Source organism: Arvicola amphibius, chromosome 12 (genome assembly GCF_903992535.2).
Source record: "Arvicola amphibius chromosome 12, mArvAmp1.2, whole genome shotgun sequence".
NCBI lineage: Eukaryota > Metazoa > Chordata > Mammalia > Rodentia > Cricetidae > Arvicola > Arvicola amphibius.
In genome coordinates, this window is record NC_052058.2 from 80,460,222 (window position 1) to 80,594,187 (window position 133,966).

General features: G+C 37.8%; 3 protein-coding genes across 7 annotated transcripts; all 3 read right to left on the reverse strand.

The window, feature by feature from the left end:
- Nucleotides 1–19,834: 19,834 nt before the first annotated feature.
- On the reverse strand, nt 19,835–43,585 carry F13b (coagulation factor XIII B chain). Of its 3 annotated transcripts, none has more exons than XM_038349151.1 (12): nt 43,436–43,585; nt 38,483–38,675; nt 36,143–36,328; nt 35,299–35,475; nt 34,785–34,961; nt 32,520–32,699; nt 32,120–32,305; nt 30,961–31,143; nt 27,689–27,889; nt 27,037–27,219; nt 21,000–21,213; nt 19,835–20,215 (listed from the first exon to the last, which is right to left on the reverse strand). In XM_038349151.1, exons 2-12 carry the CDS (start codon nt 38,550–38,552, stop codon nt 20,182–20,184), a joined length of 1,791 nt encoding a protein of 596 aa, XP_038205079.1. In that variant the 5' UTR covers nt 38,553–38,675; nt 43,436–43,585; the 3' UTR covers nt 19,835–20,181. The 3 variants fall into 3 exon arrangements, with proteins under 3 accessions (XP_038205079.1, XP_038205077.1, XP_038205078.1); XM_038349149.1 differs by having other exon boundaries at nt 38,475–38,675; XM_038349150.1 differs by having other exon boundaries at nt 38,475–38,696; nt 43,436–43,562.
- A 4,595-nt stretch (nt 43,586–48,180) lies between these two features.
- Aspm (assembly factor for spindle microtubules) lies at nt 48,181–90,180 on the reverse strand. Its single transcript, XM_038349173.1, has 27 exons — nt 89,908–90,180; nt 88,256–88,399; nt 86,678–88,112; nt 82,709–82,813; nt 82,315–82,461; nt 80,732–80,977; nt 79,963–80,030; nt 78,041–78,182; nt 77,404–77,534; nt 76,697–76,872; nt 75,632–75,777; nt 75,458–75,543; nt 74,375–74,596; nt 72,251–72,458; nt 72,021–72,163; nt 71,437–71,565; nt 69,935–70,129; nt 60,613–64,503; nt 59,154–59,320; nt 57,741–57,834; nt 54,595–54,744; nt 53,656–53,847; nt 53,343–53,535; nt 53,057–53,211; nt 51,810–51,986; nt 50,090–50,259; nt 48,181–48,416 (listed from the first exon to the last, which is right to left on the reverse strand). Exons 1-27 carry the CDS (start codon nt 90,178–90,180, stop codon nt 48,314–48,316), a joined length of 9,288 nt encoding a protein of 3,095 aa, XP_038205101.1. The 3' UTR covers nt 48,181–48,313.
- A 1,910-nt stretch (nt 90,181–92,090) lies between these two features.
- Nucleotides 92,091–124,339, reverse strand: Zbtb41 (zinc finger and BTB domain containing 41). Of its 3 annotated transcripts, none has more exons than XM_038349542.1 (11): nt 124,223–124,339; nt 122,284–123,517; nt 115,815–116,022; nt 114,850–114,919; nt 112,392–112,539; nt 108,299–108,428; nt 105,245–105,340; nt 103,888–103,994; nt 102,449–102,554; nt 101,431–101,519; nt 92,091–98,115 (listed from the first exon to the last, which is right to left on the reverse strand). In XM_038349542.1, the coding sequence occupies exons 2-11, from the start codon at nt 123,398–123,400 to the stop codon at nt 97,457–97,459; spliced, it is 2,730 nt and encodes a 909-aa protein (XP_038205470.1). In that variant the 5' UTR covers nt 123,401–123,517; nt 124,223–124,339; the 3' UTR covers nt 92,091–97,456. The 3 variants fall into 3 exon arrangements, with proteins under 3 accessions (XP_038205470.1, XP_038205471.1, XP_038205472.1); XM_038349543.1 differs by having other exon boundaries at nt 124,232–124,324; XM_038349544.1 differs by lacking the exon at nt 124,223–124,339 and adding an exon at nt 124,117–124,153.
- Nucleotides 124,340–133,966: the final 9,627 nt, after the last annotated feature.

The window sequence follows — 133,966 nt, forward strand, 5'->3', positions numbered from 1 at the left end:
CTGATCCAGACTGCATGCCCAACAAAACTATCAATCAAAATCATTTAAAAAAGAAAAACATGCACAATAAAACCAAATTTAAAGACTTTAATCCTTACAAAATCCTAACAAATCTTTACAGAAGACACTAGAAGGAAAAAAATCAGTCTTAGAAAGGAGATTAACTACACCAAGAATACACAAAGGATAAATAATCACAAAACAGTAAATCAAAAGTAGAGGCATACTTACTACCCTACAACAAAATATCAGGAATCAGTAAATACTACTTAATAATTACTTACAATATCAATGGTCTCAGTTGCTCAATCAATAGATACAGACAAATTGATAGAATTAGAAAACAGGTATGTCAATTGATCGTGACACATCCCAGCACTTGAGAGGTAAAGGTAGGCGTGTCTCTGAATTTGAGGCCAGCCTAGTCTACAGAGTGAGTTCCAAGATAGCCAGGACTACAAAGAGGCACCCTGTCTCAAAATAAAAAAATAAATAAATAAAGTAAGAAAGAAAAGAAGAATTGGGAGTCTCATTCCCAGCTCTTCACTTGCAATGAGCTGTCTTCCTTTTTTGACTACACTAACTGGGGACTCTACCAACCCTCCTGGAAAAAACCTGCATTCCTCCTTTTATTGAGTGTTTCAGCCACCATTCCTTAGTGTCGACCACCAATACCCAGAACTGCATTCTCCCCGGTATTCCCATTGGAGATACCTGTAAGGCCCTATCAGGTAATAAAAGTCTATATGTGTTCCTAGGATCTAGATACAGCAACATAAAGCAAGGAATTGGACATCCACCCAAAAGCACAAGACGTATCAACACTTAGAAATCCCAAGCATCCCAATACAAAAACACAATAACACTCAAGACAATGTAATACCAAAAGCCAGCAACCCTTCTACAAGTGGCTCTGAGAAATGCAATATAGCTGAAGCACAAGAAAAAGACTTAAAAATAACTACTATGAATATTGTCAGGGACCTTAAGGGGGATATGAATAAATCCCATAGTAAGATCTGAGAAAACACAAGCAAACGGTAGAATGAAATGATTAAAACAATTCAAGACATAAAAGAAAGGTAACTGCTAAAGAACACTCAAACTGAGATAAAACTAAAGATGAAAAAAAAATAAGAAGTCAAACAAAGACCTCAGAGGTGAGCCTTTTCAACTGAGTGCAAGAGATGGAAGAGAGAATTTCAGGCATTCAAGAACAGAGAGCAGAAAGAGATATTTCAGTCAATGAAAATGTAAAATCTTTAAAAATCCAGACATAAAATGTTAATAAAATCTGAGACATTATGGGAAGAACAAATCTACAATTAAAGAGAAAAAAAAACAAGTCAAAGGAACAGAAAATATTTTCAACAAAATTGTAGAACAAAATTTCCCTTACCTAAGGGAAGAGTTAAATATCAAGGTAAAATAAGCATACAGAATGCCAAATAGACTGGAGCAGAAAAGAAACCCCCACAGCACAAAATGATCAGAACACAAAATGCACAGACAAAGTTTATTTAAAGATGCAAAGGGGAAAGACCAAGTAAAATATAAAAGCAGACCCATTAAAATAACCCCTAATTTCTCAATGGAGTCTCTAAAAGCCCGAGGGGCCTGGATAGATATTCTAGAAACTCTAAGAGACCACAACCCATATTTGTTGTGGGAGTTTGATCCATTTAGCCAATGACATTTGGGGTGACTAGACCTAGAGTGTGTTTTTCCGAATAAAACTGAGAAGGGAATTGTATTGGCTATCTTTTAAGTAGTCAGAGCCAAAGCAAGCACTGAAGAAGCTGCTTGCAATTGGTCCTCTTCATCCTTGGACTGAACAACTGGATGAAGGCAACTGGATCAGCAGAGGCATCTACTTTGTACTATATTCGTGAGTTTTGTTTTTCCATTACACCCTGAATAAATTATTAAATAGACTGTTGTGGGTTTTCACTTCACATATTACTATACCCAACAAAACTTTCAATCACAACGAATTTGAAAAAAAAAATGTATTTTTTGATTTAAAAACAAAAACAAATTTAGGTAGTACCTAGTTACAATTCCAGGTCTACCAAAGGCTCTAGAAAAAAATTACCTGAATAAGTTAATTTTACCCTTTAAAAAACACAAGGAATGAACAATCCCAAATTAGCAATCAAAGGAGGGAACAAACACAATAACAATAAGAAATAAAATAACAGGAATCTATAAACACTGCTGTTTGACAACTCTTAACATCAGTGTTCTCAATTACCCAATAAAAATATACAGACTAGCAGAATGGATGAAAAAAACAGGTTCCATTCTTCTGCTACATCCAAAAATCACACCTTAACATCAAGAATAGATACCACCTCAAGGTAAAATGATTTTTAAAAAGTTATTCTGAGGAAAAAGCTGGTGTAACTATTTTAATATCTGGCAAAATAGACTTCAAACAAAGACTAAACAAAGGCATAGGAAAAGATACAGTAGTCTTAAAAAGAAAATCCAACAAGAGGATATTACAGTTCTAAATACAAGGTCACTCACTCTGAAACTTAGAACTACATAGGCACTAGAAGCCATCAATGAAAAGACAAAAACTTCTTTATTGGTTTTTTTTTTCAAAGTGGTACAAAATGCACATGGTACCTTCTAATACAAGACCCTGTTATTATTAAGACCCAACAATGTCCTCTTACACCTTCTTGCCTTTCATTGACGATGTATTTATCTAAAGAAGGACTTTTGCTCCCCGAGACACTGGTTTTGATAAATATCCTGTTTTCTATGTATGTTTTGAAAGTCCAAGAGAGATTTAAAGGAGACACAAAATACCTTTGGGTAAAGAGACCAAGAATAATGCCAGAGAAAGCAGGAGTCAACACATCAATACCATTTCCGGGCAGAGCAAATTCTCTACATAGGAGAGAGTGTGGTTGGGACAACTTCAGCAGGCTTCACTGAGGAAGATGCCAGTAATCTTATTACAGATGCTGATAACAAAACAGTGAAAGAGGCTATTACTGTTATTACTATGACGTTGCAATACCTTAAGATCTGGAATAACCTTGAAAGGAGAATTCTCAACTTTGTATGGAAAAACAAAAATCTCAGGATATCCAAAATAATCCTAAAAAATAAAATAACTGCTGGAAGTATCATCATCCCTGATGTCAAGTTGTATTATAGAGCTGTACTAATAAAAATTTCATGGCCTTTGCAAATAAACCAAAAAAACCCAAGCAAACAAAAATCCATACATAGTGTTCAATGAACTTGAATTGATGACACAGACATAAATCTACACACATATGGACACCCAATATTTGATAATAAAGCCAGAATTACACATTGTAACAAAAAAGCAACATCTTTAACAAGTGCTTCTGGTCTAACATGATGTTGCTATGTAGACAATGCTAATAGATCCATATTTTTCACCCTGCACAAAACTCAAGTCCAAGTGGATCAAAGACCTTAAAATAAAACCAGATACACTGAACCTGGTAAAAGAAAAAGTGGGGGAAAACACAGGAGATGACTTTCTGAATAGAACAATAGCACATGCAAAGATCAACAATTAATAAATTGGACTTCATGAAATTGAAAATCTTCTATATGGCAAAGGATAAAGATACTACCATGAGAACAAAATGGCAGATACAGAACGAGAAAAGATTTTCAGCAACCCCACATTTGACAGAAGGCTAATAAACAAAATGTATAAAGAACTAAAGAAACTATAGTCATCAACAAACCAAAAAACCCAATTAAAAATGGAATACATATCTAAACAGAGAATTCTCAACAAAGGAATTTCAAAAGGCCAATAATCACTTAATGAAATGTTCAACATTATGACTCATCACAGAAATGCAAATCAAAACTAATTTGAGACTCCATCTTGTGACTGTGAGAATGGCAAAGATCAGCAAGTGATAGCTCTTGTTTGAGAGGATGTGGAGGAAGAACACTCCTCCTTTGCTCCAATGCACGGAGATCTTAAGTAAAACCAAACACTACTAGTCTTTAAAAATAAAAAGTATCTAACCTACATGGGAAGTAGAAAAAGACAAGATCTCCTGAGTAAATTGGGAGCATGGGGACCTTGGGGGAGGGTTGGAGGGGAAGGGGGATGCAAGGAGGGGAGCTGAGAAAAACATAGAGCGCAATAAAAATCAATTTAAAAAGTATCAATAAAATGACTCCTAATGATATTCTGTAATGCTCAGAGATCAGTGCCTTATTCAGTCATCATCAGAAAGGCTCCTCCTGCAACAGAAGGGACGAGATGCAGAGACCCCCCAACCAGACAGTATGTGGAATTGAGTCTTTGGAATACAGTTCTAAATGAGATGCCTCCATCGAATCCCTCGTCTCATAACTCAGAAAACCTGTGGAAGAGGAGGCAGAAGGAATATAAGAGTCAGAAGGAATGGAGAACACCTAGAGAACAAGGCCCTCTGAATCAACTCAACAAGACACATATGAAATCACAGAGAGTGAAGCAGCAACCATAGTGCCTGCACAATCCCACACCAGGCCTTCTATGTGTATACGACAGCATTGATTTTAATACTTTCCTGGTAAACCCAAGTGTAAGAATGAGTGGTTCTCTTACTCTTGTACCTGCTCTTGGGACTTTTCATGCTGTTGGGTTGTCATGTTTGTTTATTATCTCTTAGAAGCCTGTTCTTTTGTAATGGGAGAAAGAAAGAGAGTATATCAGTAGGGGAAGGGATGTGGGGAGGAACTGGAAGGAATAGATGGAGGGGAAACTAGAATTTGCATCTTTGTATGAGGAAGAATCTATTTTCAATAAAAGTGCAAAAAGACTCAAAAATAAAACAAAGAATCAACAAAATGAAAACAAATGACCCGTTCAAGAAATGGGCCCTAGCTCTGCATAGAGAGTTCTAAACAGGAAAATAAAATGGCTAAGAAATATCTCAAAAAAGTTTCATGAGGCCGGGCGGTGGTGGCACAGGCCTTTAATCCCAGCACTCGGGAGGCAGAGGCAGGCGGATCTCTGAGTTCGAGGCCAGTCTGGTCTACAAGAGCTAGTTCCAGAACAGGCTCTAGAAACTACAGGGAAACCCTGTCTCGAAAAACCAAAAAAAAAAAAAAAAAAGTTTCATGAACCCTTGCAAATAAGGAAATATAAAGGAAAATAACTTAGATTTCATTTTATTCCATCAAAAGGCAAAGATAAATAGCAATGAAAAATACTGCAACACCTGATGGAGGGTTATAAACAGAAAGAGGGAATCCTCACTCAGTGTTATCATTATTGTAAACTGGTACAGACACATGGATATCAATATGGAGAATTCTCAATACATCTAAAATATATCTATCTCATAGCATAGCAATACCACACCTTGGCATATTCTAAAATGACTTAACATCTTAACCCACACATAATTACTCAGCCATGTTCATTGCTTTTCCCTGTTCTCAGTAGCTAGTGAATGAAAACAAGCAAAATATCCTTCAGCTGATGAATGGATCATGAAAATGCCTGGCATACACTGTGAAATACCATTCAGCTGTAAAAAAATGAAATCATAAACTTTTCAGGTAATTGAGAGTATTAGAAAAGATAATATTGAGTTAGGTAATCTAGACACAGAAAAACAAATGTCACATGTTCTCTCACATTGGAGATTCCTACCTCCAAATCTTCACAAGAAAGTCTATATCCTGGAGTAACTGCAAACGCCAGGAGAGTAGAGTCGGGCAATAGTGGCGCACGCCTTTAATCCCAGCACTCGGGAGGCAGAGGCAGGCGGATCTCTGTGAGTTCGAGACCAGCCTGGTCTACAAGAGCTAGTTCCAGGACAGGCTCTAAAGCTGCAGAGAAACCCTGTCTCGAAAAACCGAAAAAAGAAAAAAAAAAAAGAAAAACCAGGAGAGTAAACACAGACCATTCCCAGAGTAGTAGGAAATGTGAATACCAAGGTAAAAATGACCTGGTAGGGAAAAGGAGAAAAAAGGAGAAGACTATAATTAGGGAGATAGGAGATAAATGCAGAAAGAAGAGGAAGAACGGTAAAATAATAGTAGGGTTGTAAGGGAGAGTCTTAAGAAAACATACCAATAATTATCTACCCCTATATAACTATAATTCATGTAAGTCCATGTATGAATAAACATATATAGTTAAAATACAATTTTCTATCATAGGCTAATAGTGCTTTCTCCACAAACCAAAGACCATCTAACAAAGACAGCAATACTAGGCAAGAGGAGAACCCTTCAGAGTTATTGGTCATGATTGTCTTATCAAACCAAGGCATAACAGACTACTATTATTGCAGTTCATTGCCTCCAAAAGGTGGAAAGTACAGCATTATTGCTGAAGACACCATGTACTTCCACACAGGGTGCAAACATCTGTGAGCTGGAACTGTCCCCAAAACCTCTTCTCTGAGGACTCACACTCATGGTACCAGTAGTTGCCATACAAGCCTCCAAAGAAGAGAAGCAGTCAATGCTCATATCTGACTATGATGCCTATAAGAAGGCAAAAAGAAATTTAATTTCTCATCTTTCCTTCCAAATACTTTAATTCTATTGACTAGGAAATTGGCACAAAGAAAACAAATGTTATATTGCTTAATAAATGTAAAACGATAGGCTCGGAGTAGTAACATGAAACACTGATTGGACGTTGTTGGTTTATTTTGATACTCCCTCCGTGAACTTTGATGTTTACCAAATTAGCTTCCAGTAATGCATTGAAATTCGAAGTCATGCACTGCACTGTCAATGATGGGATTCCCAGAAGCACCGTCACTGCTGGAGAGCTTTAGGTTTATAAGATCAAGGTTGTGTGGCATGTTGCTCTTAGCCAATGTTTTCCTAACCTCATGGCTTTCTACTGCCAAAAATCAAAGTAAGTAGAAACATTTTGAAACATGCACTTTCTAGTCAAATGTATTCATCTTCTGTGTGTGTTTTAAATTTTATCTAAACGCATTGGAAATCAACAATAAAATATAAGAATGTTTTTAGTGAAAGAGTAGAAAACATTTTCAGTGTTAAAAACCAATCTATTTATGGAAGTTGTTTTTAATAAACTACTAAAAGGAAAATATGAATATAATGGGTTTTCTATGTTTTCTAAACATCAAAACTTAATAGCCTATAAACCAAATTTGGAAAGAGAAAAAGAGAAATTTTTCTTTAAAATGCATAAGGAATAAATGTAACAAGATAAAATTTCAATGAAATTCAACTTAAATTAAGTTCAACGCAAAGCCATTGACCAGGATAAAACTCCCAACAGACCTAAACATTTCTGAACCTGTGTGGAGTTGATTTCTTTTTCACAGACTGGAGGGTTTTAACTTTATAGTCATTAAAATGAGTAATTTATCCCACTTCAATAAAATTATCATTAAGTAAACAGAAATGCCTTTTATAAGACAACGAAGAATATTGTGATTTTGTATTTAAGTCACCAAAATGCCAAAAATTTATTCTTTTCTGATCTCTGCAATGAATGTAGAAGAAGATTATCTTACCTCTGTGTTAGCATTGTGTCTAAGGAGGATATAATAGCTCTGCATCAGAGTTTTATAACTCCCTTACTTCCAAGTCACCAGCAATACCTTAAATAAGGAGTGGAATTCTAGAATTAAGTCACTGTGCTTGATTCTAGTTTCATGAAGTCTTTATTTTTCTCCTTGTTATTTGCTAATGTTTACATATACTTAAGGGTTATTTAGATAGTCCTTCAGTCCTCACATAGGTGAAAAAGATAGAAGCAAAACAATTATTTTTGTTTTAGCCTTCACCCTTTCACATTTTGTAGCAAATATTGTAGCAATATTTCAGAGATTTAAACTCATTATTATTCTATAACATTTCACTTTGAGTGGGAATCATGGGAAAACAGACACATAATAAAAGAAAAATCCGTTCTGCCAAATGACAGAAAAAATGTTTGCTTTCAATTATTTTTTAAAATATTTAAAAATTTTTGAGATAATAATTATAACATTTCTCTGTTTCTGATTCTCCCTCCAAAATGTCCCATATGCCCTTTCTTGTTCTGTAACTCCTGGTGTCTCTTTTTACTAACTGTTTTTGATATTAAATAGCTATATCTATGTGCATATACATACATATCCCTAAATAGATCCTGCTCAGTCCATGCAATATTACTTGTAAACACTGCATATCTAGTATTCTATGCAATCCAGTGAATTACCTAAAATGAGTGAGTCAAAGAAAGAATATGTAGCAAGCAAGAGGAAGATAAACAAAATGACAGGCAGGCAAACAGAAAACAAAACATTATTTTAGGCAATCAAGATGTCCAACATTGATGCTCTAGGGCAGCTAATTTAAGGCAGCCATCTAGACTCCCTCTGAGAGAACCCTTGGAATCCTTATTAATTTTGATGGTATCCATAATTTTTCTTCTTCTGTAGAAACAAGAGCAAAACCCCCTCCCCAAACCAGCACATCTCCTGTCTTTATCATACCTTTCATTGAATATATATGTCTGTATATGTTTATATAAATAACGCTTAAGTTTTCCACAATGAACAATGAATTTTCCCACAGTAATCTTTAAAGTTTCCAGGAAGAAGATGGGGCTACACAACAACAACTCCACCTGGTTGATATTATGTCATGATGCTGATACATGACATGATGCTACTACAGACCTGTTTTGGGTACCAGCTGCACTTGGTTAGCTGAGTGGTGCACATTTTTACAACGTTCTGGACAGACTGCCACCAAATACCCAGAGACTATTTGAAATCCTCCCAGACATTAATCTTGGAACTTAATCATTATTTTACTTTCACAGGATCCCATAGAAAGAATGTCTCCCCGTGACAGCTGGAAGTAATTCTAGAAGACGACATCCCCTCTCCCAACAAAGTTTGTCCTCAGGGTTAGGGACATCATTTAGGAGTTGATTATAATTGGTATAGGAAGTTGGGGAAAAAATTTTATAGGCTCAGGAATCTCTTTGAAAAAAGGGGGGGATGAAATTGGATGGGATAATAGATTGGTATGAGCTTACTCACACTAATTATAATTGTAGAAGGATGGCGGGCTGTGTCCCACCACCCGGCTAGCTTTACTCCCAAAATAATTACACGGAAACTGAATTCATTTAAACACTGCCTGGGGGCTGGAGAGGTGGCTCAGAGGTTAAGACCACTGACTGTTATTCCAGAGGTCCTGAGTTCAATTCCCAGCAACCACATGGTAGCTCACAATCATCTGTAATGAGATCTGGTACACAGGAGGAACTCTGTGTACATAATAAATATTTAAAAAAAGAACACTTCCTGGCCCATGTACTAAAGCCATTTCAACCCAGATATAATGAATTTGGAATTACAAGTTTTGAACAGAATACTCAGATTTATAGATATGGGAATGATGATCCATCTGTATACAGAAATGTGGAGGAAGTATATTTGGAAAGGTTTCAGAGATTGGGTGCCCTCTTCTGATCCCTAAGGTCACTGTATTCACTTATGTACAGGGACACAGATCTCTCTCTCTCTCTCTCTCTCTCTCTCTCTCTCTCTCTCTCTCTCTCTCTCTCTCTCCTCCTCTCTCCCCCTACTCTCCTTCCCTCCCTCCCTCTCCATCTCCCCCTACTCTCTATATACCATCTCTCCCTCCCTCCCTGTCCCTGTCCACCTCCCTCTCTCTCTCTCCCTCTCTCCCTCCCTCCCTCCCTCTCCCTCTCCACCTCCCTCCCTCTCTCTCTCTCTCTCTCTCACACACACACACACACACACACACACACACATACACACAAAGGAGGAAGGAAATAGGAAAGGGTTAAGAAAGAAGGAATTGAGAAAATAATAGTATACAAATGAGCACGCAAGCTTTAGATAATAACTGTCTGGCCAATTGTGGAAAAAATTTTCAACAATAACTTAATGTTTCTTCTTTCAAAGCATTTACATTTACAACTACCACACTATAAAAACAAGGACTAAATCTTTAAGGATGGAATTTTAAAACACACTGTAAGTAGTTTTAAACAAGAAAAATGCCACCCTCCTGAGTATTTGCTTTCCAAATCTCTGCTGAGAACAGTTCTCTACCAAGATTAAAAAGTACTCCACAGTAAGTGATTAAAGACATAGTTCTGTAAGATCAAAACATGGCACAGGCTTTTAAACTAATATGTCTGACTAGGATTTCAAAGGATTATTCTGTTTCTCACCGCCAATTCTGTCCTGCTTAAGTTGTCAGCCCATCAGAATCCAGGACCCTTCCAGGTCTGCAGTCAGCAAATTTTCCAAGCCAGTATTCAGTTCTTTGCCACGAGCTTTTTTTAATATTAAGAAATACAACTGGAGGAGTCATTTTAGACTCTGCTTAGATGCTTTTCAGAGAGAGTAAGCTGCTTGGAATAAATTCTGTAGGACTGGGAGGTCATTAGAAAGCACTGTTTCCGAAGTGAAGGAAATTGAGCTAACTTTTCATTTGGTAGTTTACACTAGGTTAACTATTGAAGCCTTCTCAGTAACTTTCCTACTTCAATCAACAAGAACTCTGTGGAGTTCTTGAAGAGTGGCTAGTCAGCTTGAGCATGGCAAACATAGCTCTGCAGGCCTTACCCTTCCCCCATCCCCTCTTCCTACTCCAGTCAGACACCAAAGTCTATTACTTTATATGGCTGCTTCCTCCTTCTGAGGCTGACCACCAAGGTCCAGCTATCAAAGTATTGAAGTCCATCAAACAAAAGCCCCCTTTGGCTCACCTAATTAACATGCCCAATTAAAACTACACACCTTATCCTAACACAGGGTGGCCTTTTTTACCATCTATCGATGGGCCATGTGTCTCTCTCTATCCAGGGGCAGTCCTTTGTCCCTTCTCCCTCTCCCTTTTTACTTCCCCTTCTCCCTAGTCCTCTATCTCCTGTCTTTGTCTCTTAGTCCCTGTCCTTTGTCCCTCTAAGGTAAATCTCCTTTGTCTTGAGAACTTGGTCTCAGGAGTTCTTGAGCTGACTTTGAGGTCCCCTCAAGTTTTCATATACAAAATTATAGAACATTTATAGAGGCAAGTTTCCTTGATGGTTATACTGGCCATCCAGTAAGCAGCACCCCTTTTTGGCCTTGGTATCAGCTCCTGGCTCCAGGTTCATGCTCTGTCTGAGTTCCTGTTCTGAATACCTTTGATGATGAACTATGATTTGGAAGCATAAGGTGAATAAACCCTTTCCTTCCCAAATTGCTGTGGTTGTGGGGTTTCATCACAGCTGTAGTAGCCGTAACTAAGACAACGACGTGAGTGAAATGTCAAAAAAAAAAAAAAAAAAGGAAGACTTGTGTAACGGAGGTGGAGGAGGTAGAAAGGCATTTGTTTATTGAATCCTGTAGTCTGCGGATGTGGGTATTTTTACTCAGGGTGTTCTTAGAGGAATGGAGAGCTCATTCCTTTCTGACTGTAATTGGGTTTGTTGAGACTTGAACATGAGTGGTAAAGTAAAGGATTGTGAACATCCCAGTGAAAAGTTAGGCAGGCAGGCAGGCATATAAAGTTCTGCTTTCCTTTCCTTTCCTTTTTCTTTTTTTTTTTTCTTTTTAGGAAAAAGAGAGCTGATTTCTATGTTATCAACAGCCATTCTTAAACGTGAACATGCATATGTAATATTCTATGAACATATCACAGTTTTTTAACGTTAGTTAATAAAGGTTAAACACACAACATACATCCTTACCAAAAGAATTCAAACTGTCAATTTAAACCTTTAAAATAAAACTTAGTAAGTAAAAAAAAAATGTTTGTGTTGAGCACCATTTGTACAACACAATTAATTAAAACAATTCACTTGGCTGGACATGAAAAAGCTGTAGTAGAAAATAAATTCATGAGGCTTTTAAACAGCACAATAAGCAGTTTTGCCATGCAGAAGGAGCAATATTAAAAACTACTTTTAAAATACACATTTAAAACTATTTAGTTCAAGTCACAGACCTTTTCTCAGTAGAGACTTCAATGCAATGCATAATTAGCTGCCTTAGATGGTCTGTTTGGAAAGCACAAAACCCCTTTCAAATTACGACTTTACTGATTTCGGCACAGAAAAGAAGTCTTAAGAACAAGAACATGATTTGAAAAGTAGGAGGAGAAACGGAGGAAAGAAAGAAACCCAGGCATGAGGAGATTTAAAGGCAATCACTAAAGACTGCATTCTCAGCCACCGAGGAACACAGCTCCATCTGCACAGGGCTTGCTGCACAGCTTTTACTGCAGCGGGGACCTCATTTCCGTGGAGGGAGTTCTCGTCACTGAAATGTTTTGTTGTATACTTGAGTGCGCTGAGAAGACCTTCTACACGATCAGCAGACTGGTCCTTAGGAACTTTGAAACAACCTTTCACATCAACTTTGGAAGTTTTGTCAAATGCTCCCCCTGGATGGATATAGTCATAAAGTACTATGACACCCACCATTACCCTCAAGCAGAATGATACTGTCACTTCATTGATAAATTTGGTTTTGTATTCTGGTGTCTCCAGCATGACTCTGCACACACTTGACATGGGGCCTACACGATCCCTGGTGTTTTCTATTGATAAATTTTTATCCTCCGATACAAATTTTGTTGTTGCATCGCTCGAGGGTTTCAGCGTCGGGGTGGCCTCGGCATAAAACAAAGACATTCGATTTGCCAATTCATCGTTTACTTCAGTTTCTCCTTCTGTCGGGACATTACTACTCATTTTCTTGTTTGCTCTTCACCTTCCACTCTACCTTTGGTCTTCCTATTCCCCAAACTCTCCAATATCTCGGCTACACTTTCTCTCTATGGCGTCACTTTCATAGGGCCTTCAGCCTGCTATGGTGTTCGCAAAAAGAAAATGCGTGAGAAATGTAGAGCAAAGAACATTCAGGTGGCAGTGAGATCACAGGTAGTTTCACTTAACAGGTAAACGCATTTATTGGTAATTTAAATTCTCAAAGAGAAACCATTATTCTTACAAGTACTAAACCAAACAGAAAAATGCAAAAGAAATTATTAATCTATAAAAACAATCTAAGAGGAAACGCGGGATCAAAAACCTAACCTGTTCCTGGGTACAGAGGGATGCTGGCCCCAACAAGGGTGAAGTCTTGGCCAACCCTGCCTTCTAAAACCAGCTCCAGAGGCAAGTGCTAGCATTTTTAACGGTCTCTTGCCGCCCCCTGCTGGGCAGCCGCAAGGATTTAGGTCTTGCCGCCTGTGGACGCAGATCCGATGACGACTTCAGCCCGCACCCGGCTGGATGCCGGAACTTAGTCTTTATTTCCACTCTCCCATCCCTCCTGGTCTCTTAGAAGCATAAGTAGAAAGCATCAACGCCGAGTTTTGGTACCGAGCATGAGTCCTACGTATGGCTCCGAGTGAGCCTGGGGGCTGCTGTGGTGATTTTAAGTGGGCCGCCTATCTGGCTCTACAGTGCGATTTCTAAAGGCAATTGCAGAATTACGCTGGAGATAAGGAAATTCTGTGATGAGGAATTAGGGTGGTTTTGAGTGTAGACTCATCAAGCTCTCTACACTTAGATGGTAAAGGAGTTCGAATTGTGTCAGAATTTGTAACTTTAGTGACTGTCTCCACCCTTTACGTTGCTGTTTTTGTGGGGGATTTAGAAGAAAATGTATATGAAAAGTTGAATTCGGGTTACCCATTATGATTTCACTACCTTTTCTCCAACTTGCACGGAAGTAGGCATTTTGTTGCCGTTTTCTTTTCAACATGAGTGAGAAATATTTAGTTTGCAGGAAGTAGTGGGACTCACACAATCAATCTCTTTATTCTCTACCTCACTGGTGATATCTTGCCTTTTCTTTTCCAAATGGAGGTGCAATGGTAGAAACATCCGCTCCTTAGCTTTCTTGGAGATATTCAAAATATCCCATTGTAAGCAAATAAGAAGTGAAGAAGTAGTTCTGTAAAAAATTTCTATACGTATGTGCTATGTCAAAGGATTAGCAGGATTGTAGTACCCCAGTGCCAGTAATTACCTATTTTCTTTAAAAGCCCATTAGCTGTCCATCTGTGGAACAGAACATAAATCCTCCTCCTCAGACCTCACTAATTACAGTCACCAATATTTTCATGATTTTCACTAGCAGATAGCAGATAGAACACCACCCCTGGAAGAGAGAGGGAGAGGGAGAGGGAGGAGAGGGAGAGGGAGAGGGATTATTTGCCACCCAAATAATCTCTAAAGATGAGACGATATCATTATGGAAAAATTAAAAACTTGGAATCATATGTACATGATGAGAACCAGATATGTATTGATTTGATGAATTAAATAGAAATATTCACAGGTCAAGAGATTAAGACTTTACAAAAGACAGTGATAAAAAGATTTGAGTCAATTGAGGAACTTGTCAGAACTGATAAGCATGAAGAGGAGGTACAAGCAAAAGACAATAGTAAAGATTTAGCATCATCAGTACCTCTCAGAGTCAGAGATGACGTCCCAAGAGTTTTAGCTATTTATCCTCTTACTACTTCTGAAAAACCAGCAAATATTACATACCCAAAGGATATACATAGTGTAATTGGGAGTCTATACATATGAAAGATCTAAAAGATATTAAGCAAGCAGTATTTCTTACGGCATGTGTTCACCATATATGAGGCAGTTGGTAAAGACATGAGCTTCAAGAAATAAGGTTACTCCACATGATTGGCTTCAGTTAAGTTTAGCTGTATTAGATGATGGTCCACAGCTTCAGTGAAAGAGTTACTAGAGAGAGGAAGCTAAGGCCCTTGAACATCAAGGTAGAGTCAGAGATTTTAAGACCTCTCAAGATAAAATTCTTGGTGAGGGCCCTTATCCTGATCCAAATACTCAAGCTACATACCATGAACATATATTGTCCCTACAGAAGCCTTGAATGTTTGGGAAAAGATTGAAGAAAAAGGAAAAAGAAATCAATCATATATTAATGTTTTATAAGGCCCAAGAGAAGTCTTTAATTACTTTTTGCAAAGATTAACTAAAGCTGTACAAATAGGGGTAGCAGATCCATAAGCAAGATGAGTATTCATTGAATCTCTGGCTTTTGAAAATGCTAATTTAGAATGTAAAAAGATACTTGTGCCCTTAAAGGTCAGATCAGCACCAATGGACAAATGGATTCTACATACAGCCAATGTTGAGTCCTTTGACTATAACGCTGATGCTTGGGAAGAAGAAGTGATTCACAAAGGTGTACAGAGACATTAAAATACCAAATGCTTTAATTGTGGTAGAATAGGACATCTGAGAAGGGACTGTAGACAGGGCATTCCAAAATATAGTATTTCTTCTGGGAATCACCTAAATAGAAGGCCCTAACCATCTGTGTTATGCAGAAATGTGGCAAAGGCTGACACTGAACAAATGAGAGTAGAGCAAAAGGTGACAAACAAGACAACCTGTTATCATTGGGAAATTCCTTGAGCGGCCTCTCACGGGCCCCCAAGTCAAAAGTGGTCCAGTCATTTCCAGTCACTATGGAGAACACACTTCCCCAGGAAAATTAGAAAATCCAGTGCCTGTTATAAGAAAACCATACTGCTCTGAATGATAGAATAACCACAGAGGATGAATCAAAAATTCAAACAGAAAATAGAAAATGTATATTTTGGCAGACTTCTATAAATGATAAAATACAAAAGCTGGTAGTATTAATAAATAACATTATAATAGAAAGCTGATCAGCCATAGATGCAGATGTGACTATTATTACCCCAGAATCTTTGCATCTGAATTGGTCATTCAGGAGGAAGATGTTCAGTTCTTAAGAATTGGAACCCTATCTCAGGTAGAAATAAAGTACGAGATAAATTGAATACATATAACCAGAAGGACAGAGAGGAAGGCTAAGGCCGTATATAAGCAATGAGTCTATGTGGTTGTGATTTGTTACCACAATGGAATACCCAGAAAAACATTCCTGCAGTCTCAGAAACAGATCATAGACCAATTCATGTTTCTAGGAAGAATATTATAAGATACTATGAAAATAGACATTGACCATTCAGGCTGTACAAAATGAACAGCTGGTGAACTCTCAGACATACCAAAGGCTCTAACTTTAATGGTTAACTAAGAAACATATATCAGTTAAACAGACTACTCTAGCCAGGATTTGAGACAAGCTCTGTACTTTCCCATTATACATAGACTGTACAAAAACTAATACAGCTACTTCTCCCAGAACTTGACAATTAACCCAGTTTTTTGAGAATTCCATAAATATACCATCACTCCCATTTAGCAGGAAGTAAATTTAAGAATACAATGTTCACATTCTCATGAAGTGAAGTAGATGGTTTTTGGTCATTCAATGGATTATAGATATTGTATATATATATATATATATATATATATATATGATATTGTGTATATATATACATATATATGTATATATATATACATATATATATTGTATATATATATATGATAAAAAGGTAGATTATTGAATCTACTTTTAAAAAGCAACTATTAGTTTTAAATGTTTTATGTTGGATTGTACTTTCATATATTGTATACAAATTTTGTATATTGATATAAATTTGAGATTAATTTTATTAAAATGTACTGCACATACATTTCTAAACTTGTTCAAGGTATTTTACCTATTCAGCTCATTTAACAATGTAATGCAAATCTCTAGTTCTTGAAAATTATTATTACCAACTGTTTAGGATAAGAAAATATAGGTTAGTAGTTAATCACATAGTACAATCAAACTTGTAGTCACATTAGGAATGTTTTCAAGGTCAAGATATATTTTAAGTAGTCAGGTCATTTTCAGACTCTTAAGAGATCTACAGAATATGGCTTTTAAGATGTTTTTAATAACCTAGGTTCCTCTTTTCTTTATGACAATGAGACATGTCTTCTACTGGCAGCACCAATCTACTTCAGAGAAGATAATGGGCACTGAAGAAACTCTAAATGGAGTTTACTTTCTTTGTGGCAAATGTAAGCCACTTGGCAAGAAAATGCCCCTGGCTTGACTACTGACAGTATGCTGTCATAATTAGACAAGCAGGACACAAAAGAAAATTATGACCAAACATTGTCAAGACAAGGGGGGGACAGCCTTTCAGAATATCTTGCTTCATAGAAAAGTCTGTCAGATATGCTAGGCCTGTAGGCCAAGGATGGATGCCCAAGTTGAAGGAGAACTTTGGGTAATTGTCCCAGCAGTCAACTGTTTCTGTCATTACACACAGCTTTTGGAAGTCACTTGCTTGCACTTCCTGCTTACTCAGTTAATATTATTTCCTTCTTAGGTCCCTGATGGAGTTGAAGACTATATAGTTATAGTTACAGTTTTCCTTGTTTCTTAACACAGAAAGCAAGTTATGATAGAAAGTAAATTAGGTTCAAGACTTTGGACTCACCAAGTTATTATAGTTATAGAGTGTTTTCTCTGAACTTGTAAAATGCAAATGGACTAGACATTGTTGATGTGTTTATTGCCTGTACATACTGTATATGCTTATTTCACTTATTATATATAGTTTTTCCTATATTAGTTACAGCCTTCTTTTTTATTTTAGACAAAAAGGGGAAATGTAGCATCATTTCATTTTTATTTTAATAAATAAAATTTATTATCAGAAAAGAAAAAGTAAACAGTCACACTGTCCAGCCTTACAGATCAGGCAGCAATGACAACCACCTTTAATCCCAGTAGCCACACCAGCTTGCCATAGAAACCAGGTGCAGGCCCTTAATCCCAGAATTAAATAGGATTATAAAATTGGAGGAGACAGCTCTCAGTCTCAGTTTCATTTTGAGATTCTTAGAGGCAGGATTGCCATTTTGAACTGAGGTAGAGGTAACAGTGGCTGGCTGCTTTGCTTTTCTGGTCTTCAGGCTGCACCCCAATATTTGTTTCTGGGTTTGTATTAATAGTGCTTCAAAGTAGTTGTGATTCTGTTGTTCAGTTGTTTTAGGAACTAGGAAATTTACAAGAGGACTGAGTTTTTCTTATTCTGTCTTGGATACAAAATGACACACAAATAATTACACGAAAATAGTCATCATTAATACAGGAAGCGCAAATCAGAGAGTATGCATGAGAGACAATGGAGAAAGGTTCTATTTGTATACATCTGTGGAAGCAAAAGGCATGACTGTTGGGAATCTATAGGGAGATTACTTTTGAATTTTCTGCCAATCTTTTTAAAAAAACATTAATTAATTTATTTTACCTGAGTGTGTCTATACATAAGTGTATTATGTGAACCACATGCTTGGAGAACCTGCAGAGACCAGAGGATAGCATCCTATCCTCTGGAATTGTAGTTACAGACAACTCTGAGTAGTCGTAGATGCTGGGAACTTTAGTCTGACTCTCTGGTGGATTAACCAGCACTCTTATCCATTGAGCCAACTCTTCAGCCACTTGGTTAGATTTATTAGAGCCACATGTTATCCACTTTTCCTCAAAGAACTCAAGCTGAACTTCCTGAATTTGTTTTAATATGTAATGTTTTCTAGTATTTGATCTTTCTTTTTTATGAAGAAAAAAGTAGATATCTATGAATTCTTAATTTACTCTTGAAAAATTTAAGTTTCTATGTGAATAACTGAGCAATACCCTTTTACACTTTGTAACACTCCTGGGTAGTCATCATGCCAGTGCTTCCTTGATCTTTAATCCTTGTACTACAAAGATAGTAAATTGCTAAGCAAAGTTAGCTTTTTTCATATTCTTCTTGATGGAACTTAAAACAAAAGGCAAATGATGACTATTATAACTTAATTTCAACAATTAGCCATCTTGATAATTTACTCAAACTATTTCTTTTTATTCCCAAATGTATCTTCTATTGATTTTTAAAATTTTTTTATTTGAAAGTTTTTTCATTCTATATACCAACTACAGTTCCTCTCCCTCCCCTCCTAATTCCTACCCCTACCTTCTCCCAACCCAAACCCTCAGTAAGGATAAGTCCTCCCATGGGGAGTCTACAAAGTCTGGCAAATCAAGTTGAGGCAGGACCCGAGTCCCTCCCCCCATCTACAGTCTAAAGTTCCTACAATCCTGTTTCCTGTGAGGGAATCCAGACCTTAAACAGTATTTTTAGTTTCGTCTCTACTGATCTTCACGGAGCCAATCCAGCCATTCTCTTCACATCCCCATTTTCATTCTCCACTCTGTCCCCAAGCACTAAGCAGTGCATTCCTACCTTTGTGCCGTCACTTCATGTGAATCCATTCTCAGTTATTTTATTCTCTCATTAATTCAGAAACTGGAATTAAATCAATAGGATTTGCAATAACAATTCAAAAGATATGTAATTATAACTTGGGGGTTAAGTAATGTCTTGTAAATAAGAAACTAACATCTGGAAGTAAAAGAATAGGATAACTCTTCTTGGACTAACAGCCAGTCCTGGTGGGGATACCATGATCCTGATGGTAATGCTACATGCCTGCGAATGAACAGAATCACAACTGGAAATACAGCCCTTGTTTGAGAAAGGAGGTAGCAGTGTTGCTTTTGAAGGTGACCCACTGAACTAGGTAACTGATATGATTGCTTTCCCGGCAGAACCTCTGCTTTTACAATATGTAATCTGCATGACTCCACCAACTCTCTGACCTTAAGCTGTTGTGCAGAAAGTATAAACTATTAAAACAACAAAAGTCATTATTTGAACAAGTAGGTATGCTACACTATAATTTGATTATTATCCTTGTAGCATATATTAGGCTTAACATTAATTACATTTTGAAAAGTAGTCTCTTCCTCATTTTATAAAGTAACTCTTCTACTTTATCATGGCAGCTGCTTGTCTTTCCAGTGTGTTTTTCTCTGATATTAATATAAATATTGAATTAAAAGTAACAGAAAACCTTAATTTTAATGAAAATAATAAAGACAAATGTATTTTCCATAGAAACTTAAGAAAACAATATAGTCTGGCAATGATCTGGAAAATGGAAGGATTTGCTGAGTAAATCAAATTTAACAGGCGAAAAGAACAATGAAGTTCAGGTTAAATGCGAAATCAAACTAATATGAAATGTATTGCTGCTTTGATTCATCAATAAGGAAAATGTTGAGCACATTTTTATGCAGAGATAAAATGCAAAGACACCGGACTCAGCACAGTCTTCCTAAAGCTATTTTATGCAGGATTCTTGATATGTTGAAATACACTTTATCTTCCTTCCATTTGCTTTTATGTCTGTGCAGCTTCTTGAAAAGACAGACTCCTTGATGAGAAAGGGAGAGAAAGAGAAGAAAATGTAAAAGAATGTTAGTCATTATTCACTGCCTATTACAATTCATATGTGCAATGCCTTAAGTAGAACCCACTCAGAGCAGGTAACCATGCTCAGTTAAGCATCCTTCTGATTCTGTTTGAAAAACTTTATGCTGTTTGTTAATGTTGTTGACTATATTAACACCAGGTTTATAATTTCTTCAAATTATTTGCTTTTTTCCATCTTCAAAAGGGTGATCCCAGTTACCAAAACTTTTAATATTAAACAAAAATCTTCTACTCCGATTTTATCATAATTAAACATAAGGGGTATTTCTAGGCAAGCACACTAAGCATTTGTATAGGGCACATAGATACACTTTAAAGATCATCCTTCTGCAGTTCCCAGGATTGTCTCATTATCTGCAACATACACATATTTCCAAAATTTTGTTGTATGTGAACTTATGACCAGTAAGAAGTTTGATAAATGTGTTATTTTTCTTATTTCAAAATATAAGACTCAAATTTTGCACATTTAAATTTTGTATATAAATATGTGTTTCTTTTCCAACTGTCAAAATATCACAGATATCAAATGGTAAACAGCAATTTGACTCCAGAAAACTCAAAAGTTTCCAGCATTTATGGGTTTAAGATTTGAAAAAAATATGATTTTCCTTTCTGATAGACATAAATACAGAGTACTATAGAGCATGATATTTATAGAATTTATAAAATAGTAAACCTCTTGAATAAAATTAGACAAAAATATCCTAAGGACATTTTCTTACCTTTCTCTTGGAGTACACTTTGGATATTTCAGCCTTCCTCTGTCACACTGCACTCGAAGTTCAGACCCACTAACAGATGTCTCAGTTATGTATGTATCTCTCTTACACATAAATTCAATATACTCGCCATGGAGAATGAGTGGTCTATTGTCAAAATTCCATTTCAGCTGTAAATAATTCTTATCCATTTCAACAAACGACAATGGGCAAGGCTCTGAACAAACACAAGAAATTAAGATGAAAACCGTATTGATAACATCTTGTACAAACACTACATTCAGTGTTGCCTATATGGGATAACCTTACACTCCATAGAAAGACAAGCAAGTTGGTCAGAATTATTGTTGGAGTCTGAAAATATGTTCACTCCTGGTCAAAGGAACTTATGTGACATTCCCTCCTCTGGTCAAAAGAATACTTGGATAGTTATAAAAATTCTTTTACAGTCCCTTTCCTTTGCTTCTTCAGAAAGTTTAAATGTGTCTGAGAGGTCACTCAGTGATAAAGGGCTACCTAACATGGGAAAATGCCTGTCCTGTGTTCAAACCCCAGCAAGCCCATATATGTGTGTGTATATATATACACACATATATGTACATATACATATTCACATTGTCATCATAGGTTCCTTGGATTAGTTTTTTGTCTGTGGTAAGTAGGCCATATATTTTACCATTGGTTAATTTTCAATATGCATAGTCAGTTATAAACACAATTTCCACTTTTATTATATTTTCAAAAGGTCAGAAGTCTGAAACCATGAAATAATTTATATCATATGTAATAGTCCATTAAATAATACATATATAATATTTTCAAGATAAATCATTAATTACTAATAAGATGGCAATATAGAAACAAGCTAGATTTTCAACAATAATCCAAATGTTTCCATCCAAAGCAGCGGACAGTTTTCTCTCTTTTAAATTTCAAGTTGAGGAATATAGAGACTAGATTCTATTTTAAACACTGATCAATGAAAGTTTTCAGGTTTTCCTTCAACTATATATTATCATAAAGCAGGACAAAATATAAATAGGCACGCATCTCTGATTTTCCCCATATTAAAAATAGCATTTTGAAAATCTTCAAAATAGGGTTTTTTGAATCTCATTTGCCCCCTGAATGACTTAAGACCAAAGGAAGCCTTCAGAAGTAGATTAAAGATGTCCAGAGTTGATAATGCAACACATCAACCATAAATTGTTAATATAGAACAAATTAATTCATGCAGACACTTTTAAAGAATTCATTGACTATCTATAGGTCAAATGTTATGTGAGACATACTACAAGCAATATGCTAAGTAAAAAATAATTGGAAAGAGTCATCAGAATCGCAGGCTCTCCATTAAATATTATTTTAATGAGGTCAAACTGAATTGCAATGTAAATTAGTATTGAAGTAGAATAAAGTAGAAAGTACCAATTGTTAGATACTAATGTACTGATATATTTAGTTATTTGTTTGTATTGTTTATTGCCAAACATGACTTCACCTTGCTACCTAGAACAGAATAACCTGGAAAACTAGATGAAACACAATAGGTCATTGCCCTTAGCTGCCTGATCACAAAAGCTTAAAAAAATATGTCCTTGAATGCAAAAGCCTCCAAGCTTGCAGCTGCTTATGCTTCTGGACAGTCCTCTTGGCTTGCCAGCTTGCCCTGCCCTGAAGTTTAGAATATAAAAGGAGAGTGTAAACTAGATGTGGAATCACAGTCTTCCAGGCTATGTCCTGGCTTCTGTCCACTTGTGAATACGTCTCTCTCCCACTCTCACTGGTGTCAGCGAGTTCTTTCCAGAGACGTCCCCCAAACAGCACTGTTTTATAAACCCTGAGGTTTTATTTAAAAATGATTCTCAGACTTTCTGCTTTCACTATGACCAAGAACCCTATATAAGACCAAAAATATAGCAAAAACTAAAGCATTTTAAAACAAGTATGCCAGGGCACCTGAGAACCACATAGGCAGCCAATGATTTGAAGATACTAGAAAAAAAATTTTGGTGTGTTTTTGATTCTCAATTCAGCTGAAAGACTTTGTGTAAAATGACCAGTAACAGGCATATGACAAAGTTTTTGACAATCTCACAGGGCTGAGAGCAGAAAGAAGCATGAATGGGTCTGGAGTTGGTGACTGAGGGGTTCAGACTGTAGCTAACTGAGCTTGATCCTCTAAGTGCTTTTTTCCCCTTTGAAGTATTCATCGATTTGTAGCTGCTGCAGGTGAATGAGTCATGGTAGTTAGGCTGACAACTGCGCTGCATATTTTGCAATCTTCACAGGTACTATTGTCAGTCTAGAAGGAGGCATAGAAACAGAAGTCTCGGCATAGAACCATAAAAAGCAAACATCCAATTCCAATTGGACCAAGCCCAGCTACCTCAGTCCTATCAGTCCTAACATTTAGGCAGAGGACTGAACAAGTATTCCATTGAATAGATCATGGAGTCCTAAATTCCTAAATTTGCTCACATATAATGTTTACTATTCAGTCGATTATCATATAAATAATGGTAAATTAGGCTAGGAAATAGATTTGTGTCTTTGTGGATAGGGACTTCAAGATATGTGTGATAACTAGGGTCAAAAAAGTTGATGTCTAGCCAGGTGGTGGTGGATCTCTGTGAGGTCAAGGCTAGCCTGGTCTACAGAGCAAATCAAAGATAGGCTTCACAGCTACACTGAGATTATATATTATATATATAATTATTATATTATGTAATATATAACATGTATTATATTCATGTAATATATAATGCATACATACATTATATTTATATTATATACATCTAAATAATTTTGTATTATATATGATGTTTAATTTATATTAAGTATTAATTAACTCAAATTTAATCAGAGTGCAGTTAGTTACTCCATAACAGCAATGCCATTTTTTTGCAAGTTGGCACAACTTATTTAAGAAGTTGGTCATAGACCACAGAATTCACAGTTGGATGAGACCATTCACGTCCCTCCCAGCAGCCTTTACTGTATCTTCTGTGACTATAAAAGCTGGCCAGTAAGGAGGACATTCCAAGTTCAGTGCTAGCTTGCTTTTGCTGTATCATGCATCTGAGGTATGTGATGCTTTCAGCAATAAGGTCTCCTCTTCTTCTGGTAGGCAAACATAAGTTGTTCAGAAGGATCTGTGTATTTACTTATGTCCTGTGTTCTGTCCTTTTCTGTCTTTCTCTGCTCCTTACTTGGCCTGTAACCTCCCCAACCCATAGGCTTTCTTTCAGCTCTGATTACAATAATAGCCATGAATCAGCATTCAGATCCAATCACAAAGCAGCTATTAACCCCCAAACAGCCATGCCACTAATAAACCAGCGCACCTATATTCTATCTGCAGAGTTGAGTGATTGGTGACCCTGTTGATGTGTCCCTCCTCCCCAGGAAGCCTGCATAGCACCTTTGGGCACAATGAAAACTTTAGCTACTACATTTCCATTTCTACAATGTCCATTTTTAATCTTCTTTGGTAGATTTGAGTTTCTCAACAGACATCGAGTTGTTTTCATATTTATTTATTTATTTTCATCTTTTAAGACAGGGTTTCTCTGTGTAGCTCTGGCTGTCCTGGAACTCACTCGGTAGACTAGGCTAGCCTCAAACTCACAGAAATCCACCTGCCTCTGCCTCCCTGACTGCTGAGATTAAAGGCATGTCCCATCACCTGGATAGACATCAACTTTTTTGACACCACCACTCGGCTAAACATTACATTTATGTTTATACTCAAAAATATATGCTGCTCTCAGCACAAATCAATGAATCCTTTCTTTCCAGTGAATGTTGGTACATGCAAATACCAGTACCTATGAGGTGCTGAAAATAGATGGATGAGTACTCAATATTAAATAAGTCATTTATATCATACCCTCTAAGACCTAGGCAACAGTCAAGAAGGTAGTGTAGAAAGAAATAGAGAGGAGTGCTTCAAAATGTCATCTCATGGGTAGACACAGCCATGGCAATTATAGAAGCTCCAGATGTGTGAGCTGAGTGCACAATGATGAGCCCATCAACGGTCAGGCTGGATGGAGGAGGGCCTCTGTGACTCTACCCCTCACTGCTGGACTATTGCTACTGATGGATTCAGAGAGGGGAAATCCTTGTCTTTAGTTGTACGCCCAGTAATGACCCCAGCAGACTCCAGTAGACAGTCCAATATAAAAGTCACACAGATGACCTTGGTTAAACTAAATAAGTTACAAAACTAAAAAGCATGAATCTGCAAAGGAACTTTCAGAGATGAGGGGGTTGATAGAGCTGGGAGGAAGGTAAAAAAGAGGGAGGGGCAATGTAACGAGAACACAGCATAAAACATGTGAAACTGTCAAATAACTAACTTCATCACCAAAAAGTGAAACAAGAATGTCAGACAAAAACAAGGGTAACAGTGTCTCCAGGACTTCAACTACATGCAGAACTAGAAGGCACAGCACGTTAAGACAGCGTGTGGAAGGAGTAAGAAAATGGATAGTGTCCTAAAATCCGAACCCTGATGGCTCCTTGGCCTTGAGAAGGAGGGAGGGGAGGTATGGGTGGAGGGGAGGGGAGGGAAGGGGGAGGAGGAGGGGAGGGAGGGGGGAGGAGGAGGAAAGGAGATGGAAATTTTTAAATATAAAAAAAAATAAACCATGAAAAAAAAAGAAGAAGAAATAAACGAATGATTTGCATGAGATCGCAGAAATCTGTGTCATGATATAATCTCCGAGAGTAGGTAAGGGAGAACTAGACAATAGCATAAGCAAACTCATAGAATCATAAAACAAAAAGACTAGTTTTAGCCTTAAATTAAGAGAAAAAATGCTATAAACCAGGTAGAGTATCTATGAATGTGGTAAACGACTTTATAACGCAAGTGCGTCAGTAAGTACATTTTTATACGCCAGTGATTTAAATATTTTACAACAAAGAAAAATATTATCAGATTGTATGTTTTGAAATAAACCAACTGGACATTGTACGTAGGAAATACACTTAAAATACAAATCCAGATGGTTGAAAAATCAAAATATGAAAAAAAATTTAATGCATAAGTGAATACACTTCTCTCTGTCTCTCTGTATCTGTATCTCTCCCTAAGTCTCTCCTTTCCTTCCCAAAATCTACAAGCATGAACTAAATGAAAGCGAAAGTTAGTAGGTGGAGATGGGGGGAGCTGGTAGAGGTGGGGGAGAGGAAGAATCGATATGGCCAAAATATATTAAATGAAAAAGAATAGAAATAAATTTCAAAAGTTCGCTCTGTAAGGTAGGAAAGTTGGCCACAAGAGTTTAAAGGCAAGTATTTTTATGGATAAAGGAGTACTGTCTTAAAATTACATAGGACAACCAGCAATATTTTAGCTGCTTTGGGTTTTGTGCATCTAAGAAAACAGCATCACTCTACAAAAGAAAAACTGAAAGATGTAAAATGAGAAAAAATTTGAACATACAAAGAATTCACAGCATTTCTTTGGCTACCTGACAACAAAACACATACTATGAAACCTTAGTCTCTGTGATTCATTATAATTCATTCTTTTGTTCTTTAGGCCATTCCTATGGACACTTGCCCATTGCTTTCTCCACCACATACTGTGTTAGTGTTCTGTGTCCCCTAGGTCCACACATGGTTTAAGGCCTGGAGATATTATTAGCATTACCTCTGTCTGAGAACATTTTTTTTTCATTTTTAGCGATTAATTCAGCTATTTGACAATTTCATACATGTATATATTCTGAATACTCTTCCCTATTTTGTATTATAGTATCAATCGCACTGAATAATAATTTCTCTATGACATTATGGCTTAATCATCTTAAAACATAACAACAGAATAGTATGTAACTTACTGTTTACACTTAATAAGCACCGGTAAGAGTAAATGGACTATAGTTATTCATAATACAGAGGAGAATCAGAAGCAAATGGTCGTATTTGAGAATCAATAAAACAAGAAAATAAAATGTTATGTCTCTGTCACATTCCCTCTCAAGAGCAGAGTGAAACAGAGAGCTGTCTAGTGAGCGGTACATACCTAAGCACAATGGTGGTGTGGTCCACACTCCATCTACACAATAGGCCTCCCTGGACCCTTGCAGGAAATGGTTCTCAGAACACCGGTATTCTACTGAGGAGCCATTTTCATAGGCGCTGGCTGCTGAACTAACAATGATTCCATTTCTTATCAGTGGGGGAGATGTACACCTCCCTTTAGATTCTGAAAAATATGTTACAGATTGCAATCGCTACAATGAGCTTACAGTGTTTGATGATTGCTACAAACATAATTGTGATTATTCACTGAAATAAAAGTATCACTAAAGCAATTACCGATACTTTCTGATATTGAAGATAATTCTACAACAAATATCATGCTACATGACATAATATGAAATTAGAATTTCATGCTGTAAAGCTAGAATACATAGTTACAACAATCAAAATGTTAACAATATGATTTAATGGTTTCCTTTTTAGTCAAGCCAAAAGCATATGCCTTCTATATGTGTTACCTTGCATTCCTCCTATTAAAAAGAAATAGGCCCTAGATCCAGGGAATAAATAAAATGCCTTACATTCTGAGTGTGTATGCAGACTAGAAGCAGAAATCAGGGTCATGTCCAACTGTGGCTAGAAGATAAGGCTGAAGATGCTAATGGAGCAACATGCCCAGTGTTATTCCTTACCTCTTCTAACACACACGGGGTATCTCACATCTCCTCTATTGCATTGCACAGACACCTCAGACAGCGGGGTTGTCGGAGACAAGTCATATCCCTGTTTACACACAAAATCTATTAGGTCTCCGTGTAAAACCTTGCCCTCATATTTCCACTTCATCTGTATGTTGTTTCTGTTCATGTGATCCACATCAATAGTGCATGGCTCTGAAAAACAAAATGCTCTTTTAAAACAAGCAGTCATCTGACAAGTATGTGAATAATATATTTTAAAATAAAAACTACAATAGGAATCTGAAGTAATATTATACATCTGACATTCAACATTATTATAGCTCATATATCCATGTTAGATGAAGAAGTAACACGTGTGGAGACACAGACAGGAAATGAGGGGTATTTCCACACTACACTGAGGACTCACTTGGCTCCAGGTTTCAGCACACAGGCAAGTACAGGAGTTCATGGGACAAAACAAATTGACTTATGTTTATAACTTTTCCCTAGGGTGTGAGTGTTCTTGGGTAATATATGGGTTTACTACTGGGGATTCTGACCTGGGGAGTTCAACCTTGGAAACGCTTAGCTGGGAGCCTTGGAATAGGAAGCTTGAACACAGCTCAGAGCTGTTTTGGAATTAGGGCTACAGAGCTGCCTGGGGTGGGAGGCAGAATAAGAAACATTTTATGTGTCCTTTCTCCAGCTGTAGGAGTCAGAGACTAAACCACAGAAGAGTCGTGGTAGATCTCCTTGGTGGACAAGAGGGGAGTGGGCTTGCTTTCCCACCACAACACGGTCCTGGCAGTTCATTGTCTCAAGGCTCAGGCCATGTAAGTTACTCTAGCTCATCTTAAACCATAGGCCCATGATATGACAATATCAATAATAAAATGCATTCTTTATTAATTAGTTATATATTCCTTAATTTCATGAGGTTATAGATTTGAACCAACTAGTTTTTCAAAGTTAAAAACATTATTTCAGGTCACTAACCGGCAATGTTAAACATAATTTTTAAATTAACTACTGACCTTGAAACAGAAAGTGCATTTAATTGATACATATTTAAAGAGAAACTGCCATTCCGTACATACCCATCAATAAGAACTCATGGAGCTCATACTGAAACAGAAACCCCCACAATGAGTCACAAATGTAATAAATACATAAATTGCTGTGGCTGGAAACCCCCTGACAGCTGCACTGTAATTTAAGGGGGGTGTATAGGAAGTACTATCAAAAGGCTGAAGGAAAGGGGTGTGCCCTCTGAAGTAAGAAGATTCCGGTAATCCTAAATGAGAAGTACACGTGATCAAGGATTTTAAGGCTTAAACCTTGCTATTTTCAGATGGGAGGGAGAAATCAATATAAAGAACTCAAAAGGAAATTATGGCAAAGATAAAGAAAGCAGTATTGGTGGAGCATTGGGAGGACGGGGAAATGGGTAAGATGTTAGCAGTATTGGTGGAGCATTGGGAGGACGGGGAAATGGGTAAGATGTTAGGGAGACTCATACTAAATACTGCCACGGATGGAGAACTGCACCCCTTACGCAGCTGTTTGGGCCTGCAGTGGAAGAACTGCCGATTCTAACAGATAACGAGAGGGTAAGACTCTCTCCTCGTACCCTGCTCCTGCTCACAAAGGTGACCCCTTGTTCAGTGTATGCCTTGATTCGCTAGTGTTAGGCCAGAACGTCTTATGGCAATTGTTGGAGGAGCAGGAGGGAACGTTTTGAAGTTGTTTCATTGCCATCCTAGTTTAGTCTCTGTCCACAGAGACTACATTTCAGTTAAAAAAATCAATTACATCACCAAAACTTCAATATCGAAGCATTTATGACAATATAACAGTAACAGAAAGTTGTAGTTGAAGGTGTATTTGATCTGATGGGCACAGCATTCTCAGAATGACTTGAAGGGTAAAAGCGACAAAGGCTAAAACTGAAGGTATCTATGCTTTAATAATAATAGATTCAAGAAAAATATTTCCAATGTATGTGATTCTCAATGGTTAATATTAATTATATTGCTATAGTGTATAAGAAAGTAGGAAATGAAAGCTAAGTGACGACAAATGATTCAGGAAATAACAAACCTGAGCCACCAGAAAACTGAAATCTGCCTAAGTTATACTTCAAGAAACAAAATTAAAATTACTATAATTATTAGATTAACAAAAGCATGATAATAAAAATATCCAAAGTTTAACAAAGCTTAAGAAAACTGTAACTTCAATTCCTTAATGGAAAAATTATAAACCAGAAATAAATATCTGAATGATGATTCTACAATTAAGAAAAAAATTTTCAGATATTTCATCAGAAAATATAAATTCAGAAAATATGAAAAAAAATATGTAAGAAAATAATAGAAGCCCGGCGGTGGTGGCACATGCCTTTAATCCTAGCACTTGGGAAACTGAGGCAGGCTGATCTCTGTGAGTTCAAGGCCAGCCTGGTCTACAACAGCTAGTTCTAGGACAGGCACCAAAAACCACAGAGAAATCATGTCTCAAAAAAACAAAAAAAAAAGGACAATAAAAGAGTAAAACTAAATGTAAGTAGCTTTTTAAAGAAAAATATAAGCATTTTAAGTACAAAAATGTCTTGCTGCAAAATTTATTGTTGTGTAAAAATGTTAAACAGTAAATTATGTCAATGAAGTGATTATTTGAATTATTTATGGTGAACAGACACTACGGAATACTATGCAGACATAAAAACACAAAGTAAAATTTATACTACATTTTAAGTGGAGAAAGCATATCCCATACAAAGAATAAAGCATATTTGCGTTGTGTTCATGTTTGCATATGACAATATTATGTATATGATCTAAGTCATAAACAACAGTTAGCTCAAACAAGATTAACAAAATTGAGAGTAACAAAGGTGACCATTTGAGTAAGGAAGTGGATCAAAGTCATCAATGAGCCCTGCCAAAAAAGAGGTGCCCCTCTCTCCCAATGGTGATATGCTGGCACTACATGGAAAGACAGTGAGGTCCACAGAGGGGAATCTGCAGCCAGGCAGCACACGGTACACAATGGAACTAGGCACAAAGTTCAAATATCGCCACTGGATTTTAACTTCGTCAAAAGTGACCAATTATATGCTATGTGCATATTAACAATAAAATTAATATGCAAAACACTTATGTAGATCCATACTAGAATATAACAAGTCTCCTGTTTAAATAAAGCAGGGTAAATGTATAACAAACATTATTTTAAAAAGTACTGACTAAATAAATTCACTTATGTGTACTCTTGCTTACCCAAGCAAACTGGTGGAGATGACCACTTTCCTTGTTCACAGCGAGATGTTTTTGATCCCCTCAATAAGTAATACTCATTGCATCTGTACTCCACGGAGGATCCTGTTGTGTAACTTGCCAGTAACCCATCAACAACAGCACCATTCGCTATTTCAGGTGGAGGCTTACAGTTCTCATTATTTTCTAAGAAAAGGAATTGAACAAACCCATAACAATACAATGATAGTTATCCAAAACATGATCCTAATATTTGTACTATCACTTATACAACTGTTTCTAAGTTAATCAGAAATTCCAAAGGTTTTAGCTTAAGTATTTTTTAAAATGTATTAATAAGAACAAATAGCAAGAAAAAAATCAAGCATGTTTCTTCTTTCCTTGATGGTAAAGTGGCTGCGATAAGGATGTTCTGAAATGCTTGGAAAGACCCTAAGGGTCATGGTCCACTCTAAAACTACAGTGGGCATTATCCACTCCTGTATTCTTCCTTCTCTTTTTCAATCCTATTCTCAGTTAACGCATGAATGAAAGATATGCTCTCTTCCAGTTTCTCTTTTTTAGTTAATGCTTTTAGCCTCTTTTGTGGGATTTTTTCTTATGTAATAAATAGGTAAGTATGTTTGGGGAACTTTTTTCAATATCTAATCAAAACATGAGAAAGATGGTAAGAAGGGAGTGATTTTAGCCTTGTGATATCCTTGAGTAAAATCAAAATCAAGAGTGTGCTTCTTAGAAGCTGCAAGGTTTAGAAGGGTAAGTTGCAAAATTCCAATCAGCAGGATTAACCTGCAGAGGAGAGAAAGCCAGTACACGCATGCAGAGGGGAAGCAGTCATACTTATGGCCAACCACTAACACTACCTCCATCTGTTACTTCTTTAATGAAACACACCTCACATATGTGTGGCCAATTAAAGTGCAAGATTTACACTAACTCGGCTTACACAACAACCTAGTAATAATGTACTTTAAATGATGTTTCGATTCTGAATTATTAATTTGGTCTAAATTCTCCAAAGACATCTACATACTCAAAATACATACATACAGTAGATTCAATAAATATGTGTCTCTAAATTTTGCAAGCATTAGCATCTGGCCTTGCACAGACAGATTGAAAAGAGCACCGTAGGCATGAATATTAGAAGTAACACACATACCAACACATTCAGGTGGCAGCGTCCATTGGCCACGACTACAAGTTATTGTACTTGATCCCCGGAGAGAGTAGCCCCCTTCACACCTGTATGTCACTTTATCTCCACTGAAGTAAATCTCGGAGTGTGTTTGTGCAGCGCCATTTTCAATGGAGGGTGGTCGCTCACAGGCTACCTTCTCTTTCTCTTCTGTGGAGGTACAATGAAAGGAAGAGACCACTGAGCTACATAAGCATTTTAGGAGACCCTGGGTCAGGATTTTACCAAGACAAGAGAGTAGCACAGGGCAGGCTGTGAATAAGAGCAAGTGACAGTGATACATATGCTTGAGAATGTCCCAATAAAATCCATTATTAAACACTTAAAATATTAATACAAACTAACTTTAAGAATTGTTACCAACCAATGCATTTGGGAGGTTCTGTCCACTTTCCATTTTCACAGAGTAGTTCTCCTGAACCCTGAATCACAAAATTAAGTTCACATTCTATGCGCACTGTTTCCCCATGGCGGTAAGTTGTTGAATGCGGTTGAATTTTGGAATGTAGAGGCACGGGTGGAGGAGGACATCGATTTCTTCTTCCTTATGTAAAAATATCAGCCTATTTAGTCATGTAATTACAAAAAATTATAAAGATTTATTGGTAATATTTATGGTGCAAAGAACCATAGAAAACATGGTAGACAGGCAGCAGGAAAACCCTTTTCTGACAGCTCTCTGACACGGCATTCCTCTCCGTGAGTGGGACCTGTCAATGTCTCTTGAAGAAAGATGGTGAATTAGTATGTGGTTATGTTGCATGGCCAACATAAATTCACAATGCCGTTTTTCCTGAAAGACCCTCTCCCTACTGACTTTAATGAATCAACCTGCTGCACTATCAGAGTCCAAAGAAAGGAAGCCAGAAGGCAAGGGATAGAGGGCTACTTCAGCCAAAGGTCAGCAAGACTGGCACACCAGCCTGTAAAGCACAAAACCGACCAACACCCACAGTGAATTTCAACTACTACTGTCAAGCCAAACCTTCAGGTTGGCACTAGTACAGCTCATCAGCCAGTAAAGCCATGCGATTTCCATATCCACCTTCCTCTTCTATCGTCAATTACCCTTCCAGACACCTTTACAAGGACACCTGTCATTGTATTTAGGGACCAATAAATAACTTCAGATAATATCCACACCTCAAGATCTTTAGTCAACCCCTGTAGTTCTTTGCCACATAAATTTACTATGCTCGCTCTAGATTAGGATGAGGATATCTAGGGTTGAGAAGTATAGAGCTCAATATATTCCTCTTCCACACACAATAACAATTATTTATAAAACTACAGACATGATGCCATGTTAATTTGGAGTGGGGTGCAGAACACGCAATGAATCTGTCATGCATTTTTCAGACAATATGCTACAGACAACTTGCTAACAACCCCCATACTGTTATACGAAGGCTGTTGGGTTCAACTAGAGAGTTGCTAAAACTTCAAAGCAATTGCTCACTGCACTGCAGAGTTATGATAGGTATAGGCACTGCCATCCATGTCCTGTCCAGACACCCCTTTCCTTACTGCTGGCATCTAGTTCAATTACACTTTTTTCCATATTACTCCCAGGTCATGGACCGGCCTGTCAACAATAACATTATTTCCTATAATACAGCAGAAATGGTGCCCATTGTACCTTTTGCCTCTCATACCTCACCAAATCCTCAGATTTCTATTTCTTTTTCAGAACCAGTTCAAATATTATCTGTCATTTCTACAAATATAGACAAGAGAATTCTCTCACAGAGTACTAATCAAAATCTTGAATGCATACTCACACACTTGTACTTAATTTCCTCTGCCACATGAGGCCCCTCTATGGCTACGAACTAGTATCTTCTGAAGATAATCATAGCACTTCTTTGAACACAACCAGTGATAGAAATCAAACCTTACCTATTATATGTCTGGACTGCTCTAACTAAATTATCGACCTCTTTTTCCATTTTCCCTTAAGGTTAGTATTCTTCTGCTCTTTGTGCTTCTTATTTTATTATTTTGAAGATGGAATTTTCAGATCAAGAAATATGTGGCCAATTAAGATAGTGTCTCAAGCAGCTACAGATTGAAAATGTATGACAGAGGCTTTAAAATAGGGCTAGGGATATAGTGATACTGATAAAGTTGCTTGCCTTATAAATGGGGGTGGGGGGGTAGAAAGGGTCCTATGTATGATTCCTAGCATATGTGTAAAAGCTAGGCACAGTGAGAGGTGCCTATCATCCATCACTAGGGAGGCAGAGATGGAAGCAACCTAATGCTCATTACCTAAGCAAACCAACCAATTCAATAAACTCAGGTGCAATGAGAGGACTGTCTTCAAAAACTAAGGAGGAGAGGGGCCAAAGGAGAAACCTGGCATGAACTGCTAGCTTCCACATGCACACAAGCACACATGCACCCACACAGACATATGCACACACTACACACACATATATGCATGTTAAATACAACATAATCCTTACTATACAAATGCATACGATGCCTAGTTTTTTAGATAGAATAATTCATTGACTTGCTATAAAATGATTATTTTAAAAATTGTTCTGAAACTAGAATTAGATGTGATCATTCAGAGATCATAGAAATTAAAGCTAATTTTTAAGCATGAAATTTTAAAAATTACCTTCACATATGGGAGATTCTGGATACCAGCCAAAGTTATAGCACTGAATTAAATCAGATCCACTTAAATAATAATTTTCATGACAGAAAAATTGGACTACATCTCCTTCTTCATAGGTTTGCTTTACAGGATGAAAATAGCCATTTTCTATTAATCTCAAAGAACTGCACATTAATTCTAAAAAATGAAAGAATAGATTAAAAATAACAAAACATGTTTATTTTTCGTAATAGAATTTTACTACTATTTACAATTCATATTAAAACATTAGCTATATTTTGTTCTATAAGCTTATTAATATATTTTATCTTGTTAAATATCAGCAGGTTTAAATGAATTGAATTACAAGTGCTAAAGAGAGGTTTTCCTGTTTGAGAACTTGAAGTGAACAAGTTTACTATTAACTGAATTACAGCCGAAGACAAAGCTAAGATGCATGGAATGTTACTGGCAAGACAACTTATATGAGCTGAACTTCTGCAGCCAAGAAGTTATTACCGAAGTGAGAACCTACTGTTGCACTGTGGTGTGAAGGACCACCCGTGTGCGTGGCACTCCACTTCTTCCGCCTGCTTCCCCGTAGCGGTGTAGTAGCCAGAAGCACAGGAGTATTGCGCTTTGTCCTTCACTTTAAATATTCTCTGCATCGTGGAATAATTCCCATGATACAACTCAGGGGCCAAGCACGTCTCTGAAATGTTAAACATTTATCTTATGATCTTTGATAAACTCCATCAATACCCTGGAATATTAAAAAAAAAGTCCCAAATGGCATCACATTGAATATTAAAAATATGTGGCAAAACCAACTGTTGCAAAACTGAAAACATCACTTTGCCGTTGCCTCTGTGATTTACGTTTTATAGTTGTGTAAACCACCTTATCAGTCTCTTACTCTGAGATATTGATCCATTGTACTTAACCAAAGACCTCATTTTAGATGAAGTCTTGTGAAGAAATAATTTGATTGTCTTCTGTGGATTTGCATAATTTAAACAACTTATGCTGTCAAATTATCTAGAATTGAAAATATTTGCATTGAATTATACAGAAAACCTAGTAGGGTTCTTTCACTTTGAGCATCTCAGCTCTATCTTATTAGTCCAAAGTAAGGTCTGATGAGGCAGAAGACTTGCTGGAGTTGAGTAAGATCTGATGAGGCAGGAGGCTTACTCCAGTTGAGAACACGTGGATTAAGAAAACATCAAGCACGTGAGAAAAGCAAAATAATGTCACCTTCTCATATAGAAGAGACATAGCGGAAAATCAATTATAGAGATTAAAACTGTCTCTTGAGCGACGCGTAACCTCATAGGAACTTATACGTACTTCAGGAAATAACATTATTGTATGCTTACCTTGCTCCTTTCTGCAGGATGGTGGAGAAGACCATCCTTCAGGAAGACACTGGACCACCTCCTCATTCTTTCCTCCAGTGGTTTTATATCCTGAAGTGCAACCATAGCGCATGGTCTCTTGAATTTTGTACAGTACTTTCCCATCAGAGACATAACCATTCCTTAGGGCAGGCTTTAGGCATTTTTCTGTGTTGTAAAAGTAAAGGTGCTTTAGTGTCATAAAGAAACTACAGTAGCAATTTGCCTAATAGAAAAATTTAGATTGTGCTTTTCTAAACTGAAAAATAACACAAACATATAATGCTACTCTTAGTTGGAACTTTGAGGAGTAAAATTTTCACTTCATAGTTCCCTGATATAGTTTAATTTTGGAAATATCTTACATGCCCTGCATAAAACTCCTTTGGAAATGTATTCACTTTGACATTAACTGCTGTGGGATAATGCTCTTGTACACTGTAAGAATTTGTCACTTGTATTTATATGGTAAAATGCTGATTGACCATTAGCCAGGGAGGAAGTATAGGCCGGGTAACTAGAGTAGGAGCATTTTGGGGTGAGGAAAAGAGAGACACAGGAACCAGTTAGACACAGAGCATGCAAGATGAGAATGCCTCACTGATAAAAGGGACCAAGGAACGTTGCTAACACAGTCAAGAATTATGGGTTAATTTAAGTTATGAGAGCTATTTAATTTTAAGTTTGAGCAAATAGGCCAAACAGTTTATTTTAAATATAAGCCTCTGTGTATTTCTTTGGAACTGAAAGGCTGTGGGACCAGGTGGGACAGAAACTTCCATGTACAACTAACTGTTTTTGTACAAATTTTGTACAAATTTCAATTTTGTAAAAATTTCAATTTTTATAGCCACTCCTACTCTTACCACATCTTCTTTTGGAAAATGCTCCAATAGCTTTTCACTAATTGTCAGTAATCATAAGTAAAATTAATCTCTTCTTGATCTATTTCATGTTTTATTCCATTGTTTTATAAAATAAAAAATACTTAATGGACAATTAAATAGTTCTAAAATAACTTGCTATAATTCATTCATGCTTTCAGAAAATATTTCTGGATCACCTCACTGCACAGAATCCAGGAGTCAGTGTATGTAAACTGACTAAGTCATACATATGATCCCAAAAACTTGTGAGTCCACAATCAAGTCCTTTGTAAATATGTGCAACAGTAAGGTACAATACAGTAAAAATTACTATCACAATTGCTATCATTTTATATCATATTTTTGTACCTTTATGACAAAATAATCTAGAAGAGTTAGGAAAGTTGCCCAAGGTTAATATTAACAAAAGCACATTTACTACTAGCTGTGTGGCAAACACTCTATACAAAAGTTTCTACTGAATCAGTATTAACTCCATTTTTTGCATAAAAATCAGGCTGAGAATTTTCAAATCACTTTCATAGAGGTGGTGCTAAAATCACATGCAGTTAGTTGACGCTAGAGATTCTCTTTTCACCGTTATGCTCTCATACCAATCTCTGCAAAGTTCTATTTCTTAAGAGAGCAACTTCAAAGTTCTGTGACTTTCCTCTATGATTTTATAGTGAGATTTATATTATAGATCTATGTTCTACATTAATAGAAAAATGTTAAATTAAATTCTGGTCTGTCCTGAACTCACAGAATGAGTATATTATGTAGCTCTGTTTAGTAGGCGTATCAACCACAGCTACTACTATACCAAAACTCCTCTTCTGAATGGAAAGAACAAAATGTAATTCCTTTACTTTGGAAGACAGGAATTCAGGGGACTCTTGAGTTAACGACATTTTACCTAAGCCCAGAGAAGCCAGGGATAAAGGAACACACCATCCCGTGAAGCGATGCAATGAGCCCTTTATGAAACTACTCCCAAATCTGGAGTTGATTTGCAGAAAACTGCAGCTTTCACTGGATAGGAAATGGGCATGCAGATGAGCGGTAAGTGTACACATGAAAAAGCACTAGAATGACTCATCCCTTATGAAACCCAGTCTTACATCTTATTCTGATTCCCTGTTAAAGATTATGGATATGATAAACTCTCCTTACTTAAAGTAGCCCAATGTACCTGTCATTTGCAGATAATTCTTCACAAGTGCTATTAAAAAAAACAAATGAAGTGACTTATTGATATAAAAGCATCATTTACAGAATTTCATATGTGGTATTTTATAACAGTAATTTTAATATATATATATATATATATATATATATATATATATATATATACAAAGCTTAATCACCATTCACATTTAATATGGGTAAGCATTCTCTTCCCAGGAGCTAGTTTCTAAGCATTGTGCTGACAGCATGCGCTGACTTACTGAAGCACCTTGGCTTTGGAGACCAGCCTTCTGCTGTACACCTGACTTTCTCTTCTTGCTTCCCACTTTCGGTTGCATAGCCAGCCAGGCAAAAGAATGATAGTGTTTTGTTTATACTCATTGGAAAGTAAAAGCTTTTAAATGTATAATAATATTGGGCAATCCTTCCATTTTCCACGGCAGGAAGATCACACTGCTTCTCTGAAATGAGGAAAACTCAAGCTGAAAATGGAAAAACATGTAAACCCATGAAACCTATGATCAAACAACATCCCTAAATATTTTTTTTGCAGATTCTTCACTTTGTACTTATTTTCATAAGCTAAGTTTAGAAGTGATACTGTGATGATCTAAATATCTAATATCATGCCCTCCCCTCTTTATATCTGCTGGCAATTCTGAATAGCTGTGTCACTCAGAATAACTAACAGGCGATTTTATCCTGGAAACCTGTTCTGGCTTTGTAGAACAACACTCTACTCTCAAAGACACATCATGACATCACATATGCAATATGCAATTTTAACCTTTCTGAAAGTTACATTAGTAGAAGTAAAAATAAAAATAAAAGCTTGGTTTGTTTTAATCATAGGTTTTATTTAATCTGAGGTATTAAAATATTTTCTATTCTTTGTTCTTACTCTTTCAATCCAGCAGGCATTTCACTCACAGAACAGCTCTCCTTGGTTCAGCTATGTTTCCATGCTCAGTAAAAGTTGACACTTTACCGGCAGGAAGTCGATTTCAAAGCTCCCCTGGAGATGTCAAGACCCACAGATGCTCCAATCTCTTAATTAAGTAATTAAAATCTGCATATACTCTACACACCTCCACCCACATCGTTTGAATGATCTCTGGACGCTTAGACTATTTAGTACATTGCCTGCCCATCATTTTATGAATGTAAATTAAAACTCAATTTTTGTTTCTGAGGCCTTCCTGCAACTTTTTCCCAACTAATTTCTATCTGAAGTTGAATGGAGCCACAAATGGGGACCCAGAGATGCAAGCTGCCAAGCTGTGTGACTAGCGTCTACTACATCAGAGCAAATGAGGTTGCTGAGATACAGAAACACATACAACTGTGAAATAAGTGGCCTTTCTTTTAGAAAAGGAGCATACAGTGAATTAAAGCTTTGAAAACCAGAATGTCTAAGTGGCCAGAGGGCAAATATTTAGCTTGATTTGTGATTGGAATATTCACATCAGACCGCCATTATATTACTGCAATACCACTAAAATGACTGAAAGGAACAAGCCAATTCTCACAGTGACTGGAGAAACAGGACCTCTCGCACACAAGAATGCACATTGGAGATATTTAGGAAAGCAAAACCCATATGAGACACTTCATAGAAAGGCACAGAGTGAGTTCAAAGAGACAGCACTTTGATGTGATCATTGTTCATAACAGCATCAGACTGCAAAAAAGCCTAAGTCCCCTTTAATGGCAGAAAAGATAATGGTTAAAAAGAAAAGTTTAGATCAGCGGTTCTCAACCTTCCTAATACTGCAACCCTTTATTATTTACAATTCCTCATGTTGTAGCTACCCCCAACCAGAAATTTATTTTGTTACTATTTAATAACTATAATTTTGCTAGTGTTACAAATCATAATATAAATATCTGATATGCAGGAATCTGATATGTGACTCTTTGGTTGAGAACCATGGATTTAGACAATGACACCACACAGTGAACTAGATAGAAACCTACAATTTTCAAATCATCCTCGAAAGCATAACAGTGAGTGAAAGAACCTAGTTGCATACAAATCATGTGACTTATTAAAGAGGCAAAGTAAGCCATAGTAAAGAAGTCATTAACTCTGTGGTTGGCTGCCTTAGGCAGATAATGATGGCAGTGCCATCCAGGGCTGAGGAAAACAGAACAAAAATCATAGGCACCATAGTACTGCCAGCATCTAATGAAACACATACAGTAGAGTCCCCAAGAATTCTAGCATTTTCCATTCCCAAGAACCAGGAGTTTACAATGGAAGGACCCAAAATAGCTGTATTATGGAGAACAGTGATGATCCCAAGGGCGACTGTTATGGACAGAGACAATGGGTAGACTGTCATGAGTTATGCCTCATGTCCCCTGTTCTGGACATGCTCTGCCGACACCAGCAGAGGTAACAAACATGCCTTGATGAATGGAAACTAACCAGAAGAGAGTCAGGAAGTCATCATGATAAAAGAGTCAACAGGCTACAAAATCAATATTAGCTGAAACATGCTTTGTAAATAAGCACAGAACTTCACAATTGCACGATCGGTATCCTAGCCATATAAGGAAAGACACTGGCAATACAGACCAGAAGAAAACAGAGCTACTGGAGAAGAGGCAAGTGGCTCCAATGAACATGAAAATACACAACAGAAAAACCTCTCAAATATATAAACTAGCAGACTAGTTTTAGGGAAAGAACTAATAAATACAATAAATGTAGACATTTACATTTTCTTCACGACAGTGTAGTTCCCATATTGTATAATTCTAGGGGCTTCAACCACATTCTGGCTTCAGAGATGCAAGAAGAAAACAGAAACTGTGAGACGAATAATGTATTTTATAATATCAAAGTCAGGAATTACTCTGGATAAAAATCACTGTCCATGAAAAATACACATAATGTTTGACAAGGGATTTGAAAGATCAAAAACCACCAAGAAGTTACAATTTAATCATCTACAAAAGGCTCCCCCAAAGTCAGCTATCAAAAGGCACAAAGCAAGATAATTAGAAAAATATAGGAAATTGCAAAAGTCTTAACATCCAAAGAAATATAGGCATAAACGTGAAAACTTACTAAGAAGCAAGGACTAGGAAGAAGCAACACTGAGACAATCTCACTAGATGACAAAATGCCCCCGCATAGGATAATTTGAAGAATTCATAAAAATGATAAGAGGCAAGAACATCACGTTAACTTTTGGGAGATTATAAGCTCCGAAGCAGAGATAGGATACTGTTTTACAAAGTGTTCTGTTGTTAAGTACTGTAGAAGTCCAGCAGAGGTAAGAGATGAAGTGATTGATCACACAGCCATCCTGATTTCAGAGCTGTTCATGGGTGAGTTGGAATTAGAATAACTATATGCCCATCACTAGAACAGCAGATAAAACATGAAATTCTACAACAGTTGAAAACAATGTCAAAATAACAGTATCTCATAAAATAAAACATGTAGAAGATAAAAGTCTACACTAAGGTTTCATTATTATGAGGGCAAACTATAGTGATATGTATAGTAAAGCCTTTGTGTCCGGCTTTGAGAGAAATATTTCAGCAAAGCCTTTGCTATGCTTGGGTTAATCAGTAGAGCCTGGAATATTGTTTTGAGATGGTTTAAACCTTGAAGAAACGTTTCTCTGGAGAATCTGTACTTGGTGATACGTGAGAGTTTGCAGCTTTACCGACTTTGGTCCTCAGGCACTTGTGGCAAACCTGGAGTTCTGTTGTTTATTCACATTTATTACAATATTTTTGGGATGTTAAGATTTCTGTGATTTCCTATTTTTTATTTTAATTATCTTGCTTTGTGCCTTTTGACAGCTGGATTTTGAGGAGTCTTTTGTAGACTACTAGATGTAACTTAACTGATTATGGTAACCCATAATCATTGGTATTGAGATATACGTAGGCTTCTGCTCTCAAAGGCGGCAAAAGCAAGATGACTTTGGTAGTTGGGACATTTCCTAGTTCTAATTCACCTTACATGTGTTTGAATAAAGTAACTGGAGAGAGCTAGCCGAGTGTCAGTCTTTCCCAAGAAGGCTGTACCCCTCTGCTCCTTTGGAAAATGAAGGCTTAGCAACTTGTTGGTGAGCTTCTCTCTCTACTGTGGCACCTATGACCCAACATCAATAGCAAAACTCATTTTAAAAATACATATTTTACTAAGCTATTTTCATATGTAAGAGCATGCCCAAACTCTAGAGTGGGTCCTGGGAGAAATGGAATTTGAGAGAGATCATGGGTAGAATTAATTCACTCCTTATCCATGAGCTTCTCAACTGGCCGTGTGACTAGCATAGGGATATTGCTCCTGTGTGCAAGCAGATCACTTCCTTTACTTGTATGAAATGAGAGTAATATAGTTTCACCTGAATAATGTTGTTGGTAAAAAATTGTGTAAACTGGTCAACTAAAACACAATTATAATTATAAATGTTAATTTAGAGAAGCTCTCGCGGATCACTGACTCATCCGCCTAACCTAACCTTACCATCTTATAACACTTACTACATCACTAGTAATTCTCACTGGTACACTGCCCACCTTCCACCCAAATCTGTTTTACACTCTAGCAAGACTACCCACAAAGCACTGTAATAGAAAATCTGCAGTAGCGATATCTCTGGACAATTTGATTTATAACATTATTGTGACAGAATCACCTCTGTAGCCTTTCTCTCCCCCAGTGCTCCTGTTTCTATAATCAACTATATTGCCCTCAAATTAATCACTATTTCATAGCTCCAGACAATGAACACCATGAGTAGAAATATTGCTAATGACTTTGTTATTCTTCAAATTTCCCAATTAAACTCTCGCTGTAAGAGGAAAGAACTAAACTATGCAAGTATTAGTATTATGCATGGATTCTTACCTAAAACTACAATTAAGGCAAATATACACCTTCCAACCTGCTGTATTTTAACCAGAAAACCCTTTAAAGTCATTAGATCCTGCCTGCTTATGCCCACAAATCTAGAAAAATAAAGTTGGCTTTTATTGTCCAAGTTACACTACTATAAAAATACCACACCAGTTTTGTTCAAAGAAACATTAACAAATTTTAAAACATTATTACATTTATTTAAAGCATGTGTTACAAGATTGGTATATTGAAATAAAATATCAGGTTACAATTCAAATAATATGACAATTAGACTCTCAGTTTTCTCTTTACATTTTAGAGAATAAGGAATACTAAAGGAATTAACTTTACCTTCTGCATAGACGTCTCCTGAGATGAATAATATAAAAATAAATAGCAAGTATCTCAACCTCATCTTCAGTTGCTTTCCTCATGAAGATTTTTAAAATCCTAGAGCACCCGGGATCTCATCACTGAGTACACAATACTTCTGACAAAACAAGTTAATAATTACAATGTCTGTCTAAGTACCTTTGGAACAAGCTAATATTTTGCTTAACACATTCTCAAACAATTCAAAATAATGTACTTGTACTGGATGACAATATTTTTCATCCTGAGTTCAACAGAAGCATACTAGGCAGCAGAGGCAACAATGATAATAGTATAAATAATGCATACAGTCTGAATAAAGAAGGGTACATTTTAAGTCAGATTCCCAACTGTATATTCCTAGGGCAAAGTCTACCTGCCCACAGCTGTTTACCAGCTTTGTCAGAGCAAAGATGAACTTAGGATCGTGAGGTAATGGAGCCCTGATGTGAAAATGCATTATCTGGACTGCAGTCTCCAAAGACATGAATGATTTTGTCTCAAACTATGACAGGAAGAAATCAGAAACAGTAAGGCACAACATGCAGAGTGTATGAGCTCTGTGGGAGTGGGCAGATGGATACCATTACAGCACCACTTGTGTATGGAAAAGTTTTGAATGGCCACGATGGGCATGTCTTCATGTCCTTGTCTCCACAGCCTAGATGCTTCCCACTAGGCCTCACATCTGAAAACAACTGTGTTGTGAATATAAAGGTACTACACATAATCATTTGGAAGGCATATCCAACGCACAGTAGTGCCCACTATTGTGCTGTTCTTCCATCTTTCTGTCATTGGTGTGGTAAATTGATTAGGTTCCTTAGTTAACATATCCGCGTGTCAAGAGCAAGTCAGTGATGTACACTCCATTCAACGCATTTCTGCAATTACTAGCTCCCCGTTTGTGCTTATCAGGGATATTCTTATCAGACTTTGGTATCCTTTGATGTTGACTTTACAGGAGTTTGGAAACTTCTTTGCTTCTTTCTAGGTGGCCAGGTATAATTTAAGTGAGATTGGTTTAGTTCAGCTCAAAACATTTGGTAGAAACCACTCATGTATCCATCTAGAAAACCTTCCCTTTGGAAAATTTTCTGTTCTCAATTTCTAATTCAGTTTAAGTCTGTTTAAATTGTTCTAATTTTTTCTGATTCAGTATTAATGGGTATCTACTAAAAAAAAAAAAAAAAAGCATTTATTTAGTTCAGCTCTGAAAGCCTGAAGGCCTGTTGCTGGTTATCAGCATATGACTGTTATATTTAAATTCTATGTGACTGCTACAGTCACGCGTCCTCCCACTGGTTAGCATTTGCACTCAATGTCTTTGTTCCCTTCATTGTCAGTCTGGCTGTATCTTTCAATCACTCTGAGTCTCTCCCAGATAACAGACAGGATAGTTGTGGTTTTATAAAATGCATTTCCTTTTTTATTATTTTTAAGATTTTTATGTATATGTCTCCCTACCTATTCCCTATATGTACATCATATACATGTATGCTTTATGTCCACAAAGTCCAGAAGAAGGTCCCTGGAACTCTAGAGATGGCCATGAATGGGCCTGGTAAAACAAACCCAGGTTCTGAGCAATGGCAGAAAATGCTCTTATCTATTGAGCCGTTTTCTCCAGTCCCTATTGTTTTTTAAATAAAAGACTTTTGCCTATTTTCATTTAAAATAATTGAAAGACATTAGTTGCTATTGTAATGGATGAAACGAAAAAAATCATACTGAGGTTATGGGATGCACAGTGGACAAACCCCACCTGCTGTCTCATGTTAAGTCCTAGCTTTGAATCTTGTATGTTGAAGCCAGAAATCTAGAAATGGGCCACTGTGGGAACGGCGGGGGTTCTTGAGCAAAGGGGAGGGGGGTAAAATGAAAGCAGAGAGAGGGAGAATGGGGGCAGGAGCAGAGAGCTTCAAGCATAGAGATGTTTGTGGGCTGTGGAAAAGAGGTATTGGCAGAAGACTTAGCCAAATGAAGAGCACACAAAGGTTAGATGGAGATCTATGGTGATCCAACTCAAGGAATATTCAGTCAAAGCAAATAGTAGGACACAAGTGACATGAAAGGAAAAGGAGAAAATACTAGAAGTAAAGGTTTCAGTGGAGATCAGGTGGTTGGAGATAGACGGTACACAGTGGATTAGCTACAACTTAAAGGGTACATGGTGACACACCTTATTGAAATCCATTAGTTTGTAGGCTAATTATGTTTGTGTGTATGTGTGTTAATGAAGTACCTATGTGGGTACCCAATACGGCTCTCTAAGACATGAGTCATTAAATGAAATCTCAGTGCTAGGCATGGAATATAACCCTGAGTTATTGGTCACTGAAACGTAAGGTACCCTCAAACATAGGCTATTGCCAGGTCTTGGTGGCCCACCATAATTAAATAATAAGACTATAATAACAAAATTGCCATTACAAAATAGCATATATGAGATTTTGTAAAGAATGCTTTTATACCAATAAGTCATTTCATGTTTTTAGTAGTACTTGTGAAGAAATATCTAAAAATGTTGTTTTTCATGCTGCAAATGACAGGTACATTTGGGCTACTTTAAGTAAGGAGAACTTATCATATCCATAATCTTTAAGAGGAAGCCAGAATAAGATTCATAAGGGATGGGTCATTCTAGTGCTTTTTCATGTGTACACTTACCGCTCATCTGCATGCCCACTTTTCTTTTTCCTATCCAGTGAGAGCTGCAGTTTTCTGCATAGCGACTTCAGATTTGTGAGTGGTATCATAATGGGCTCGCTGCATTGCTTCACGGCATGGTATGTTCCTTTATTCCCGGCTTCCCTGGGCTTAGGTAAAATGTTTTAAGTAGAGCGGCCCCTGAATTCCTGTCTTCCAGGCTTCCATTATGTCCTTTCCATTCAGAAGAGAAATTCTGGCCTGGTAGTAGCTGTGGTTGATATACCTAGTAAACAGAACTACTTAAGATAGTCACTCTGTGACTTCAAGACAGACCAGAAGACAAATATGTATGAGCATGGTTGACAAAGGATTCTGGTTGTAACAGAATATAACATGTTCCAACACAGAGGAGGTTTAGTAAGATTTACGGAGTTATACAGCAAAAGAAAATCATAAAGGAGTTAAGTTTACAGCAAAACCCAGCTGTGAACACAAGATGTTTCTGATGGAGTTTTAGCTTCTAAGTTGCTAGAAGCTAGTGGTTTGCTATGAAGACATCCCAAAGCTTTACCCTAGAGGGAATAGGATGTTAGAATACATGTAGTGGTTGGCCATGAATGGTATAAGGGGTTTAGAGGTATTAAATGTAGTAATATGAGCACAGGTCCCTTTGTTCTGTCCTGCCTGGCTAGCTTACATCCGAAATAACTACAGAGATCTGTATTAATTAAATTGCTTCCTGGCCCATTAGCTCTAGCCTCTTATTGGTTAACTCTCACATCTTGATTCAACCCATTTCTAATAATCTGTATGTCATCACGAGGCCGTAGCTTACCGGGAAAGATTCAGCATGTCTGACCTGGCAGCTTCATGGCGGGCAGCTCTCTGCCTGCCTTCTTCGTCCCAGAATTCTGTTCTGTCTACTCCACCCACCTAAGGGCTGCCCTACCAAAAGGCCAAGGCAGTTTTCTTTATTCAACCAATAAAAGCAACACATAGAAAGAAGACCCTTCTACACCAGTTAAAGACAAACTGGCTCCATACCTGCGACTTTTGAACTCTCATGGTCCTAGAATGATAAGCTACTATTAAAAGAAAACCGTTTTCAAAGTCTAATTGCTTTCAAATTTGAACCCCAATTCATCCATAGTTCAAATTTTAGTCTAAAAAAATCCAGCTGTGGGGGCTGGACGGATAGCTCAGAGGTTAAGGGCATTCCCTCCTCTTCCAAAGGTCCTGAGTTCAATTCCCAGCAACCACATGGTGGCTCACAACCATCTGTAATGAGGTCTGGTGCCCTATTCTGGCCTGCAGGCATACACATAGACAGAATATTGCATACATAATAAATAAATAAAATAAAAAAAATCTAGCTGTGATATTGCAATAGAGAAATCTTGCTCATCTAATTGAATGCTTTGCCATTGAAAGATACAAATGAGAGCACCTTCTAGATTTTAATAGTTAATCTCAATTGTCAACTTGATAAGACCTAGAATTACCTGAGATTAATAGGAATAGGGCATTCCTATTAGGTATTGTTAATTGCAGCAACTGAGAAGACCTACGCACTGCAGACAGCACCATTTTCTAGGCTGAGATCTTAGACTACATAAAACAAAAACAAGCACAAACATTTATCATTGATCTCTGTTTCTTGACAGTGGATGAAACATGACCAACTGCATCAATTCTTGCTGTGGCAGCTTCCATAACCATGATTGATAGATTATAGTCTTGATGTGCAAGCCAAATAAAGTCTCTTGTTTAAGTTACTTTTTGTGGGATAATTTTATATCAGCAATAGCTTTCATATGCATAGGAGAATGCCACCTCGTCATCTCTGAAAACATGCATACAAGTGATATAATAGGGACTTAACATGTTGCATTTAGAATATACATATATAGAAATACATATATACATACATAATGATTAGTGAAAAGCTATGAATTTGAAGAAGAGCAGGAAGCTGGGTATGGAAAGGTAGAGGAAGAAAATGGAAGGAAAAAATGTAATGAAGTTATAACCTCAATAATTTAAAAAAAACAGTAAAAATGAAAAATAAACAATTTAGTAATAATATATATTTTTATTTTATACAAAGTCATATTTAAAAGTTTACACTGAAAGGAAAAGCTGCTCCATGTATCCATGATTGGCACGACTTTTTTTATAGTCCTACACTGAAAACGTTTCCATTTACTAATAAGGAATGCCAAGGGTATCCATCACCAGTTGAATAGCTTGCAATGAATCTGTGATTTCTTCCATATTATCACGCCTCAAAACCCTCTGTGAATTAAGTCTGTTTAAGAAAAAAAACCAGCATTAATGAAGTTTCTGTTAAAAAAAGTTACCTTCAAGAAATGGGCGAGCTTCTCATTATAGCTTATTACTATCTGTATATTGTTTCTAAAAGCCGATGCTGGCCTCTTTGTGGCTTACACTATTTGTCTCCACCAATGCCTTTTTTGTTCATCTACCAAACTCCCAAGGTGATATTCTTGTTGAAACTGGCTAAGTCTTTTCTCAGTTTTTGCCACCGTTCTTAGCAGCATCCGCATCCATAAATGATCAATGTTATGCGCCCTGTCACCCCTGTACACTTTCTCACAGGCACAGATGAGGTTTTGTCTGCAGAGAAACTGCATGGCCACTGAACCTTAGTCTCAATTTAGACTTCCATTCTGCAAACCTCACCTCTGATTTCCAGCATGCCACATGCCTCTAAACAAAGTTTTCCACCTCACCAAGGTGGAAAATCATTCAACCTTCAGCATACACTACAGTTAATAAGGATATCAGCATAGGTATGTCAATAATCTTCTGTGAAAATGCTATCACCTTTTTTCCTCCCCTATAACATGGCTGGAAAATCCAACCATGTTCCAAAACTGAATAAAAGTGTCTGCTTTCCATTCCTACAGAGATGAATGCTGGTAATGAAACACTAGACGCTGGCTTGCATCTGGGCTCCAGCCCATGTTTTAAGAGGGACCTCTGCTTTTATTTCCTAACCCACTGCTTCTTTCTCTCCACAATGATGACCACTTTGGTCCTTGCTTCTTTGCAGATGTCTCTACTCCCTCTCAGGCACTTCTGCATTTGAGGTTATAATCACATACATCAGTCACTGAGAAAATGGGGAGGAGGGACCACATATCCTCTCAAATCCTCTCAAAGAAAATCCTCCTATCTGCATTCCTATCTTATTGCTCTTTCCTATATAGTAACTAGAAAATCTGGACACTGATAAGAAGACCAAATGTGATGAAAGGGAACATGATTCTAACCTGGAGTCACTTTCATCTGGCCTTAATGCTACAGAGATCCTGAAATAAGGATACGCTGGTTCCTATCGCCGCATTGGCTCTCCTGCTCAGTCACGGAGCTGGCTTTCTAATGGCTGATTGACACTTCGCTTTGAGATTAATGGTTCTCAGGCTTGCCCCAAACAAATCCCATGGTTTGAATGCCTCCCATTCTGTCATATCTTCTTCAACCTTTTCTTTAGTTTTCATTTTTCAGGAACTCAGTGTGAACACTATATACCAGCGACAATTACTCTAACCCACGTTTCTCGTAATTCGTTACAGCATTCCACAAAACCTAATACAAAGCTTTACAAAGATCTAACCTAGAAGAAGAAATTTGGAAAGTAATTATGGGTAATTATGTAAAGAGCAGGGATTGCCATTTTGGCCAAAAGGGACTTTTGACAGTTGATACATAATGTATTTTTCCTTTAATATAGAAAACAAGTGACATAATTATCACGACCATCCTAGCATGCTTTTTTAGCTCCTTAAAACAGGGTATGTTTTGAGTAACTAGGCAATGCCCAAAGCCATAGCAATGATGGTTTACTGTGTACTTAGATCTTCTCCACTCACCCAGTGTTCGCCTCCTGTTCAAAATGTAAACACTTATTAAATGAATCCATCACGCACGAATTGCAGACGGCATTTAACCACTTACCTTGAAACTATTCGGGTCTTCACAGATCTTTCTGGTATAAAAGGAAAGGCTATATAGGGATTCTTCTTCTGTTTATCAAATAACCCTTCTGTATTCACTTTATGCTTAGGAACTGTACATTTGTAGAGGTGACAAATACGATCAATAACTTTTGTTCTACTTTGAACATCCTTAAAAAAGAGAAAATTACAGTTGTTAAAAACTGGCAAGAATTAAATTTCTTTCTGCAGGAAATCATGAATGATCAATACTATGCTTTTTAGCTTTTAAGAAAGGAGCAAAGCTCTCTAAATTCAGCAGGCAGATTGATTTAAATTATTAACTAATTTGCAAGTTAGTTATTATAAAGACATGCACTCAGAAGGTTACACATGGAATACAGAAAGTAAAGACTTTAGTCAATCCACCCATCATGTCCAGACACCAAGACTTGTCCATTTTTCCAAAGAGAACCTCTTCCTGTCACTGATGCAATCCCAGATGATGTTGGCACATCTGCACTTGCCTCTTTCCTAAAGTTTCCTTATCCACCCATCCTCTCCCTTCTGTAGTGAGGCGCTGTGGGCAGGGCTGCTTTTCGTCCTGCCCGGCTCTCGGCTTCCTGGCTAGCTTAGCCCCAGAAATAATTATACGGAAACTGTATTCTTTTAAAGACTGCTTGGCCAATTATTTCCAGCCTCTTATGAACTAATTCTCACATCTCTTGCTTTAACCCATATCTAATAATCTGTGTAGCACCACGAATGGTGTCTTACCGGGAAAGATTCAGCACATCTGACCTGCTGGCTTCATGGCATCTGCCTCACTTAGGAGAGGCATGGCATCTGACTGAGCCATCTACCTCACTTCCTTCTTCCTGTTCTGTCTACTCCACCCACCTAAGGGCTGGCCAAGGCAGTTTCTTTATTAAAACAGAAGACCCTCCCACATCATCTCCCAAATTCATTCTCTATCAGAATGGCATAAAGCTGAACGGGAGGGTGAGCATGGTAACACAGCCTGTCTCCAGTCATTCTAGATCAGCTAAGGCTACACAGTAAGATTCTGTCTCAAAACAAAACAAAACATACACCAAACCAAAATTAAAACAAAACAACAACAAACCCTCACTGAAAATCCCCTCTGACATAAAACCTTAAATTGTTCTCCAATCTACTCAGAAAAGAAAAGAAAAAGCCACAATCTAGGGTACAAGCTACAGTTACTGTGTTAACAGCTGTAGCTAGAGGCTCAGTAGTCTCAGCACAAGGTAACAGTGACAGCAGCAGGGCAGGGTCAGCGGGACAGGGTTGGCAGGGCAGGGTCAGCAGGACAGGGTCTGCAGGACAGGGTCAGCAGGACAGGGCAAGGATGATCAGGCACAGGGTGAGGCCGGTCACACAGACCTGCCTTCTACCATGCAGGGGTGTGTCAGTCTCCCCAGAGAACCGCTTAGATGGATGCAATAGATTCTGCTTTCAGAGTTAACTTTCACCCTTTTACAGACTGTGCTTCAGGGCCATGTGCATGTCAAGCATGTGCTCTCCTAATGAACAGTTTTCCAGCCCCAGAGTCGGCTTCTTTATGATTAGACAAATGTTTGTGTGAATTCTTTTCTATCATTGAACAAAGCAAGTCTGAATACATATAAAGCTCTACTTTAGTGTGGCAACTAAAGAAAACATACAAGTCAAAGACATTAAAAATCTTTCTAGGACACAGGTAACTGATCAGTACTCACAGAAGCGCAATGCTCTGTCTTAAACAGCACAGCCAGTAAACAGCAAGTTTTTGTGAAGATGCTCGCACTCTTCTCGGCCACTTTGTCACCCGGCTTCTGCTGGTACACTTGCAAAAGCTGCAGCAGCGTGTCCACACAGTTCTTAACTTCATAGACTGCTGAGGTTGTCTTCTCATACTTAAACAGACCAGAATGAAATGAACACTTACAAGGAATACATGGCTTTACACTATCTAACCAGAAAATAAGGTCAGAGCCAAATCTTTGGAGCCTCTGCAGCAAGTGAAAAAGATCTCATGATGACATTTCATTATTGCGGATCCTGTGTTACAGACACATCCCAACTTTACCCCACCCATTTTTACAGGGCCTAAACTGAGAGAGAGAGAGAGAGATAAAAAGAAGCTTTTAAAGATTTAAAGATCATGGTAGGAAGACTCTCACAAGATAACTTTCTGTGATTACAATAGGATAACAGTAGAGAAGACCTGGAAGACCTAGTTAGCTTCTTGAGAAGATGAAATTGCTATAAAATAAAATGATAATTTTAATACTGGGTCTATAATACATTTTTAATGGCTTATTTGTTCAACAGTGTCATTATATTCACACTGAAATGTGCACCATCCTAAAGTAACAAAGCATCCATAGGTAACACCGCGGTCTCTGGAGAAGCCTCTGGTGTGATGGCGGATGGCCTGAGTAATAAATACCAGGGCGGTCCTGGACGGCACTCATGTTACATGTGGACAGCACGAAGCACAGACACGCTACATACGCTGCAAAGACACAGAGATCTGGGACCAAAATCCAGACTCTGGCATGGAGTCTGCTCCTTTTCATCACCTCTCGTCAGCGGGAGCGTGGTTCAGGAGATGGGTCGGTAGGGAATCTCCTCATGATGCGCGGACTGTGTGAAACTTAGTACGTCCTATTGCTATCTATCCTCGGTAAAATGCTACAGAAACTACTGTAGAGACTTAGACAAAATTAAATAACTCAGAAATTACCAGCACGTAGATAGTAAATGGTAAACATGCGATGAGCAAAACAAATGAAATCATATAAAAACTAGCTTGTCCATATACAGTTATGTTAATAAATGTTTTCTTTTCTCCCAGAAATACTCTTGTGCATAACTGAATTCAAAAGCAGAAGCCTGATCTAATAATGAGTGAACATAGAGTGTAATTTGCAGGGCCATACTTCTTGACAATGAATATTTTACTATTAACATGGAAAGCTACCTTTGCTACATTCAGCAACACTTGGACAGCATATCCAACAACTTCCATACAGGGAACACTTCGATTACAACCCCGGATCACATCGAAGATGGTAGAAGCGGCTCCACTTTCGGCCATGCTCTCACAGCAGCGAGGAGACAATCTGGTGACGACCTCTGAGGGGAAACAAATCATGAACAAGAAATTCACTTCAGCATAACAGAGCTTTAGGAGACACTGTATTATTCCGCATTCCTAGGGAAAATGTAATCTACTCTTAAGCATGGCATTGCTACTGGAAACTAACCCAAGTGCTTCAAGGCCTCCAGGATGGCAGACAAGTGCTTGTACGTCAGCAGGTAATGCAGCGCGCGCTCAGTTCTTCTGTAGAGCTTGTTCTCCTCCTCAACGTTCTTACTGACAGCTCTAAGACTTAGTCGTATAGCTTTAATTTCTGTGCGATCATTTTTCTTCCTCCAAGAATAGCCTCTCCACAAAGCCTTAACAAACAGGTATGGCAGAGTCATTGAAAAATGACAGCCAGTAATGCATGTAACATATATATCAACTGAAGCTGAAACCCAGATTATAACCTTGGGCTAAAACTAGCTTGAACTTACCTGAATTCTAGTGGCGCTGCTATTGATTTTTTCCTGTCTTCTATGCAGTAGAAAGTGGCGTACTGCCTTCTGGATCACTGATGCAGCCCTGTCCTGCCGTTGCTGACATTCTTGAACTTCACGGTCAGGTTTTATGATCTGATGATGCTGTTCAATTAACTTCTTTTGTTGTAATCTTCTTCGAAACCATCTCTATTCAAAACATGGTTTTTCACTTTTATTTCAGAATATATGTGAGTAAGCATATACATACACATGTCCATGCATGTCTGTGCATGTATGTTCATATATGTATGCACACATATATGTATGCATATACATTTATATGCAAAAATGAAAAGAATATTGATAGACCTTTTGACCCTACTTTGTGGCATCATTTCCCTACTCCACAGAGCAAATCCTAGCTCTTGTTGGATATATGTGGGTACAGATTACAATGTATATGAGTCCTATCAAACTCTGCTGCATTTTGTAACTTGTTTTCTACCCAAATATTTTATATATAAATATATATCAGTATATACCAAAAGAAAATTTTCCCCTACAAATTACAATACAGATATCAAATAGAAAATAGGCTAAGTGCTTTAAAATATTTTAAATAGTAAGAAATACTCATATAGGGATTTAAATGACTAATAAATTTGGGGAAAAAAATAGAAATGACAGTAAACAACTAAACCCAAACAAAGATATACTTCCATTCCCATTCATTAGATTGGAAATTTCCGAATGTCTTCTGAGGCCACTGTTGGACAAGGATGTGGAGAAACAAGTATCTACAGAGTGAATGAGTACAATTACATCAGTGGATGAACACTGGCCCACAAAACATCGCCCAGGTTCTAGCCCTTAGTGCACCCTGTGAGCTAACAGTCTAATATTCTGTGACCTTACGTCAGTGCATCAAAAACTGTGTGCAGAGGACGAGCTAACCTGAATAGAGATGACTGAATTAACACGCGCCTTAGCATTCCTCACAGCCACATGGGTCCTATAGGCTCGCTGGATCCTAAGGGCACACATGTGACAGTATGCAGCCGCTGTAAAGTGGCGAACTCGAATTCTGGCTTTCTCTTCTGAAGCCTAAAGCACAGAAAGAAAACATTTCAACAGAAAAATAGGAAAATACATTAAAATAATTTAAAGCAGAAAATATATAGATAAAAGTATTTTTATCTCAGCATATAACATTATATAAACAAATGTATTGACTGTAACTAGTAGTTATTATAATTCTTTCCTATACTGTTGTATGGAGGCTGCTTGTTTGCTCCTGGATATCAGACCCAAGAGACTCACACAAATCCCATATCACTATTCAATAGTTCTGATATAGTAACTCATATAACAAGACACAAAAGCAGAATTTTGAGCCCTTTACTAAAGAAAAACAGCTTTTAGCTTACTGGAAGACCGTTTTAAGGTAGATCTGTAGTTCTCAGGGAGAGGCAGGTAAAAGGTTTGTAAAGATTACAGCACTGCAAGCAGAGTTGTTAAGATTCAGAGACATGGAAGCTGACAAATTTCATCTCTCCAGCACTAGCTACTGCAGCATGAGGTCGGGGCGGAGGTCTTTCTCCAGCATTAGATACTGCAGCATAAGGATGGGGGAGGGGGGTGGGGTCTTTCTCCAGCATTAGAAATGCAGCATAAGGACAGAGCGGAGGTCTTTCTCCAGCATTAGAAATGCAGCATAAGGACAGAGCGGAGGTCTTTCTCCAGCATTAGATGATGCAGCATAAGGACGGTGGGGTGAAGTCATGTAAAAGCTTTCTACTATGACATTTGACTTTACATTTCTTTCTTTCTTTACCTTTTTTTTTGAGGGGGGTGTTTTTCGAGACAGGATTTCGCTGTAGCTTTGGAGCCTCTACTAGAACTAGCTCTGTAGACCAACCTGGCCTTGAACTCACTGAGATCTGCCTGCCTCTGCCTCCTGAGTGCTGGGATTAAAGTTGTGCACCACCACCGCCAGGTTTGACTTTAGATTTCTAATTTTGATCTAATGAATGTAAGATTTCTCCCTTTAAAGTTCACATCTAATTATCTTTCTCTTTGCAGGAGTTCACATATCCTTAGCCCCAATGTCACAGCCTTCTTAAAGGAAAAGAATCCTTAGTGAAGATGTGGCTATCACAGGAACGGTTCTTAGAGTTGCTGGGGAGGCAAAAGGCTGCTTGTGTAAATTAGCCTCCTCCTCACAAACTCCACACCCTTGGCAGTTCTTTTGCTAAGTGTTATTTCATTAAAAATCAAAACAAAAGAAAACATTTTGTATCTTTGGTGTGACCATTTGTGCAAAGAAATAGGATAACAGGATCAGAGAACAACAATAAATCTATGACACCCAATGACCCTGTTAGATGGCTATGCGAGCTGAACTGAGTTAATGATTGTATTAATTTGATTGAGTTAATGCAAAATCCAAAATTTGTCACTGCTTAACATCAAATCCTTTTAATTTTACTCTACAATACTTACTCCTTTCCTTACTAACCAGCCACGTAGCAATGCTTGTAGAATAACTAGACTTTTAAAAATTGAGATTTTATCCTTTCACACTTCCCTGTCACCCTGGCTCATACGTCACTCTATGTGAGCAAATGGATCTCTGCTGTAGAAAGGACTGCTCTCCCTTATAACCTCGAAAATGGGCTTGTATCAAACAAGCAGGTCGATGTCTTCATGAGGAAAGAGGCACAAGGATTGTTAACAGGTAGGAATAAGACTTTCAAGCTGTTAGGATCTTGGATTTCTCACTGTAAAGTGAGCTGCAATACTCAGAATATTCCTTACTTTCGTATTTTGAGAATGCCCTATTTCATTGACATGGGAAAGTGGCAAAAACATTACTTCTAAAACCATACAAATCTACAGCAAAAAGCAAGGTACAAGGTAGGGTCAATAGCTCTCATCTTCTTGATTCTTTCCACTCTATGTGGGTGGAGGAAAAGATGATGATGATGATGATGATGATGATGATGATGATTATTATTATTATTATTATTATTATTACAGGACAAACACACTGGATGAGAGCACAAGCTAAAGTGTGAAATGTGCAGTAGTCATCAGAAATTAACCACAGAAAGAGCAGTTTGTAGCTTTAAGAACTACAAGGCACACTGGAGAGATGGCTCAGTGGCTAAGAGCACTTGCTGCTCTTACAAGGCCTGGATTTGACTCCCAGCACTGACGTGGTTGCTCACAATTTTCTACAACTCCAGTTTCAAGTGATCCAACATGTTCCTGTGACTTATACGACTCCTGCATGCCTGTGGTGCAAATATACACACCAGGCACAGACATATACATAGAAATTTGGTAAATATTTTAAAAAGAACACCAAAGAAGGTCATCTGCCTTCCTTAGATTGCTCAATTATATAACATCTTCAGAAACAAGTTTACATAATTAAAAGTGTATGATTAGAATCCATTTAAGCTAAGCTGCCTTTACAAATGTCCACATACCCACAAAACAGTCATTGGCGAGTTAGCACTGCAAACGGTTTCTCGACTTTCATTTGATCACAGCAATAGCAGCCACCACCTGAGTCTCTTATTCAGTGTCTGCCTGGCATATATTCAGTCTCAGTAATCAGAGTAAAAACAATTGTTGCTATATAGCTAGAATGAATATTATATGAGCATAAATCATGTCTGAAAAATCTAACTTTGATACATAGAAATTTTTAAAAGGTATATTTAATAACAGGTCATGGCCATTCCAGTTACTCTAAACAGATCAACTCTGGCTTATAAGAAGCATGTTATAAAATAATTGACTTATACTAGACAAAATAAATTTTTTTGCTCTTTCCAAACATAATTGACTTTCATTGTAATCATGAAAATTTTAAGTTTGAGAATATATTACATAAATATATTACATATATATCCATAATATATATACACACATAATATTCTGGAAAAATCATGTTGTTATAAGTGAATATAATTTTAATGGACTGAAACAGATGTGTACCAAACAAATGCACAGTTCAACCTTTAACATCCTTCTTGCGTTATTTCCTGATGTGGGTCTGGGAAAATGGGTTGACTTTTATTTACACTTACTTTTAAAATCAACTTCTCACGAGCTACTCTTGCAGAGTGTGCAGCTCTCCACTTCCTCTGAATTATAACTGCTGATGCTCTCATCTTCAAGAACCTGAAAAGTAGATTAGAAAGTAACTTAAATCAGTTTAATCTGGTCAGCGCTGCCCCCACAATACTGAGGAGAAAGAAAATATAAAGAGAGCAATGAAGCAAAATGCAGAGTGTGCCTCGAGCTTCAGCCCCAGCAGTCAGATTTCACACACAACCCCCAGGTTTGCAGCAACAAACTTCTACTGCATAAAAATAAACTCTGAACAAAGAACTTTGTACATTTTTCAAAAGTCTTATTAGGAATTAGAAAATTTCTTGGATGAAGGAGGTGGTAACTGAAACAGTCCTCGAAGGAGAAAGGGACAGTTACTGGGAAGGAAAGGGCAGCATCCCATGAACGTGATACAGAACAAGAGCAACGACGAGCTTTTCGCACCACGATCCTCAGAAAACAAGGCTGAGCTTCAAAGAAAAGAGCTCACCATTTTGGTACAGGAAACACAACCATATACCTTAATACTGACAGTAAACATTACCTACATAATAGCCCATGTCTCCAACAATATTGGTCAAAAGTTCCTCAAATTCTGGCGGTCCCCTTTAGTGCATTTTAAGCAATACCAGATGCAGTGGCTCATCAATTCTGGATATAGAAAATTTTTACACTATGGCATAAAAAATAATAAAAGGATATCTAGTAAAATTTTATGAAAATTTGAAAAATGAAATAGGAATAGGAGGATAAATTCTATACAGACAGGCTAATAAACAGGCTCCTCATCATTAAGGATAAAGTTGACGGAAAATAATACACCCGAAAACAAAAACAAAAACCGGACTGCTCAATCAGTAGAGTGTCTGCTGGGTGCAGATCATGGGTGCCCAGGTAAAAGCCAGCCATAGCTGAGCAGCTGTAAGCCTAGCACAGAGGTGTGGAGACAGGCAGGTCCTGAGCTTGCTGGGTACTCACTCTAGCTAATGGGTGAGTTCAGTCACAGACCCTGTCCCAAAAAATAAGCAGACAGAGATCGCCTCTGTCTCTCCCTGTACTCACATATACATCACACACACAAAAGTCAACAACCGTTGCTAGTGGCTAAATCAACAAAGAAAGCAGATGTCAACACTAAACCTGTTCACTCACTTTCTAATCTGTTGTCCTTATATTCATCCTTTTGGATTGAATTAATCACATAAATACTTTTTACTAAATTATACTATCAAAGTTATACTTTATAGAAAAAGATAAAAGGACATATTTTGTAAAAGCGCACTATTTTTAAGAGTTGATAAGTTGAACATATCAACTATTTAAAAGAAAACAAGCAATATTACTTTACCTAGGATCCTACACACTTCCATAGGGTTGTAATACCTTACCTCATTCTCTCCAACTTGGCACAGAAGTAGCCTTGAATAATTTTAGCAGCTTTTAATAAAGCTATATATCTCTTGCGTGTTATCCAACACCTATACCAAGCTTGAATCCTACAGGCAGCTTCCACTTTGGATAAGTATTTTCTAGCTTTATGCTTCCTCCATACAGCCTATATCAAACATATAAATATAATTAGGAAACAGTAATGGTCTAAGGTTACAAACTAGAAAGATCTTATGCAGTTAATGTTATATTAATTGCATATATAAAACAGTTAATATACAATTAATGGAAACAAAATGTTAATTGTAAAAATCAAGTTGAACTACACCTCTTTACCAGACAGACACACACTGAGCCTTCTGGCAGCAGTGGTTAGTACAAGAGTGTATGTGCAGTATACTCTTGATAATAAATACCACGTGGCTGGCTGCCAGCCCACTTCAGCAGTCTAATTGGAAGTTTAAAGTTATAAGCTATGAATGATTTGTTTAAAACCAGATAAACACACACTGTCCTCAATACACCCGGAAGAACAGAAGTAAGAGAAGCTCTACTTTCTGGAGAGAGTGCAACAGCTCCCGCTCCACAGTCATTTGTCATATGCTCTGCCTGCAGCAGAATTTTGAAAGAATAGTCAGATTTTCTCATTTCAGCAACATTAACATAATAATTCCTGTAACTTACTCAATTAAAAATTCCAAAAATGATTCATCTTTATAGCAACAAAATATAGAAATCATGGACCAGAGAAGTTAAATAGCTGTTGAACTACAATTCAAATGGTACAAGGACTATTATAGTTAATATTTATAAATAACTTATGAAATGAAATACCTCCCAAGCCTACTTATATAAAATAAAATTCAGTTGACTTTCCGTGAGACTAGTTTGGCTTTTCTGTCATGTAGCTGATGCGACCCTTAATTGAAAACTAAAGCCTACTGTTTCACAGCATCTGGAATTTGAGCACACTTCCTGTTCTCCCCCAATCTTTGGCTTCTTGATACCAAGTTCTTAGCTTACTTATTTCTTAGGATCATATAGACTTGGCTCAATACTCTTATGCCCTCCAGATCCAAGCCTTAGGCTCTCTTCTTCCTAGACATTCTTCCACAGGTTCAATGATCAGAATGTGAGAAAAATGTATAAATCAAAGTAAAACACCCACTGCTCTTCTGACCTCCAGAAACACTGAGCTGCCTTAGTAAATATCCTGCTGGGATACCTGTGTGCTCCACACTGAGCTCCTCAGCATCTGATTCCTGTGGCCATGAAGGGTATGTCTGCAGAACTGCTAGCATTTGTGTTTCCTTTCAAAACTGATCTATAATAATGTCATGCCACCACTGTGTGTGTGTGTGTGTGTGTGTGTTTCTTTGCTCAATAAACAGCTTCAGCACATGCATTTGGCGGAGACTCTAGTGTGGTAGGCAGGAGCTTCTGTGACACATTACTTACCTGGTAGCCTCTTTCAGCTTCCACTTGCCTCCTTGCTTTAAAGGCTCTGAAATGCTTCTGTGTAACCACGGCAGCCTCATGCTGCTGCTGAATTTGTTTTGCGGTGTTCAAATCCAGAAAATGCATCTGAATAGTTGTTTCTTCCTTACTGGCACTGAGCAGAAGAGCTTGCTGTCTCTTTTTATTTGCTCTATATTTTTCTTGTATTACTTTTGCCGCCCACCGAAGCTGCTGGTAGAAACGGTACTTCCTATGCATCCTATATGTGCTTTGTATTATGACAGCAGCACTATGCTTTTCTTTTAAAAGCTGGCTCACTTTCATTCCCTTATGTTCAGCTTGAATGGCCACAGCAGAATCCCACTGTCCGATTGGTCTGGTAAGTTTTTCTCTTTGTAGTTTCAAAGCTCTGTATGTTCGATAGTGCTGCTGGATTATGATCGAGGCACGTTTCCACGTGTGAAACCTAACATAGGTTCTGTGCATTCTAAAAGTAGCCTGGATAAGAACTGCAGCCCTGTGCATTTCCTGTAACTTCTTTTTGACCACCAGTCTTCGATAAGCTGACTGCATTGTAATGGCTGCCTTCCGTAAATGCAAGAATTGGTGCAACTTACGCTTGGTGCAAATGGTGGCTCGATATTTCCTCTGAACAAATATAGCAGCGTTTCTGAGAGCAATGAATCTCCTCCTTACTACTAGGGCTCTAAATTTACTCTGAATAAGGACTGCAGAAGAATGCATAGTCTTCAACTGACTTCTGGTTTTCATTCCCCTAAAGGCGGCCTGTAGGATCACAGCAGCATGTCTCTGTCGGACGAAAAGTTGCCTCTGCAGTTTTGCAGCTCTGTGTGCTTGGTATTGCTTCTGGATCACAGCTGTGGCCTGTTTCAAACACTGGTACCTCACACGGGCTCTGCGCATCCTGAAGGTGGCCTGGATCACAGTGGCAGCCCTGTGCATCCTTCGCAATCTTTTCCTCACTACCCATCCTCTGTATGACGACTGGATCTTAATAACTGCCTTTTCCCACAGAAATTGTTGCTGACACTTGCTGTGAAGATTTGCACGGTATTGTCTCTGAATCCAAATAACAGTTTTCCTGAGAGAGAGGAATCTCCTTCTCATCAGTAGCGTTCTGTATCTCCTCTGAATGAGAGTGGCAGCTAAATGCATAGCTTTTAGCTGTCTCCTAGCTTTCTGTCCCCTAAAGGCAGCCTGAATGACTATTACTGAATGTCTCAGTCTATGGTACCTCTGAGACTGAATGTGTCTTTCTTTCACTGCTCGGAATCTCTGCTGCATCATTTTCGCTAGCCTCCGTAACCTACGGAAGTATGTTTGCTGTCTGTATCTTCGGAAGTGAGACTGAATGAGTGTCGCTGCAACCCGCATCTTTCTTACGGTCTGCCTCACTCTTGCTCCTCTGACAGCTGCCTGAAGGGTTCGAATGGCCTGCAGAGTGGTCAGGAACTTTTCACGCTGAATTTTCCCGAGACAATACGCTCTGTATCTCTCTTGAATCACTACAGCTGCTGCCCTCATCCGCTGGTACCTGACTCTCGACTGATGCATCTTAAACGTGGCTTTAAGAAGCGTGGCTGCCACGCGCATGTGTTGAATGTGCCTTCTCACTCTCGCTCCTCTGTAAAGAGCTTGAACTTTAATGGCTGTTTCCTTTAAGTTAAGATACCGCTGATGTTGCTGGGCTGTAACTTTACTACTCCGGTACCACCTCTGGATTACAACAGCTGAAGTTCTATAGCTCGCGTACTTCTTTCGGCTTCTGTAAGCTCTAAACGTAGACTGCAGAGTGACTGCTGCTTTGTTGCATTCTTTTATTTCTCTTCGCACCTTCATACCACGGTAAGCGGACTGTAAAATTATCACAGCTGCTTTCATTTCTAAATATAAATGGCGCTGTTCTCTCCCGACTTTGTAAGTCCTGTAATGCACCTGAATCTGAAGAGCAGCTGCTTTCATGGTCTTCCACTCCCTTCGCTGGACATGCATTCTGTAGTAGGACTGGATGAGGGCAGCGCATCTGTGCTGCCGCTCAATCTGTCTTCTCAGCGTCTTTCTTTTCCAGGCAGCCTGAAACACCAGGACTGCACGGCGGAGTTCAGCGTACTCCGAGCGCTGCCTCTTTCCTGCAGCCCATGCTCTAACATGCTGTTGGAGGACTATTGCTGCTGTTCTCCATAGTTTAAACTGTTTCTGGGCCAGGACCATTCTAAAAGTAGACTGGATCTTCACTGCGGCCTCACGTTCCCTCCTGAGCTGCTGCCGGACTCTCCAGCCACGGTAGGCAGACTGGAGGGAGACCACAGCCACTCTTGTCTTGAGAAATCCGGTTCTCACATCACAAGCGATCCTGTGTGCCCTGTACCGTCTCTGAATCTTCACAGCAGACTGAAGCACAGTTTGGAACTTCCTCCTCTGACTGTAGCCCCTAAAAACCCTCTGAATTGTAAGGGCAGCTGTAGACTGCCGCTTGATTATCTGGCGGACTCTGTGGCCTCTGAAAGCTGCCTGCAGACAAACAGCTGCTCCTCTGACCTGCAGGAATTTCTCCCTTTGTCTGACTTGGGCTTTGTAGGCACAGTAGAAATTCTGGATGACAGTGGCGGCCTTCCACATCTTCAGGTACCGCTGCCTCATTCTCCTCATTCTGAAGTAAGACTGGAGAGAAATGGCGGCTCTGTTTTGCAACCTCATCTGCTTTCGGACCAGGTAGCCTCTAAAATACGCCTGCAGTTTGATACAGGACTCACGCATCTGCGTGTATTCTCTTCTCTTCCGCACAGCCATCTTTTGGGAACGGTACCACCGCTGGATAAACAGTGCAGCCGCTCTTAAATGTAAATACCGCTTACGTGTTTGTTTCATTCTGACAACTGACTGCAGCTTTATTGCAGCCTTTCTGGAGTTCTGAAAGCTCTTTCTTGATACGTAAGCCCGGTAATATGACTGAATCTTTATAACAGATGCTAAAGTGTGACTGAACATTTTCCTAGCTCGCATCCCTCTGTAGGCAGACTGCAGGACGATGACTGAAGATCGTGTCTTCTGATAAGACGCTAGAGCCTTTCTGGCTGAAACGGAAGCTCGGAAACGAGTCTGAATTACAATAGCTGCTTTTTTTATCTTCTTGTATTTCTGTAATTGCTGATGTTTTCTTATGTGTGCTTGCAATCTGATAACAATCCTTTTAAGGTTTAAAAATCGACATCTTTCCTGTCTCATTCTCCAATAGGACTGAAGAACACAGGCGGCTCGAATTTGCCTGTGTAAATGGCGAGCCTTCATCCTCCTGAAGGCAGCCTGCAGTTGGAGGGTGGCGGCTCGCTTCTGCAGATAGTCAGAGCGTGCTAGCTTCCCCTTCTGATATGCCCTGAAGTGCATCTGGAGAGTCAGGACAGCGTCTTTCCTTCTCTTATATGACTTTTGGGCTTGAAAGCACCGAAACCTCCTCTGGATGACTACCACACAGGATCTAATATGAATATACTTCTGCATTTCCCGGTGCCTTCTATACCACGACTGTATCACAACAGCGGATCTTTCTCTCACTTGTTTCCTGAGATGCCATTCTCTGAAAGCTCGCTGCAGGGTCAGCACAGCTTTAGTTTGTAACTGCAGCTTGCGCCGCTTCCACCTTCTGAACATAAACTGGATGACAAGACAGGAGGATTTCAGCATTTTGAATCTTTGCTTAACTTGTTTTCTTCTTAAACACGCACGCCAACGCCTCTGGATAGTAACTGTGGCCCAACGATAGCGTTTATAAGATGTAAGAGCAATTTTCATTCTTATCCTAGACTGAAGGATGACTGAATAGTATTTCAACTTCAAAAACTGTTTTCTGGTGGAGTATCTTCTCCAATAAGCCTGAGAAAGGTAAGAACAGAAAAGAAGTAAAATATTCGTAGCTTTCTGAACTTACCATGCGAAAATGCTCATTTTTCTAGCATTCTGATTTAAAATAACCATGCTAGCTGAAGAGATAGCTCGGCCACCAAGGTCCATACAACCCAAGTTTGGATCCAGCACCCACGTCAGGCAGTTCACAATTTTCCAAATGTTAAAATGTCCCAGAAGGAAAGAAAAAAAAGAAAATGTGCTTAATGGCTACAGGTTTTTTTCTCATTTCGTGACATAATGCTCTAGACATTAAAGCCAGTAACTGTTGACGAGTTGACGAGTAGTCATTGTAGGAGGCGGTCCAGAAATGCAAGGTAACACTGGTTGCTGTGAAAATGCAAAGACCATGCTACTTTATAACAATCTTGTCCATATACAGAGCTTTGGCAATGCTAGGGACCTGGAACAAATTCTCTGTATATAAGACATACAGATGACTGTATAAAAAGTCAAAGAAGTAAATGGCTACAAATTTACTGGCCAGTACAGTCCTTTGTGAGGCCCCATGCCTAGTGAAGGCACACCCTACAGAAGGGTTCATTCTGTTAACTCCTCTACTATAAGCGTCATTGTCTTTTTTCACGTGGGCTTTGCCTTTCAAGATAAGACAGTCTGTGTACTATCTTGTTTTCTTCATAACAAGATGTGTGATTATCATATCTAGGTGCACTCTAGCTTGTTTGTGGAAAATGACTTTAAAAGTGACTAGCTTTTTAGAAAGCATTATTTCATTACTATAATTGAAAGGAAGGCAAAATAAAGCAGCCACACTGCTCAGAGTTGCAAATATCAAGCTTTTAATCTACATCCCTGACAGATATTTGTTGCTAAATTCCTTAAACTAAAGAGATTGAGGAGTGTGGACAGCAAGCTGTGTAGCAGCTTCAACATCACTGTTAGAATCTGTCATTAAAATGCTAGCGGATATTATATTAAGGAAAGTTAAGTTAATGTCCTGTCTTAAGAGCCATGCTTATTAGCACAACGGAAATTTTATCAACATTGTGTGTGTCAACTAAAAATAGCTTACACTCTCAAACCAGCAGGATGCCTGCATAGAACAGACATACAGGCCAAAAACAGGACAGGGGAAATAGAAACCTGTGAACCTGTTGCCACCAGATTGTGAACCGTGATGTTGAAACATACACGGAAGAAAAGACTTGAGCGAATGGTGCTGAGAAAACTGGAAATCTACAAGTAGAGAAGCAAATCGAGACCTTTGCCTCTCAACCCATAAGAAACAATTCGAATAAGCAAAGCCCTGAGTAAGATCTGACTGATGCTACTAGAGGAGGGAGACTTGCCCGGTGGGAACACATCAACTTAACAAGCTTCTTCACAGCAAAGGACAGAAACAGAGAGAACAGTGCAGAACTGGACAGGAAGTAATATCTAGACTAAAAACCCAAACATGGAAACACCCAGACTCCAGACTGTCCAATCAAGAAGTGCACAAACAAACTAAACAGGTGGTTCTCAAAAGAAAACAAATGATCAATAAATACATGAAAGCAGCTTTAGCAACATTCTGGATCGTGAGGAAAAGGGCAAGTTTTAAATGTGAGCCAGATTTAGAATACTCGTTAGTTAGCTCAAGGACAATGAAACAATGGGAGAAAGAGGAGAACAATATAGTCCATGTACTAGTAGACAGAGACTGCTGTCCCAGATCACTATAGCCAGCAAAACTGTCATGATTAAAGAAACAAGACAAAACAAAAATACAAGCTGAAAGAATTTATGACCACTAAATCGCTACTACACAAGATACCTACAGGACAAGGTAATCCAGCACAGGGAACAGGTTCCCAAAAGCCTAGTCTTGATGCGATGGGAGGAGTTTGGTCCTGCCTCAACTTGATGGGCCATGCTTTGTTCTAGCCCATAGGAGGCCTGCCCGTTTCTGAGTGAAGACAGAGGAGGAGTGGATGCGCGGGATACACACACATGGGACAGGGACACGGGGGACAGGACTGTTTAGTATGTAAAATAAATGAAAAAATGTGATTAAAAAATACAGGAATTCTTCAGACAGGAGAAAAAGATCAATTTATTTAGGAAGCTGTAGGATAGAATACACCATTCTAGCACATATGATAAGCAAATGAGAAATAGGAATAGACCAAACACTAGAAAGCTATTTAACTGACAGAAATTAACACAGTTAATTAACCATTAACAACTTTGAAAGTTAATGGCCTTAATTCCCCTGTCAAAAACTGAAAACTAAGAGGCTGGATTGATCCTCTTCCTTCCTGCCTCTAAAAGATACACCTCACCATTAAAGACTGATACTATCTTTGGGCAAAAGGATGAGCAAAGTAATTCTAAGGAAATGAAAGCGGGAAACAAGCAGGCATCTCTCCATTCTCTGACAAGGTAGTCTTCCAAAGGATGAGATAACTCTAAACTTAAAGAGTCAGCAAATGCAGCTGCACTAATTTCTCAGAACAAACTCCACTGGATATCACCATAAATTAATCCCAACACAGAACTAGTGAATAACTTCAATATCACATCTTACCAAAAGACAGGTCATTCTGATAATATATCTACCAATGGACATACCATAAACAAAGCATTCTAAACCAAGCATGCAGAGCCCATTTTCTTTTCATCAGTTCATGGAACTTTCTCGAAAATACATCATATACTAGGACACAAATACAGTAAAACTGAAATAATTTCTTATATTCTATCTCTCCAGTATTGAACAAAGCAAGAAATCAAAAGCAAGAGAAACAGAACATATGAAAACTCCTGGGGACTGAACAAACGAACACATGATGATGGGTACTATATAGCTGGTTAGCTATTTCTTCCAAATCAAAACATCCTATCAGGAAGGAAGGCTAATTAAGACTCAGGAAGTAAACAAAACTAATAAGTTTCAGGAAGCTCCTGAAACTTACAAGCTCACAAGGCCCCTCTCTGAAGTTATATAAGGAGCAATCGTATTACCCATAAGCCTCCTATAAACTCAATGGTTCTTTAAACTAGACTAGGCTGGAATAGTTTTGGTCTGCTGTCAGTGCACTAGCTGGGATGAGTAGACATTAGTTAGGCACAGTCACACAACAATCAGACCTCAAAGAAATTAAGGAAGTTGGGAGGTATGAGGGGCACCCTGGGGAGGTGTGAGAGAGAAGTATTGATGGAAGAAAATAATTACAAACAGACCTGTTTCCCAATAACCTGGAAAAACATGGATGATCTAGACTCAATGGAAATTAAAATATCAGAAAAACAATTTAACCAGATCTATAACAAGCAACAAGATCGAATCAGTATTTTAAAATCAAGTTTAGGTCTAGAGAGAAAGCTCAGCAGTTAAGAGCACTTGTTTCTGGTACAGAGGACCTGGTTTTGGTCTCAAGCACCCACATGGTGACTCACAACTGTCCATAGTTGAGTTCCAAGGGATCTGATGTCCTCTTCCAGCCTCTAGACACACACATGACAGCATATACTTTTACACATAAAATAAGTTTAAAAAAAAGATCGTTTAACCAAAACAATCCAAGTTCAGATGGGTTCACTGTGTGATGTGACCAGAACTTTAAAGAATCAATAGAAATGTTTCTCAGAGTATTCCATAAAACTGCCAAGTTCCTTCTGTCTACGAATCCTGATCACAAGCCAAATAAACCCATATCGAGACCAATGTATTTATAGGTCAGTCTTCTCAATGGACAGAGATGAAAATTCTCAATGACATGTAAGCACAATTCAAGAACACATCAAAATGGAATCTTTCTGTTTTATGACTTGTCATTTACTGTCCTGAGGATTCTACATGCTCTATGATTTCGTATTTAAAAGTTGGACCCATGATAAAATATGTTTGCTTTGCAAAGTATCTGCAAGAAAATAAAGACGACAAGCTAACAATAGGAAGAAATTATCAGCCAGTCACTGACAAAGCCTTGAAGTTCTAGCTACTAGCTGTCCAGAGCTCAAGTGCAGCTATAGAGCAAGTCCAAATAGACAAAAGGGATCAACAAAACAGAAGAAAAAAATATACTAGAGAAAAAACACATCAAGAATAGCTCAATCCTCACTGCCACAGAAAAATGCAAAATAATACAAAGGTCACTGGGAACCAGGGAGAACAGTGGCGATTTCAGCAGAAACTTCAGCCAACACTGCATGGAAAAAGGAACACGGAGAACACTAGACAGAAACTTGTAGAGAGGGACTCAAGGTAAAAACATTCCTCAACCAGTTTACAAACAAACATGAAAATCATAAAATAAGATAAAAGCCTTCTGTCGGGGGAAAAGTGAAACAAACTCAAGGTCAGGGAGAACAGTTGCAGAACATACTGCCAGTAAAGTTCTCAAGGCTGGACTACACAAAAACCTCTAAGTCGACACGAGACGAACTAAAAAATTATGAGACTAGAAATAACACCACATAAAAGTCCAAAAATAGATGTTCAGCATATTATCAATAATATTAAATTAAAACTGTTCTGTATCCTAATATACATCAAAGTTACTAAGAAACTTTCTAAGTATTTACGTTAGTGTGAAATTACATGCTGTGTTAAGCTCCACCCCATCCCCCCAAAAAACCACCTCCACAGTTGTACTTCCAGGTATTCACTGAGCAGGATGAAGATATGTTCACACTAATAGGCACAATCAAACCACCTTTCAGTTATGTTAGTTCAGACAATTTATTAAACTTATCTAGCATTTTGAGTAGACAGAAACTAAGTTTTTAAATTTCTAAAAGAGATAACATTTGTAGGTTAAAGCTTCCATAGCATTTATAAAGGGATGAAGGTAATAGCATACCTCACTAATGTTAGAACTCATTATAAAAATTAATGGATATCCACGTATGGAACATTTTTGTCTTTAACGGATGGAAAACCAGGACAGCCAGGGAGGGGCACAGAGATTAACTGTGTCAGCCAGATACAGCAGCTCTCAGCAGAGAGCAAGATGTCAAGAGTTAATTGGGCAGTCAGCCCCTGTATCCTCCAGGTTCACATCCTTGAACTCAAACTAACAACAGATGGAAAATACCCAAGGAAAAGAGCAAGTGTCTGGGCCGAATGTGCAAAAATTTTCCTTGTCTCTGTCCCCTGAGCAATCCACACAACTGCAATCCACACAGCATTTAGATAGTACTAGGTCCTATAAAGAATCTCTGGATAGTTTGAACTATATGGGAGGAAGCGCAGAAGTTATATGAAAATATCTCCAGATGTGGGTATCTGCATGCGGTTCCAGGACCAATCCCATCCTGACACACCAAGGGACAGCAGTATTTGAAAATGAATCTCGAAAGATGGTCACTGAAAATTCTATCACATATTTCCTTTTAAGCTTAAAAAGAAGCATGAAGATGTTTTCAGTTTAAATACAATTCCAGAATATCATACCTGAATAAGTGATGCTGATTTACTTTGAAGTTTGGCCAGTTTTTCATTTTTTAACATTAGCAACTTTCTTTGTGCTGAGATTCTTCGCCAACATTTCTGAATGACCAGAGCTGCATTGGCCTTTTTTCGCAATCGTCGTCTGGTCAGAAAATTGAGAACAACTGACTGAATAATTCTAGCAGCTTTATCTCTTTCCTTTAATGAAGAAAAGAAAAATAAATAAATTTGAGTTAAGCATTACTTTAAGACTTAATTCTTTCTAAATCAATGAATTTGTACACATTAATCATATTGGTAATTTATACTGGAAAAACCCTTCCTCACTCTAGGCTTCCTATGTTCATCCTGGGGGTACAGATGCTTCTGAGCATGTCGAAAAGACAAGTATTTGGGAGAAACAAAGATTCCTAAGGATTAAGCTAATATAAACTTCACAGACATGTTTGATCTATCACAAATCATTTGCAGAGAACAAGACAAATTGTAACACAATTGTTCTGATGTGGATTCCATGAACTCAAAGGAAAAGAGCTGCACGCATGAAACAAAAAATGCTTTTCAGCATAAGGCAGTATTTGCTTTGTTACAACTTGAAAAAGCAATACACATCTTCCTTGGGCAGCTGAAGAGAGGGAGCCAGAAATGTCCAGATCCTATTGCCATATTCATGAATGTCTTGCATATCACCATAGAACCTTCACCTGGCGATGGATGGAGAAAATGACAGAGCCCCACACAGGAGCACCGGACTGAGCCCCCAAGGTCCTGATGAGGAGCAAAAGGAGGGAGATCATGAGCAAGGAATTCAGGACCGTGAGGGGTGCTTTCACCCATTGAGACGGTGGGACAGATATAACGGGAGACCACCAAGTCCAGTTGGAATGGGACTGATGGAACAGGGGACCAAACCAGACTCTCTGAATGTGGCTGATGGTGGAGGAGGACTGAGAAACCAAGGACAACGGCAATGAGCATGAACTCTACAGCATGGACGGGCTCACTGTGAGCCTTGTCAGTTTGGTTGCTCACCTTCCTGGACTTAGGGGGAGCTGGGAGGACCTTGAACTTAACATAGTGAAGGGAACCCTGATGGCTCTTTGGCTTGGAGAGGGAGGGAATGGGGGTATGGGTGGAAGGGAGGGGAGGGAAGGGGGAGGAGGAGGGGAGGAGATGGAAATCTTTAATAAAAAACAAATGAGAAAAAAAAGTAAAATAAAACTCATAAGAAAACGTAAAAGCTCAGAAGTAAAAGTAAGAATCAGAGACATGAAAACAATGATTTAACAGGGATGAGAGTGAGGGTAACTCCAAGTTTATTCTTCCCAAACTTACAAGCAGAGAAGTGATCTATGACCTCCAGTGGATTATGAGGAGAGCAGGTGGAAGATACTTGTATCTCTGCATCCCCAAACTACATGTAATTAGTAAGCTTATCGCAACCATAAATATTTGTAAAACTCACTGGACTTCTGGGCATCACTGTTCTCAATTTCCACAGTTACCTGATGGTGTTTTAGGTCTTTTTTTAGTTTATATTTTCTCCATGTTGTTTGTATAAGTCGGGCAGCTCTTATTTCCTTACGGAGATCCAAAAGCCTTGCACAAAGAAATGACAAATAGGTAATAACCACCTAAGGAAAATACAAAAGAGGAAAACGGAGGGTCAGGAGGGAACTATGGCTCACTACCAATTCTGAGTCTCATTAAGACTGACTCTAGGGGCTGGAGAGATGGCTCAGCGGTTAAGAGCACTGCCTGCTCTTCCAAAGGTCCTGAGTTCAATTCTCAACAACCACATGGTGGCTCACAACCATCTGTACTGAGGTCTGGTGCCCTCTTCTGGCCTGCAGGCATACAAGCAGGCAGAATACTGTATAAATAAATAAATATTAAAAAAAAAAGACTGACTCTATCAGTTGGGTGTGGTGGCGCATGCCTCTAATCCCATCCTTCAGGAGATGGAAGCAAGCTCTTTGAGTTTGAGGCTATCGTGGCCTACAGAGCAAGTTCCAGAACAGCCAGGACTACCCAAAGAAACCCTGTCAAACAAAACAAAACAGTGATTATGAGGAAATCATTCACTAACCTTTTCATCTGGAATTGTATTTGACATGTCTGCAAGGTGAATCATATCTGGTATTCCTCCAAGATCTCGAGCTGCAGATCTCACCAAATGGAAATTTTTCTTTTCATTTTCTAGAAGCTCTTTGTATAGTTCCGGAGTGTTTTCTATTACATAGACAAGTGACAAGAGATGACTGTAGCTAACAGACCCGGCAAAGCAGGAGCATACTGAACCCAACCAAAGGGACCAACCATGATCAAGGGCTTCAAGAGACAGGTCCAGACAACCTCCGTCAGACTCAGATGAAGAATTTAACACCACTGAACCAGTCTGTGCGCAGGCCACAGACTGAGTAGTGCGCTGGCATATAGCATCAAAAGGCACGTAGCATGGGTGGTAGTGGTGGATCAGATAGCACAGCACACGGCCATCGGAGAAAGACACTGTGAAATTCTCCACCTGCATGCAAACACCAGAGAAGCGATCACTTCTAATTAGACATTAGGATAAATATATGCTAGCCTTTTACTTCCTTCTAGGAACTAAAAGAATATTAATTTGATAATGTAGAAAGCATTACATTAGTCATGATCAAATTTTCAGTTCTTAATTAACAGTTCAAAAGCAGGGTTTGATTACAGGTATTATTGTCCTTGGTTAGACAGCATCTCTCAAAATATCATGACTCTTCCCAGAACCTCAGAATATGGCTTTATTTGAAATACCAAACACTGGGTAAAGGCAAATGAAGAGACTGAACTAATAAAGCTTCAAGCTAAAGAAGAAACAGGGTGGCTGTCTTGTACCAGGACAAAAGGGAAAGGTAGCAGCTAACAGCCTTTCACGAGACTATGGACTGGCCAACACTTCGCTTTTAGACTTCTGTCCTCTACAACTGTTGAAAGAATAAAATTGTGTTAAGCCACTCAGTGCACAGTCATATATTAGGGCAGGCACTGGGAAACTATACGAATTATAGTCTAATGGCACATGCCTTTAATCTCAGCTCTCGGCAGGCAGATCTCCATGAGTTCGAGGCCAGCCTGATCTACAAGAGCTAGTTCCAGGACAGCTAGGACAGAGAAACCCTGGCTCAAACACACGCACACACACACACACACACACACACACACACACACACAAAAAAAAATTATAGTCAATCCTCATTACTCATGAACACTAAATTTGGAAAAACGTGAACCAATCTCTTAATGGAGAAATGTGGTTACATTCCTACATTTCCATCAATCATATGTTTCCAGAATGAAGTGACATTATCCTCATGGCCCACAGTACCGGAAAGGATGCCAACACGAAGCTGATAGAGTCAGTGGTCAATCTGAAATATGACAGTCTTCCTTTAGGAATGTTACTCGGTGCTTCAGCACATGTGAGGACCATTTTAAACAAGAAAATCAAAAACTGCAAAAGCATACAGACCATGAAAAGGACAGAGAGAGAAGATGCAAGAAGGCGGTGTCATGGTTTGACCTCAGCTGAGAATGAGCGCCTCAGCACGTGCAGTGAGCAACCAGACAAACCGCCAGTACTGATTTCAGAAACAGAAATATGCTTCAGCTCCTTACTAAATGCATAAGAAATGATTAGTCACATCTTTAATGCTACAGGATTTGATAAAACATAGCCACCCATACAGCTATCAATGTTCCCAGTAACATGCAATCTGTACTGCATGGTTAATATGCCTCTTCAAGGAGCTGGAATGCATGCAGGAAAGTTTTTCAAGTATTTATACTTAAAAGGATGTATCATATAGAAAATATCAACCTGACCAATTATAAAAACTCAACCAAGGTCGGTTTCTCCTTTCTGCATGATGTTTCTTCAGATGTTACTGTATAGTAAGGTCAGGATATCCATGCCCCATTCCTATAAAGTATCTTCCATCACATTTTTCTTTAATTTTGTGAACGTATCATTGTAGCCTATTTAGCCATTCCTCCCCCGACTATCACTGTCCCGCCTATTCTACAGTCCCTTCTGATTTTGTTTCAAACATGTATATATATATATATGTGTGTGTGTGTGTGTGTATGTGTGTGTATGTGTATATATAAATATATTGTCATATATATGGATTAAAATATAAATTTAGCATAGAAGAAAATGCAACATTTTTATACTTGCATATATTTGGAAATATAATACAAGATTATTATATTTCTTGTGATTACTGCATACTATTAAATTGATAATTGTATAACAGATTATATAGACACTCATAATGAGTGTGCACAGTATGTGTGTGTATGCATACATACTAAATATTTAAGAAACTGAAAAAGATTTATGCATTCATTAGACTTTAGCCAAGATAAAATACATTAAATTAAAACAAAAGCAAGAAGACTAACCTGTTTATTATAGAAGGCACACACGGCATTGACCCAGTCCATCAATAACCTGACACTGTCACTACAGTGTTCACAGGAGCCACTGTGTCTTCTGTCCTTTTGCTTATTAGTAACAGCTTGAGAATGGCATGATAGGGCAGACATTGCTCTTTTTATATTGTACGTGTGTCTTAGAAAATCAATTTCTTCCCGTAATTGGTCTAAATTAAGGGAAATATCCACCTGAAAAGTACCAAAAGATTAAATACATTTTTATGCTTGTCATAATTCATTTTTAACCCTCAAAAACTAAAATAACTGTCTCTACATAAAGAAACTGCAGAAGATAGAAAAACAAAGATAGGAAAACAGCCTAATCAGACATATTCACGGAAGTGGCTGAAGGGACAGCGCAGAAGGTAAAGGCCCACTGCACAGTCAGGAGACCTATGCCTGGATCATCAGCACCATGGATAAGCGTCACCCCAGGCTAGGGGGCGGGGACAGACTTGCTAGCCAGTCAGTCTCAAAAAAACTTCCTGAGTCATATGTTCAGTAAATGACCTTGAACCAGAAAATAAAATAAGCAACTGAGGAAAACATCCATCATTGTCTTATCTCTCCACACACACACACACACACACAGAGGATTTTTTCTTAAAGCCAACAAAAAATACCTAAAATACATATTTAGCACAAAATCTCTATATTTTTAACAGCAAGTAGTTTCTACACATAAATGACAGAAATGTTTAGTGGTTAAAAATATGGAATCTGGGGCTGAAGAGGCGGCTCAGCCATTAAAGGTTAGACTTACAACTAACAAATATGGAATGTGGGTCTACATAAGTCTGGGCTATACATTTAGCTCCATTTCTTCTAAGATAGAAACTTCAGCTTCTGTTCTTCTATGAGGGGAGAAGCAATATTTACATTGTCCATAGTATAAAAGATTAAATTGGGAAACATAAAGCAATTATCACAGTTCCTAGCATAAAGTATAAAAACTGACAGTGACTAGCGCTATTCTTCATCTGATCAAAAATAATTTTAGTAGTCAGCATTCAAAATTGATCTCAAAAAAGTATGTCGAACACACAGTACCTGAAAAGCAAATGCTATTTTCCAAAGTAACCCAAGTGTTTTCTCTCTGTGCCTATCCACGATATCTTTAGACAAGATGGTGTTTCCTGCGAGAGAAAGGGAGCCCGTTAGCACAATGCGTGCGCACATCAAGGTTCAGCAAGGACGCTGAGTTTTATCCCTGTTCACTCTCACCATGCTCATCAGTTAGCTGGACTCCTCGTGATTTGAGAACCTGCAGAACAATATCCACATTGTGCATCTTCTGGATGCGACTTATGGCAGGAATCCTGAGTCTCTTGGACAGATTCCAGTTCTGTGTGAGAAGTTCCATGGTTCGCCTAACAGGAAAGAAAATTTCAATGAAGCTTCTACATAAGTGTCCAAGAAAAAGTTCATTAAAATAGTTACTGCCCACATAAGTCACAAAACCATAAACACATGTAGGACAAAATGACTCCCAGAAACTCTTCCAAGTTTTCATTGTTTCAGTTAACAAGTGGAATTATTTCTCATTTTAAGTCTGGAGGTTAGTAGTCTACAAATACATGAGAAAGAAAAATGCAAGTCATATGCATATGTGAATCAATCAATAGAGTTCTACACAGTAAGACAGAAGTGGGGGATGAGCTCAGGAGGAAAATATGCAGCAGGTATTAAGATATGCGCATTCCACATACCAAGCAAGTACTTGTTTCTCTTATTTTACATCAAGTGAAACTCATAATTAAGCAGGAACTGTTCTTAGTCTTTTTCTTTACAGAAGGTTGAGCAAACTTAGCCACATAGCTAGCAAGGAATGACAGAAGGAAGATGGAAGCTGAAATGTATTATCAGTTTCCAAGTCAAATGACAACATCTAAGTACCTAAGAGGGGTACATCAGAACTTGAAATCTAACTCCTGATAGGATGTCTATTATTCACTTTATCATAAATAAGAATATGAATACAATTAAAACCAGCATGAAAATAAACTCATGAAGGCACTGCTGACACAAATGTTATTAAGTATGCAATGTTAAGTCAGTTTCATGACTACTATTCTTAGACATTGGTAGCTCCCATCCACAGATCCTAGTCCCATAACAGCAAAGATAACAAAAAGGTATAATATAACTCATACATCACTTTTCTCAAAGATAAATCTCAGGTATTTTTTTTAAATCATGAATTATATGACAGACTATCAGGACAGAGAATGAAACTTTAAAAAACAAAATTATCCTAGCGCATTAAGTAAATTCGTAACTTATACTTACACAAGGCGCACCCCACATTGCAGGTCCACGGCAAGATTCGTGACAGCAAAATCAAATTCATCAAGTGCTGTCTGAACATGGCTCACAGGTAATCCCAATAAGCTAAGGTGACGAGAAAGGTCACCTTCACCACTTAGGAAATCTCGTGAAAAGGCTAGCAGAAGTTCTTTACTAGCCTATAAACAGGGAGCAAGTATTACGTTTCAATACTGTAATTGTATTTATGATAACAAATCTTCAAATCATTCTGTGCTTACAGAAATAATATGAGTAATATAAAGAGATTGCCTATGACCAAGGCAAATGCATATTCATATTTCCAATTGAAGACCTTGTGAAAAACTATTCACAATTAACCTATGACTTGAAGATATTTCCTCCAAAGTCAATTCTGCAGCAGCATAGTCTAGTTTATTCTCAAACCAAAATTAAAAGTAAAAAATGAATGGAAACTGTCATTCAACTAAGTCTGGCAATTTAAGTTTCAGGGTTTGAGGTCTACAAGTACATTATAAGAAAACAATGAGACACGTATATATGGATAAACTAAGCCTTACGCATGAAAAAGGAATAAAGAAAGAGTGAATACACAGATTCTCACTCCTATTCCACTTCAGAATGTGTTCACTGAACACAAACATTCTTATGACAGAAAACATACCACTACAACAAGAAAACATTTTATAAGGAAAATGAAAGAATGATACCTTGAATTCAGCATCTTTACAAAAGAGACAAGGGTCGTGATCAATAAGTCTGGAAATTTTAGCGTAGTCAAGGAAACAGATCAACAACAGTAATTTTTTCAATGTGAACTTAGACAAAGCTGCTTCGTGACCTTAAAGTACAAACAAACAAAAAAGGAAGTTTATCCATGAAAGGAAATGACAAACAAGTCATCAAAAATAGCAGTAAGCATACCTAAATCTCCATGGACTTTCTCTTAGTAACTTACAGGCATGAGTCTATCAAATACTTCTATGGACAAGTACTATTTAATATGTCTAATCCATGGAAGAGACAACACCGTGACAGCAAGGACATTTAACTGGTCTTCTGCAACAGGTATTTAAGGAACACCTACTACATGCAAGCGTCATCCTCTGTGCTATATAGTTAACAGCAACTAAAATAAATGCAGTACCCATAGTTCATACAACCCACTGGCAAGAGACAGTGGGTGCAGATGACAAGCATTATGAATAGTGATGGAGGAAAGGCAAGGAATGAGGGTAAGAGAGAAGTCAGTCAAACAGAAACCTATTAAAATTGATTGAAGAAAGTAAAATGTAAACTGGGAGGGGCGACAGCAAGGCATTTTGCAAAGTGTGCGGAAATACTCACCATCGCGAAACAGGAGAGGAACAGAGGGGTGTCTATATTCAGCTGCTATATCGGGATTCCAAAGCAAGCGGTTCAGAACGAACACAGCCAACCCAGTAACATCACTGTTGCCTGCCAGAGGGATCAGTTCACCATAAACTGTCTGCAAAGAGAAGAAGGCAAGGCTGGGGTTACAGCAACCCTGAGAAGGAAGAGGACACAATTGGGGGAGAGCAGATTACTGCCTTCTGAGGAATATGAAAGAGCCCAGAGGTGACAGAGCTGCTAAGTCATGTCCTTAAGCTGTGTCTAAACCTGTGTGCATTTCTAGTGTGTACGACAAACTTCAAAACAAACTTACTCATCATCTGAGAAAGCCATTAACAGTTTAAACTTTCTCAACTAAAGACCTACCAAGTATAGGCACACTGATCAAATTTAGTAATTGTTTTAAAAAGCATGCCATTGAAATAAAACAGAAACCAAATTAAATGTTTACATCGTTAATGTGAAAAGTTATCTATAAAAAATATAATAATTGAGAAATAATGGTATGCACATAACTAACTACAAATGTGAAATTAGTTTAACATTAACATGCTGACTGATTATTTTCAAAACAATAAGAAAAAACTAAAAATATACTGACTTATATTTTGTAAACCTATATGGAAAAATATGGAAAGATAAAAGCAGAGAAAAGTAGTAATGTAGGTAAGAGTCAAAAATAGAGAAATTGATCTCTATATTTTTAAATTTTTGGCGTTTGAAGACTTTGTATCATCAAATATCATGCCCATTTGCAGAATCCCAAGGTCTGGAAGTAAAATAAAATATACTAGGATTCCATTACCACTACGCCCTTTCCCTGTGAAAGGATTGCACATTCCCACTGCCCGTTGCTGGGTCAGTTACTCCTGCCAGGCTGTGCGCTTGGACAGATATTATTCTGTGATCAATTTAATATGGATGGAAGCGACACAAAGTACATCTAGGCAGTTTTCCAAGGTCATTAGGTTGGAGTGAGAAGTTCCGGGCTGCGGTGGCACAGCAGGGTGACGATGGTTATTAACAGCAACAATGATGACATTTCAGTCAAAATCCACAAAGGATTTTGAAAGTTTCAACATAAAGAAATGATAAATGCTTGAAGAAATAGATATTAAAAATTAATGAGACAATATATAATGTATACATACATCAAAACAACACAGCACCATGTAAGTTTTATATTTTATGTATAACCTAAGATAAGTTTAAAAATAAAAAAGGTTAATTTAAAGCATCAATTTGAAAAAGGCATTGCAAGTTTATGTCTAGTAATTTTGTTCATGTCTTTCACCACACACACACACACACACACACACACACACACACACACAAAGTGTAGATCCCAAATTTGGAGAAGGGGAACATCATTTACTTCAAATGAGACTCCAGAATGATTATTTGACATATGAAGCAGAGCCAGCTGATGTGTGATTTATTTAATAATGAAAGGAGAGGGAGCAACTGGAATAAAACATTTCAGCAATGTCGCTGTCATGCAATGGTGCTATCGTGCAATCTCTTAGAATTAGTTTTCTTGGAATCGAATTACTAGCACAGTTACTGCTTTCTGTTCAAGATTGCTGTGTTGTGACGCACGCCTTTAATTCCAGCGCTTGGGAGGCAGAGGTAGTGGATCTCTGTGAGTCTGAGGACAGCCTGGTCTACAAAGTGAGTTATAGAACAGGCTCCAAAAGCTACCCGGAGAAACCCTGTCTCGAAAAACAAAAAACAAAAACATAAAATGGAAAAAAAAAAAAAAAAACCTGAAATAACAATGAATCAAGTCAACCAAATGACTTGATTTTTTAAGCAAAAAACACATTTTATAAGAGTGTATTAGACTAAAAACACATAATCTTTAAAATAACTATTTTCTAAAACTGAAAACTTACCTCCAGGCCAATTCGAAGCCACAACGGATTATAAGACAACAGCCAATTCAGGACTTTCTGGCGTTGTCCTGAAACATAGGTTAAAAGAAAATTAGCTGCATATTACAAAACAGAGACAATAAATAAACCTCTTCAGAGACTACAGAGTGCAAAACAGAACCAATGAGTTACATTTCTTAAACACAGGATCAACATTCATATATGTTAGATTTTAAGCAAAGAAATGTGGCATCTCATTGGCCATGTATGGGAAGGAACTAAAATCAGTATCTAGATGAGGTAATTCCATGTTTTTTGCATCAATATTCATGTTATACAACTGATACAATCTTAAAGTGTCTATAGCAGATGAATGGATAAAGGAAACACACTTTATTCATATACAGACCTAGACATACTGATACACACACACACACACACACACACACACACACACACACAGGCATATTAATCTATTCTAAAGAAAGATAAGTCCTGCCATTTTTCTAATGACATGGACGAACCTGAAGGACATTAACTAAAATAAGCCAGGGAAACACAAATTCCACATAATCTCAACTTGTATATATCTTCTAAAATCTTCACGCCCACATAAACAGAGAAAAGTGATTGACAGAGACAGGAAGATGCTAGCTAAAAAATCACAAAGCTTTGTTAAGTAAGGGAAGTAAATCTTGGAGATGTGCTCTATAGCAGACCTGATAAAAAGTAATGCAGAAATCTTTACAATACTTTGAAGGAATGAATCTTGAGATGTCTATAATCTTACCAATATCTTTCCAGAGGTGTCTATCTTTCCGTACAAGTAACCGTCCAACTTCAATTTCAATTTCAAGCTTTTTGATAGCTTTAACCATGTTTTCAGAAGTAAACAAGGAACAAGCTGTACGGCGTAATCTATTCATCCTGCAGCTGGCCGTGTAAGCTCTGAGAGAAACTTCATCTTTAGTAGGTGCTTTCGGGACACTTATTTTGTGTTGGTTCTCCACTCCCAAAACAAGGGTGGCAGCATTTACTGGATAAACACGAAGACAATGCTTCTGGTTACGCATCATCTCTACACCTTACTAAACCCAGCAATTGGATGCAAGGTAAGATAGATGCTCAAAAAGACCTATTTGCTTCACCCTCCAAATCCTCTCCTGAGTTTCTAACAATCACCTGGTGCTTACTAAGAACCTTTGACCACGCTATGTCTACAGAGTGCCTACCAGGGCAACCTCTTCACATTAACTTCACGTACAGCTTCAATCAGCATTTCTAACCCAAACAAGCAAGATGACCTCCCAACCAGTTTCTGTCTCTATCTCCTTATAAATGAATAAAAGGTAAGCTCTGAAGGTTCTCAGCCTTCCTAATGGTACGATCCTTTAATATGGCTTAATAGAGTTCCTCATGTTGTGAACTCCAATCATAACTGTAATTTTGCTACTGTTATGAATTGTAATGTAAATTTCTGATAAGCAGGATATCTGATATGCGACCCCTGTGAAAAGGTCTTTCAAGCAAAAGGGGTCACAACCACAGGTTAAAAGCCAGAATTCTCAGGACTACGAGTTAACTGAATTATGACATAATTCGAATTTTGTGTGTGAACTTATATGCATGTGCCTGTGTACATGTTGAAGACAAGAAGACTTCTCAGGTGTCCTCTACCTTCTTAAGGATTTTAGAGATGATTTCCCACTGGCCTGGAGCTGACCGAGTAGGCTAAGCTAACGGACAAGTAAAGCCCATGGATTGCCTGTCTACACCACCCCAGCATGCTCTGGGCTGCTTTTGTGTGGCTTCCAGGAACTGAACTCAGGTCCTCACGATTTGCACAGCAAACTCTTTGCCAATTGAGCTATCTTCCCATGTATATCTGAAACTTTTATAAAACACATTGTATCTTAAGAAAAACAAACATTAGAAATTTGATGTTACTTTTTTTGGAAGAAAAAGAAGTACCATGGTAGAAAGCATGTAATTCAAAGAGCCCTTTAATGGAGAGATCCCAGGGAAGTCTCTCTGACAGCTAAAACAGCATCTGTCTGCAAGCACAGTGAGGAAAGCACTTCACAAGGCAAGCTACAGCTACAGTAGCCTGATCTGTTACTGTCTCTGCCTGAAACCAACTCTGTCGAGCTTCCATCTCTTTCTCAAGAGATTCCTCCAACTCTTTCCCAGTCTGCACTCATTTCTCCCTGCAAAATAAGAACTAGGACATTTTTAAATTCCTCATGAACTGGTTTCCAGGTTCCTTGGAACTACATAACTTTTATGTACAATCCTAAAATTAGTACGACAGTGAGCTAGCAAATCATCATGAAGTACAATACAGCGCAGCATGTGTAACGCAACACCGCTTACCTTCAGAAACATGCGTTTTCACAGTGAAGTCATCAGGCGTCAATATGTAATTTAGCCACCAAGTAAAGCCCTGTTCCTGCTTTTCCTTCCAGCGTTCATCATAAAACATGTTCTTTGCAGCAAATGGCATTGGGTGTCTAGGAATAGCTAAGAATATACTCAATTACTACATAAGAAATTTTCCTTTAAATTATTTTTTAAAATAGATCAAAAGGATTTTTGTACTAGCAAAATCATCTTTAAAGACTGAACGATGTTTGCTTTCACTGCAGAGAGTTGTAAACTTCTGAAGTGTGATACATAATCAAAGCAAAGGCTAAATGTGTTATTTCCCTGTTATCTCATTTTTCAGTCTGTTAAGTACAAAACACTTTGTTAAATAGAAAACACTTGCCTGCTTTTATTGGCTTTATGAAGGTCAGATGAGACTGCGCTACAGCAACAATGGGCCGTGTCCTTTTCTTTGTTTTAGAAAGCGGCGTTTTTAATACTGAGGAATCTAAAAATGGTAGAAAAAACAATAGCATTAAAAAATAAAATAAATTTTAGAAAAAAGATAACTAATTTCCAAATCAAATTTGAGTTCTTCAGAATCATATTCATTAAAGAGATACTTAATAATGTCTATGTTCTAGGTGCTAATGTTATAAACTTCAATAATCAAACCAACCAACCCGTGGGGGCTGGAGAGATGGTGCCACAGTTAGGCGATCTTGCTGCTCTTCCAGAGGACCTAAGTTCAAGTCTCAGAACCCACAGGGATCTACAACCACCTGTAAGTTCAGCTCCAGGAGATCCACTGCCCTCTCTGGCTTCTATGGACACTAGCATGCACATCACCCACAGACATACACAGCAGGCAAAACACCCACAGATGTTAAAGTTCCCAGACCACAAACCAGAAATGACCTGTAGAAGTTAGCATCCTGATGCAACCATAGCCTAGTGTGTGCATACTCCCAGACTGTGCTACGTGCAGGGAAATGCAGAACTGACAGGCATGGTGCCAATTATTAGGTAGCTGTCAGCCTTCAGCGGGGTCAAAATGCCTTAGATAGCCCTCTAAAGTGGAATTCAGAGGTTCACTTAAGAAACACGGTCTACTGGCAAAGCTGCAGTAAGGATGAAGCTAGAATTACAAGTGAAGAAAGGCAAAAAAAAAGGGAGAGGTCAGCAATATTAATAACAATGGCAACTGGTATTTAAATATATTGTGTCTGGAACTATCAAATATTAAATTCAAAGTCTTATTCACATGTGCAATACATTGAAGTATTATAGTCATCCATAATTTATATAATCAAGATACCGGGGCTTAGAGCAATTTTGTAGTCAAAGTTACAGAAGTTAGTAAATCAAAAATCTAATGCATGAAATTCTCTTTAAATCTAGCATAAAGGCTTTACTGAGCCTGCTGCTTCAAACGAACAGTAGGTTTGAGCAACCAAGTTTCTATGGTCATTTGTGGATTTATTCATGAATTCACTGCTTCTCTTTATCACTTATTGTCTATTCTGTAGGTTAAAATCAATACTAAAATCAAAGAATTTCTTTGTCTAGACCATATACATACATACATACATACATACATACACACACACACATATAATTATGTTTTATATATATGTGTATATATATATATAACAGTGAGGCAGTGAAACTCCATTAACGGACATGTGCAATTTACTTATATTTGAAAGTATAACTAGAAGGACATATTGGCCTCTAAGTTCTGATGCGCTGATGCAAACAGTAATAAATGGTACTTCCACTTCCTATGCAAGACACCTACATGATTTCCTGCTAATACCTCATGACATCAGCTAAGGACATCCACTGTGTGATCTGTTTCTGCAGCCTGATGGCCTTTGATTCTGCAGCTGATATTAGTTGTGGATAGTCTTCTTAGCATTCTATGTATCTTACTAGCATTTGTGTTTGTTGACTTCTTGGCAATTCATGTTCTTATTTCAGGTATTAAAAGGTTAACTTTTGTTAATTCCACTACCCTCTAGTAACATTTCCAATATAAATAAATATTTAGAATTAGGGCTGCACTGGAATTTACATAGATAGCTGTGGTTCTGTCCCACAATTTCAAGGTATTTTTCCCAAGCAGTGAAAAATTTAGCAGCATTATTCACTGAGGCCTGTAATGAGTAGATAGGAAAGATGTGACTTTGTACAAAGCAAGTGAAAGAGACTCTTGGGGAGCCGAGCAGAAGCATCATATTGACTGTAGGTCTACATATTAGCAGTCCATCCTGAAAACTATATACATGAGGATGCATGTGCATAGCTAGCATTCAGAACTGTGACACAGGATGGCACGATAACTTCTAGGAGAAAAGAATAAAAAGGGGCACCAGTATTGTAAGAAGTACGACAGTGACGTAAGAAAAGCATTCCAGGAAGGCAAAGGTTCAAAGTTATAAATGTTGCTAACAGATGATCAAGTTGATTTAAGAGACAACTACTGTATTTACAATTTGGATGTCATCGATCATATGTCCCTGTAGGCCGTGCTTCAGTCTCCTGCTTCTTTTAAGTAAAACCTAGAAAAACCAACATTCCCTGAGTTATGTCCTTGTCTGTGTATGTTTCTGTGTATGGGCTGTACTTGCATTAAAAGATGTGCTCTGAAAGGCACTTGTAGTGGCAATTTCTAATTCCTCCTCTGTCTACCAGATGAACCTTAATCTGTTCTGAGTACTCTACAGATACTCCACAGACATGTCAAGTTCAATGATCATAGGTTTGGGGGGACATATTCCATCTGTGGGGACTGAGATAAAAAATACCCCCCATAGGCTCATATATTTCAAGGCCTGGTTCCTAGTTTATATTATTTGGGGAGGTATAGCCTTCCCTGAGTAAGCACATCCTTGGGGTCAGGCTCTGAGTGTGTGTCCTTGTCCACTTAGAGTGCACACACTCTCTGTGCTTTATGTCATCAGTTAAAGAAGTGCTCCCTCGGCTTCCTGCTGCTGCCGCTGCCGCCACATCTTCCAGGCCATGATGGACACTCCCTTCTGAACCATAAGCCTAAATACAAACTTCCTTCTATGTTGCCTTGGTCATGATGTTTTCTCACAAAGGAAAAGTTACTAACACACTATCCTAAAGAGAAGACCATCTGCACTTCTATTCCTTAAATAAAAAGAGGTTCCGAAGACGAGCTTGAGACACTGTGTCAGGTGGAGCATCAGCTCTGTCACTAACTCCATCAACTCTGGGAAAACTACTCAACTTTTCAATGCACCTATTTCCCATCTGCAGAACTGTACTACAGGTAAAACCAACACCGACTTCACAAGAACATTCTAACTACTAATGGAGGACATAGTGAAGCACATACAACTGTGCCTGACACAGAAGTACTTAATAAATGTTAGCTAATGCAATCTGACACGAAGGGGTAAAAGGACTTCAAACAAAACTGAGGAATAATATAACACAATCGAATGCCAATTTTTCCACCCAGAAAAATACAGGCAAAAAGAAAAAAGGAAGGAAGAAAGAAAGGGAGAGAGGGAGGGAAGGGGGGAGGGAAGAAAGGGTAAGGATTTAGTAGTTAGAAATCAGGAAGACCTACTAAGACAAGTGAGATTAGCTTAGACAGGTCAGTTGTTGGTTGGAATCTGTCTGAAAGTACAGGAAGGAAAGCAAGTAAGTGAAGTTCTTCTGAGGAATTAAGAAATTCAACCTAAATAAGGGAAGGACAGACACTTTGAGAGGGGCTATGGAATCAAAGTTGGACTAAGGAGTGGACTAAGGAAAAGTACAAAAGTGAGGGAGTCTGGCTCAAGAAGAAATGCTGGAATCAGAGATGGCGACCTGCACTTGAGATGCTTTTAGCAAAGCAGATCCCGCAGATGACGTATCTAAAAAGACAGGTTACTAGAAGACTCCTCCACAAAGAGTCCCTGGAGAGAGTATCGTGAGCCAAGTTCACTTTGAGAATAATTAATTACTCACTGTAGCAAGGAAACATGAGTGACAGTCAGAAAGATGAGCTTTGAGCTATTTTTTGTTTGTTGAAGAAGAAAAGAGAAATAATACTTTGGAAAGAGATATGAAAAGCGGATATAACAAGCGGAGATCCAAGGTCATTTGTATGCAACATTTTTGAAGTTATAATTTATGTAGAAAATTCATGAACAGAATATGATATTTAAACTGAGGTAGGATTATAATTATTTCAAAGCACCACAGTGCAAGTATCAACAAACCGCTAAAAGTACAAATGAATACAAGCCCATCAATTGCAGATTTACTACCTCAGAAAACTCACTAGAACAAAATAGAACAAAAAATATGTTCTTCAAGTGCACTTACACTCAAGATATGAGGGACAACTCACCAGTTTTCTTCTTCAAGCTTGATTTCTCCCAGTTGCTAAAATGTACTGAAGTGAGTGTTTCTTTCCTTTTGGTTCTTGCAATAGTTGATTGTACAGATTCAGGAGAAAAATGGATTCGTTTGATTTCACAGAGGCCTGCATGTTCTGCAATAGCTGGCTTCCCATTTGTGTCTTCCAAGCTTCCATTGCTCTTCCTTTTACGGGCAACTAAAACTGTACTTAAGGGTGTTGTTTCGTTTGTAAAGCGCTGGGATTCACTTATTACTGGCTCTACAACTGGACGGTAAGAATGACAAGCTTTCTCTTTTAGGTTACCCATTTCATCTCCACATTCACCTACCATTCCTGAGAGACATCTTTTTGCATTTGGCTTATCAATCTCCGGGAGCTTTTCTCTGGCATTGGTGGGCTTCCTTTTGGTAACAGTGGCAGAAAGAATTGGGCGTCTCTTTGGTCGCTTATCCTGGTTCTTAAGGGAAGCATCTTTAAACTCAGAAACATTGGGATGTTTTGTAAAATCACGATTATGGGACTTTATTTCTACAAGGTTTTGTTTTTTGAAACGAACCTTGGGAGTTTCTGAATGCAGACACTCGAGGTCATATGTCAAACCTTCATCTGTTCTCCGGTCCTGGGAAGTTTTATCTGATAATGCTGATAACTTACATGTTTGCTGACCTGTGTGTACCATGTTATCTTTTACAAACTGTGTTGGAGATAAAATGGGATTGACTGAATCTGATTTGAGAGCTTTTGGAAGTCCATAATTGTCATTTAGAAAAGACTCTGGGCTTAATATTGTTTGGTAAACTTCACATACAGTTTGGGATTCCAAACACAGAGACTCTGAGCTTTCTTTCCTAAATGTTTCTGATAATACATTTCTCACTAACCCTAGACCGTTATTAGATTCATAGCTGTTGTTTACAAAAGAATCTGGACTTAGAAAATGGATGTGGCTTTGTGTAATATTCAAAGGTGAAGAACAGTTTGGGGCAGGAGGAAGTTTACTATTCCCTTCACTTTGTTCACTAATCCTTATGGGATTAAGTAAAGTGTCATTTGTGACTTCTTCATTAAAACTGTTTGAACTTTTAAAATCTTCTACTTTTAAATGTGCATTTTTGGATCCGTGAAGAGATGAATAGGCAGTAGACCTGCGGAGAAACACTGGCAAACAAGTTTCTTTCTGGCATTCCTTAACAGGGCTAGTAGATGAGTCGGGTATTTTGTTTTCTTCAAGGGACAGAGAATTGTTTTCTGTTGGAGAACAGCACTCACTCATAGCCAGATTTTCACAGGCCTGCAGTGGGCTCCTAATTCTGTCATCTTTTTGGGAAATATTAAATGCTTCATTAAAATGTTGGCTTTTGGAAGTCCCTTTATTAAGTTTTGAATGGGCTGGAATCTTCTTATTGGTATTCCAAAGACTTCTCTGTAAAAATAAATGAAAAACACTAAACATGCTGGAAGCTGCTCTCTACCACTTTTAAACAAGCAATGTTATACATGTTGCTTCCCGCCTTCCCTCAAAATCATCCATCCTTCCAGTAAATCACAGAATGGGTAAGACACTACCTTTTTCTTCCTATGCTCTTCCGCATTTCCTAGTAATATAGCCTGGTGCTTCAGGAAATCATTTACAAGAAATGTCACAATCTCCCTTACTCGTCCTTCTTTCACTGGGGTCCAGATAACAGAAACAGTAATTTTTTCTTTAGGCTGAAAGAAGAATACATTTTAAATGATTATGATATTATAATTATATAATAATCAAATGCACTATATATAACTTAGTTTAATAACTGATAGTTACCACACTCTATGTTAAATTTTTTTCCTATACTAGCTCATTGTAAGAAAAAAAAAGCCACTAAGAATAAAATTCCACAACAAAATAAAACTATAAGTATAACGAAAACCATAAAATTATAATAAAAGCTAATTGCACAAAAGTAAAAGAACTGACAATCTACAAGTCATTTTAATTGAGCTGTTTTAAAAACACAGTTGTGGGGACTAGGAACCTAGATCACTGGTAAAGTGTGTGCTTAGAGCAACCTAAGTTGCCAAGCACATTGGCAAGAACCTTAAGTGCAAAATATAAGCTTTTCTTGAAAAGTAGAAATCATTGGTTTTGTTTAACCAGCTGATTAAAATAATAACGAGTTTTCCTCTACAAGCCAGAACTTATCCTTAAAAAAAAAAGAACAACCAAGAATTTTACTTCTATTTTATAACAAAATAGAGTAAGTACAAGAATTGGAGAGAGAAGAGTCTTTCTATAGACAGAAATCCAGGCAGCTGTCCATCAAAGGGATCAGCAATGGCTCAGGAAGAGCAAGTGCGCAAGTGCGGGAACTCCTGATGATGCAGCCCACCCACCTCAGTTTAGCCTTCCCCTGAAGACTTTCCTTACAGTTACTGGGCAGTTTGTGCAGAACTCCTCAGCTAATTGTTTTCACAGCTTTTCAAGTTCTACTCCATGAAAAGGACATTAATCGAATGAAACGCTTTTTAACTCTACATTGGCAGCAAATTAAAAAAAAAAGTAAAATAGAAAGGTGTGCCACACATCACAGTATACACACTGAGGATATATCTAAGTAAGGATGCTTTTAGGGTTTGTCTGGCTATTCAAGCAAAACAGTTCATTATCGAAACAGAAATGATGTCCCACCCAATATAAACATACATATGAAAAATAAAATGCATATTAAAATGGCTAAAAGGAAGGAATTAGAAAACGTTCATCAGTGAACAACTCCAGTCTCAAAACACAGAACGCTAGCTTCAAACATTTTGCAATGACTGCCAAGTCTATTAAAAACGTGTACAGAAAAACAAAAACAAAAAACAAACAAGCAAACAAAAAAAAGTGTAACAGAAACTTTCTGAAATGCTTCTAAGGACGCGCTTTGATTCATCATCCCGAGCAAATTACTGCCCACTTTTGCCATGTATTCACACAAATTATACAGTGCCAAAGCCCGTCCACAGTCAAGAGAGGGAGTTGACTTGGTGTTGGGGTTCTGTTCTATCCCAGCCCTACCCAGCAAATGGAAGAGTCCCAGAACCAAAACAGGAAGCTGACCTAGTGTCGGATTCCCAGCCCCATATCTGCAGAAGCCCCCACCGTCAAGACCGGGTGGGAGCTGACTTAGTTTTTCTTCGGGTTTCTCACTGCAAGCCAAGGGGGCCACGCCCCGCCGACTTGCCCGCACACCCACCTTCAGCTCACAGCGGCTCGGCACCACGCTGAAGCCCTGGTCTGCGGCCCGCAGCAGGGACAGCTCCACCTGCAGAGGCTCCTCGTGCGGGTTTTGCAGAATCAGAGACCGTGTCCGTGTCGCGCCCACGCGGACGTCCCCAAAGCAGAGGAAAGGAGACGGGCAGAAGTGGCTGAGCAACAGCACCGGCGGGGACGAATCCCCGGCCGCCGGATCCCGGTGCACGCGCCGCCCGCCTTCATCCAGGTGGTAAGCGGCCTGCCGCGTAGCCATGGCAGCCGCCCCGCTCTGGGCGGTCTGGTACCCGCTGCCCGCGTCCCTCCGCCTTCCCAGAATGCGGGGATGAGGACAAAGATCAGAAAGCCAGAGACTACCAAACCCCGAGGAAAGTAGACTAGCCGCTTTTGCTTCGGTTCAAATATCTCGCCTCCACCAATGGCAGCTGCGAGAACCGCCTTGCTAGCGCACCAATCAGCGAGTAGATCACCGCCCACAGCTACTAAAGAGCCAATGACTGAGCGAACGCTCCTGGCCAATGGGACCGCCGCGCTTTGTTTAAATGATGGCTCGGCTGTCACGGCCGCCTGGAGAGGGGATGAAAAGGCCACAAAGTTCCATGGATTGGCTCAGAAATGAAATTGCCTCTGTTGTTTTAAATACGCTACGAGGACGGAAAAGAATCATCACTGTGTCCAACCCACGGCTGCATATGCTCCAGAATCGCTGAGTGAAACTTGTAAGCAAAGGTTCCCGGGAAGAAAAGGCACCTTCAAGGCGTACGGAGCAAAGCTGAGAAACTGATTAGAAAGTCAGTGATTGTGGCGAAGTTAGAAATTGGAGGTCAAGTCTAACAGTTATTGGGGAACATCGTTCGCACTCAATCGCCATGTCTTGTCATCCTTTTAAGTGGCCTATTAGCATTGTGACATGTGCAAATTAACTGTGTTGTAAAGAGTACTGGTTTTCCAAGTACTGCCAGCATCTGGGGCTATATAGGGTTTCTCTTTTGCCTTAACATTCAATGCTTCCACCTATTATTTGAAAAGTGTCTTTGAATGCTGTAAAAACTTAATCATTGTTTTACCACTTTGGAAACTTGAATTTGGGATAACCTAAATCTGTGTCCCTAGGCCATGTTTACTCATATTTGACTTCTGAATACTCTCTGATAAAACGGGACCAAAAGGAGACACTTTTGAGGTGAGAGTTTTGACTCAGGGCAGTTAATATGCATTTTGCTTTCTTATAACTTGTATGGTTTACCAGCATTTTGCCACTATGTCATTAAGTTTGACACTCTTGTGTGCCACACGTAACCAGACACAACTGTTAAGTGAGCCGAGAAATTTTATATAAACCATGGTTTTTTGTTGTTGTTTTTGTTTTTTCGAGACAGGTTTTCTCTGAAGCTTTGGAGTCTTTCCTGGAGCTAGCTCTTGTAGACCAGGCTGGCCTCGAATTCACAGGGATCCGCCTGCCTCTGCATCCCTAGTGCTGGGATTAAAGGGGTGCGCCACCACTGCCTGGCTAAACCATGACTTCTTTCTTATATGATAGGCCTGCCCAGAATCAATCAGCTTTACTCTGTACTCTGTAAACAGTTTACTGGGCTGAACAGAGATGTAAAGAAAACTGTTAGCATGTTGTTGGGCTGTTTTGTTTTTTTAGATAAGGCCTTGGTCCATAGCCATGATCAAATAATGATAACCTACTGAGGGCTGTAACAGAAATGGAGATGAGTTTGTAAGGTTCTGGTAGTAGGCCATACAGGTATTAACATTTTACAGCAAGCATTTCTCCCAAAAAACTGAATGAATTATTGCAGGAATGAGCAGGAGAGAGGTTAAGAGTGCCCATTCTTAGTTTTATATAGGGTATCTTACTTTACTAATAGAGTTTTGCTACACTTCAGACTTAATCTAAAAGCAATATGACTGCTTCAGACAAAATGGTCACCACTGTTACTTGAACTCATATAAAACACTTAAGATCTATTAATACATTTAATAATATACATAAATATATGTTTTAAATGCTATGTAATTTATTAGAATTATAGGTTTCAAAAATGTCCCCAAGATACTTGGTGTTCTACTTGCTCATGGTTTTTGTTTTATAGCGGAATGCAGACACTGCTTGCTCCCGTACTCTGAAAACATTATTTGAAAAGAACCTGGATATGCTTTACTAGGGCCAAAGAACTCTGTTTATTTTAAATATCAAAATAACACAATGAATGAATTCAATATGCAAGATGACAACTACTACTCACAAGGAACTGAATTTTTTGCTACAAAGACATTTATACTTAAGAAACACGAGACAAAGTAGCTACTAAACTCGACATTTAACATACAATGGGAAATAATCAATTTTGATTTTAGATTTTAATTACTTTTAAAACTGTCCTTAATTAAAAAACAAAAATAATGATTTGAAACAGAAAACAAAACCATTTCCATTTTAATATACATCATCCCTCCCTTAAACAGAACAGTTTTGACACAACATGGAGCAACTAAATACCCAGCTTGTGTAATGTTTGGCAATCACTCTCATCAACTGTAATAGAGCTTTACTTACAAGGAGAAAAGTCTGATTGATGAATAAAGGAATTCTATAATTACACCACAGGACATTACTCAACTCTACGCAAGCAGGAATATCAAACAGAGAGGCATGGTGACAGTGAGATGTGCGCATGCTCTTCATCAAGAGACGTTCAGAATCTCCAGCAGGAGCACAACTATTGGAATTACTTGGCTTTACTTAAGAATTTGAAACATTTTTATAAAGGTTTCCATCTTTGAATAACATCTATTCTCCAAATAACATCCTTAAATTCTCTCTAAATAAATGGCTGCAGAGACTAAGTGGTTCTGGATCTTTCAAAGGACATAGACTTTAGATAAATATACAGCAAGTTAAAACATGAATAAGCAAAACATAAACACCCCCTCTACCAAATCATTCCTTCTCTCATCTTCCACACAATCTAATCCTATTGCTTTTATTATTAGTGATCTACTTCCTCAGAGGAAGAGCAGAAAGCATGCTGATACCAAAGGGGAAAGTATCGTCAGCAGAAATTTTATAAAGATGGGAGGATACCAAAAAAAGCACACACAGGGTACTTAAAGGGAAATGTGCAAAAGAAATGAGTAGCATATATAGAACTGTCTAGTTCCTATAAGCTGTGTAGAAAATAATCCCCATCCATTATTCACACTAATAGCTGGTAAGATTTAACATAATTCTACTTAAAGATTAAGAAACACTACTTACTCCTTACTAAATAATGCATTTTCAGTCTTTTTAAATTTGGCACTAAATCTTAAAATGTTCACACATGACTCTGTTGAAAGGCCGTGCTTTTTCCTGAGTCATCAACTCAAGTCTGTTGACTGAGGTCCTGCCGCTCCCTAGGAGCGGCTCTTCTCACACCATCAGTCATGTTGAGTTCAGGAAGAGTGAACTTAGTCTTCAGTGCAGAGCTATGTGCTCACGGGAACAAGTTACTTAAGAGAGCAATCAGAGATAGAGAGCGGCATGAGGGGCAGACATGCTATTCCTTCTGTCAGATTAGTAACTCCAGTAACTATAAAGGCCATAGCAGAAACTTGAAAATAAAAAAAAAATGTAAATTATAAAAACCAATGTTCACACTATCACTTAATGCCAATTTTTCTAAGTTAACATAAAATAATGTAAAATAAAAGGCTGTTGCCCAGCCAGCAGGCAACACAAACATAAGACTCAGAACCAAAAAAGTATAACAAAACAAACAAGCCATTTATTTACCAGTACACTATAGGTAGTCAAAAAACAACACACTACACAACTACACATCTCTGAAAAAGTACAAAGTATTCAATCCAGAAAAGATGGTCTAAAAGAACACACTAAAGAAAGAATGCTCAAAACGTCTCCGGTCAGTAATAAGTTAAAGTAATATGGTAGGGACAACAGTCTACCAGGGTAAACTGGTTCAATCAGGCTGTGCCCGAGTGAAAAGCAATGGGTGGTATTTGTTAGCCCTTAACACTTAGATCACTCTGTAAAGGCGTCTCTGACACCTTTAAAGTTGAGAGAAATGAGTGTACTTCGTTTATGCTACCATCACTTAAAAGGCAGTCACTTTATTAAAGCACCAGTTTAAAATGCTATTTTATTCCTCTTTTCCCCAGCAGTAGAGATCTAAATTAAAGGTCCACAAACTGTACTGTGTTTATAGTTGCTTGAAGGTATTCTGCTGGCATAAGGAACAAACCCTATGGTTAAGTGGTATTTTAGGCTGCCAAAACGAAAGGAGTTTCTTATAAAAATAACCTCAACTTGATCTTAAAAAAAATCTAAGGCAGAAATTATTTTTATAACGTAGTGTAAAATATAAGCTTATTATTCCATAGTGTTCATTAAAAAACTGCACCCAACTAAACTGAGAGAAATGGGTATTCTAACTTGTAACTGGTTGGTCAGTGTGACTGTTCCCAGAGTAGTTTCCCTACTTACTTTATACATATAAACACAAACATTTAATACTTAATCTCAGTATTCAAACTAACAATTTATCTTTTAATCTATTATCCAAGGACTTCAACTGTGCTTCTTTGGACAAAGATATAGTCAAACAACAAAGAATTTTAATTCTTTTAAACTATCCAATACCTACTCAAAATCTTTGGTGCATTAAGTCAGAGACAGTAAGTTAATAAATTTCTGTACTCAATAACTTATTCAATTTACAGATTAAGTGCTAACTGTTATCTATCAAAATTTAATTTAAAATAATAAATTATACTCACAAAATAAAATATTCACAATGAGGCTACCTTAGTTGTGAGATTCAGATTTTTAAGCTTAGTTACAAAATGATTTTACAGTCATAGAAGGGTGAACTAAGAAGATGGGGCTCATCTTATAATTTTTGTGCCAACTTTGAAATTACCCAAATCCATGTTCTTACATTTTTGGAAACTGGAGAAAGCAAGGTAATTTTCCCATTATTGCGATTTTATTTAGTTCTTCCTCAGTATTAACTGCCTACCTCCAGACTACATTAAGAACAAGAGAAAGTAGTGCCTGGCACATAGTGTGCATTCATTAATGCTCTGTCTCCTCCTTCCATTAACTGCCATCTGCCACAAGAGTTAAAATGAGTCCTTCCTCTCTAACATGGAAATACATCATTCCCTTTCTGTTTCAGAACTGCTTACAAGGTTCAAATGAGAAAATGTGTGAAAATGTTTTAGATAATACAGTATTCCAGCTTGTCTGAAATAACAACTAACTACAATTATACAACTGTATTTCACTTTACATAAGAACTATATTCTTGAAAAGTCCTATGTAAACCAAGTTCTAAAATTAAATCATATATTTAAAGTATTAGAGCATCATTATTAAAAGAACCTTAAATACCTTCAAAACCCAAGGTATTATTTTCACTGTGAAATGCTGTATCCTCCTTTTCTGCCAAAATATACAATATATCATGCACATAACACACATATATATCATTTGCCTTTTTTGATAAACCCAAATTTTCCTACATTAGCTTATCTCTAAGGCAAAGTATATTTATAGGTATGATCATTTAATTTCAGTAAGATATTCAGTTAAAAATCTTTATCTCCTTTAGGATAAAAATCATAAATCCGTATTCTTGACATTTGATTTGAAAGTCATAGTGCCTTAGAGCCCAGTTCCATCATTAGTCCCCATAAACATTTCCACACTAATAAGAATGCTTTAGCAATAAGAAATAATATAAAATTCAGTTTACTGGTTCAAAGACAATTACAACCAAACTTTTATAAGTGAGGCAAAACTAGGGTCACCTTTATTATTTATATCAGCTACTTTGGTTAATGCCTCAATTTGCAACATGCTCTTTGAACATTAATATGGCAACTGTTCCTATAAAGTACCTTCATTTCTTAAGTGCTTAAACAATTTCCTCATTATTGATTATGTTTTATTCACTAAAGTTCATTACTTTATGCGTGATATGTGTTCAAAACCCACAAGGGCTAGGCAAGACTTAACAGTTTACACACAAAAAAGTGCTAAAAGCAATTAGGAGTGTAAACAAATTGAAATAGAAAAATTTAAAAGCTGCTAATTTCCCAGTAGTTTACATACAAATTGAATGTTAACAGCAAGCCAACCCTGCCTAGTCTAACCTTCCAGCAAGCTCACCAGGAAAACCTCATCCTAGGTTAAGGGGAAACCCAGCTGAAAAAAAAAAAAAAAAAAAAGCAAAGTGCACATCTTTATAAGTCTGGCAGGCTTTTTCTTCAATTAAATTTAATTAGTGAGGTGTTTCTGTGATTGCTATTTCCTTTCACCAAGCTGTCCACTATTGTCTCATCCAAACACAAGAATGAAAAATAGAGACAAATCTCAGAAGGAAGAAAAATTAAAGTTCTGGCTTGAGTATATACAAATAGGAGTGTACTTGGCTAAAAACTAATTATGCTAAATTGAGCAAATTTGAGAATGGGTTTGGCACCTTTTCTGACAATTGTATATGAAATATCTAGGTTCTGTTGCCCTGTTTCTGCCAGCAAAATTTTGTAAATAAAACACTAAATACATTATTTAATCACACTTTCAGTAAGTTACAGCTGTCCCTTCTTTACTCATCTAGATGCTGAAACATACTATGAATGTAGAATGACCAAATACAAATGTCTTAAAGGTAGCTAGGTAAAACTGTCATATTTTTCATTAAAATATATTTAATTAAATAATTTAATGCCTAGATCTGTTGTATTTATTATTCATCATAGTTGAGTATAGGTCCAATTATCTGGATTAAAACAATCTTATATTTTATTTAGCATCCTAATCTTACACTTGTTAGCTTTTAGCTTTCAGCTTGTGAAACCCCAAGTATGATGACAAAATGGATAGATGACAGCACAGATGTGTCAAGACTTTCTTACATAAATATGTAAGAAATTTCAAATCTCAATTTTGAAAATCTGAATGAAATGATATTTAATTAGCATTAAAAACTTGCAATGCTGACATATGCTTACATTCCTTTCTATAGGCTACATGGTTCTTAAAACTCCATAGCAATGTGGGTAGCGAGAAAAGAGATGACTAAAAGTAAACTTTGGCTTGGGGCTCACACCTGGTTGGCTACGGCAGAAAGATTGCCACAAATTGAGGCCACCCTGGGCTACAGTCTAAGACCCTGTCTCAAAAAGAAAAGGGGAAAGAAATAGAAAAATTCCATTGATGATTTAAAAAAATACCTCCACCATTGTCAGCAGCTAATAATCTGAAATTTAAAAATCCATTCAAAATTAGTACTAAATAATCTTTTAAAAAATCATACTTCAAATATTATGTCAAAATGTGTCCAAGTATTCAGTCAATAGAAATAAATTTTTCTTGATTTGAAGCTGTTCTGAAGACTTGAGAAATTAGGGGGAAAAAAATGGAAAAAAAAAATAGCAGCCCTACTAATTGAAAAGCCAGTAAGTAGCTTCTGGCTGTCAGCATATAAGCATCAAAAGGTCTATGGAATGTTTACTCATGAGCGATGATCACTACTGGACATATTCTGGACAGCAGTTGTGCTATCAAGGCCCAATAATGTTCCAAGGTAAGATGGTTCTCTAGGATCTAGCATCTGGTCAGGTCGGACTGGGTGCACTATGTTTGCAGGCTGAGGAGTAAGAGTGTATTTTTCCAGAAAAGCTAGATCTGCTGCCCGTGGATAATCAGTTGGCTGCGGCTGTGGTGGCAGCATCTCGTGAGATGGTGGGGGAAGTGTAGTGGTATGAGGCACCAGGTCGCTGGATGTGTCAGGCATTTGAACTGGAACCAACGTTACAGGAACACATACTTCCGCAGACACATTCTGCAGCATAGTCTTGGCTTCTGGCTGATAAACTTTGGGCTGGTCCAGATACTGTTTTGTTTCTGCTTGAAAGATCTTATCATCAGATGAGTACTCTATTGTTGGCAAAGACACAAGTTTCTCCTCAGATGTACTGAGAGAATCCTCAGGAGACTTTATCCCATGAACATGGTCAATGTGGTATTTCAGCTTGTCTTTCCGCTTAAATGTTGCATTACAGTGTTGACAGTTGAAAGGTCGGGCATCAGAGTGAATAACCAGGTGTTTTGTTAAAGTTTTCTTAATTCTAAAAGACTGATTGCAAATTTGACACTTGTATGGTTTTTCACCTGTATGAACAAAAATAAAATTAATGTATAATGTACTTTTCATAAGATGGAATTTAAATAGCAAATTCATCACATGCATACCTGTAAAAACAGTAGTATTTTATGCTATCATAAATGAAGACAGCCTATCAAGCTCATAAAGATAATGAATTAAACATCAAAATGATCTGGGCTTAAGTCCTGGGTAAACCATTTAGTAGCCCGGTTCCCTGTAATGTAGAACAACAAAAAGTACCTATTCTCAGTATGTTGTTAAGTGCTTAATAAATCTTGATGCTCACTATTACTTTATTACTACTAAAAATTAAAATAAAGATTGGTTAAACTAAAAACATTTGATTTACTTCTATTTACAAATTATATAAAAACCAAAAGAGCAACACTAATTAACTTTTTTTTTGGGGGGGGGGCTGAACAAAAAGTAGTAACATTGGTTTCTATCAAGAGATCAAAACTTTTAAATTTCATTGGGGAAAAGAATTAAGAATGCCAAATCAGTTCTTAATTCTTCTGCAGTCAGGTTCTTACACTATAGTTTTATTTTGCTTTTTTTTTGCCTTTTTTTATTAAAAATTTCTATCTCCTCCCCTCCTCCCTGATTTTTATTTTAAAAAAAATCCTATTAAAGCCAAAGTGCTAGGCAGAATAATAACCCCTCAAAGGTATGTGTGTTCTAATCCACAGAAACTATGAATATGTTATTTTACACAGAAAATAGGCTTTGTAGTGTGCTTAAGACTTTCAAATGGGTAGATTGATTAGATTATCAAAGGGGCCAAGTAAGTACAGGAGACCTTAAAAAATGGCTGATAACTAATGAATGGTAAATTGGATATGACAGAACTCACCTCCAAATTGCTGACTTTGAAAATGGAAGGGAGCAAGGAGCCAAGGAAGGTGAAAGCCACAGTGATAACTGTGTTTACCAGGCAGAAGGTGGAGAGCAGGAGTAACACAGGAAGGGGACAGCAAAAGCTAGGAGTGCTTAAGCTTGTACTGGGATGCAGAGTGGCAGAGCACTTGTATCAAAAATATAAGGCCCAGGATTCAGTTTCAAGAGCCCCCTCCACACCCCCAAAAGCCCTTGTATGTCCCATGTACTATTAAAATTACTATAAAATTAAAATCTATACAACATATGTAAGAAATAGAAGGACATTAAAAGGCACTTGAGCACCCTGAAAAGTTATGATCTTATCTATTTTTCCTAGAGAGCAGACATTAATCTAGGAAAAAGAATCCACCTATAAAACAAGAAAAAAGGTAGACTCATCACAAAAAATAAAAATGAAAAGGGAATAAACATAGTAAGATTACATTATATAAAATTCAAGCAGGAAAACTTAATTTCTGGTAATATAAACCAAAATAGCCATGTCTTTCAAGGATGTCACCTGTTAAGAGCAGTCATGAAGGACAGCCACTACTGTTCTAGAATTGGATCTGAGTGACAACACTGATGAATTATCACAAAAGTATACTGGGCTTTTCATTAAGATCTGTGCACCTTATGAGCTATCGTCAACAAAAATAGTTCATAAGAAAATATATGTTGAACCTCAAAAACAAAAAAAAAGAAAGAAAAAGAAACCAAAACCAAAAATCAAGCCCTAAGCATCTTGTCATCTTTATGCCAATTCTAACTAATCCACTACATTCCAACAAGGTCATTGTGAGGAGAATGTATGTATGCATGCATGCATGGATGTATTCTGAAGACTGCAAAAGCCAAAAAAAAATGGGAGAGAATTGTTTCTCAACTAACTTCCCTCATTTTTGTATTTGAAAGCAAGATTAGACATTAGTCACAGGAAAGCATGATAAATTCAAGCTGAAAATGACCTAGATTGTACCTTGTCTGTAGAAATGATGTACTCAAAGATCACAAAAACTAAGTAAGGAGATTCTGAAACCCAGCAACATGTAAGGCCCTAAGGATTTAAAGACTTAAAAATAATCTAGAGAACAAAATTGTTAATTGTCTGTCTGTATATGCATAGATATTCATGTGGGTACAGGTGTGTATTTATACATATGTGAAAGTCAGAAGTCAACTTGGTCCAGTCTGTTTTGGGGACAGTGTATTTCACTGGCCTGAAGTTCTCCAGGTAACCAAAACTGGACTTGGGACATGCCTGTCTTCATTTCCCTAACACCACTTCCTCTGGTAAGATTATAAGTGGGTGCCACAGCACCAGCTTTCATATACGGGTTCTAGGAATCAAAATTGGGTGCTTCTGTATGCAAGGCAAGGACATAATCAACTAATTGATCTCCCAACCAGGACAACAAAAACTTTTTGGTCATCAAAGGGGCACTGCTAGTTACTTCAATGAGTGTGGTTTAATATTCTTCACCATCCCTCTAGTTAAACAAACCTATAAAATTACTATATAATTGGTAATTCCTCCCTCTCATAAATTTTGGAATTTATTTTCTGAATAAGGGGTCTCTACCTAGTAAACATTAAGAGCTCATTTCTGGAATGTGTGTTGATAAGCTGACACTTGGGATAATGTCTTCTCAATGATCATCATGTGACGTGGGATTCCCCGCTACACAAAATATTAACTCTCATACACAGATAACACGGGGTTGTGGATTTAGGAAACTATGTGATCAATTTCTGGAAGAGTTATTTTTGTTAAGTCCTGTCTGGGTCTCAGTGAGTCAAATCTAGAATGATGGCTGTTTTTATGGTTTTACTGAACACAGATGAAGCCAGTTGTAATAATACCTACAGCTAGCTACTCTTGTGCTACAGCAACATAGGCCAAACAGTGACCAAACTATGACCAAGACAGTCTGGAGTATCTATTTACTATCTGGCTCTTTACATATACTTGCTGGCCTTTACTTTAGGTTATTTCTTCCCTTATATTCCACCAGGGCTACAACAGTTGTTTTACTTTACGGTAGGGTTTATTCCTCAACTTTCAAAGAATAAAAGGATATCTTAAATTCACACCATGTATAAAATAACCAGATATAATTCAGCTGCTATGGATTAAACTATCAATAAGCTCAATTTAATTTTCTGTGGGTTCACCATCTATTTCATGAGTTCTATATGCTTTTTACTTATAATCGAGGAGAAAAACAGCATTAACAGCAAAATAGCCTGGGCTATTCACCACAGAAAATAATTTCCCAAATTCTTCAAATTGAAAAGAAAGCAAAAATGCTGCTTATTCATGATATGAACTTTTATAAAAATATTGTATGTAAAAATTTCAGTCAAGAATAACACATATAGACATGTTGTACTATTAAATAACTACACAAAGATCTGCATTGATTACCCTTAACTTTTACCTGAATGTGTCCGAAAATGCATTTCCAGACTTGATTTTCCTTTAAAAATCTTCTTACAAACATCACACTGATGAAATGTTGCTTTATATCTAAGAAAGTAAATGGTTCATCTATTTAATCAATAATAAAAAGTAACTGACAACTCTAAAACTATACAGACAAATGTCACATCAATAAAGCATACAAGCCTGGAGGAATAGGGTACTTTTAAACCCAGACCTAGCCTCAAGGGTCTTTCTCCATTTATATTTAACAGAACTTTTTAAAAGACACTTGTAAGAATAAAACTTCAAAATGTTTTAAATCAGCTCAACTTTTAATTAGTTATTAAATACACAAAGGACAGAATACAGAGAAAAGAATAGAAAAGACATCACTACTGGGCAAAATGAGAAAGAGGTTTAGAGCATAGAATTTGTGGTAACAGAATATTCTACATTCTGATGGCGATGATGATTACCAGACTGTAGGGAATACACACTACAAAGAGTCTCATGTTAAGTAAACTTAAATCAGTTAATTGAAGAGATAGATACTGAGCCTGACTAAAAGAAACTTAAATAATCTCAAAAGCTGCATTCATTGAAGTTGGCATGGCTCTCATTAGTTCAAGCCTAAAGAAATAAAATGTGAATCTTTTGTTTTTATTACACATAGATATACGTAATCTATAATTGGTCCAAAAGTTACATAGTTAGCAGCATAGTGGAATGTCTAACAAATATTGTTAAGGTCAAAATCAAATTTTAATTGTCAGGACTATGACATCCGTAGAATGAGTAGCATTTAAATGTAAGTCAATGCCTATCACTCCCTAGCCTTTGAGTCAAGTAATAACAGTGATCGTGTGTGTGTGTGTGTGTGTGTGTTTGTATATTTCTTTTGAGACTTTAGAGGAATATAGAAACCAAAGAGAGATAATTAATCTACTGCAAATTAAACAGAATAACCAAGAAGTGTGAGTTGTTCTCTACCCACGATGCTGCCAGCAGTAAAGAGGAAAGCTGCATCCACTCACTTTTGCCACACCTTCTCCCCTAGATGCACACTCTTGTAGTGAACCGTGAGATGGTCCCTCCGACCAAAGCACTTCCCACACTCTTCACACTGATGAGCCTTCTCACCTGAGAACAAAGGCCCACATATTTCTTTTAAAATAACAGGCATTTAAGTTTTCTCTTTTTTTCTCCAGAAACAATGACCAAACAGTAAATTCTTTTAATGGGACACCAGGAAAGCAAAGCCACCCTTTAATCTGGGTTATTTCTTTTATAATATTTATTCAATTATCTTTCCCAAAGAACTCAAGCCTAATTTAATGAAAGTGGATATTTTGCTCACATGAAAAAATTAGTGACCTTATATGGTAGACATCTAATCTTACCTTTCAATGTAGCAGAACAAGAAAATAACTTCAAACCCAGGATATTGATTAGAAATGCATAACTAGATATGAAATACCTCAAATAAACATACATTAAATTTAGATGAACTATTTCACTATTTAGAAAAAGGACTTGAACATTTTCAGATCTTTGTATTTTAAAAATATTTTTCATCTATAGGGATTTCTAACATTTGCAATGAGCCAAAATATAAATACCATGAAAAGTCCAACTGATTACCTATTATTACACTGCCATGCAAAGGTTGGTCACTGTCTCAATTAATTGCACAATTAATACATGTGGCTTCTAGAATTATACACTTAGAATTCCCTTACTAGAAATGAAAATGCACAATCTCAGTTAAAATGTCATCAGATCTTTAATCTCTTAGAAGTAAGGAGAGCTGCAATTTGCCTGGCTATGATCATTAAGAAAGTCATCTGTCACACTTCATACTTCAGGACTGTCTATAATACTGATGATAATCACCTGTTCTACTGTGCGCATAGAGATGGCTCTTTCCCATTATTGTGCTCACAGAGTTGACTCTCTTAGTATTTCCTGAACATCAATCTGAGACGAGAACATGAAAGAAATCCCCAAAGTACAAAAATTATAATGAAAATATCTGAAAAACTGGTCAGGACTATAAAGGTATTCTTTTCCAAATATAAGGCTTCAAAATCTACTACAATATAAACTTTAACACTCAGTTATAACGTCACTTTAAAACCAAACTTTCACTAACTTCTCAAATACAATCACAGTGAGAAATACGGTTCTCTCTTTAGGGATGTACCAATAGTATTGCTGCATACATCATCATATTATGCAAATTAAAGTTTGAGAATGTATTCAAAACTAAATTTTAAAATTTCAGGAAACATGTTGTGATTATTTACCTATTTCAAGATGCTTTTACAAAACAGGTCTTAAAACCATCATTATAAAGGGGTAATCAGCAAATGTCAACTATTAAAACCACAGCTAGCAAAAATAGAAAGCGGTATTATGTTCTCTACAGTGTTTTTAAATAGTTTTGGAAAGAGAAATACAAAATAAAACTTACCTGAATGTATTTTCTTGTGCTTTGTTAGGTGGTCGTGGCGAATAAATGTCTTCCCACACTCATCACACTCATATCTCTTATCATCGTGATGTACTCGTAAGTGCAGCCTAAAGATAAAAGACAGCAGACTGCTCAAACTGGCGTGGAATGAAAGTACTTGATAATGATTTAGTGATAGAAAAGAATGAAAACAGGCTGGATGCTCGAGCACCCTCGTATATCATTTGCTCTGCATGTAGCACTTTCAGAGTCCTTCTGTCTTTTAAATAAGATCCTGAGGTTACTATTCATTTCTCCCAAAAAGGCACTTCGAAATATGCATATCCCATATAATTCTAAATACTTCCTAAGTTCTTAGATATTAAATCTACCTCACAGACTCTTCCAAATATTTGTGGATGTTATTGATCAGAGTCTCAAGGATATATTTAAGGAATTAGAATTGTTCAAATGGATAAGTATACAAATAACTACAAGATAATGACAGCTAATGATTGATAGTAACAACTGATGATTATATTATTCTGGAAAGCTGATATTATATACAAATTGATAGCTGGCAAATTGTAATATTTTAAAAGACCTCAGGCTTATAAAAATAATATTTTAACTACTTCACACGAAAAAATGGTGATTTAAATTCAAAGATAAACAATAAAAGGTTTGGATTATTGAAATTTACCTAGTTTGAATCACTTTTTCTCCTACAATATTTTGTGTATACCAAAGTGAAATGAACACTCTTTCCACTCAAGTTTCTAAAATAAGTGTTGACTTTATATTAACTAAAACAGCCAAGTGACAAGACAAAATAATCTCTTTACAGTTAAAGAGATAATAAATGAAACTATGACTATTAAGGCCATAAGATTATAATTCTAGAATTTAACATATTTCTTCGTAAGTACCTATTTAGGGAGAAATTGAGAACCTTCAGTTGCAGTCATTCAGACATAAGACAGACAAGGAACAATGCCCAGAAGGCCATCTAAAACTGAGAATTCCAGAATCCTTAATCTTATTTCCATACTAAATATACTCTTCTACAATGAAGGATGAAGAAATAAAAAAAAAAACTTGGAACACCAGTGTTTTAATACTATTTTCACCCAAAGACAAAATAATTTAATATTTAAATAATGAACGTTTAGTAAAGACTCTGGTAAAGTTGATAATGAGGAAATATTCAATGTTTTATACAGAGAACAGAAATAATTAAAGAAAAATTAGTAGGTTTTTCCCAGATGCATATAATGAGTCTGAAGAAAGGATTTAATTGAACAAAGCACTTATAATAAAATAGAATTAAAACAGACCTGTAATTTTATCTCATTCAGTACAAGGGAAGATAACTCACCTGTACGAGCTTCCATGACGAAAACTTTGCCCACAGATACTACAAAGATGAGGTTTTTCTCCACTATGGATTCTTAAATGTTCTTTCAAGGTTGTCCTATGTTTAAAAATTTAAAACCACATATATAATATATATATTCCAGAGTTCTTAATTTTATATTTTCTGACATAGATAACACATTATATTCCTTTTAATGTCAGTATACATAATAAATGCAGAGTTCGAACTCCTTATTAAAACAAAGGACTGCAGTTTAACCATCCTTCAGCAAGCACTTTGCTAGAACACCTGTAGTTCTTTTAAAGTTTTTCTACACACCTAAAGTTCTGAATCAGGGTGAACAAAGTTATTTAAGGAGAGAGTAGTAAAAGGAAGTGTCCCTGACTTCTGGTGGCTTTTCCAACCGTTTTGGTTTGGTTTTCATGTCAATCTATCAGGTGACTTTGAAAGGCAGACATGAGCCGAAGCCCTGCCAGCAGATGGTGCTCATCTATCTACAAGAACCACCAAGCCTGACAAGTGTAAATCAGGAGAGGATAGGATGCCAAGCTCAGTGGGGGAAAACCCTGTAGATATTTCTAAACTTAAGTAAAAGACAACTACAGTAAACAGAGAAGTGTTATCTTCGTTTTGTTCTGTTTTTCCCTCTTGGCTCATTTGATTATTTTGTTTTAATATAAGGGGGAAAATAAATTCATTACCCACCTAATAAATTTATAATTTTCTAACCTATAAATATGATTTTATATTAAGTGGCATAATGATTTTCCAACTCTCCTACCACATTCATAATTTATATTATAAATTTGGCATTTCTAATTCTAAGTTGAAGACCATAAAGCTTAAATACACTGAAGGTTTTAATTTTTGCATAGTGTTTCACAATGTAATCCAAGCTGATGACAAACATAAGCATCCTTCTTTGCCTTCCGAGTAATGGGATTGCAGACATGTGTCACTAAACTTGGCCTCAAAAATATATAAAACTTACACCTGTTTTTCAAGAACAGCATTAAACATATGCTCAGGAACTGAAACATTATCATACTGTCAGGTCCCTCACTTATCCTATTTTCTTTGAATTTTTTGACTGTGAAGGAAATAAGTACAAAAAACATTTCATTAAATGGGCTGCCAAGCCGAACCTGAATATATTTTCTAAAGGTATCTTGACTTCAGAATTTGGATCTAAGGATATTATGCTTTAGAAAAGAGTTTCTTCTTTTGTTTCACAGAGGATGAGACCCTGTGGAATGCTTCTATCCCAATATGGTATGATAGACCACACCCTCCTGAAAGGTTGCTGTGAACACCCTCAAAAAAAATTACTTCACTCAACTGCCGACTGAGATGAACCTGGCACACAGGTTAAACCATGAAAGATCTGATTACCAGCGCCCCCATTCAGCGCGAAGCAGTTTGGAGAGAAATAACTGGGCCCATATTCCCAAAGATTGTTTATAAATGTTCTTTTACATTTAAAGGGGGATATGATATAGATATGAATAATTTGCATTGGTATGGATTTTAAGGTCAATTTTCTTATATGTATATGTATTTCTGATATTGATTAAGGTATTGTGATTGTGCAGTTCATTTAAAAAATGTCATGTATAATTAGGAAATATAGGTTGTTAGTAGATAATCATCGATAATAGTCAAGCTTGTAGTTATGTTAGATTTTCTAGATGTACATAGATATATTTCAGATAAGCATTCTTTATATCTTTCAAAGACTACAGAATATGGCATTTAATGTTTTAATAACTTAGGGCTTTTCATGACAATAAGACACGTCTGCTCCTGGCAGCACCAATCTATTTCAAGAGGAAGATGGACATCGAAGAAGCTCCTTATGGAGTTTGATAGACATTTGGGCAAGAAACTGCTCTTGCCTGGACTGTTGCATAAACTGGACACAAAGAACCCACAGAAAGAGGACTGCTGAACTTGCCTAAAGGTGAGATGGTCTTTCGGGGTTCCTGACTCGTGAAAGAGTCTGCGAGAAATTCTGGAGGACACAGAAGATAGTGACTGAACTTTCTTTGAAATTTCCTGTTTCATGGAAATGTCTCTGGATACTATGAGCCTGAAGGCTGAAGATCGATGCCCCAACAGTACAGAGGAACTTTGGGTGACTGTCCAGGCAGCGAGATGTCTCTGTCATTTCTAGAGTTTTGGAAGTTGCTTATTTCTTGTTTACTTAGGTAATATTATATCCTTCTGGAGTCTTTGATGGAGTTGAAGAATAAATAGATAGTTATAATTTTCCTTAGTTATAATAAAAGATAAAGTAGATATAAATAATGTAACTGTAATTCTTGCTTGATTGACTGTTTTGTTATATGCAATTTTACTATGTTAAAGTTAAAGCCTTTCTTTTTTGTTTAAACAGAAAAAGGGGAAAATGTAGGCAGGTCTTCTATGTGTTACTTTCATTGGTTAATAAAGAAACTGCCTTGGCTTTTTGATAGGACAGAAAATTAGATAGGCAGAGTAAACAGAACAGGATGCTGGGTAGAAGACAGTGAGGCAACCGCCATGAAGCTCTGGCCCAAGATGGACATAGGCTACAATCTTCCTGGTAAGCCACAACCCCGTAGTGACACACAGATTACCAGATATGGGTTAAAACAAGATATGAGAGTTAGCTAGTAAGAAGCTAGAGCTAATGGACCAGGCAGTGGTTAAATCAATACAATTTGTGTGTTTTTACTTTGGGTGTAAAGCTAGCCGTGCAGGAGCCGGGCGTGATGAAAAGCAGGCCTGCTCGCCTCCTCACTACAATCCTATTCCCCTTTCTCTCCTCAGATTTTCCAAGAGTTCACAAGGCCACCCTGACATGCCAGAAAAGTGACAAACAAACAGGATGTAGAAAACCAACCATCTGAACCTGCAAACCCTGGCTTCTATGATGTCTTTGTCATTTACATTTTAAACTAAAGTATAATCAGAGTACTTTATGTCCTGAGTTATCTACCTCCTATAACACTTATTAATAATTTATAACACATGTAAGTTCTTCAACGTTTCTGAGTGTGCAGATAATTTTACCTTTCTCGTACTGACTTCCCACAAATGAAGCAAGTCCATTTTCTCTTTCCACCATGAGTACATTCTATATGGCGTTTCAAATTTCCAGTGTCATTGAATTGACGACCACATATATCACATGGAAAGGGACCTATAAAAAGCATGTATTTGAAGTTTAAAGATAGAGATAAATACTATGCTAAATTCAATAGAGCTAACACAAATTTGTTGCTAGCACCAACAGGAGCATACGCAAAATCTGTAATATTCTGAAATTATTTATTTATATTCTCTTCCTTCCTAGGTTGTTTATTCCCAAAAGGCATTTCTAGCACTTAGGCCCAAATACAAGGTTTTATCTACAAAAAAAAAAAAAAAAAAAAAAAAAAGGTTGCCATAGTGACATACTGACCTTTCCTGGTTCTGACTTCACCATTTTACCAAGTAACTAACTTAAGACAATTAAGTTCTACTGAACATCAAGCTAAGAGAAAAACATGGTGATGGCTGCACAGCAGACACAGTTCAAGGAAACCATCCACCTGTAAGACGGTGTCTCAGAATTTGCAAGAATAAATTGAAGGAGGAATTATGAGGAATATATCATAACAGCACAAGGAAAAGAGACAGAATTTGGACATGGACTCAGAGAAGATTTAAAGAAAAACTGATCCAAAAATATAGGAAATTTCTACATTAGAAATGAGGCAAGGTTTGAAAAGTTGTATCACTACCATGCACGCTTAACATATTTAAATCTGTATTTCTTTGAGAATGGAATTTTAATGTATTACTCATGTATTAACTAATTCAACAAATATTTGTTAATTCATTTTAAGTACCACTGAAACTCCCTCCTCAATCCCTGCACGGAGAAAAGAAAAGGTCTCCAAACAGTTGGGAAAGAAAAGGCAGTACTAGTGAAGTTGAAAATAAACCAATAAGCTGTAGAGCAAGAGGAACCTGCCATGACAAGCGTGAGTTGAGTGCAGCATAACCATCTATTCTTAACATCTCCTAGCCTGTTAACTCTCTGTACACTTGATGTACCCAGCAAGGAGAGGAAGAAAAGAGCATCCACCTGCATGGTCAGTTACTTGTTAGGGTTCCTTGACAACTTTTCATTTTTTCCAACACTGGATGTTCAGTTTTGCATGTCGTCAAGCTTCTCTCAACTCTCTATTTCATGAAGCTAAGCTAAAATCTTACCTTTAAGCAGAACTTCAAAATAACCATACACAGGACAGAATAAGCTTCATGTCATCTACAAAGCTACTTTACCCACATTATTCTTACTTCCTATAAATTATTAATTAAGCTGTCAATAAAAAAAATAAACCTGAGAAAAGACTTCCATGTGGGATGATAAGGATAAAATTACCAAGCCATACTTTCAAATTTAAAATCTAACTCTCCATCTAGGCCATAAGATTTAGGTAAGAAACTCAGACAACATTTTATTCCAAATATACTAAGTATATTCATTCAGGAAAAGGTTTTATAAAATCAAATGCCCCGTGTCACACTCTTAATCAGAACTAATCAATGATCAACTGTGAATTGTTTATAATCTGATACTTTTGCTATTCAAAAAAAAAAAAAAAGACCAAGCCATATTTGCTGATCTACAGGAACTGTAAGTACAACTCCCTTTGCCCTAATTCAATACCCACAGTTCATCAAGTGTTTCAATAGTCCTCCCGAAAAAAACAGCTTAAAAAGCCTTACAGTACCAGGAAAGATATAAAGATGAGTAAAACAAAAAACATCAAATGACAAAACTTTAATGAAAATAAATAACTGATATCCCATGTTCATAAGCGGGAAGACTCAAGAACATCAGGACGTCTACTTTAATAGACAGGATTAATAACATCCCGATCATTCCTGACAAATTATTTGAAGGGTATCAATAATTGAATTTGTTTTTTCTTTAACATGGTCTCTCCATGTAGACAAGGTTAGCTTAGAGTCATTATGCAACACAAAGTTTGCAAAATTATGCGGACCCTCTTGTCTCAGCTCCTAAGTGCTGGGACTTGGGCATGAGCCACCAAGCCCAGCCTGAAAAGCTGATATTCATCTTTATGTAGAGACAAGAAATCCAGACTGGACAACATAATACTGAAGTCAAAAACAAAGTTAGAAGACCAATACTACCAGACTTCAATGCTTACTATAAAGCTAATAATACAGACAGTACACAGAACAGTAGATAGACTCACACAAACACGAACTGAACTAACAAAGGAGCAAAGGCCACACAATGGTCCTTTAAATAAAGAAATGGCGCTAAAACAGTTTGACAACCATGTACACAAGAAAGAGACTAGAGAACCTCACAAATATAAACACAGTCTACAAATTGTGTCCTTTGCCAAATGAACTCAAAATAGCTCACAAACCTAAATAGATAATTACAAAACTTATACAAACAATATAGGCAAAAGTCTAGGTGATACTGGGTTTGACAATGTTTGGAATGACACTCTTGAAAGTTGAGTTTTGTTCTATGGCAGAAACGTGTCAATGCAATGAGTGACAAGCCAGATTTGGAAGGAATAACTAATAAAGTAGCATAACACAAAATACATAATGCATTCTAAAGGGACTGAAGAGACGGCTAGGCGGTTAGAGCACATACTGCTCTTCCAGAGGATCCACTGGGGTCCCAACAGGCATGTTGGACAGTTTACTACCACTTGTAAATTCAACACCTCACCCTCTTATGGGCACACACAGTATGAAAACACAAACACAATTAAAATAATAAAAATAAATTCTTAAAAAATAAAATATTTTCAAGTCAGAGAGATATAAAAACGCACACACAAACACAATTAAAATAATAAAAATAAGTCTTTAAAAAAATAAAAGAATTTCCAAGCCAGAGAGATGGTTCAGATGGTAAAGGTGTTTGCCACTAAACTTGATAACCTGAGTTCCATCCCTGAACCACATGGTGGAAAGAGAAACAAACTCCTACAAGTTGCCCCAATACCTCATCATAGACATACACTGTGACACGTGACACGCACACAAAAATACCTAGGTATTTTTTAAAAGAAGTCTCAAAAAAAACCCTCAACAATAAACAACGAAACAGCCACACTAAAACATAGTTAAAGACTTAACACAGATCATCAAAGACAAATAACAAACACATGAACAGATGTTCAACACCACATCTCCAGTAAAATGCAAATGAATTACTGATATAGTAAGCAATTATTACGGTGGCTGAAACACAAAATTCTGACAATACTAAATGTTAAATGCTAAAGTAACAGGAGTTCTAATGCAGTTGGCATAATCATTTTGGAAGACAAGATGGCAATTTCTTTTTTTTTAATTTTAATGAACAAATTTATTTGAAGAAAACTGAATTAAGGACATGATAAGCTTATTAAAAGATGGCAATTTCTAACAAACAATGTATTCTAAAAATCCAATAGACCTTTTCTTCATGTTCTTAGGTTTTTATCCAAGCAAACTGAAAATTTATGTACACAACAAGACTTGTAAACAGATAACTACAGTCATTTTATATTCAATCAACAAAACTTGGACATTCATTGCTTTTTAAAATGTACCATGAGGTGGGGTGCTCTGTGTGTACAGAGGTTGACAGCCATGTGCAGGGAATGCTCTGTGTGTACAGAGGCTGACAGCCATGTGCTGGGGATGCTCTGTGTGTACAGAGGCTGACGGCCATGTGTTGGGGATGCTCTGTGTGTACAGAGGCTGACAGCCATGTGGTGGGATGCTCTGTGTGTACAGAGGCTGACAGCCATGTGGTGGGATGCTCTGTGTGTACAGAGGCTGACAGCCATGAGGTGGGTGCTGATGTGGGATACCCTTTATACACAGAGGCTGGTAATACAATAACTACCTGCACCTTCTCAATTTCTTCATTTACTTAAAACTACTCTTTTAAAAGAGACTTCTTTTAAAGATCATAATATTATTACTTCATTTCCCCCTTCTCTTTACAATCTCCAAACAATGGAGATTTTTTTTTTTTTAGAGGAAAAAGTACAGTTTAACAGTGGTAAGCTCTTTTAGATTCAGATAATCAGAAACTAGATGACTGCTTTATGAAAACACAACTTACCCAGATGGAACTTCTCCTGATGCTTTAACCGTGCAAATCGGGATTTGAAATGCTCTTCACAATAGGTACATTTAAAAGGTTTATCTTGTGAATGCAGAATCATGTGTTCCTCCAAGTGTGGTCTTCGAGTAAAAGATTTCTTACAAATCTAAATGAGAGTGTATATAAAATGTAGTTACCTTAATTTGAGCCTAAATTAAAATACAAAGCTCATAATAAAGATAAAACATACAAGTTCAAGTAAAGATAAACATCTTTCAACAGAAAACTTACCTAAGTATTACCAATCTTCTGACTATGTTAAAAAGGGGGTGGGGAATAAGAAACACTAAAAGAATTATAGTTCAGAATTGTTAAATTAACCCTAAAGTTAAAAAAACTTCCAATCATTCTTTAGTTAACATGACTATAACATACTCTTAGTATCTTAATTCTAGATAGCAATTTCTTTTTTTAAAAAAAATTATTTTTAATTTATTCATGTCAGTGTTTTGAACACATATGTGTATGTGCATCACATGCATGCCTGATGCCCATGGATGTCAGAAGAAGGCGTTGAGTCCCCTGGAGCTGATGTATGGATGGTTTTCAGTGGGAACAGGATCTGGGTCCTTTGCAAGAACAGCCAATGTTCTTTAAGCAGGTGAGCCCCCTCTCCACCCATGGATATCAATTTTTTTTGTTTTTGTTTTTGTTTTTGGAGACAGGGTTTCTTCTGTAGCTTTTGTAGACTGTCCCAGAACTAGCTCTTGTAGCCCAGGTTGATATCAATTTTTTTAATCCACAAAATAAAACCAAATTTATATTAGGAATAAAAGGATTTCTTTATTATTATCACCATATATTTAATTAGGATTATCAATAATTATATCACAGTAAACCCCTCAACTTTTATCTCAGTTTTCAGAAATAAGAAAACACTGTATATAAAAATATGATATATGGCCAAATGGTGATGGTGCACGCCTTTAATCCCAGCACTTGGGAGGCAGAGGTAGGAGGTCTTCTGAGTAAGGCCAGTCTGGTCTACAGAGTGAGTTCCAGGGTAGCCAGGTCTAAACAAAGAAACCCTATCTTGAAAAACAAACAAAAAGTTATCTGGGATTTAAAAAGAGTGAAACTGCAGTAGCAAGAGACAGCAGTACCAACTAGGCACAATTCTAAGATTATTTCATTTAATGCTCAAAAAATGCTACAGAGCAAACATAACTATTAATATCATTTTTAGAGTTGAGGATGATAAAACTTTAAAGTAAAGAAGACATTATCTTGTGTAGAGTCAAAGAAATTAACTTCAGTGTTTTGAAACTGCAATCAGAGAAGGAACAACTCCGGAAGTGTGCGAATATATATATATATACACACATACATACCTAGACATATAGAAGATAGATAAATAGACAGATAGATATATATGTTAATCTTTAGATTAGCAATGTAAATGATAAGCAATATTAAACATTAAACTATATACAACTAAATACTACAAAAAGAAATCCTTAAGGGTGTGACAGATTAAACAGATTTCTTTTGCTATTACTCCCACTGAATTCTTCTCCCATCTACTTTGTTCTAGAACTGACCATTTAACCAATAGCATGTGGTAGAAGTTGTGACCTGGGACTTCTGAGGCCTTGAGTAGGCTTCTTGGCATGCACATGTACGCAGACATACACACACATGCGCGCGCACGCGCGCGCGCACACACACACACACCTCCCCCATCTGTCTCTACCGGTATGCCCACTCTCTGTCTCTCCATCTCTCTCTCTGAACCTAGCTACTAAACTAGAAGGGTGGAGGAAGCCCAAGCAGCTTCAGAAAGAGCAAGAAGGTAATCTCTTGTTCCCTGATCCATCCTTACTAACACCAGTCATCAGCATCACCAAGTTGACCGCTATATTAGTAAGTCACTGTGAAAGTGTCCCCAAAACAGAAAAAAATCATCCAGTACTTTATAACAACCCAGTTACTTTGATTAACATAGCACAGAATCAAAGAAATACCTAGTAAAGCCCTGTCTTCAGTTTGGATACCTGACACACAAAAAGATGAAACAGTAAAAAGCAGTTTAAGAACCCTTGAACTTCAACACGGTTTATTATACAACAAAGGACAACCAAAAATGGAGAGTTTAATTTTAACATCTACATTCTACCATAACAATGTTAGAGATCATTATACACAACTCTCAATACAAAGCATAGTGATTTTGCTAATTGTATGCAGGGACAAGATCAGGAAATAATAAAAACCAAAACAGAATCTCCATTACTGAGACCTACTATCTGGAAACTACGCTTGCAGAAGAAATTTTTTTAAAAAAAATTCAAATAATTTGATTAAAAAAATTCTAAAAGTGAGATAAGTTCTATTACTTTAAACCCAATTACCTTTGTTTCCCAAAAGACAACATTACATTTGCTTTGATTTTCTAATAGAAATTACAAATTCTTACTTCACATTTCCAACTTTCACTTTTAGTCTTCTTGATGGAAATAAACTCTTGTGCATTTTCAGGATGAAATCTATGAAGAAGAGAAAACATTACGAAATTATGCTAAGTAAGTCTATATTTCACATGAATCTATCAACAGTGATCTCAAGAATCAGATGCTAGCCCAGTGTGATACATGCCTCCTGGAACCTTACACTCAGGAAGCTGAGGCAGGCGGAGCTAGTACTGGTGGCCAGCCTAGGCTACAAATCAAAACTCTGCTTCAAAACACAAAGAATGAAGTATGATTTGTTCATTTTTGTTGTTGTTCTTACTGTTCTCATTCTATAGCCCAAACTGGCCTTAAACTTACAGCAATCTATCGGCCTCAGCCCCACATGCTGGGATCAGGGTCATCAGCAACCTTACCCACCTTAGGTCTCAATTTTTCTTATAATCACAGGTACATTTAGTAAGAATATAGGTTCCACCATTTTAAAGATTTTATGCATATATCTAAATTACAAAGAAATTAAGAAAATATATGTAAATTATTCTTAAATAAAATCTGCATGTGTGCAGACTTCAGTTTTTAGAGTTAATATTCAACACTGTATGACTCACAAACTTTTCCACACTAAAGGTGAATGTGAAAAATAAATTTCCTAAGAGTTTCAACACCACATATTTCTGAAGACTTACTTGTTGAAACCAAATTTAAAAAAAAAAAAAGGATAATTAAACTGCATCATAAACTGTACATTAGAGGCCATGTTCTTGTTGCGTGGCCAAAAGGCTTCAACAGAACAAACTATGAACTATATCAACAAACTAACCCTGGCTGTTGTTTTGTTGATTTGTAAACTCTGCAAAACCATAAAGCAGTGCCAGCATTGGAAATAAGCACCTTGTAGACATTTCCAGTGTACTTGTGTTTCCATTAGAAGGCACAATGACATATACAATGGAAGCAAGACAATACTTGCCTCTTGACGTGCTTGGCTAGTGTCTTCTTGCTCGCATGAAGCTTATTACAGTAAGGGCACTTGTGCTCCTTCTTGTGAAACTCTACTTCATTACTGTGCTTCTTTCTGTGAACAGTTAAGTTAGACTTTGTCGAATAACGCTGGTGACAAATATCACACTCAAAAGGCTTCTCACCTGTGTGCACACGGGTATGACTCTCATATTTCCCTACAATGAAGAAGAAAATTAAGTTTAACAAATCTGCTGTGCTGCAACTAAAATTTCAGAGTGGAATAAAAACACACAGTTTAATAATATATACACCCAATTCGTATAGGAAACTAAAAAGAAAAATATTTACCTAAATTTCTAACTCAAATGAACCTCAAGCCGGGCGGTGGTGGCGCACGCCTTTAATCCCAGCACTTGGGAGGCAGAGGCAGGCGGATCTCTGTGAGTTCGAGACCAGCCTGGTCTACAAGAGCTAGCTCCAGGACAGGCTCTAAAGCTGCAGAGAAACCCTGTCTCGAAAAAACAAAAAAAAAAAAAACCAAAACAAATCAAATGAACCTCAAGACTCGGTGCTTCAAGCTTACTACTTAAAGTATACTTTCCCTCAAAAGCTTCAGTAATAAAACATTTACTTGTTCATGTATTTTAAAAATCCTAATGCTCCAGGCTGTGGTGGTATATGACTTGAATCCCAGCACTCAAGAGGCAAAGACAGGCAAATCTCTAAATTCAAGGGCAGCCTGGTCTACAAAGTGAGTTCCAAGGCAGCCAGGGCTACACAGAGAAATCCTGTTTTGAAAAAACAAAAATAGTAAAATAGATCTTAATGTCTGAAATTTTCCTGAAAAAGTGTTGACAATTTCTGAATATTGAAATGTACTTTTTAAATGTAAAAGTAACATTTAGAAAAATATCTACTCATTTAACATTATATCCACAATTTACTTTTCCTATGCATACCCACAAACTCAGTGTTCAAAATTGGGAGATCTTATTCAAATATTACCAAAACTGTTTACTTATTTTGTTATTTTTCATTTCACAGGAGGCATTCTGGAAAGAATGCAACAAAGTTAGAAGAGTTAACAAATAATTAACAATACAACTCATTTATATAAGAACTCCTTAAGATACAAGAAAATAAAGTACAGCTGTGTGAATGAAATGCTACATCCAGCACATGCAGGTAAAATCTGAGCAAGCAGGAAAAGATGAACAGGCATAAAAGGCAGCCATCATACTGTGGAACGCGTGCCTAAGATCTTCATCTACTCAGAATGGACAATACAGGGATCCTAATAGAAATAACCAAGACACTGTAACACAGACAACAACAAAAGAAAACAAGAAAAGTACAGTGAAAAAGAAAACAAATAGATGCTTACAATTGGTTTGATTTATTTCCATTCTTATTTAGCATAAAGTTCTTTATATCATTATGTAAAATATAAATGTCTATGTTTCTGGGGCAAAAAAAAAAAAAATCACAGGTAAATACAGGCCACGTTGGATCTTTGTACCAAGACACAAATCCTGTCTCCTTAAATTGTTGAATGTATGACTTGGGACAAACAACTTCTCTGCTTCAACTTTTCCTCATCCAAACAACAAAATATGCATAAAATTTTCTGCAAAGCAGTCTGTATCCTCTTTTATATACATTTGTCCAGAAAACAAAGACTGTTACCCGCTACCTCCTCAGATAGCTGTGTCCTAATTAAGCGAAAAATTTAGCCTCTCAGGACCTGAGTTAGAAAAACTTTATGTATATAATAAATGAATATATAAATGACACTTAAAGCATTCGAGTACCTAGTAAACACTAATAAATATTAGTCATTATTACCGCCAGCATCTTTAGTACAGAGTCTCAGAACTGGAAACAACATATCAACTCTCTAATATACAAATTTCAGTTTTGGTTCCAAATGGAACCTAAAAATATAAGGTATAAGAAAAATTTTGGACCAGTTGCTTACTTTCTATAAACATATTACAGTTATAAAGATCTTATACTAGTATTAAGTAGCGTTTTTATTACATTTGCAATCAAGACTTTTTTCTACTTGGAATAAAACTTAAGATATATACTGAATATTAAAATCATAGAATAGACAGTTAATTTTTTAAAATTAACTATTAAACCTCGCCTTCTTAGATCAGTAGTCTTAAAAAGATTAACAGAAAAAAATTAAACTTAAATAGCTCAAAGTACTGTGTGTGCATACATACATACCTATATACATGCATGCATACGTGCATGAATGTGTGTGTGTGGGGGGGGTGTGGGTGTGTTGGTGGGGGTTGCCCATACACACAGAGCCAGAGACCAGAGCAAAGCACTGGGTGACTGGGTGTTCTCCTCAAGGCCCTCCACCTTGTAGTCTTGAGACAGGTGGCTCAATGTACAGTAAGCTTGCCCATCAACTTATCTTCTAGAAGGACAACTCCAGGAACCCACCTGTCTCCACTTCTCAATCTGAGACGTATAGGCACATGCAGCCATTTTCAACTTTTTATGTGGGGCTCAACTGAGGTCCTCAAGGCTTCATATCTGTAGAGCTACTTCCCCAATCCCCAAACATAAAGGTTTTTAAAAAAAATCTTTTGAAGTAAATATAGTAAATGTGATTTTTTTAATTTGCAAGATTTTTATAATAAAATTTAAATAATTTACAAAAGAAAAATAATAAAATAAATATAATAATGCCAAAAGACTGAGATAAATTCCTATAGCATAACGAATCACAGAAATGAAAAACCTTAAGTTACAAACTCAGAAGTTTATGCACATCCGTATCGCATAGCCCATTGTCTCCAGGACCTTGAAATTCTGAACAAGAACAACAGAAAAGCTTGAGGGAAAGCTTGACTCAGAAGATCCAAGTACGTCTCCAGAGATTTATGAAGAAAAAAATATATAACCCCCCAATAAATCTCATGCTTAAAGCAACTGGCAGGAGTGTGGGGTGTGAAAGGGACACCCCTCGGTAGAAACAATATCTACAATCTACATTCATTTCTTCATTTCTGTGTGAAGAGGTTCCCATATCAATGTATAAAATCAGCACGTTCTCTTCAAACTTAACAGTCTATTTAAAAAACAGCATATAGTGGAAAACTGTGCAGTCATCTTCTGAACCAAATCTCAATATGAATTATCTCAAAGTTAGAATTGCAAACCAAAGATGTTTTCACATGAATAAATTTGTCTTGATGTATTTCAAAATTTACTCCCTCATATGGCTCAGGTTATTATTTTCAATTTTACATGCAGTTTTTGTGAGAAGCACCACTGAATGGCCCTACCATCTTTCATATCGGATAATGCTACTCTCAAGTGCACTTACTCATACAACACACCTTACCTTAAAGAGCACATAAAGTATTCTGCAGAGAATTACACCACTGTCACAATTCACTAAGAACCAAGGAGGGTCCTATCCCAACAGACCATATAAACTCATGTGTAAAGAGGGAGAGGGAACACAAAATGTTTTTGTCTCTAGAGGAGATTGTGATTTACTTCAAACAAAGATTTTAGTTCTGTGTAGGAAACAAAAAAATATAAATTATCCAAATTTTCTCTTACCCCATCTGTCATCTCTTTATTTTGCTTTTTACCCAGTAGGTTTTTGGTATACAGGGCAGCAAGGTCAAAGGACTCTTATTTACATGAGAATCGGATGAGAAATGGACAGCTGGTAGTCTCTGCAAAGACTTAACTAGATCAAGAGTGCTACTTGCAGCACCAGAAAGAATAAAAGATCCAAATAATGGAATAGAATTTTTTGGTCATGTATTGTACAGCTAATGGTTCCAGCAGAAATCTCAGAGTGTATCTCTTTAAGGCAGCCAAACAAGAAGATGATAAAGAAGCCTAACAGGGTCCGTCCAAGCCAATGGAAATCCAGATAACACCCTTTAAACTTATTTCAAGCCTGTAAGTGCTTGCTGCCAAATGTTAATGACCTGAAACATGCAAAGCACACTAACCAAGCACAAAGAATATAAGTTTCAGCCTCAATTTAGTTAGACCAGCAAATGATAATCAAAAATTTGAGAAGGATTTTTGAAAATCCTGTAAAAGGAATATGCATGAGAGAAAAATGACAGAATACAGCTATAAAGTTGCTTTGCGATTAGCAGACAAAACATTTACAGTGTATCTTCTACCACTCTTCTCTACCTGTCACCAATTGCTCTGAGGACATTCACCAGAAACACTGCTCTATCCTCATCCCCCTGTTCACTGCCAGTGTCACTCAGCAGCATTATGCTTCCGCCCCTTTGTTATATGCTCCTTCTTGCCTCTTTGGTTTTCTCATTTCCTTGCCCAATTTCCTTCTTCACACTGAAGACAGTATGGCTGTCATTCTCTTTTTAAGCTTCCCCTCACCAGTAGTTTCATCAGATAAAACATACTCCTCTGTATAGCACTGAAGCCATCCCAAAGCTGGCTCTCCTTTACTTGCCTACTCTTAGTGCCTGTCATTTTTCCTATGCCTCTTTACTTATTTGAAAGACAACCACACAATAGCAATTTCTAGAACATACCATACCTCACTACCTTTACACACTGACCCTTCTATCTTGTAAATGTCACCCTATTCTGTAAGTTTCAGGTTCAATATTACTAGTTCTGTGAAGCCACTCATCATTTCCCTGATCCTCCTGATAACATTAACTTTATTATACTAGGATAATTTTTGCATGTACTCAGATACTTGTGGACAGAGAATCACTTCCTATCTGTTTAACAGGGCTTGAAAGGCATCCAATGTTAATAAATACCAGGAGCAGCTAATACTCTTGTATACCTGCATTCTGTGTAGTACTTAAGTGGTTCTGCAGAACCATCCCATATAATTCTCACCATAATCATTCATATTATTAGCAACACATCAGCATCAGCTCATTTCACTTATGAAGGGGGAAAACTCACAGATTAAACAACTCACACAAGGCCTAGATTTAAAAACCGAGCGGTATGACCCTTCACCAGCTCAAGCTTTTAAATCAGCATGGAGATTTAAACAAGTACTAGATACACACACATAGAGACAGAGATACTTGGCTGTAGAAGAATGAGTGAACACTAAGCATGCCCAAGGCAGTCAAGCAACAGAAGGGAAAGACTGTAATGTAAAATTCATTCCGAAAAGTATGTTGGAAATAATCGCACACGGTAATCTACTGATTTTCATAATATATGGAATGACTTTGGTAAGAGACATTTTGCAAACTTTTTGATTTTTCAGCTTCAATCTTAGGCACCGTTTTCTGAGTTCATGTGCATAAAACTCTAGTTTCCTGGGGACATTAAGAAGAACACTCATATGATACCTTATTTATAAAACGACTTGAAGAAAAGTTAGGTTAAGCAAAATTAACAGACATATTTTCTAGTATTATTACAGAATTGCATCAAGTTAAAAGAGACTGTGTATTGTTTCCCAAACCTAGTGGAACTGAAAGTCCTACCTCAACAAAGTACCTCACAGACTGACTGTTCAAGAGAACAGTTTGAGACCCACATGCTGGACTATAATGCCCGTAGTGAACTGACCCTTGCTCACTGATTTCCAAGTCAAATTAGGCTAATTAAAGTTTGCAGAATACCATAAGCAGGGAGTACAAAGTCTAAGATGTGTAGGAAAAAAAAATATTCTAAGATAAAATGTTACCAGGTACCTCAGCTCCAATAGCTGCTTTCTATAGATACTCACATTGATAGAGCTACAGTGACATTTACTGCCAGGACTAACAAGTTTCTTGTACACATAAGCTCTTCCGACTGACTAAGCTGTTCAGTTATTTCTGTGTATGAAACAGAATAAAATTACTAATAATCATTAAACCGAACTGAGAAGAGTATCCTTAGAAATACATTCAAAAACTACTGTAAAAGCAAAAAAGAAAAAAGTTTTCACTGTAAAACAGGTCTATATGCTAACCTATTTTGATAGCAAATGATTACAAATAACTTAAAAACTGCATTTTGATCTATGCAAACAGCATACATAACCTAGGACAAAACAATTATGTATGGAAAGAACAGCATGGTTTCTTTTACAAGATCAGATTACACTACTTAAACTGCTTTAATTACTTTATGTGCAGAATGTACCTAACAATTTTATAATCAGAGTACATGTAACTCAAAACTAGCACTTCTAAAATGAAACTGGTGGTCAAAAGTTATATACAATAACTGCTGCTTTTCTGGAGTCTCTCTCCCAAATACAGAACCTACAACCTGTAGAGACACCATGACAAAAACATGAAAGAGTAAATATCAGATTTCTGACGCACGACCAATTTAAATTAACAAGATGAACGATGTGCTGAAAATCAGAGCATCTTCCCTACTACAGAACTCTTTGTACAAGTCCCTTGCGAAGTTTAGTTTTTAATGATTACCTCTAAAACAGTCACAGAGTATATGTTTAGAGCGAGGAAACAGGCTCTCCTTACCTATTCGGTCAAATGTCTTATCACATTTGGGGCACTGCAGGATTTTCTTATTGCTGTTCTGAATGACTACGGGAGCTAGCCCTTCGTGGATGCTCCCTGCAGAATCGCCAGCCTCGGGTTCCTCTTCCACATCGTTATCTTTATCACTCTGCTCGGTGTCAGAGTCCTCATCTGACATTTCCTCCTCTAGCTCGTCGTCTTCAGCATTGTACTCACTTCCAGGATCCTCAGAGTCATTCCTATCTGACTTCTCCTTGTCAAAACTTTCTTGATTCAAATTGTCTGACCCACCCCCACTTTCCTGTTCATCGTCACTAGTGTCCTCAAACTTAACAGGACACTTCCTATTCCTTTTTGACCTTCGTGCAGAAAAACTTCTCTCCAGCATTTTTAACCCATGTTTTTTCCCCAATAACAGGGACCTGTGAGTTTTAGCTAAATGATTCTCTAAGGACTTTTTATAGCAGAAATGTCTACTACAAAATTTGCACTGATGATTACTTGATAGTCTTCCAGTTAATTCATTTAGTGCTTCATCGGGAGATGACTTCTCAGTTAGTTCTGCCTGAAAAGTAGCAACGCTTTCATTATTCAGCAGCTTCACTGCATCAATAATGTCCAGAAATTTTGCGGCCTCTAAAACAAGAGGTATTTCATATTTGTACACAAAAAATTCTGACGTGTAAAGAAACTCAAGCAAATGCTGAAAAACCGAATGTGTTACGTGGTCCAGGGTGACGACATCAGTGCTTGGGTTTTTGCTCAAACATGCATGAAAATAACTACTACCAACTGCAACGACCACTTTATGGGCACTAAATTCTTTTCCTTCTACTATGATAAGTAAGTCGCAGAAAGACGGCTGCTTCTGCCTGTCATCGTTCAAATACTTCAGCAAATTCTTATTATACTGCAAAGAACTCAAAAGCTTTCTCTGATCCGGAGAGGGAGGAAGGTCTTGGTAACACTGAAGAGCCTCAGGGGTTGGTCTTTCTGTAGACTGAGTATAGGTCACTTGGCCGCACTCCACAGCAGCATTTTCTTCTGAAGAATCTTTGTGATAGCCCAGATGGATCTTCTCGTCAAGATTTGAAGTAACCTTTCTCCTTTTCTTCATTGCAGTACAGCAATTTTTGAACAGGAAACTTCATAAGTGACTTACGAGGTTTTTGAAACAAAACTAGATTGTCTTGAACAACAGCTTCTGAAGGGGCGTGCCCCACCGTTTCATGGTCTGCAAAACAGTGAGAATCACGTAAGAACGCCACAGCAAAGCAATCTTAAATAAGCAAAGGTGCTGTCAATTAATCTTTCCTAAATTGTAACTTAATCACAAAGTCAAGGGCACATTCACCAGCAGCTAAGATTTTGAGGGCGGAGAAGGAGGAGGGCTGGGTTTAGGGAAGACAACCAACAAAAGAATAGTGTTAAGTGAAGGCACAGCACACCTTCCAGGCCTGATTCACCACTAAGGTGGAAAGAAGAGAACAGAGAGAGGGCGATCCCGCCGAGGCTGCGGACCGTGCAGACACGCCGGGGCTGCAGTCCCGGTCTGGGTGCTGGGACAGTGACAATAAGACCAGCGCGGCCACGGAAAGCAAGTCTCCATTAGCATGCTTTCCCCGGGCGAGCGCGGCACAGCTCCTCAGAGACAGACCTTCCGAAAGCCACAGGGCAGAGCTGTGCGGCCCTAGGAGGGGCGTTGGGAGCGGAGTCGGCACGGGCGACCACTGCAAGCCGCGGAGCCTGCCCAGGCCCGGGTCGGCGGCGCCGCGCTCGCCCGTGACCCTTCCCTCCCAGGCTGTCCGGGCGAGCGCCCCACAGGCCCATTACCGGGAACCTCGGGCTCCCGCGCCGCGCCGCGCCGGCTCTGGGCAGCCAGCTCCGATCCCCGCGCGCTCGCGCCCGCGCCCACCCACTTCCGGGTCCGGCCCCCCACCTCATCCACCTCAGCGGCGCTCCTTCCCCTCGCGGAGTCCCGCCGCCGCCGCCCGCCTGGCACGTCAGCCGCGCGCAGCCGCCGAGCCGCGGCGAGAGGCCGGCGAGCCCGGGCAGCCCCCAGAGCGCATGCGCGCGCCTCCAGCCCCGCGCATGCGCTCTGTCAGCTCCTTCTGTTGCCTTCGGTGCCCTATCAAGGTCCTAAGTCCGTTATACCTTGTGTTAGTGGTGACTTCGGGTCCTTCGTTGATTGAACCAGAAAAACTGAGCTGCAGGAAGGGAAGCGAAGATTGCCTCTGATGAAGAGTTAGGAGGAACTGGCACGGGACAACCGGTATGTTTCCAGTTTGTCACCAAAGAGCCACCGCCGGGAGCTTGCTCAGTCTGTGGTGGCAAACACCCAAGTGCGGGCTAGAAGTCGCTGTGCGACGTTCGGACTGGCAATACACCTAAAATGTAAGCGCACCTGAAATTGTGCAGGTTGTTTTTAATTAACTTACTGTGACCAGGAAATGTTCATGGAGGTGTGAAGCTGAACAAACGGACAACCAAACCTCTAAAGGAACTTAGAGCCTGAGAACCGGTGCCTAACTAATTTTGTTGCATCTCCAACAAAATGAATGCCCAGGGACCGGATGTTGCCCATCTGGCGATGAAAGTTCTAGATCTTGTTTTCACAGACCTAAGAAGAATGGCACAAAGGCCATGACCAAAGGAAAAGGGCATCCCCTCTCCACCTGTAACACTGCCCTCTTCATAACCCACACGTCACTAGGCATCTGGAAAAGGCTAGCCTCTCATTAGAAGCCATGAGGTGAGGGAGCACGTAGTAGAATGCCTCAACTTTGTTTCCCTAGTATGGGTAGGCATTGCAATGGAGGTGCCTTGTCGGTTGCTGAACAGACTGATGTGGATAACTCCCTAGTAATGTGGTGCCCCCTGCCCTATCAGCTGCCAAAGACTGGCATCATCCAAATAAGCAGTTCCTCTCTAAGGCTTCAAAGGAAAGCCCCGCCTGTGTTTTCACCCCAGAACAATGCAAAGTGAAGACTAGATCATCAGCTCTTGCCTAAATTTCAAGCCAATTTGACTTTACTTGTGGATTTTACACTTGCCAGTTCCCACAACTGAATGGGAAAAAAATGAAGACATGACGGCTCCCAGCTGTGGTTGAGGATAAGGTTTATTTTAGATGTGAGGGGAAAGAACAACCAGAGGTGTCTGGAAGTGCCCAGAATGAACCAGGCCTGTTAGGAGCTGTGAACCCCCCCAGGTCCTGAATTTCTGGTAAACAACTTGTAATGCTAGCAGCTGCTCTGAGCAGGAGGCCCTCAGGAGTTCCTGATGGCAGGGGAGTGGTTTCTGGTGGGTTTGGCTGAGGCGTGGCTATCAGTTAAGGATCCCTATATAAGCTGTCCCTGGGCACAATAAGGGAGGCATTCTTGGATAATTCAAGGATGACCTGTGTCTCTGTCTGTGAGTCTTTGTGTGTTTTAACCTCCAGCCCCTTGCCAGGTTCACAAACTGTATGATAGCGCATAGAGCACAGATGGGCGTGGTGAGCTACACAGGCCTGCAGACAGGACTGGGCATTGGTGGGCATGGGGCAGGGTGGTAGCTAGGAGAGGAGCTGCAGACCAAGAGGCCATGAGCAGGCCAGAAGACCAAACGGCCAAAGTAGCCAAAACATCTGATTCTCTATGCGTCAGAGAAGCTAGGGGAAAGGAAGGGAAGCTCGGGAGCTGGAGAGATCGCGGGGACGGGGAAGAGGTGTGTCAGTGAGAATAACTGGACTGGGTAGTTGTGATGCTGAGAACAGGCTCCTCAGTTACCATTTGTCCCTAATTTGAGACCTAACAACAACTTCATGGCCTAATTCTGGGAATTAAATGTCATGAAACTTACTTCTCCACCTATCATTTGTGTTTCTCTGGAAAACACTGACTAACTCACAAGTGATAAAAGCTAAGAATATATTGGCAATTTTCTAAGTCATATACCACTGAGAAGGGGCAGTAAGAATAGAGCTGAGAAAAACCTTTCTTCAGATTCCCAGTGTCTTTGTGTTGCTGATATGATCTTCACACCCTTGCAAGGTGTTTCATGGGTTTGCTTCTAAAAATGAAAAAATGTTTATGCATTGATTCAATTAAATATCTACGGAACAATTGTATTGTGACCAGAATGTGACATTTCTACTTTAATAAACATACTTTCCAATAACATGAAGATATAAATGAATTTTAATCATGGTCAACTTGTATGCAAATTCTCTTCAATTAGGCTAAAAAAAATTCTAAGGCCAGTTACTAATCATTTGTATTTTCACCTTTTCTGCATTTTTAAAAGCTTAGGATGTAAACATTCTTCTTATACCATACTACACAAAGGCCAAACATTGGTTAGATTTGACTCGACAGTAATTGTTCTCTGACATCTCAGACAGACTCAGAAAAATAACCAAATAATTGAAGATTGCTCTCCTAGACCCTCTGCTATGGATAACGAGGCTCTCCAAACTGGATAATTTATTAACTATATAATTTTATTTCTCACATTTATAGAGTGTAGGAAAACCAAAATGGAAGTGTTGGCATTCAGTGTCCTGTAAGGGCCCATTCCCATTCCCCATTCTTACACAGAAGAAGAGATATATCTTGTGATAAGTGACAGAAAGGTTTTTTAAAAGTCCTAAAATAGTTCCACTCAAACCTTTTAAGTCATGTTCACAGAGTTTTCAGGCCAGTCTCATTCACCACAATCGCAAAATAAAGAATCAGTATTGCAAAGCTGTCTTTAAATTACTATAGATTCAAATACATAAGTAAGTTAGATTGCATATTGAACTACTCCTCCCCATTAGTATATATACATTGTATATGGTACTGGTAAACATGTTAATAAACTATTCCCCTGTGGCAGTACAATATTCTGAAAGTATAATTTACATTCTAAGAGACTGGAACTTTTGCTGGCCCTCACAGCCAGACTTAATACACCTTGAACTCACTTAAAATTTCTAGCATACTGAATACTCAGACTATTTGTTACACCTTCCTTTAAGAGAACAATGTAAAAACTAACCTTACTTGTCTTGTCTTTCCCATGTAATCAGTTTTTACAACCAAAGTTAATGTATAGCCATAATCTTACTCCTCCGTGCCCCTGACCCAGAATAATATATGTACATCGATTGCTGAAAGCAGCAAATACAGAAACTGAAACATCTCTTTACCAGAAAGGATGAAAGCAATCATTTATGATATTGCTTGATAAACAGTGATGTTTGCTTTCTGAGTCATTTGAGATCTATTGAAACCAGCGAGTTAATCCCCCTATAAAATTCTGTTAAAGGTTTCTGTAACGTACCCTGTTCCTTCCCTCATGTGATGCTTTCTAAGCTGTTCAATAAAAACAGAGCAAAAGCTCATTAGGGACAGGCACATAGCACATACAGACACACACAAGACAGACACAAAAGGACAAACAGAGTCACAAGGGGGCCTGAAGGTAGACCCAGAGTCAGGCTCACACAACAAACAGAGAACATGAGATTGAGAATTCAAATCTGGATTCACTCTTGGTTAAATGACTCCAAGGAGAAGTGATGTCATATCTTTCCTGAATGTGACACTGATGCATTGGTGACTCAGAGTTAATCAGTAATGAGTATAATCCAAGCATCCCTCTTCCTATTACTGCCTTTGCTCCATAAACAATTTGTTTCTACTCTCATGTTATGCGTACATACATAGATGACTTTATGAACATATTTGCAATCTAGGGACCACAAATGAGAGAAGACACACAATATGTGTCTGAGCCTGACTTAAATACCCACTTTCATGCACCTTCCTACGGATGACATGTTCCTTTATATATTAGATAGCTTTATATAATGATGCTGGGGATGTAAACTAGTCAACCAGTTTGGGATTAAGTATGGTGATTCCTCAAAATGCTAAAATTAGATCTACCATATACCCTAGCTATTTTATGCCAGAGTATTTACTCAAAGGACCCAAATCAATGTGTCACATAGACTTCTTGAACATCACTCTTATGTAAGGAATTATTATTAATATCGATTTGTGAAAACAACCTAGATGTTCATCAACATTCTTTTGTTGTTTATATGTGTGCCTATGTGTCTGTGGATATGTGCTTATGAATGTTGCTGCATGTGGAGGCCAGAAGAGGACACTCGATTGCCCTAGAGCTGTAGTTATAGAGAGTTGTGAAGTGGTCCACAAGCAAACTGGACTACAGTCTTCTGCAAGAACAGCAAGTGCTCTTAGCCTGTGATCCATTTCTCCATCCTAGACCATCAATGGTTTTAACTGTTTTTCCCAAAAGACAACACAAGGTTTCAAAAGGGGGACAGTTGATAAATATGTAACTGACAAAGAACCTACATCTAGAATATTTTAAGAAAAGCTAATAAAATGGTAAAATATGTAGCACCATAGAATATATGTAAGAAGACATTTGAAAAGACACTTCATTAAAAGATAAGCACATAGACCTTTATATTTAGTTTAATTTTGTTATAATAATAGAATATACACAGACATTATATTATAATAATGGAATATACACAAATACTATATTAAGTGTTGGTAAGTGTGATGGTTGGTTTTTTATATCAACTTGACAAACTAGAGTCATTTTATAAGACAGACATTTAATTGAGAAAATGCATTCTTAAAATCGAGCTGCAGGCAAGCCTGTAGGGCATTTTTATGATTACTGATTAATGTGATAGGGGTCAACTCATTGTAGACAGTGCTATCATGTGCTATAGCAAAGCAGGTTGAACAAATCACAAGAATGAAACCAGGAAGCAGCATTCCTCCATGGCATCTGCTTCAGTTTCTACTTCCAGGTTCCAGTCTTGAGTGCTTACCCTGACTTCTTTGAGGATAGACTGTGACATGAAAGTGGAAATGGAATAAATCCTTTCCTCTGCAGGTCGCTAGGATGCGGCTCAGTTGCTTCTGGAATCTTAGCACAGCAACAGGAACCTAACTAAGACAGTGACTGCATTAGTTAATTTTCAATTGTGGTATGACACCATGACCAAGGCAACTTATCAAAGAAAGTGTTTCATTTAGACCTCCAGTTTCTGAGGGTCAGGGTCAGTCCATGATGGCAAAACAAAGGCATGACAGGAGAAATAACTGAGAGCTTACATGTTGATCCAAAGAAGAAGACAGAAAGATGTTGAGAATGGAACAAAGTTCACACCCAGTGATACATACCTCCTCCAAATAAGGCCACAGTTGTCAACCCTTCCAAAATAGTTCAATCTACTAGGGACCGGGTCCTCAAATATATGAACCTATGGGCACCAGTTTCAGTAAAACCATCTAAGAGAGTATATGGGTAAACTAAAAATCCCTAACACTCTTTGTGAGGATTCAAAATAGTATAAATGCTATGGATAATAGCTGAGTAATTTCCACACATCAATGTTGACAGAGGTTTATGTCCATCCAGGTCCTGCAGCCATTCAGTCCCAAAAGAAATACACAGGGGTCTACATTAATTATAAACTGGTTGGCCTCTTAGCTCAGGCTTCTTATTAACTTTACATCGTAAAGCAACCCATAGTTCTTGTCTGTGTTAGCCATGTGTCTTGGTACCTTTTATCAGTGAGGCATTCTCATCTTGATTCCTCTGTGTCTGGATGATGACTGCAGACTGAGCCTTTCCTCTTCCCAGAATTCTCCTGTTCTGGTCACCCCATCTATCCTTCCTGCCTGGCTATTGGCCAATCAGCATTTTATTAAACAATAAAAGTGACAAATCTTTACAGGGTACAAGACCATTGTCCCACAGCACATCAACATCAAAAATCTTGTACCAGATAACTATTCCAACCTAATGGAGAAGAAACAAGAGAATATATCCTCACAACCTCATATATGAAAGTTTCTTTTCATTTTATTTTAAATAACCCCAAACTAGAAGAAACTCACTGGGTACAAAAACAGATGAATAAATAAGCATATCACATATTCACATAATAAGTACTATTATTAAAAATTAAAATAACATACTAATGATAAATGTATAAATGGGTCTCAATAAGTAAATTACAAACACTATTTATTTCTATATGATAAAATATCACATTATAAGTGATTGAAACCTGGTCATTATGCTGTTTGAGCTGGTATGGGGAAAGAAAAGATTAAAAAAGATCATGAGACAATATTTGTTCATTATTCAGGTAGTGATTTCAGCAGGGAATAGATATAATTTCTAGTTTGGAAAATGGCATATACCTTTAGGACATGAAGCCTTTCTAGAGAAAGTACACCATTAAGGGAGGGCTTGAAGATTTTATAGCCTGACTCCACTTTCTGTTCTCTCTGCTTTATGAAAGTGGGTGCAATGTTATCAGCAATCTTCCTGCTCCAGATGCCAAGCCTTCCTAATTGTTGTCATATTTTCCAAACCGTGATGGATGTTCTCCTTTTGGAACTATAAAACCAATATAAACCTTCTCTCCCCTAAGCCTCTTAAACCAGGCATTTATCATAGCACCAGAGATAAACTAATATAAGATATTTTATGATTGCTTATCTGGCTCACCTATCAGACAAAAATTCTTTAGGAAAACCTGTATTAATCTCTTACACTATGCTATTTTAATAACTAATAGAATTTCCAGATGTCAGCAATCAGTAAGTAAATTGAAATAAATAATCTACTTGAACTTCTTTTCTTATTTAAATGTGTTTTTTTAATTCTTTTTTGGTAAAATAAAGCATAATAAGATAAAAAAAATCCATCATGTCAGGGCTGGACAAGGCCAGGCAGCAAAAGGAAAGGATCCTCAAAAGCACATTCAAGAATCAGAGACCCACTTGTTCACACACTCAGAAGTCCCATAAAAAATACTAAGCTGAAAGCTATAATACGTAGAAAGAAATTTCTTGCCCACTCAGTCCCTCAGTCATTCGGTCCCAAATAAACATACAGAGGCTTTTATTAGTTATAAACTGTTTGGTGTATTGCTCAGACTTATTACTAACTAGCTCATATGACTAAAATTCACACATAATTCTTGTCTATGTTTAGCCATGTGGCTTGATACCTTTTCTCAGTAGGGCCTTCTCATCTTGCTTCCTCTACATCTTGCTGATGGCTGACTCTCTGCATTTCCTCTTCCCAGAATTCTCCTGGTCTGTTTTCCCCACCTATACTTCCTGCCTGGCTATTAGCCAGTTAGCATTTTATTAAATCAATACAAGTGACAAATCTTTACAGTGTACAAAAACATTATCCCACAGCATTTCCCTTTTTGTTTTTCAGAACAAGAACCCTAAATCTAATCTCCTTTGTTTAACATTTTTCTTGGCCATTATCCATAACAACTAGAAATCAAATTGCTAAACAAAAACAAACATCCACAATCCATTTTTTGGGAGGGTGGGCTTAGTTTTCTAGGCTACCTCTTGCTGATTGGGGGTGTTGGTGATCTTTGGAGGACCCTGAGAAAATTTAGGATTATGATCAAATCCTGACTGGAGTATTCTATGAGGCTGGATCACCTCAACCATTTACCTTGAAGCTATTCTGGATGTGAACTCAGAGGAAACTGCAACAGAGGCACTCGGAGATTTTGGATCATCTGAGCCATCTGCTCCTATCAGAGATTTTTTTAGGGGGATTTTCCTCAATGAAACCTGATTTTTCTTAACCCAGAATGAATCCATAACCTCTCATGTCCTATGTAAACAAAAGCAAAACCTCTTCTACAAACAACATGTCTTTGATTTAAATTTTGAAGTCAAGTCATTTTCAAAATATATAGGTTGGATTAATCCAGCAGCATTTATAATCAAATGCCTTTTAGCAGTCAAACAATTCAAAGACAACACAATAACATACAGTATTCAGATTTTCTGTGTTTTCCATCCTCGTGTGGCTTTTTTGTTCAACTCTATTTCTTTTATTTTTAATTTTAATTTTTGGGGTTTTTTTTGAGACATGGTTTCCCTACGTATCTTGGGATGTCCTGAACTTCACTTTGTAAACCTGGCTGGCCTTCAACTCACAAAGATCCACCTGTCTCTGCCTCCCAAGTGCTGGGACTAAAGGCATATAAACCACCACTCCCAGCTACTCTATTTCTTTTTAAAGGACTTTCTCTATCCTTTTTCTTTTTACTTGCAAGCCTACATATATTTTTAAGCACACTGTAAACCACGTAGAGTTTTTTTCTGTCTAAATCTGTCTTTACTGTATATATCTATCATTTTCTGAGCACATAAGTCTTTAATCTGCTAAATGATGTGGCTAGGATTAAAGCAGCAGCTTTGGAGGCTGTCTCCACCTCATTCCTTGTCTTCCTGAGAGTCTAGTTTCATGGTGGAGATACTGACGAGAGCCATGTTTATTGTCACAACTCTCTGGAGTTTCTAGGTCCATGCCACCACCAAGGAACATGCTGCCAGCTGCTCATAAACACTGTTTAAGCTTAAAAGAGCCATGTGATTTTTGCCACTAACACTGAGTCAGGAAGCCTCTTTTGGGTTTCTTTGTTTGTTTTGTTTGGGTTTTTTTGTTTTTTGTTTGTTTTTGTTTTTGCTTGCTTGCTTGGTTTTGGTTTTTGGAGAGAGGATTTCTCTGTAGCTTTGGAGCCTGTCTTGGAGCTAGCTCTTGTAGACCAGGCTGGCTTTGAACTCACATAGATCTGCCTGCCTCTGCCTCCCAAGTACTGGGATTAAAGGCCTTGGCCACCACTGCCCAGCAGGAAGCCTCTGGTAAAGGAGCCACAAACAGAGCCCACCCAAGAAAATGCTGCTACCAAGAAGCCAAGCTTGACTCTGTTCTTTTGTGTCTAGAATCCCTTCCCAATCTCTCTCTGGTTTTATGTGGATGTAGTTGCTGAACACTGGGTGCCATTTATAGAAAAAAAGTTTCTATCCCACCCAATCCTGCAGCTATTCAGTCCCAACTAAACACACAGAAGCTTATACTATTTATAAACCATTTGGCCTATTGTTTAGGCTTATTGCTAACTAGTACTTATGACTTAAATTTACCCATAATTTTTGTCTGTGTTTAGCCATGTGACTTGGTACCTTTCCTCAGTATTGCATTCTCATCTTGCTTCCTCTGTGTCTTGCTTGTGACTGATTTCCTGCCCTTTGTCTTTCCAGAATTCTCCTAGTCTGGTCACCCCACCTACTCTAAGTCTCATTCTAGAGATTTCCAGTGGTAGGATCACCAATTTTGGACTGAGGTAGAGGCAAAAGCCAGTGGCTGGCTGCTTTTCTTTTCTGGTCTTCAGGTTGAAACCCAGTATCTGTCTCTGGGTTTTTATTAATCATACTACATTAATATATGCATGGGATCTGGTCAGAGTCATGGAGCTTTCTGCTTCACTGTTGATGAGTTCATGAGAGCCTTTTCCAGTCTATTTAGAGTACCTTGCTCTCCTGGTATCCTCTATCCTGTCTGGCTCTTACATTCTTTCTGCCTTCTCTTCCATGGAGTTCCCTAATCTCTGAGGGAAGGGATTTGATGGAGATACCCCATTTTATATTTTTTCCATTCTTAATTAAAACAATCTTTTTTATTTTATATACCAATTCCAGTTCCCACTCCCTCCTCTCCTCCCACTCCTCCCACCTTTCCCCAACTCCTTTCACCTTCTCCCAACCCCACTCCCTATCCATTTCTTAGAGAGGATGAGGCTGAGTCAACAAAGTCTGTCATACCACTTCAG

Excerpts from the sequence above, each read along its gene's own strand:
- F13b (XM_038349149.1), bottom strand. The coding sequence starts at position 43,499 with ATGAGGTTGAGATACTTGCTATTTATTTTTATATTATTCATCTCAGGA. Across the intron at positions 34,962-35,298 it reads CTTCACACCACAGTGCAACA|AATTAATGTGCAGTTCTTTG; the intron begins GTAGGTTCTCAC and ends TTCATTTTTTAG. Across the intron at positions 31,144-32,119 it reads GCTGCCACCTGAATGTGTTG|AAAATAATGAGAACTGTAAG; the intron begins GTATGTGTGTTA and ends TCCTTTTCTTAG.
- Aspm (XM_038349173.1), bottom strand. The coding sequence starts at position 90,180 with ATGGCTACGCGGCAGGCCGCTTACCACCTGGATGAAGGCGGGCGGCGC. Across the intron at positions 77,535-78,040 it reads TCCTCTCCTGTTTCGCGATG|GTCACGAAGCAGCTTTGTCT; the intron begins GTGAGTATTTCC and ends TTGTACTTTAAG. Across the intron at positions 72,164-72,250 it reads TCTTGAAGCCCTTGATCATG|AAAACACTCCGGAACTATAC; the intron begins GTTGGTCCCTTT and ends TCTATGTAATAG.
- Zbtb41 (XM_038349542.1), bottom strand. The coding sequence starts at position 123,400 with ATGAAGAAAAGGAGAAAGGTTACTTCAAATCTTGACGAGAAGATCCAT. Across the intron at positions 108,429-112,391 it reads TCAGGAGAAGTTCCATCTGG|GTCCCTTTCCATGTGATATA; the intron begins GTAAGTTGTGTT and ends TGCTTTTTATAG. Across the intron at positions 105,341-108,298 it reads GGGAAGTCAGTACGAGAAAG|GACAACCTTGAAAGAACATT; the intron begins GTAAAATTATCT and ends TTTTAAACATAG.